This window comes from Lutjanus erythropterus, chromosome 20 (assembly GCF_056507025.1).
Source record: "Lutjanus erythropterus isolate fLutEry1 chromosome 20, fLutEry1.hap2, whole genome shotgun sequence".
In the NCBI taxonomy this organism is placed as follows: domain Eukaryota; kingdom Metazoa; phylum Chordata; class Actinopteri; order Lutjaniformes; family Lutjanidae; genus Lutjanus; species Lutjanus erythropterus.
Window position 1 is genome coordinate 19,585,287 of NC_139336.1, and position 121,896 is coordinate 19,707,182.

Consider the following 121,896-nt stretch of genomic DNA (forward strand, 5'->3'; position numbering starts at 1 on the left):
AGTCCTCACCTGGTGAACCAGAATACGTTGATCTGGCGGAAAAGACTGGCTGTGAGTAACCATCTTTATTGTCTGTGTGTTGGCGTTAAATGTTTCTGTTTTTAAGACGTCATCGTACGTGCAGGAGGTGTGAAAACATGAGCTCACCGCAGCGGAAATCTAATTTTAATTCAGTCTTATCTTAAAGGGTCAATCCGGCCATTTAAACTTAATGTCTAACCTGTTAAGCACAATTAGATGCCTTTAAAATATAAGCGCACATGTCCACCGTCTCTGTGTTTGAGGCAAACCAGGCTGCTTTCTGCAGCAGAAATGAATAATTTACACTGCAAGTTAATGGAAGTGTAACTTTACCCAGTTTTCAGAGTGAGGTGCACTTAATAATAGATCAGTTATTGAAAGCTTTGTCAAAACTGTTAAAGAAGATGTTTTTTTTTTCTATATGCCACAATACTTAAATTCACCTGTAGCCTCTTATGAAAGAGGTGCAGAGTGACAGACACCAACAAGTGTTTTACATAAAATATGAATATACAAATCTGCTGCCTTCAAAGTCTTTAGGAAAACCTGTGAGGGAATGAAGAGCTGTTACTGTCAGACTTTCCACAAAAAACTCACTTAAATGTTAAAATGGTTCATGTCTAACTGGTTTGAGTTTTCTGTGTTTTGTCTTGCTGTTTTTTTTGGCATTGAACCTATTCAACTCAACTATATTCATTAATAGGGGAGGCTGGGGATGGTAGTAACACTTTTTCTTTGAGCATTAGTAACTCAGTGGTAGGGTTGGATAATGAACCCAGTATTTTCAAGGCAAATTCCGACCGAAACACATATCTAAACACAAAATATATCCAATAGCTTAAGAATGAACCATGTTTGGCCTGAGAGCAAAGTCACCTGCAGTGTTAGCACTGCATTAGCATTAGCAGCTAGCACCTAAAAAGTGTAGTTTAACCCTCCATGGATGATGAAACTTTAAATGAGGCATTGACATCTTCAGTTGATTAATTAGTTGGATAAATTGTTGTTGGACATCATTGGGCTTTTTTTTCCACTGTCTTGGTTGATGTTAGCATAGCATTTTTACTGGTGTTAGCTAACACTCCAGAAGTTAGTACATTTTTTTTAAACTATCTCAACAATATTGCCTATCTAAATAAAGATTAAATAAAATAAAACAACATTTTTCTTATTACAGAGAGAAAAATACCATTAAAAAAAGCTGATTGGTCAGACTGACAGTGTTGCAGCTAACCCATTGTTACAACAGTCCCAGGTCTCCCCTAATTACACTAATGGTTTAACTATTTTACAGGCGCTTGCTGTAAGTCCAACTACTACATATTTGCATGCAATCCACATAGTTAAATTACTTTTTGTTTATTTTTTGTGCTAAGTGCTGAAACTACCAACATTTTTAGGCCACTGCTTCTCTACTGACTGATGGACATGTTTACAAAACCATAGCTAACATTCCTCACACTTTCCCACAAATAGCAGGGTATTTTATTTATTTATTTGTTTTGCAATAACCTATACTTTTTCTAAGTAGCTTTAGTTTAACCAGACTAGATGTCTTCCTCCAGTAGCTTATAGTTCAACTTCTTTCAGTGTGAAGTAGTTGGTGGTTTTCAAAACTATGCTATTTATGCATGCACAATAATTAATTTTAGTCCTGAGGTTGCCTCTTTTCTGTTCTCAGTTTCATTTGAACAGATCGCAGTCCTGCATAAAAGATTCAAGCAGTTGAGCCACAATGAAAAGACTTTGAGGTAGGATCAATTTTTATTGTTTTTAAGAACTGAGTGGTGTCATGTGACTTTTACTGGTTTGTTATTGTGAGATTTATTTGTTCAAGCAATTTCTTTAGAGATTGGCCTCACCACATTTCTTTGGAACTGGAAACCTGTTTAACAGGCTTTATATTGTCAACTTGCAGTTGCGTATTTTGAAACACCATGTGCCACTCCTTAAAATCCATTTCATATCCTCAGGAGAGATCACTTCAATGAAATCCCAGATCTAGCCTGCAATCCCATCCGTGCACAGATCATAGAGGCCTTCTTTGACAGAAGGTACAGTGATGACAGTTTGAAAGTTGCCTGAACTTAACTTGTTGGGCAGCCAATGAACAAAGTTTAACTGTTATTCTTATACTTATACTTAAATGTCAGATTTTGCTTCATATTATTGTCAGAACTGAACTACTTTTTCTATATTTCTATAGAAACTACCGGCAGAATGGTGAGGGTACAGTCGAGGAGATTGGCTTCGAGGAGTTCCTGGTGGTCATGTCCCATTTCAGGCCCCCGTCTATGCACATGACAGACGAGCAGCGTGAGAACGTCAGGAGGGAGAAACTGAGATGTGTGTCTGAAAACAAACCACGTGCTCACATGTTCACATGCTCCACATTATCTGTGGCTTACAAACAGCTGTTATACTGTGTGTTTTTTTTTCTCTCTGCAGTTTTATTCAACATGCATGACACAGACAATGATGGGACAATAACTCTCCAGGAATACAGACACGTAAGCTTCAGGTCAACTCTGTGGTCAGAAAAATACAGCTTTAAATATTTTTAGTGAACTTCAGCCTTCATATGACCAGTGAGGACTACAATAGTCTTGACTCACAGTTCAGGGAAATCATTGTGTCACCATGAATTTATCATGTGGGTTTTCATGTTTTCATCAGCATCATTTGATCATTTGCAGCTGAGTTTTGATGGTGACTGAAGATGCACATTCTCTGACAGGAGATTTCCATTCCATCCAATCCATTTACAGAAACAGTAATTTTATCATCATCATTACCATCTTCAGTCAAACAGGAACAAAATAAAACTCACCAAAACATATTTGCTCTTCTTTCCAGTGCACTAACAATCACCAACTCTGGTTTGGTCAAAATAAACCCTTTATTCACTGAGGAAGAAGTGAAAATATTCTACACGCTGTTTCTCCCCGCTGCCTGTCTGATGTCTGACCTCCCTCTTGCTCTTCTCCTGATATTTTCAAACCTCCCTCTGGGAATAAAGGGTTTATTTCAACCAAACAATCAGAGGTGGTGATTGTTGGAACAGTAAAAAAGATGAGCAAAGACATTTTTGTTTAGAATCATCCTTTTTCTGTAGAGTTTGAAGATGAAAATGACGATGATGAAATGACTTTAACAGAAATGTCTCTGTAGTGATCCTTCACATAATGTTTGACATTTACAGCAACAATCAGAGTCTGTCAGCGGCTAAAACAGGCGCTTTCAATGGACGTACTTTTTGCATAGTTGGATCACATTGCAGCCCTGCAGCGCTCTCGTTCAATACTGGATCAATTTCAAAAAGGGTTGTTCCCATTACTCACTTAGACACAAAAACATGGGAAACCATGTTGAAAAGAAATTAAGCCATGTTTTAATTAGCAGTTAATCAGAGAGGGGAGGAGATATTTCATTTCCTCTCCTGAGATCGGGGATTTGAGGTTTGCAGTCATTGTTGTAATATTGTACATATTATTTCAACTGTTGTGTTCACATGTGTCCAGGTGGTGGAGGAGCTGTTATCTCGCAGCGGGGCACTGGGGAAGGAAACAGCCAAAAGCATTGCTGATGCAGCCATGTTGGAGGTGGCCAGTATTTCAATGGGTCACATGGTAAGAAAACTGTAGTATCTCAAGGTAACATTGGATTCAGTATTTGTCTGCACATAAGTAATGTCACTTTTTCACATGCAGGAACCCGATGAATTCTATGAGGGAATCACATTTGACCATTTCCTCAAGGTTGGTAAATAGAATACACGCTAAAATCTGTTTGCTAAAACTGCTTTCTTAGTTAATTGCCATTCTTTGAAAGTGCATTTAAATATCTTAATATAGTTTATATGGACCAAATTGCATGAAATTGTAGGATTGTTTGTTTGTTTTTGCAAACTCTCACATACAACATCAACCTTAAAGGGATAGTTAGGATTTTTTTTTAGGTTGGGTTGTATGAGGCAGCCAGTTTGAAGAAACAGCAGAGTAAAAAAAACCCCTAAAAAATGACTATCAGTTTAACTGTACATTATATTTAGAATATTTTCACTGCTTTCCCTTGCTGTCAGACAGCCTGTTCTGACAAGAAACTGTCATTGTACAAGTCAAATATCGCTCTCTTTTGCTCAACCAGACTCCATTAGCAAAATCTGCCATTTTACTTTGCAGAACATGGGAGTTGCAGGTCTACTGCCTCGATCTGTTGCTTTATTTGTGTTATTGTGTGAGTTTGGTAGATCTGAACTGTTAACAACACCAAAGTCACACGATAATATAAACAAGATCACCCCCAGAGGCAACAGTAGACCAGCAACTCTATGAGGTAAAAATACTGATTTTGCCAGTGGAGTCTGGTTGGTTTGGAGAGACTGATATTTGGCTCATATAACAGCAGTTTTCTGCTGGAAAAGGCTGTCTGATGGCAAAATAAGACAGTGAAAATATTTTAAATATAGCTGACACTAAAATAGATGTCTTTTTTCTGCTGAACCTGTCCATAGCAATACATTACTTAGCTTTCTATACTGGTCCTGCTGCTGTTTCTGCAAACCGTAGGCATGTTGACTGCCATCCACTGTAGGTAATACACTGACTATGAATTAGTACATCATACTATCCCTTTAACAATTTCAAGGATAGTAACAATATGATCAATATAGATTTAAAATAATGTAAAACTCTCTTTTTTAGTTGCTGCATGGCTTTGAAATTGAAGCAAGAATGAACATTCGCTTTTTGAATATGGACACAACAACCTTATGTAAGTGATGTTGCTACTCTGAACTGTGCAGTGATTCTGGGAAATCTGAGGATCTGAGGATGCAAAATCACGGTTTCACAATGACAGTAACTATCTGCTGTTCCCTACACCAGTTTGTCGCTTGCATTGAATGTATGCCTTACTAATGTTTGAAAGACTATGCAAATCTGTATACTGCGGCTCTGTTAGGAGTAGTTTATTTGATGGTAAGCAATAATATGAGATAATCAGTCAAATAACAATCAGCCTGTTAGTACTGTAGCTCACCAAAGCAATAATCAAATATCCATGTCTGAAATAGCAGACAGCATGACTCTATGCATGCCAATATGGATGCTTGAAAAACCTTCAAAACTGTTAATGCCATAAATCAATAACACCTAATAATCAGGGATATAAAGGTTTGTCTTTATCTAGATGTATCTAATAACAGTAATGCAATAGTTTGAAATGCCTTTTATTGCCACTTGGTGCATGCTCTGCACATGACGTTTGCACAATAAAAGACCCCATGAAACAGACCTGACTTCAGTTCATGATGTGTGTTTCTGATAAAAGGGAAACGGAAGTGCTGTCATGCAAGATTAAATGCTTAAAGGCAGTATATGATAAGTGCTTGTTTAAGAACAGGGACGATCTAAGTCATCATTAAAATTATTTTGTTTAAATCCATTTTTTATCTCCATTAGACTTCGCCTTAGAAGGTCATTGTAACTTTTTTAGAACATGCATAATTATTACTGAACAGATCACACCAGACTTTGAATGAGTGAATGACTCATGAAAATAACCTTTATTAATTGTGTGCTCTGCATTATATCATTTCATTCCTATATGTTAGAAGTATTTATTTATGTATTAAAACGCCTCTTTAACAATGCAAAGATGTCACAACACAAAGGGTTGTTGAACACGTTGAGAAGATGGATGTACACATCCAAGCAAAATATTCAGGTGCAAGATGAAAAAATGTTTGCTACTGCTAGGCCCCAAATAAATATTTTACTTTTCTTTTAACAGTATCTTTATTTTGATCTACAATATCTTCCTCTTGCATGAGGTACTGAATGTATACTAACACTTTTTTAAAGATTTCCTGTGAATTCCAAGTGAAATATTGTCAATGTCTAAAGACAGGCCTACTCATCAGCACCTCTGATGCACTTTGACTTCATACTTGAGTCAGTGTTTTCAGTCGTGGGTGCATACTGCCCTCTACAGGTGAAATCTTGTAAAGCATGTTAAATGATAATGAGCCTGCACCTGATTCATAAACAACATATATATATTATAAAGGAATGAAGTATAGGAATTATTCCCATGCCATTTCTATAGCAGGTAGTTCATATAATGAAAAATACATGATGCTCTACTTTTCAACGTGTTACATGGTTGAATGATTAGATTACACAGTCCATGTCATTGTATTATTTAAGCCTGTGATTCCCAATGTGTGGGCTGCAGGTGGGCTGTGAGAGGTCATTAAAAATAAATAAAGAAAAAGATTTACTTTTCACTTTTGTAATTCAGTTTGAAATGACCATAAAATATTTATAATTAATTTTAAAAAGTAATCTTAATCAATAAAACAAAGCCATGGGATTAAAATTGCATGTTATTCTTAATTTATCTGCCCTGATTCAATATTTTAATTATATTTCCTGCTGTTTTTTTCGACACGTTGATGTTGGGTTGAATATTGTTACATTATAACAGACAATTTATGGACTGTGACTGAGAGTGACTGTTTTGTTTTGTGCTGCAAAATGCCTCAAATATTAACATTGAACCAAGCTGAGATGGATTATAACTGCATGCATGCATATGTTGAAAGACAGTCTTCAAGTCTACAAGTTGTTACCTATATGTGGATAGATTATTAATGTACACCATATTTCCATATCTTCACATTCTCATACAATTATTCTTTTTAAGAAATAAAAAATATACACAGAAATACTTTGTGTTCGTGTGGTGTGTTGATCAGAGTCATGATTAAATGTTTGGGTGGGTCACAGAACGTTTTCAGATTTAAAGTATTGCTGTGTCATTTATAAGTTTGGGAATGGCGTTTACTTTGTAAAGCTGTACATGTTTTGCAGTAAAATATCTCATGCGTAATTGTGGCTGAGAATACTGATTGTTAGCACTTGTGTTCCTCGCTGGTCAGTCGTGTTTTGTACATCATTCTGTTTTTCAGTTTCTTTGGTTCTGCGTAAACACAGGTGTTATCAATGATACTAATTAAGGTCCTGTTCCATTTAGTGTAGCTGACTTTCCAGTGAGCCAACATGCAGTTTGATCTAAATGGAACTGAACCAAAATTACTATCACCATAACACCTGTATTTACCTTACTATTTCGCGCCAATATAGCTGCTGTGAAAAAAAAGAAATCTGTTAGCACATGTTAGCATGCTAACTTGGTAAGCATTATAAACATTAGCATGCTAGTATTGTCACGTTGAGCAAGTTAGCTCACTGATGCGAGCTATGAGCTGAAGCACAGCCTCAGGGAGCTGATAGCATGGCTCACTGTCTTGTTTTTAAACTCATTATTAAATGGGAGTTTCCTTCACCCAGTCAACACCCTACAGAAAGAAGAAAAAAAAGAAGAAAAGAAGAAAAAGAAAATATTTTAGGTATATTGCAGTTGTGCAGAAGTTAACACATTTACGTGGTAATGTGCTGTAGATTGATGACAGGTGAACACAGTAATTACAGGCCCTGGGTTAAATTTCCAGCCCTGTTCACTTCTGTTCTGTTTGCATATTCTTCTTTGTGCTGATGCTGAATTTGTAGGCTGCTTTTTTGTCTGGTTTTCCCCCAACAGGCAGAAAAACATCAAAGTCAGGTGGATTACAGGGTGTTTTACAGTGAGGACTTCAAGGTGTCTGCATTTTCACTATCAAAAACTGTATCTGCTGGGATCGACTTCATAGCTCTACTAGGTCTTGTAAAACATTAAGTGGGTAGTGAAAATGACTGAATAATGTAGACTGAAGAATGACTGTTGCCCTGAGGTACCCTCTGTATTTGCGCTTTAAATAAGCTGGAGTTATAACAGGGAACTTGATTCATGACCTAGAGTGAATCCCCCATCTACTTCCAGTTTCCCGACAGCTTGTGATCTGAGGAAAGTTTAGTTAAGCATTACTTCATAACTATTTGGTATCTATCTTATGTACAGCATATGCACTGTATATAGAGATGAGAAGTTTGCATGCAGTGTCTGTCATTCTTGTATTTAAAAAAGGTTTTTTTGCAGAATTTCAACTTGTTTTCCTCAGCCCACCTTTCACAGACTTATATCCCATCTATATGTGGAGGCAAGTGTGCAAAACACACATACAGTTAATCCGACCCACACACACCCACACCTTGTGACTGGCCAGACAGCCCGCCAGTTTCATGAAATCTTTCCTATCTGATGCAGCCTTGTGTTGAACACATGCGTCATTCTGAGCTGATATCACACAGTCAGCGTCTCAGCAGCTTCCTGATTTTCTTTTAACCCCTCTTGATGGACTGAGTCTGTGCAGGACTCAGCACATGATGCTTCAAGCAAAAACTAGACATTTTTTGTATTATTGTACACTTGTAAAAACAAACAAACAAAAAAAACATCAGTGGTGTAGAAACAGATATATTGTTACTCAAACTGAGTCCAACATGTAGAGCATGACTTAAGTTTTTTGAGATTTTTTTTCAGATACTTCCATGTTGCTGAAATAAACCTTTTTCACAGCAGCCATTTGGACATGAAGTAATAGGTAAACACAGGTGTTACAAATGATACTAATTAAGGTATTCAAATCAGACAGAGTCAAAGTGCTGCTATTGACCCTTCCTACGTCCTGCACCTTTCGGTATCTTGATCAACTTTCTCTTTTCCCGTTTCCTGTATTTAGATATGCTACATGCTAGACTCAACTCTGTTGAAAATAATACAAGAATTTGAAAATAGTCAACAGATACTGTTGAGGGACGAGTAAAAATGACATATATTCATATCATAAGTTAAGGGAGGGGACTAACTAGCTAGCTTGCTAATCTATATCATCATATTAGCTAGTTAGTTCCAATCGATAGCTGCTAACAACAGCTGACTTACGATATAAGATTGTTTTTTACCAGAGAAAATAAAACCAAATTTAAGTTCTCCAGTGACATCTTTTAACCACTTTCAAAATCTGACCCTGGTTGGCTAGTACTCATTGCATTCTTTGGAATGAGTCTCTTGATTGGGTATAGTTAGGGCAAGAATAGCAGGGTAGGCCAGTCAGAGACAGAGTAGGGTGGATCATGCCTTCACCATCATGGGAAAAAAAATATATTGCATGTGAAAACAGGAAAGGAGAAAGTTGACCAAGATTCTGCTAGTTTACCAGACTTGCTCAACTGTTGGAGCCCAGAGCAAAAGGGGCGAGACTTAAGAAAAGTCAATTGAGCATGTTGGCTCACTGGAAAGGCCCTGTTACACTAAATGGAACGGGACCTTAAATAATATCATATGTAACACCTGTATGCATTATTAATGCAACCACACACAAAAGAAGAGAGCATAAGAAGTACAGCTGCAAAATATCTTTTAATAATTCTGGTTACAGCAAGTAAGTTTACATCAGCAAATGAGAACCTTATATAACATATTAAACAAATTAAATATACATAACTTGCATAGATACCTTCACACTCTTGTCCTTTGAGCAACACTCCTCTCATCAGAAACACACAGGAAAATAAATATTAAATACCATAAATAGGCTTCATTTCACTGATGTACCAGCCACCTTCATACTCACTCATCTTTTTAAGTCTCTATCAGCCCAGTGAGCAGAAACAGACTGTCTAAGGCCAGCCTTAGGTCATCCTCAGAAGAAGAGTGTGTTTATTTGTATCCTCCTTCTGCAAACTTTATTCTTCAGAGTCCTAAGTTCTCTGGAAACATTTGACAGCAACTCCTTGTAGGTCTTCAGGACCACACAGCCGTAGACCTTCTGCTGGAAGACGTTCTGAGGTGGAGGTAGTGTTGTCGGCCCTCCTGCTGGCTCCGGTACAGGCAGGTTTGGGAAGAGGCTCTGATAAAAGCTGTTTATGAGAGTGACCAGGCTCTTGCTGCGAGAGCTGACGACGGTGAGCTCGGCCAGTAGTGGGCTCGTGGGCGACTGTAAGTCTGTCTGTTGCTCGTACACCCGTTTGAAATGTGGGATGAAGGCTTGAAGGTGCGTGGAGATGCTCGCTATCCTCTCTGAGGGCTCCAGGCCGGAGATGTTGGGGTCAGGAATGTCGCTGACTGACACCTTGCAGAAGAGCTCTGCCATTTCTCCTTGAGAGGCTTTCTGCAAAAGAATAAAAGACAATCAGATACTTAAAAAAAGCACATGAATACTCGGCATATTGTGTTTCAAGGTGGAGCACTTTATTCATCGCAGCAAAATAAGATCCAGCAGTTTTATGTCTACACTCACATATGTTTTGATTAAGTCGACAGATTCCTTCTGCACGAGTCTGGTCAGCTTCAAAGTCTGCTGCAGAGAATTCCCACACTGCTGGTTTCTGCTTGCTGCCACAGTTCTTGTTGAATCAACAGCCATAACCAGCAGGAGAGAGAGTAACGCTGAGGAGAAAGGAACTGGTCAGTTAAGGTTATCCTACATCCCAGTGGTGAGGGGAACTTCATCTTAAAGCCACAAGTGGAAGCAAGAGGGATAAAAATAGATTGTTCATTTTGCATTTGGCATTCAGCAAGTGAAGAACAAGCAATAGAAGCTAAATTATCAGTTCAGACATTTTTTAAAAAAAACATCCATTATAGTTGTTTAGATGCCAACAAACATTGTCAGTCTCTTAAAATATTGTCCAAATTCTCCCAGCAGTTTAAAAACTGTTTTACTTCAGTGATGCCAAAAAAACTGGCCTGTATCACTTTAGTAAAACTGAATCTGAAACGTCAGTCAGTTTCAGGCAACTCTAAAACATCAAAACTAACCACAGCAGCATGCACAATAGAGAAGCAAGTAAAGATGCAGTTGTATTTTATTTTTCTTTATGTTTCAATAGAAAAGTAGAGGTAATAAAACTTACTTGCTGCTGCTTCCATAAACTGTTGAAAATGCATACTCTTTACATGACCATTCATTCTCCTCTCAGTATCACAGGCACATTGCGCGGACTCGTCATAATCACACTGCTTTCAAACTTTTTTAAAAGACAGAAACCACACATTTGTCATAGGAGGAAATGACGTGCACTTTGTGAGGCAACAAATTTCCCAGAATTTCCTCCTTTTTTTCATGTGTGCATTTTTTTTTCTTTCAAGTGGGCAACGTCCCTACATGTCTGTTCACAGAGCAGGCATGTAGGGACGTTGTTTAATTATTATTATTAAATGTATGACCATTCAGTGTAGTACAAAGTGTTTTTAATAGCACTTCCTTTTTTATTTGTGCATGAAAACTACACACAAATCTAATGTATTAAATGGCTTGAAGAACATTAATTAGCTGATTTTACAAAAAGGGTGAAACATGCATGCAAGGATAAAGGCAGCCTGACCCTTTGACACAGTTTGCTGACCGGCTTGTTTACTGCCATCTAGAGAGTATGGATGAGAATCACCGCAGTGCACAAAGTTGCACAGTAATGATCTTTCTTATGCACTTTCTTCATAATAAGAGAAAATGTCCCTTGAGCAACATGCAAAGTTCCTTAAATTCAAGTGAAAGCATGGCATACTGTAACAATATTTTACCAAAAAGCGGTTTTGTGGTTCTTCCGGCGGCTTTACTGACTTAGTTATGACTTAGATATCTCAACAACAAAACCACACATGCAACAGTGGTTAACTTACCGGGTTTACCTGAATATAATCAGCAAAGTTCAGTAAAATTCTTAAAAACTGCAATGTGTGACAGAGAGAGGTAGTTTCAGCCATACAAGAGGTGAGACTAAAGTGGAATTGGATCTGAAATAAATGAGAAGTGTCACAAAAACAATCCCTGAGAAGTAACTTCAGATCAGCTTTTCATTTATCCATCTCTTGGTTCTGATAAACAGTTCTGCGGAATTTTGACAGTATAACTCTTGATCCGCTCCTCAAAACATGTGTGTGTGTTTTTGCAACAATATTTTCATGCGGGTAATAGCACAGGAAGCTGGCAAGGTCGCAGGAAATATATTTCTCAATCAGAAACTTTTACAAGTGCGTAAAGGGGAGGGTCCGTGTAGCTGAAGTAGGTAGTGTGTCAGTGTCATCACACCACAAGTTTAAGCATCTGACAGGCTGATCTCACGCTATCAGAGGATGATTTCATGGTGACATGCTGTATGATGACGGTGTTGCATCCTTCAATGGTTTGTTTTGATGAGGAACCAGATTGATTATGTAAAATATGAAAATAACACAAGCTGGGTTTTTCATGTCTTGTCTAATATCATCGTCATTATCATCATCACTGTCTAGGAGTGGTAATCACTTCTGCTTTGACAGTGGGGGACGCAGGCTGACTGAGGGTCAGGGGTGAAAAAAGTAAAAAGGGCACCAGCACAAAGAAAGTCATGACGTCTTAATGAAGAAATTGTTCCAAACCCTGTTTTAGATTAAAATTGCTTTACAATATGACTTAAACTAAAACAACTACTACACCACTGAAATAAAAACGTACAAGAAACTATTAACTATTTAACTGTTTAGAGGCCCGTAAAGCCAACTAAATTTTAGCATATATGGCAGCCTGTATGGCACTGCAACATGTTTTCTCCATGGGAAGGTCTCTCTAGAGGGAACTTGATCATTTTTTATCTAACACAGGGGCGTCCTAAAGGGCACTTGATCATGTTTTATCCACTGGAAGGGCCCCCTGGTGGGCAATTTATTATTTTTTGTCCACTGGATGGAAACCCTGGCAGGGACCGAATCATGTTTTTTCCACAGGAAGGGCACCATAGTGGGCATTTTACTTTGTTTTACCCACTGGACCGACACCCTGGTGGGCAATTTATTGTGTTTTGATCACTGAAAGGCCACCATAGTGGACATTTTAACATGTTTTGTCCACTTAAAGGTCACCCTAAAGGCAACAATAGCACATTTTCTCCAAAGTAAGGGCACCATATAGGGCACTTTATCATGTTTTCTCCATTGCAAGGCCAACATAGTGGGCTCTTTTCACATTTTATCTATTGGAAGGGTGCCCTAGAGGGCACTTTACTATGTTTTCTCCAATGGAAAGGCAACTTAATGGGCACTTCATCATATTTTGTCTACTAGAAGTGCACCTTAGTGGGCACTTGGCCAGGTTGTCCTGGACAGGGGGGCCATCATAGTGGGCTCTTTACTACATTTTCTCCAATGGAGGAGCAGCTGAAGGGCACTTTACCTCATTTTGTCCTATAGAAGGGCACCCTAGAGTAAATTTTATCACATCGTCTTTGTCACTGGGTCACTCTAGAGGGCAGTTTATGTTTTATCTACCATAGGGGCATTCAAGAGAGCACTTTTGCATTTATTTGCATTTATAACATGAAGGCACTTGTAGGGCAATGATGTGTTTAGTGCAGCTCTCTGCATCACGCTGTGTTCTGTGTGAGAACAACGGGTTAACGTTGCACTGAAAGTGAAACAGCATACTGAAAACGAACATGATCCCCACCTTTTTTTATATTGGTGGTGATCACGTCTTGGTTTCAAGCATCTACACTAGATGTTACATTGCTGTCAAACCAATGCATACATGAGAAAAGACAGGGGGAACTCAACACACCACAACCCTGTCAGCAGTACGTCAGGTAAGGCTAACCACTCTTCTGCCATCCTCGGGGCTTTCCAGTTTCCCCAGGGGATAACATAGAGGTTGTGGTGAGGAGGGCAACTGCTGCACATGTTGCCGCAGACGTTGACGGTTCAAGGAAACTACAGTCGGATTCCTGCCAGTATATACAGTACAGGCATGCCAAAAAAAGCCCTCAATCAACACCTAAATCAAGCAAGTTTACCCTGAAATGTAAGGAAGCCTAGAAAACACTGGACACTCTACGGTCTAACTTCCCTCTCACCTCCTGTTCCCCTTTCAAAGTTCTGGTTTTCACGAGTTATCTTTGACCTGCATGTTCAGTTGTAGCTTTACAGTAAATCACAATAAACAGCACTTGAATTAATGAAGGTCAAAGCGGTCACATGACACCAGAAAAAGCAAAAGTGAGAACTCACAGACCGCATCATAGAGCATTACAAGGAAATTCAACCACAAACAACAAGAAATGCACTGTCATTAGATGCAGGATGTTGATTGAGACTGTTATTCAACAGAATCTCTTTTATTTTGTCTTTGAACTGCACAGGAAATGGTGAATAAGGTTGTTTAGGAAAGTCCCCTTTATTCTAACTAAATACATCTTTATAGTAAATTAAAACTCACACAAATTGTTAAGTTCATAACTGTTCTGAAGCTCTCAGGCAAAACCTTATTCAAGCACCCCAATAGCACTTTTTTAATGGAACCATTTGTCCGCAAGGCTTCAGTTACATGTGACCAGACAAAAGGCCTTTACTGCATATGAGAAACGTTTTCATCAAATTTCATAAAGTTTGTGAAAATGTAAAAGGCTGAAAAATCTATAGAGGAGCCGTTCGACTTCAGAACACACTCTAGTCAAACATAACAAATTCTGAATTTAGGTTTCTACGTCTAAAACAAGAGCATTTAACTTCTATTGCCATCAGAAACTGAGTATTGTTATATTCCTCCATTTAAAATACTTTGTTAATTCAGGGGGCATCTTCCACCTTTCAGCCCTGTGAGGAATACGAACATTAATACAAGTTGTGGCTCTGAAATGAAAAGAAAACAGGGTTGCATTCAAGACCACCACATTAATTAAACAATGTTTCAAAAAACTGACCCGTGATAAAATAGTATTTATTTTTTCATACATATACTTCATTTTTAGAGGGTTTCACTGCATGGGGTACTCTAAATATGTCATGAGCGTTTTGAAAAACTTAGTAGTGTTTTGACTCAGAGGGGGGTTTCAAAATGCTTTACATTTTGTAAAAATCAATCGTTTCTCCAAGACAAAAAACTACAAGGCTAAAGGTGGTATTAGAAATTAAGCACCAAACAATTATCTTTCCATTCAGTATAAATGGAAACATTGTGCAACCTGTTCAATGACCATAATGAACATGGCAAAAAATATGTAAATCTGATCATTAGACACTAATTACTCAAATGCAATCTGGACCCACACGTTGTGTTTGCTTTGTAAGAGCCGTTGATCCATAAAAGATCACCGTACTGATATCATAAGAAGTCTGTGGTTCCATTCACCAGCATTTATACAATCTGAGAGTCTAGTGATTTGACTTAGCAATATATTGAGCTATTGTATGACCATATCTCTATATTATAAAATGAAAACGAAGCAAAATCTTTATCATTAAGCTCTGTTATCAGTAATAGACCAGTGTCTCTGTATGTTCTAGCTATATTCTCATGTACAAATATTCATATCAAAAGTTATACAGCACAATTCTCACCATTTTCCTTTACAAGAACTTTGATTAGTGAACATTAAATGATTCACAAGTTTAGATGAAACCAAAAAACAAAATGGTGCCGGCCTCAGTAAATAAAATATAGATATAATAACGAACACGTAACTAAAATCTGCTTCAGGCACAACTTAAATAAAGGCATTTGTGAAATTATCATATCAAATATGGCGCTTATGTCCAGTATCCATAGGCTTAAAACAAAAACAAAACAAAAAAATGCTTTTATTTACAAACAGCTAAAATCTCTGACAGATTCATGCTTCACTTCACAACCTGAATTTGTCCTTAAAGTGCATGCAATAATAAGCAGTTTTACCAAGTGGGATCTTGAGTTGTGATAAGATAAACGGGTTGATCAAGCTAATGCCAATTGATCCTACATATCAAAATAAAAGAAAAGGTAAGAACTGTTGCCTAGAAAAGTGAGGGACCACAGTATACTGTATGCATAAGCACAATATGGAAGTATGACCAAAATAAATCAATTTAAATGATAAAACTCTGACTTTTTCCAGTGACCCCATACAGTAATATTCACATTCAGAGCATAAAATAAACAGAACAAAATAAAATAAAACTAATAATAAAAAATAAAAAAAAAAGACAAAGCAGCTTAACACCACGGGGGAGTCCGCAGCTCACATTCCACAATGTCCCTCCATGTCAACACACACATTAAGCATCATACGAACATGATGGGTTTCTACTTAAACATATCAAAGTGCCAATTTTTACTAAAATTTCCTGATTTATTCAATTCATACCAAAAGGAGGAAATGGCATGGAGGAAAGAGTCTGTTATTTTTAACACATAAAGTTTTGAGTTACACTGACTAGGTTTGATTTTTATTGACATGTTGTTGTTGTTGTTGTAGATTCTTTTGTTTTACTTTCCCCCTTCTTCAAGTTTCACAAAAGAAGTTCTCATTGCACATTAACACCTCGATTCAAAGATGCAATATCTAAGAGAGAAGAGAAAAGCAATGGAGAAAGTTATCCAGCTTCGTCACTATGGATGTGACAAACGGTCAAAGTGGACGTGAAAAGGGCACGGATATGTTGTCCTCTAAAGATAAATCCACTTTCATCTGTTGTCTTCTTTGGGGAAGTCCAGAGATCCCAGGCTTCCAAAGCCAAGGCTTCTACTTTCTGTGTCAAAAGTGTTTATTTCTCTGTCCTGACGCTCCAACAAGTGCTTGATCCTTTCTGTACGCTCCTTCTGAAGTGCGGCCAGTTCCTCTTCAATCTGAAATCAGAAATTATGAAGAATTATGTTACATGGACACTAAATTTGAAAACTAAAGCCTGTGATCTGCCCTGGCAGCAATGGGGGTTTGTTGTCAGTGACTCCAACACTTCACAAAAGCTACGTGCCAGATTGCTGTGAAATTTAGTGGAGATATTTGAGGTTCCTAAAGGATTAATCGGACTGTCAGTGGTGTCCTTACCTCATGTGCCATCAGTAAAGCTGAAAGAATCACTCCATATGTCAATCAGCATGAAATTATTCTGCAATTATTAATTATGAATGAATCAAAGTAATTTTTCAAGCAGATTTGGCAAATGTGATCTTGTCCAGCTTCTCAAATTGGAAGGTTTGCTTTTCTTCCTACAGTATGTGATAGTGAGCATAGTGAACATTTTATAGCCCAACCAAGTAATCAGTTAATCTAAAAATTGATAACTGAAAAATAACCATTAGTTGCAGCCCTAGCAAAGTCTTCATTATGAAATTTCCATGTGAGAAGACAAGATATTTAAAACAACATGATCTGTGAATTTCCTTTTTAACAAAACCAATATATTTGTTAATACCCTCTTGCCCCAAGGCCTTATGGTCATTTTTGTATTTTGTCACCTTAATCTAATGTGCAAGCCCAGTTTGGAGTAGAGGGAAGGATTATTACTTCAATACTTTATACATACTGGCTATTAATGAGGTCGGGAGAAAAGAAAAATAAGACTATGAGTCTGCATCCATTGTAAACATACTGGTGCCAAACAGGTATGATATAATGTAATGTGATGTAATGCTAGCATTTGCTAATTAACACTAAACACAAGCTATATGGGGTCATTGCAAGTATTTAATCATAAACTAAATAAAAGTATTAGATAAACTGAACTGTTATACATTATACTATATAATGATGACCCCTAAGCCTGGGGGATACATGTATACATGTGAACTGCAGTCCTTTTTTTTTATTAACTCTACTGCTGACATGAGAAAGGCTGCAGAGTTCCACAGTCACCAGTCGCTTCTTTTCACCTGCCAGAGATGACCTTCACTGGTTGGATTAGAGGCTAACAAAATGGGAGGTTCACCCCCATTTATGCAAATCCAACCAACCAGTAGGAGTTGGTGGAAGCCCCACTGCCTTCTGAACCACAAACTCACAGGTCCAGGCCAGAGGTAACTGAACCTTGTATTTGAGGTTGCAATGAACACTGCAGCCTCTAGGGGGTACTAGCAGGGCACTAACTTGTAACATCTCAATGTCCCTCTGGATAATTATCTATCTGCAACCTATCCTGAGGTCACTTTGTATACATTATGCTATCATGCTGCATATTATATATTGTGTAAAATATTTTAGAATGGCTTTGATCTTAAACCTACCTTCTGTTCAAGGTGCGCTCTGCGTATGGAGATCTTCTGCTCAAGTTTCTGCTGCTCTCGCTCATGTTGGGTCTCCATCTGTGACTTGGTTTTTCTCTGGTAGGCGTCCAAAAGCTCCATCTCTTGCTTCAGCTGCTGCTTCAGAGCTTGGCACTCTGTTTCCTGCTCCGCGTCTAATCGCATCTAGAGACCCGGCAAGACAGAGGTAGTTACACACACTTGAACAACGGGCAGAGGTCGATCTTCATTTATCAAACTGCAGGCCAACAACGTCTCCAAAAGCCTGACAAAACAACTGCTGCAGGAATTCAAATGTGTGATGAAGTTGGAAAAAGCTGATGCAGCTGTGGCTGTTACCATTAGTCTGATGTACAAATTAATATACAACATACAAATGATGAATGAGGCCCACTTTTGATATTCATGACAAGATGCTTCAGGATCCTCGTACCGCTTGTGAAGCCATCATCTCGTTGATGCTCTGCTCGTACTGCTCCGCCAGTATGGCCAGCTTTCGTGTCTGCTCCTCTTTCAGGCTCTTCAGGATGGTCTTGTGGTCTCCTTTGGGAGAGACCTCCAGCTGATGGTTCCTAAGAGCTTTGTACTGCTTGTTCTGCACCTTGCAAGTGTCCTGGAACTGTTTCTTGATCTGCATCTCCAGCGTCTACAGAGGGTTAAAATAGAAATACATATTAGTGTCCTGTTAATTTCATGTTGTATTCAAATAATAAGACCCAATTTATAATCAAAGATAATGGGAGGAGAAAAGGTTTCACACCCATTATGTAATCCTTTTGTCATCAAACATGTCACATCTTTTTTTTGAACAGACTTTTAAAACCTCTTGAAATGATGTTAACTACATATTAACCGATTAAATCACCACATAATGGCAAAGAGAAAGTTCCAGGTACTTTGAGGTTTCTGGGCTGCTGCCGCTGCTCCAGAGTGTGTTTCCTGTGTAGTTCTCTCTGCCGCCGGCCGTTGTACTCCTCCTGGTTTTCGAGCTCCGTCTGGTGTTGCAGCCGCATGAGTTCAATACGCAGCTTCTGCAGCATCTGCAGCTGTCTGCGCTCCATGTCTTGGGTGGACTCGTCCTGCCGGATCATCAGGGCATGCTCCATCTCCTTCTGGGTCCTCTTCTTGTTCAGCTCCTGGGACAAGAAGTTTGATATAATGCCATTTTTATTTACAATAGATGCAAATTCTGTTTTCACCGATTTTGTGAGGTTGGTTGATTCACTTTGTGGCACCAAAAGATAAACATGAATAATTTTGACTCAATATTCACTGTTGTCTTCTTTTTAACATTTCTTTTTGCTCTAAGTCTTTGTTGGTTCCTGTTCCTGTCCTGTTCTGTTTCATGTCATAAATATAGAATAGAATATAGATAATAAATAGAAAAGAACCCTTGGATTTCTGGAAAGCTGGTCAGAGTAGCAGTGTGAAGAAATCATCCAGGGTGATTAACTTATTTATCTATATCTATATATATATATATATATATATATATATATATATATATATATATATATATATATATATATATATATATATATGTATAAAGATTATAATGAAAACATTTCTAGTTGTAGCCTTATCCCCTGACATTTTAATTCATATAAATTTTTCTGTGGAATCTGGTCTTGGTTTGGTCATCACTGACAATTAGAGCTGCAACAATTAGTAAATTAATTGATTAGTTGCCACTTATCATCATCACCAACTATTCTGATAATTGCTAAATTGTTTTGAATCATTTTACAGAAAAAAAAAATCTATTTTGTCAGATTTCAGCTTCTCAAATTGGATATTTTCTGTTTTCCTTAATTCTCTATGACAGTAAACAGAATATGTTCAGGCTGTGGACAAAACAAAACATTTGACAATGGATTTTGGGATTTTGGGAAATAGTCATCAGTATTTTTCACAATTTTCTGACCTTTTATGGACCAAACAACTAATTGATTATTCAACAAAATGATCAACAGATTAATTTATAATGAAAACAATCATTGCAGCTTTACTGACAATGATCATTTCACAAAATGTTCTGGTGTCCAAGCATATTCTGAAAACACCAACAGTCAAATCCAGATGTGATATTTAATTTTGAAATGATCTGTATGGTCTGATTACACATTACATTATGTATTGTCAGGAAGTCACATTACCTCTCTCAGTTGCTCCTGTTCAAACTCATGCCTCCTGACCAGACTCCGGCGTTTGAGGGCCCTGCAGCTCCGGTCGTAGACCAGTCTCTGCTGGGCCAGCAGATGAGCTTCCTCCTCAGCCTGAGAGCGCTGCATTGTTTCTTTGTGCCTGGACAGACGCTCCTGCTTCTCCTCCTTGGGTGTACAAGGATCTTCGCTCATCTCCTGTAACACAAATAAAAAAGCACAGAAACAACAGAACAGAGTGTAAGGAGTGAAGACAACTTCAAATGTTTCATAATGAACAGATATAAAGTGTGAGATCATAAACTTGTATTTACTTCTTTGATCTTGTCTTTGCAAAGCCTGTACTCCTTTTTCTGATTTTCTAAGAAAGTCGTCAGCTCTTTCTTTTGCTGAGCAACAATCTGTTGTTGGATCCTCCTCTCTTCAGCTGCAACTGACTTCATCTGTGAAGAGACACGAAAATATTCAAATCATCACCCTTCATTGATCTCCTAACTGTCACAAATCCCCGCGCAAACACAAGTTTGGCTTGAATCGACTGAAATTGAATCACTCTGTGTAGTTTCCACATCATTCATTCATAAATAACACTTGCTGTTGTTGAGGCTGTGTGTACCTCTTTGTCTGTTTGAGCAGCGTGGCGTTTGGCCAGTCTTTCCAGCTCTATGTATGTGTTGTTTGCATGTGTCTCTAATTCCTTCTGCAGTCGGAGCCTATGCTCGTCCATCTCGGCCTTTAGCCTGTTCTCCAGGGCGATCAGCTGCTTCTGGTGCTGCCGCCGCATGCGCTTATACCCAGACATCTGCTCCCGCAGCTCAAAGTCCTGCTCATGCTCCTGGATCTACCTGATGACCTAGACAGAGGAACACAGGAAGCAGAAAGTAAAAGACATGGAGGGGGCAGAGAGAAACAACTGGCATGGTGGAGACAGAAAAAAAAAAGAAGACAGCTGGTAAGTCACAGGCTATGTCCTGAAAACACACCACATACAGTACAGAAAAGTAATCAGTTTGCAGATTACTGTACATGCAAAGTAATCCAGGAAGTTGATGAATAATACAGTTGTCTGACAGTATCAGTCTTTCAACATTAAAAGAGGTGAAGTTCATCAGTTTACAGAGGCTCTGCTGTTTAATCCCATTCATATTCCTGATTATATAAAGCAACCTAAATTAATCAATCACTTCAGCACCGTGAATAACGATGAATAAGCAGAGATGGCAAAAGTACACACATTCTTCAAATTCTTTACTCAAGTAAAAGTGAAAAAGTTCAGAGTCTGAAATATACTGAAAGTATAAAAGTAAAAAGTAGCCCTCTGAAGGATGTTTCTACCAGCTGTTTCTGTGCAGAGCTAACTGAACCTCACCTCGCCTTACAACCTTGTTTTTGTTATATTATGTCTTTTACAGTGTTTTTCATCTTGCTACATCGTTTACGTCATTCTTCATCTTGTTACGTCTTTTTCATCTTTTACATCGGTTTAATCATGTTACGTCCTTTACACTGCTTTTTTGTCTTGTTACAGCTTTTACATTGTGTTTTGTCTTGTTTCATCTCTTCATCTTGTTACATCTTTGACTCGTCATGTCATGTTATGTCTTTTACATTGCCTTGTTACATCTGTCGTGCTGGTGTGTACTGATGGATACACCATGGGATTGTCTTTTCTGTGTGTTATTGTTCATCCATTAAGGCTGAAATCATTTTTGATGTTAGAAAGGCAACAGGCAATGACAAAATGAAAATAATCAATATTTCCCTTCAAATACATTAAAACTAAAGCAATAAGCTTGTTTTAAAAATATTGAGAGTAAAAAGTACAGATGTGTTAAAATGTAGGGAGTAAAAAGTTGCCAGAAAAATAAATACTCAAGTACAGACACCTGAAAAAGTGCAGTAACAAAGTATTTGTACTTAGTTACTTATCACCTCTGTGAGTAAATAACATTTATGATGCCACTATTAAGCTCAAACCAATCTGCAGTAGGACTGTGTAACATTAACCTGAGAGAAAACGTGGAAATGCACCATTTACAATCTGACAAACACTAAAATCTCATTGGTAACAGACATCAGGCAGAGATTTATATGGAATACATATAAATGCAATGCACACACACATAAAAGCAGAGGCAGAGAGAGGGAAGCTGAGGATGGAAAAAATGACATCCATTAACAGGATCTGGTTGCCATGACTACAGATGTACAGCTGAGAACACAGACACCCCTTCCCCTCCCCTCCTCACCCCCCGCCGCCAGCACGCATACACGCACACACACACACACTAACACACACACGCGTAATTTTCTATGCAAACGGAGGAGAGAGGGGGAGCTGCGTACCAAAGATGCTGATTTGATGGTGGCAATGTGTTCACAGATCTTGCAGTCGAGAGACCGGCTCTTGTGAGAAGTAGGCCGCAGCTCTGGCCTGGTGTCCCTGTGCACAGCCTCATCCCTCACGCAAGCATGGTCCTGCAGGGGGGGAGGAAAAGGAGGAGATAGTGGGGCTGGGTGCTTCCCAGGCCCGCCGCACTCGCCGTTTCTGTTAGAGCTGCTATTATTGCCGAATCTCCCTGAATGCAGCACACATCCAGCTGTAAATGCATCCTTCCCCTGCTTGCTCCCCCGCTACTGTCTGCAAGTTCTTCCTATGAGAGAAAAGGGCATTGCCAAACAATTGCAGGCACCACCACCAAACGAGAAGGCAGCTGCTGGATGTAGTCGTCTTTTTCTGGCGTCCCCCTCTTCCCAAAGAGGAGGCACCGAATGGCTCCGGTGGATAAGGGTGAATTATGCAATGCCTACCATTGATAATCGGTGAAAGATAGCACGGGGATGTATGTTACTGCCACTCTCCTTTTCCGTTTCAAAATGCAAGAAATGTTTGCAAGGAAAAGCACTTTTCCTGTGTTGCAATGATCGCATGTGGTACCATATTCGAAAATATTGGAATCAGATAAGGCACATCCAAACATGGTTTTCCCTCGAATATGTCGCTTGATGATCCGTTTGTATTCCACTCGAATTTCTGTCCTACATTTACAGCGCACTTGGTCATGGTAGGTGGTTCTGGTGCCTTCTATTCATCTCTTTCCTCTGTCCCTCTTCTACACTCCCCCTTCCTTTAAAGAGACACCGCAATACTACAGGCACGTCTCAACAAACCTTAAGTTATTTAAAATCTGACCGTTTCACTAGATTGTATCGTCCAACTTAGAAATATCACCAATGAAATGAACTAATATTGTAAGAACAGTGCCCAATTATGGAGATACCATGCGTGTAAATCGGTATTTTGTAAAATAATAATAAAAAAAATACAAATATACATATATATAATTATTATTGTTGTTGTTGTTGTTGTTGTTGTTGACTGTAAATGTTATTCGCATTTTGAGATATTTAATAATAATAATGAAGCAGTCTCTGTCCGTGGTGCTGAATATCTCAGTGTATCAAATACATTGTCATCACTGCTACTGCCACTGATATATTAGCATTAGTAATATTTCTGCTATGACTACTGCAAACACATAGAACACCTAATCAATTGTGCAGTACTCTCACCAACCATCTGAAATTACCATGGAAACCACCTCATATGCCTACCAGTGACACAGAAACAGCCTGGAACACCTTAGCAACCACTTTACAACCCCCTAGTAAACTCTAGTGCAACCACCTAGTTGCTGTTTGACAACCAGACCACACACCATAGCAACCATGTAGAAACTGCCTGGAACACCTTAGCAACCACTTAACAACCCTAACAACCAGCTTGTAGTTGCCTGACAACCCTGCCAGACACAATAGCAATCACCCAGAAACCACACTGAACAGTTTTTCAGCCACGTAACACCTACCTAGTACAATCTAGCAACCAGCTAGTAGCTATCTAGCAATGTCCCGGCAACCCTGTCAGTCATTCAAAACACCATAGCAACTGCGAGCATACTGTAGCAACTCATACAAATGTTCATCAATACTCTGGGCAATATAGCAACCACCCAGAAACTGTCTGGAACACCTTAACAGCCATTTAACAACAAACAAGTACAGTCCTAGCAAACAGCTAGTAGTTGCCTGATAAACTTGTCAAATAATATAGCAATTATGCACAAACCACGTAGAACACATTAGCAGCTACTTAAGAACCAATTAGTACAACCCTAGCATCCAGCTAGTAGCTGGTTGACAGGCCTACCAGACATCAGCACAACCACCTAGAAACAACCTGGGACACTTAAGCAGCCTATTTGCAGCCTCCTGTATGATCCTCGCAAGCAGCTAGCCTGCCTGAAGCCTGATAACTTCAACTGAGACCATAACAACCACCCAAGAAACCACTTGGAATACCTTAGCAAACATTTAACAACCACTTAGTACAACCTGGGTAAACCAGTTAACAACTGCCTGGTGACCCTGCCAGACACCATGGCAACCATCATGGCAACCACCTAGAACTCACCACCCAACCACAATCTAATGCCAGCAAACTGTAGTAACTTATCCAAATACAGACATCATATCTACCAACACTCTAGGGAGCCACACAGCAACCACCTAGCAATTCCCAACCAATCACATATAGCAAAACTACAATAAAATCTTAATCAGAGAAATTATTCACAAGCAGAAAGCCTATGCTAACATTTTTCAGAAATATTTACTCACCAGTTTGCAGTGCTGCAGTTCTAACTATGCTGGTAATAGTGTGAGCAACAACAGGGGCTCAAGCATGTTCCTCCTGCATGCTTGTTTTGTTGTATGATATATAAGCATTTAATTACACCTTTTAATTCACTTTAATTTTACATTTGCATAATCTCAGAGATCTTATCAAAGGCCAAATAGTGTATCTATTCATTAAAATGAGCTGTAACACTGTGAATTTTACCAGTCCATTGCTATGTGGCCTGTTTCAGCTGAAATGTTCTTTAGTGTGTTGATGGGGTCTTCTGTTGTACAGTGAACATGTCTTCAGTTTGGGGCCTGAGTGATCCAGTGACTGAATTTAATGGTGTGCATGCTTTTTTGTCCTGTTGATAACAATGAGGTTGACAATGGATGGAACAAGGATGACAGGCTATTTAAAGGCTCTGTACAACAGGTTCTGAGCAGGCATGGTGATGTAGCTGCAGCAGAGTGACTCAGTGGGTTACATCGTCGGCCAAAGGAAACTTCATTGTCTGATTTCAAGATATTTAAATGTCTTCTTTATCTAAACTGGCACTTTAATTGAGATGGAGATTTCACTGTCTGGGGTCAGGAAAGACAAAAGAAAGAAAAGAATGAAAAAAAAGGAAAAATGCTCTTCTTTAATCCCAAATTAATTTTAAGAGATTGTTTTTGCACCCTGCTGGCTTGAGTCTTGCATCAGACAAACTTCAAAAGGTAACTGTGAAAAACCTATTTGGTAGCATTGGTAAAAGAATGACTAGATTTTCTCTGTTTTGTCTATTTCAAGATGCACTAGTCTTTGATCAGAGATGTACATATTTATATCCTCTGCTTCTAGAACAACATATAACTTTGATCTACTATTTTCCTTTTTTAACTACACAAAAATGTGCTTTTTTAAATTGCTATTCTTTATTTATTAAAACTAAATTAAATAACATTTTGTTACTTGATTAAATTACTTGAAAGTGATAAGTACTGTTTACTTTGTTTAATAAATCCTCTCTGTTTTCAGCAATATTTCCAGCATTGCATTAATCCATGTGTTGACATACAATACAAATACTGTACGGTAACTTAGTTGCTTTATTACCCAGTTCAGGCACTAGATGTCATTGTTGGCTTTTGAATGGCCTTCATCAGTTTAGCACATGACTTCTACTCCTGATACTTTCAGCCTCCATTGCATTTTCAGAGATTAAGCTGCTGTCACATTCATATGCAATTTCTCATTTAGGCTGCTGTACATTTACTTTGAAACTTGGCATCACGTGTCATGTAGAGGACCACATTTGACCACAGTGAGCTGGTGCAAAATATAATGCCTGAGAAAATGTCTGTAAATGTCCTTGAGAAAAAAACCATTCATCTACATAAATACATAAAATTAACCATCAACAAAAATGCCTCTCAAGCATGAAATAATGTCCATATATTCTAGTAAGCAGAACTTCGCTGCCCTCTTGTGGACTATTTGACAAACATTTAGGGCAAGAGTGTGAAGTGAATGTATGAATAATCAATACAGATTAGAAAAGGTTCCTATTAATCCTCCAATCTGCTGACAAACATGCCAGTAATGAAAGACACTAAAGGGGAAAATTACAATCTTTATTATTTATATGACAGAAGCTGTTTAATACATCTGTTGAACATCATATGATATCAGAACAGCTTCATTAGACTGGTTATTCAATACATCAATATGCAACATTCAGTACAAACACAAAATGAATCTACAGCTACAGAGTTTACACTGTTTCTCTTCCTCAAAATCAAAATGAAATTCAAACAAATTCACTATTTTTAAGTTGTTGTTTTTTTCTATCTATTTGGTCTGCACACATTCTTGTTTTACAGGAAATACGCTGTTTGGATATAAATAGTCAAATTCTATCGTGCACTGTCCATTCTTGGCCAGTATTGTCAGCCGTGTGTTATATTGATGAGTCTGTATTTTATTTTGAAACCAAAAGTAATGATGGCATGGTACTGTACTTGTGACAACACATAAAAGAATATTAGACGGTATCTTATAGCAGGAAAACAAACTGGTTACAGTAATTAACAGACTAGTTTTCTTTTTATGTCAGTGCTACAAAGGTTGCTACACACAACTTGGGCTACATCTGAGTGCAGTTTCAAATCCTGCTCAGTGGTTTTACTTTTCACCCTCTTGCGTCTGTCTGATCTGAACAGGTATGACGATCTCATTGATTGGGCTGCTGACGGATGTCGCAGGGGCAGGAGCCTCTATGGACAGAACTCCGTCACCAGACAGTGAAGAACTGATGTGCTGCAGGTCCACCCCCTGTGGCAGCCTTACAGAGGTGAAAAGGAAGAAGTTTATCAGCATCCAAAACAGTGATATATATACATACATGCATAAATAGCAACACATGTAAGAGGGAAATATGTATTTTTGATTTGGGGGTGAACTGTGCCTTTTAAAACACACATTAAATCCCACAGAGATATGAAATTCCTCATATTCTCAGGGACAACTTACTTGTATTTCCGAGTGAAGCATCTTGACACTGATCCATGTTCATCCTGCCTTTCTTCATGATTTCCTTATAATGAAAAACAGAAAAAACAAAAGTGATGAAGTTCAAAGGTCTGTGTGTTTAGTATACATGCAGCTTGTTAAGATGCTTTTATTTAAGTTTTGTCCTAGAATTTTTTAACATTGCAGAAATATCTTGTGTTACAATCAATCAGAGAAGCATGTTCAGTATACCTGATATTTGCAGATAACCATCCTTGGTTGTGATTGTAATTTCCTCAGGCAAGAAGTGATTGACGTCCAGGTTAATCTTCCAGCTGTCCTGCCCTGTTCGAATCTCTGACACTCCACTCGTCAGCTGTCTCAGACCCTTTTGGTTCAACGCCGCGGGGTGCTGACCACTGAATGGAGGCAGAAGGGGAGTTTGTGCATATCCAGGCCAGGAGAAAGAGCCCAGTCTCCTCTTCGCCCACTCGAGCCAGTCCAGATCACTGGGCTCCAGGAAAGGAGGAAGGCCAAAATCCTGTGCAAAGATGCGGCTCGGCTGCGTCCAGTTTGGGAAAGGATCCCAGCTCACATCGCGGCGGAAAATGGGACGGGATAATATTTTATTTTGGTCACCCATGTTCTAGAAAATAAGCACAGAATGAGGGGAAAGGATGTTGAAAGTGCAAAGGCTGTAGCTCCACCCGGACAAACAAGTCCAGATTGATGACCTGAACACTGAACAATAGGGTAGCTGTATTTTATCCTGAACAGAAAGTGAGCAGGAGGTCCGATGAGGAGGAAAAGGGCTGCTTTGGCAGCTGTAATGCTCCACTCACACACTTTATATACCCAGCTGATTCATTTTAACACTTGTCCAGCTTTAAGTGTGATCTAAGGGGTGAGAATGACTTGGTATGTCATGAGCTGGGGTGTTACTCCTCCGTTGCCCTAGGACCTGCAGAGCACAATGCTAATTATTTGTATTTATATCTCTGGAGTGTCTGTGGCAAGTTGTTGGTGAGTGACTCTGGAAGCAGTGAGCAGACAGTTTATTCAGCAGTGGCCTCTGCAGTCTTGTCACATACTGGTGCCCTTTGTCCATAGAAATCACAGCCTTGTGTTATACGAGGGAACAGCACGTACATTCACAGTCACACAGTAAAAAACTTCCAGTTTCTAAACACAAGACTGAAGGAAAAACACAAACAGAGCAAACAAATGCTGCTGTGTGATGAGTATATAGGGCAAATTACAGCATTTAAGACATGTTTACATCCAGGACAAAGTGATGGACTGAAAGATTGACGCATTCGAATGGTGGTGAGGAATTTTGCATCCTGAGCTATGTCTTCATGGGTGTTATCTTGCACAAATAATGAACCCAGCTTTAGAGGAATAAATCAAGCCATCCGCCATCAAGAGAGGAAAAGTATTTATTAATATCGGCAGCTTTTCCATCTGCGCTCATCCAAAGCATCAGTCAAAGATGTTGACCAGATATATAATGAGCAGTGGTAGAAATAAAAGAATCACCAAGTAAATGCAAAACAAAATATTCATGAAAATGGTCGCCCATCATTCCCGTGGTCTTTTCACCCTAAAATAGAGCAGCTTACCAGGAGGGGCTGGTAGAGTTTTGGCAACAAAATCCAAAAAATAAAATTGGTTTAGAAATACAGTTTGATGCTAAACTGACAAGGCGACTGCCAACATTTTAATCGTATGTTTCTAGAGTTATGTGTTTTTACAGACACATAAACAACTGATAATATGTCATATTTCTTAAAGTAAGTTTGGTGTAATATTTGGGCGCTTTCGTCTAATTCTAACTGCTTTTTTTTAAGTTTTGAAACACTACAGAATCATTAGGTAACAGTCAACGTATGATAAGGTTGTCTGATAAAGTTGTCTGACAGCAGTTAGTTATTGAACTGATTAATGGTTTAATAATGTGTGTAATGATGACTGATAAGGCTAATTCTCAGCTAACTGCTTCTAATGGCAGTTCATAGTAAGTTGTTGTCCTTTGTGTGAGTTTATCTGTGACTCAGTGCTGAAAGTACAGAGCACATTTCCATATATAACAGTGCAATATTAACAGAGCTTTACAGTGAAATGTTCTATATTGCAGAAAATGGCACACTAAGGTGTTAATTAATTTAAAATGTTCCTGCCATATTAGTCTTGCAGCCTTTTTTAACAACTGCACCCATGATCGCACTGATATTACCTTATATGACTGATTATATTTGTTGAGACAAATGTTCTCTACACATAAAAGCATGTTTTATTTAGTTTTTATCTTCATTGTGTTTTCAAGTCTTTATCTAAATATGTAATGTGGAAAAACATGTACTTGTTCGTCTCTTGGTCTTCACCTTGATGACTAGAAGAATAAAAACCTGTTCAGAGAAGATTTCGGTTCAGCGTGTACAAACACACAGAATCAGAGACTTAAAGTAACATTACATTCACTCATCTTTATACACTTTGTCCTGTTATGTCATATCAAATCATGCTTAATCACTGAGACAGGAGGCAAAATGTGTGGAAGTGTCTCTCAGTTCATTATCATCAAGGGAGAGTGAAATCTTTACACGACCCATCTTATCTGTACCTCTGGACAGGCAGGAGCCTTCCATCATAAAATATTCCTTCATAACCAAAAAATCCTCCCACAGTGCGATGACTAAGAACGGGAGGAGTTTTCTGACGTATTAAACAGATAACAAACCTTACAAATTGATGGACGCTCAAGTGAGAGCTGCTTAAAGGTGGCCACGTGAGGGTAAATACAGCTGACAGTGTTATCATGAGGACCTCTGGTTGATGATTATACAGATGTTTGTAAATGCCGGTGATTAAAGGGCCAAGGTCTTGAAAAAAGCTGAGTAAATCTACTTGGGACAAACTGTAGAAGCGGCCGAGAGAGAGAGTAGTTGAAACCTCAGTTAACAGTTTGTGTCTCTGTCATGATGGAGAGATTCACAGCAGTAATATTTGTCCTTCTCGTTTCATGTATCTGCAGGACATTAGGTAAGTACCCACTAACTTCAGCTCTGCCTGAGTTAGAGGAGAGGATCAACATCATTTCTATGTTTTTACTACAGTGATGGGTAATGACTGAAAGTGGGACTGAACAGTTAACTAAACTGCTATTTGTAAAAATTTCAGGATATTTAGTATTTGGGAACATTTTTAAAAAGTAGCAGCAACACTTGTGTGATAACCTGCAGGACCACACTCAGTTTTCAGTGTTGCAGACACTAGTTTATCTATTTAAGAATCACTAAACAGAAACTGTAAGAGTCAAAGGAGGAGATAACTGATTTCTAATTAATTTTTTATATATATATATATATATATATATATATATACGTGTGTGTGTGTGTGTGTGTGTGTGTGTGTGTGTGTACTGCTGTTATTTTTTTGTCTTTTATTGTAGAATAGAAACACATTTTTTACATCCTTTTATTTTTATACAGTATATTTTTGTTATATTATTATTATATTATCTTTGTTATATATTGTGGTAGAGTGTAGATATTTCTAATACTTTCTCTATGCTTATATGTTTTCTATCCTTGAATGAGAGCATTATGTAACCAATATCCCCTCCAGGGGATCAATAAACTATTTGTGATTCTGATTTTGAAAGATATACACAAAAAGTAAATGTCTATTTGGAAAATTTTGCAAATCTTTTAAAAAAAAAAACATCCATTCTTATTTTAAAAACAAAACTATTAAATCTAATTGAGTGAAAAATGAAATATTAAGTTACAATATTTTATGTATCATTAAACACTGATTTAATTACATAAATTGTTTTTCAATGCATCAGTTTGAAAATGGCACACTCCAGAGTCCGTACTAAAGACTTTGTTTTCTCTTCATTTTGAACAGGACAGACATGTGAAGGAAACTGTGGGAAAAGATTAACGACATGTTCGTGCCACCCAACATGCACGTCTCTGCAGACGTGCTGTACAGACTACAGAGATTACTGTGTGGAAACACTTCCATATTCTGGGTCCATTTTGGGTGGGACAGATTTTATTGTCCTCAACGCAGCTTTCAGTAATAGTTCAGAGATCGTATGCAGGTAAGACTTTCTTTCACACCACAGAGTTCACATGTTCCTGAACCTGTTTATGATTGAATAGTGGAAATACAGAAACTTGCTGATTTTTCTTATATAATGGCAGGTTTAACAATGATACCGACACCCTGGGGTATGTGGATGAAAACAGCAGAGGCCATTGTATCTCTCCATTATTGTATGAAACAGGATGGGTTCCTTTGCACATCTCCTCAGATAACGGCACCACATTCAGCAGAGTTGGAGCCTGGCTCTCAGGTACACACTGTAAAAAAAAAAAAAATGGTAGTAGTGGTTCGTAATGTCCGGGCATGCTGGGAAGTCTGCTAATATGTTGATGTTTTTTAAGAAATGTAATGAGTTTATTGAACTCTATATAGTACATTCATTCAACCAATCATTTCAGTTTAAAAGACTTAAAAAATAGAATAACTCATGTTGACAAGTTATGGTGTGTTTTGAAAATAAATACTAGAAATTCTAAGTTGAATTAACTTGAATAAATTAAACTATTTATTTTAAGTTAATGAAAAAAGATTAGTTGATTTCACTAAATTCTTGTATGATTTTCATTTATTTATGTATTTATTGGCATTGGCTTTTTTTTTTTGTCTGTGTATTCTTTGGAGGATGACCTCAAAACTCATTATTATAACACATATTTTTCCATTTGGTGCTGAAATGACATTAACATGTGATTTATTTCATTTGAACGTGTTGCTACAGTGCACACTGGCAAGTTAGATTCTAAGTTTAAGGCGACTCTGGTCAACTCGACACACTGGCAGTACTATGGCACACCTAATGTTGGAGGCACTCTGGAGATGACATGGAACACCTCTTTGGTCAGAGCAGAGAGGGTCAACATAGAGCTGTGGGGATACAGGGAGACAGGTGAGTATACCTGAATATACACTTTGGAAGTCACATGACTATTGATTAGATAATCACTCTGAATTCTGTTAAATGTTTCTCTGCAGGAAAACCCTACTCAGACACCTGGCAGGGTGAGTGGACCTATCTGTACTCACTTGCAAAGGATCATCCCAACAATGGTTCCTTCAGCTTTTTGCCCAAACCAGTAGAGAATGGATCTCCTGGTTACGGTTGGGAGCTTGGCGCTCTGCGTGTCGGCCCCAGCACCTACCCTGATGGCACATGGTATGTGTAAACGTTTCCTATAATACAGATATAAATATGCTCTGAAACAAATGCGAATTGCAAAAATCTGGAAAAAAAAATTGCTCAGGCATTAATTTGTTTCAATATATCGATTTATTATTTCTGAGTAAATATTCAAACTGCATGCTTCGTCTCCAGGAAGTTCCTTGCACTTTTTGTTACATATGGTAGGGATGGCTCGATAACACTTTATGTCTGATACCAATATCAATGCTGCAACGCTGAGTATCTTCCAATATCAATACCAATCCAATAGCGTTTTTTCCCTTCTCTTAAAAAACTAAGCCTACAGTAATACTTTTAATGTATTGAAACCTGTTAATGGATACACTTTGCTTAACCTAGCCATCTAAAAAACATCATGCTCAAACTGTGAATGAAATATTCTATATTCTATGCAATGCAGCTGCTTTGTTTATGTGATAGTTTAGGCTAATGGATCATACTGGATTCTACTTTCCTTTCTTCACTTTTATGGATATTGTTTGCATGGGACAATATTTTGCAAGGTCACATATTGCAAAACCATATAATGTTTAAGTTAATGCTGCCACATCGTTTATGTACTAGTAGTAAAAAAATGAATATATTAAAATGAATCAGCAGCTGTATTTTTCATGTGTTTTATTTAGGAATGTACAAGCCACGTGGACTGAGGATCACGCCCTGGCTTGGCAGTTGGAGGAGAAGTTCAGGCAGGACTCAGTGAAATGGGCCCTGGACAAATGTTTAGCATGGGACCAGCTGGAAAATCAGCTGCCCAACTTCCTCAGTGAGATCATAGACTGCCCCTGCACTCTGGCTCAGGCGAGGGCAGACACAGGGAGGTTTCATGTAAGTGTGAACAGAAGCACACGTAGATTTGGCTGCGCTCACCTGAAACAGCCTTGCAGTAAAAGTTGAGAAAACAAAATCATTTTCAGATGCCTCAAATTGCCTCAGGCGCATAAAATCATAAGTGACATAAACAGCACCAACTCAAACACAGCCAACAAAAACAATAGCTGCACTACATCGTCCTGACAGATAAACTTGCTACTGCGTACAGTAGCACACACCTCGTACCATTATGTCACAGAAAACTTGGAACAGGCACGAAAAAACAGTAACTACTTCATTTTAAGGTAAATATAAAACATAAATGTGCTGCAGAATGTCTCAGATGAACTGGACAGATACACCATCAGACTGTGGGAACTTTATTTGATGTGCTGCATGAAATGATATAATAACTTTATGGTGGTTGTCAGTGGCTGTAAACTTATACTAATGTCACTGCTATCAGTTCAAAGTCAAGGCAAGGTCTCACATTATTGTAGTGTTTACAAGCCCACATATTTTCCTCTAGCTGAACACGTTTCAGCATCAATCTTATTGCCTTTACCTTACAAATTACAGTAAGTGAGAGGCAAAGTTGAGTAAGATGACCAGTACAATGTTATCATGATGCATATTTAAACAGGTACACAGACAAATTTGTGCTTCAGAGTTCATAGTATTCATTCATTTGACAGTGATTGAAATATGCTGCTCTCACATTTTGGTCTAACTTTATCAGCATAATTCAGTAAAAGATTATCGTGATCTAAAATTCTCCCTATTTAGATAATTATTAAGCAGGATTTTGATGAAGCGTAAGGTCGTACGTCAACCATGTTTAATATTAACCACCTGCTTTACTCTCCAGTCTAAACAGGTCAGCAGCAGCTTAGCAAGAAAACATTTTGTCAGTTGGTTCATTCGACTTGGCAACATTTACAACTGGCAGTTTGTGTGTGTAAATAGTTATAGCTAAATAGCTCATCTAAACTTCATTTAGAATATATAAAATAAGACAGGGACCAAATATACAAAAAGCTAAAAATTAAGCAATGGTGGAGATGATACTGCAGAACGAATACAAAAAGGAAACAAGAAAAGAGTCATGTAGAAAATAAGAAAAGGAAATGTAGAATAAAAATTAGAAACACATGTCTGCAATTTTTTAGCCTTTCCCATAAATTTTAACTTCCTGAAGCAGTTAGGGAAATTGCTAAGTAGCTGATCTCCGTGTCAAAACTAGTTTGTGTGGTGAAGTTTAGAGATGTGTAAATCACCACTTACTAAGCAACATTTAGATTATATTGTAGCACTTCATGTTACGTAACTGTACTGTAAATGCACATTTGGCTGCCTGGTCACACAAGCTGTCTCTCACTCTCTCTTATCAGACTGACTATGGCTGTGATATAGAGAAAGGGAGTGTGTGCACCTACCACCCTGGGAGTGTTCACTGTGTGAGGGCGATACAAGCCAGGTAAGTCCTTGACTCAAACTGTTACCTCGCCTTCATGGATGGGTGCCAACAGTGTTTTTACATAATTAGCAATGTATTTAGCAGGGTATGGCTCTATAGCACAACTTTATTTTCTTACTTTATACACTAAGTGGTATTGATGGTACACTTGCAGCTGGTAGCTGTCAGTGTGGATGAAATCTTCGATAATAAGTGAAAACCTCCAGTGGCCTCAAGACTAGTATGTGGGATTTAGCCTGTGAAGCTCACAAAATACAAAAGCCATAACTAGACCCAGTGTATGGTTTGTCCATTCTGGGCTACTGTAGAAACATGACGTCTGCCATAGTCTGCCAATGAACCTCCGTAAATCTTACACACTGTGCCTTTAAAGGCTCATTTATGCTAAATGTTAGATACACATGTGGGTACAGAGACTTCTGTTCTTACTGCAAATTTGTCTAAGAAAAAATTAATTGGTCACGCAGATTTTAGACAACTGTTTTTGCCAAATACAAATAATGGTTCAGGGCACAGAAAAAGCAAACAGAAAAAGGCGATCTTTATACTTTATACTTAACTTTATAGTCTTTTGGTTGCCTATATTTTTTGTCTATTCTCTCATCTGTGTCCTCACCTGGCCCAAGCTACCTCACCCTGACAGGAAGTTCAGTAGTAGTAAATGCCCTCCCCAGATAGCAGCTGACTCTGGGCCAGATCCGCCTCCAACCTGGAAATTATGTGCAATGGTCACAACTGTTTTACTGCCCTGTGGCGTGTACAGCCCACGTACAGGCTGTATCCACTCAGGAGTTAGATCATATCATTATCCTCCTTGAACACATTTGTATGTTACAATAAATTTATATTATATTAATTTAGCTGACAGATTTATACAAAGCGACTTACAGTAAGTGCAGTCAGCCATGTGGATACAACTCAATTAATTGGTTAAGCTCTGCTCTAGCCCTCTATATTCATTTTCAACTTGAATTATGGCACCTGGAGAAGTAAAACTAATTATGTTTACTGATCAATGGAGCTCTTGTTGAGATAAAAAAAAAAAAAGCACCTGGCCATTACTGTACATTCATACCTAAAAAGAAATTATTGTGATTGTCATGGAATACTATAAGTAGCAATGCTAATTGGGTGTGAATGCTGAAACCATTTACAGTATATGTTCTTCTACAAAAAAAATATTTGTAGGACTTTGTACTTTTTTGGTACTTTACTCCTTCTACATTTTTGAACTGTGAAACTTCATTCAAACATCAAAATATTCATCCCAGTTAGGACATACAAACCATTGCCTTTCTCATTCATCTTTCAGCAATATTCACTTTTATTTATTTTCTGCAACATTTTCCTCATTTAAAATGTTCCACATCTATACATTAGATTTATTCAACAAACCACATTCACTGACCCTTTCCTATTTTTCCAACTATTCATATTTCTTCAGCTGTTTGTACAAACAAATTAAAGCCAGCATTTCATTTTAGCTCCCAGCGATTAGTGAGGTAATTTAAGTCCCACCTTACACATAATGGCCATTATTCACCCCTTTCCCAGTTTTTCAACTGTTCATATTTCAACTTGTGTCACTTCTTCATTCTTCAAGCCAGAAACTTATTGTGTGAATTTGAGCCAGCAATGTTGTTCCTGTTCTTTAATACAATATCAGGTTTATTCAACTTTTAAATCATTCATTGGACCTTTCCCACTTTTCATACTCCTTCAACTGCTTCTACATACAAATCAAAGTCAGCAATTCAGTTTGGCATCAGCTTTTCAACAAACCTTAAAATCTCAACATACTGTAAACATCCAGCACATAACCATAATGAAATCTTTTTGGCTGTATAGCAGAGATTACTGTTCTAACTGAGAATGTTTTGGGAATGTATCAACAGTCCAAAGTATGCAGCAGGACAACAGTGTTGCTATGACAGCACCGGCGCTCAGGTCCTGACGTCAGATTCGATTGGGGGCAGCACTCCTGACCGAGCGCACGACTGGGGCTCACCTCCATTCAGAAAACCCCCTCGAATTCCCGGCCAATCCCACTGGGTCTATGACGTCCTCAGCTTCTACTACTGCTGCCTGTGGTCGGACAACTGCAAGTACTACTTCAAACATCGGCCCTCCAGTGACTGCAGGCGTTACCGCTCACCCACATCAGGTGAGTTAACCACCGCAGTATTATGGCCTATGGTTTAAGATTATTGTTTTGTGTCCAATCTTTATATTTGTGTGTGTGTTTGATGCCAGCTGCGGTATTTGGAGATCCCCACTTCATAACTTTTGATGGTGTCAGATACACCTTCAACGGCAAAGGGGAATACACTTTGGTCACGTCAAAGAAGCAAGAGCTGACAATCCAAGGCAGAACAGAGCCTGTGAATGGTGAGCTTCTGAAGGCACTGAGCTTTTAAAAGTGACCATCTTTTTCAGCAATGATCAGTAAATGCTAGCACTAAAAAATGGTAAAAAAAAAAAAAAAAAAAAAAAGGGATGTAACAATACATCGAATACCGTACTGCATTGGTGACCAACCTGGGGTCTGGGTCCCCAAGGCTTTGTCTGCTCTATTATACTCTTATTATGTTATTAAGGTAAAAGGGAAAAACAAATTTCATACGAGCAAAAACAAAATGTATCAGTAAAGGATATTTTTATATATATATCATGATAAATATCGTGTCGTGGAATTTTTATCATGGTATTATCGTACTTTGAGTATTGTTACATCCCTAATAACAAATAATGTGACATATAAAACCCACACTGCACATGAATAATATCTTTTCCTTACATCATTGCTCTGAATCTTTCATTATTAGGAACGATAAAAGCAACACAGCTGACGTCTGTAGCCATGAAAGAAGCTAATTCTGATGTGATTGAGGTGCGGATGGTCAGGGGTCACACCGGCCTCGAAGTACTACAGAATCAAAAAACCCTCTCCTTTACTGAGCAGAGCTGGATGGACCTGCATGGTGAGACCCCGATTCCCCATTTTGTTTATGATGAACTCACTGATTTTACCACCTCTCGTGAAATTTTTTATAAGTTACATTATTTAGAAATAATTTATTGTGGGGGACAGTCCCCTCTGTGATCTGCCTCCAAGAGGAAAATAATGCCCTAGGATTAAACTGTTTTGCTTTTTATTTGGCTCGAAATCACATTTTAAACATAGTACCCACACCTCACACAGAAGCCATCTTGTTCATGTAACTATTTGGTTTTTTAAGACAATAAATCTCTCAGGGGAAGGCTGAAATAAAACATTTAAGATGAGAAGAATGCCTCTCCTACTCTGCTACCAAAAATGTCTTTAATCTCTCCCTTCGGCTAAAAGAAAAAGTATGTAAACCCCCTGTTGTGTATTTCCTGCAATAAAGTAAACTTAAGAAAGCAGCTCTTTCAGAGTTTATGAAAGCTGTTTCGTCTATATACAGGGCCCTTCCAAAGACAGAAAAATAAAGTTACACTCCACGTTTATGGATCGATTCCCTCTCTCAGAGAACATGAGACACTTCAAAATAGTACAATCATTAAGATATGAAAAGACCACAACTTTGTTCCATCTTTGGCACAAAAATGTGGTGGATCTTGTTGTTCATAGTAAAAAGCTGATTGAGAAAAGTTCTGATATAATTTAGCTAAAACTATAAGAATTGCCTTTATTCTAAGCAAATGTCTCTCCTAGGTGCGTTTGTGTTTTCTCCTACATCTACAAATGTGACCGTGATGTTCCCCTCTGGAGCCGGGGTGGAAGTGCGACTGATAGAGGAAACCATGACAACTACTGTGCTCCTGCCAAGGGAGTTCAGTGAAAACACTCTCGGGCTGCTGGGAGCTTTTGACTTTGTCCGTGAAGATGACCTCGTTCTCAGCAACGGTCAAGCTGTGCAGAATCACAGCAATCCAGAGGAGGTGTTCAGCTTTGGGGCAAGCTGTAAGAAATTAATCACAATGCAGATTGTGTGTTGTTAATCAAACTTCATCCATGTGGTGTTTATGTCTGTCGTGCACGCGAGCTGTATAATGTTACATCCCCAATAAAACCTCAAAAATATAGCTAAGTAGGCACGAAGACTGGGACATAAACTATAGTTGTAGATACATTAAGATTATATTCTTTCACCACGACTTGGATTGACCTTTCCTAAATCCAGTCAAAAGGGCAAACTGCAGTCATGTATTCTTTACAGTATAAATTATCTTGGATATTAGTCAGAAGGAAATAAACGCAGGTCACCATTGTCTTTTTTCGCCACACCTTCCTTGTCATACTGCCTTCTAGTATAGGTCATGTCCCCTTCATGTAACACTTCCATGGTAGGAAATCAGATAATTCTTATTTTATGAAGTATCAGCAGATAAAGTTGCTGAGTTTCCACTTGAATTTAAGTACTTTTGTGGTAAGTGTGCATCTTTCTTTTTGTCTTACAGGGACTGTCTCCAACAGGTCGGCCTTGTTCACATATGACTCAGAATATCTTTTGGAAACATATTTATATGCCCCTAGGCATGATATTAGCTTTCTTCCAGTATTTTCTGTTCCTGAGAATCCAAATGATCCGTTAGCCAGCCAGGCATCCGAGATCTGCACTGGAGAGGGCTCTCAGTTCTGTAGGTAAGAGAAAAAGCTTTTATCTACTTTTACTCACTATAATAATCAAGCAAGTAATTTTTTTATGAAACAAACACATCACTCAAAATGAAGACACCAGCATAAGATGGACGTGCCTGTATTTGGTATATTTTGGCTTCATTTTTGTACATTGGGAGGAAGTGGAGGTGCGGTGTCCATCATTATTTATGTTAATGAGCTTGACCCATACAGAAAGTAAAAGTGCTGATATCCAGACTGTTGATGATCATCTTTAACTTTATGTGAATGCAAGGAATTTGTATTGCAGCTCATTTCCTGTACATCTGTCCTGTAGGTATGATGTCCTGGTAGGTCGTAGTCCAAGCATGGGAAATGCTACCAAAGTGTCTTTCCAGAATCACATTGCCCTTGTGCAGGATTTAAGGCGAGGTGAGTCAAAAAGGTCAGGTGGGAATATTTCCTCTGAGTGCTATGTACAACATTTACTTGGTTTCACGGTGCTCGTTGTTGTTATACTGTGCAGTGGTATCCTGTGGATGGATTGCACCGCCAGTGAATGGGACGAAGAGTGGGACCACATATTTAAAAGGATATAAGGTGCAGTTTTTCTGCGATGATGGCTTCACACTCAGAGGATCAGCAGAGCGCGTATGCCAGGACAATGGCCAGTGGTCTGGAACGGAAGCGACCTGCGTGATTTTCAGTATGAATAAACGATGAAATCCATCTCGTCCAATCATTTTGATTTGCATAAATCAACAGTGACGAATGTGCGAGTGTCTGTATTTGAGCAAGCATGTGTGTGTGTGTCTGTGTGCATCATTTGATCCATCGAATCAGCTCTAAAATGTTGAAGAGCACAAAAAATTAAATCACTCTCATGATCTCTTGTAATAGAGAATTGTTAGATTGTTCCCGTTTGATTAACAACTGAAAAGCCAATGGAAAGTGAAAATCTGGAGAATTATCAAACAACATATTTGATAAACCATCAGCTGCTGTTAAACGACTGCTATGGTTAGCATTCAATCATTTCTTAGCTTATAATACCATTCTGTACCCTTTGACCCCCCCAACAACGAGCCTGGCCATATCATATTAAATCAATAAAGTTCTTTAAAGCTATGATATGCAACATTTCGCCATTAAAATGTTTGAAAATACTAGCTAACCTATAATATATGTTACATATTTTGGTGAGTTGCATACTTACAAACAACTCCCATGATCCCACACTACTTCAGATGTCATCAAACTATGTGATGCTATCAAACTAAGAGACAGAAGTACATCATTTACACTAATTGTGGCATTAAAAAAATATATCTGTGCATGCACCACAAGCACAGTAGCAAATCGGCTTATGAAAAACAAAGGCTTACTACCTTTAGTCTTCACTACCTGTAGCTTTCTGTAAGGACCACTGGTTTAAAAACATCTTTTTTTCTGTCACTTTTCAGAAAATATTGCAGGAATTGTTGCCGGTTCAGTCGTTGGAGCCGCTGTACTGTGTCTAATATCAACAATACTCTACTGCAAAATAAAGAAAAGGTGTGGTACAGTATCTTCAGTTAATGTATTAGTAAACTGTAACATAACATCTCTAAGATGCATTCATAAACTTGATATGGAAAAAGTATTGAATTATTCTTTGTTTTTCTCTTTACTGACTGATTTATTTTTTCATTTCAGAAAAGCTGCAGACTCAGAAGAACCTGTGGAAACTGTGGCCGTTCATGAAAATCAAAAACTTTAAATACATGCAATAATACATGGATAAAGATGAAAAAAAAAAACACAGAATAATACAAAAGTGATATCTTATTCTGGTTGTAAACCTTGTAAACCACAGCTATGATCCAGACTTATATATATCATAAGGCTGAGCAAAGATCCCGGCGCAGTTAAAGAGTAACTACACACTTCCTGAAGAAAAGCATTGTTGCACTGACTTCACATTGCTGAAGTTGTAATCAGTGTTGTACTACTGACCATGTCCATCATCACTGCACAGCACTCTAAAAACTACAGCTTCAGGTTTATTTAAGCAGGGGGAAAACACTCCATTATTTAAGGTTTGATCTGTTTTTTTTTTTTAAACAATAACTTATTATAGGTGGGTTCAGTAAGCTAACAGTAACTGATTAATCTCCTGTCAAAGGTGAGACATTAACAATGCAACCTACTCCTGTCTAAACACTCCATCATTGCTAATATCACACGGCTTTAAGTGCACTTTAATCAGCTCTTCAGCTTATATGTATATTTACAGAAAAATGTGGACAAACATTGAGATTAAATTAACTGTGTATGTCTTGTTTGGTTTCGTCGTCATATTGTTATACAGTTTATCATTTTCAGATTTGGTGGACAATAAAGTTTTTCAAATACAGTTTATTCTGGTGCTTTATTGCAGGTTGACTCCTATGAGCCTTTTCCATCAATCTAAAAGCAAGTGGTTACAGTTTATTTCACATACATAAGACTCAATCATTTTAATTTTTCTTCTCAACAAGAAACAAAATTAACTCAACAAAATGTCTTGTTATTGTTGTTGAAATAGTGAAATGATGAACCAAGATGCTTTCTGGTGAGTTTATTTTGTTTCTGTCAAGTTTGGATAAAAATTATGATGCTAGTGAGCTAATGTTGCTAACAGTTGTCTACGACACTGGACTGATTATCAAAAGGCTCAAAAAAAAAAAAAAAAAAAAAAAAAAAAACATAAAAAAGAACAGTAAATACTATCAAGCTAACTGTAAAAAAATAAAGACAGGTCAAACGTTTTGTTTGTTCACTTTTGTTGTGAACACTTTTAACATGACTTTTAATATTTTCTTTTCATGTTGATATTTGTGTTGTCCAGTGGAATGGGCTGCAGAGTTAGCAATTTACTAACTCTGTTTAAAACTCAATTAATGACTAAAGAAAAAGAAGAAAGAAGACAAGTTTGGGAAGAACAGGGTGGAGCCAGGGGGTAAAATGAGCTACCCCCTCTTGTGTGTAGCTATAGTCAAAAGTAATCATGTGACCATGAAGTAATCATGTGACCACATATTAAGGAAGTATAGTTCAATTCACTCAATCCATCTTAGACTCAAGCACATGGAGAGAGAGGTGAGCAAACCAGAGAAAAAAGGTTTGTAGCTTTGTAGAAGCTACAAGACAAGACCATAAACTGAGCATAAGTGGTCACAGTGAAACTGTTTCCTTATAATGGAGGTTGTGGGGTAAAACATGGCAGTGATACTGGGGCAAGTCGTGCCAATGGCTCAGTTTATCCCCCAAAGTTTAAATGGGCTACATATGTATAATGTAATCTGTGTATTTAAATATCTGGTCTATTTTTGATATTCCACATATCAAGATCAAAATGGGAGGGTAGTGCAAAAGAAAGAGAGATGCAGCTTGGACGATCTAAAAAGAGCAAATCAGCATCAGGATGTGATCTTAAAGTTGATGGTAGATTGAAATTCTGTATTTTGCCGTATCTGTTAAGTTAATACACAACAAGTGTGTTGATTTCCTGCAGAGGTTTCATGTGACCTAAAAACACTCCCTGATTGGAGGGTCTTGTAGGTCCAGCTGTGGGCCAGTAGGGGGAGCAGCTAACCCAGGAATCATTGCAGTGCCACATGCTGCAGTCAAGCATCCATTTGCAGTGAGCTGGAGTGTTTTGTTCTGTACTGAACTATTTTCCACAAAAATGCAGATGCTTTACACATGAAGTGGTTTATTAACATGTTTTAATGTAACGGTACAACATGGGTGAGGTATTATAAACATCCATGGCTGCACACATAGGCTATTTTTCTCTACTGTTTATCATCTAGAAATGATTACAGATAACATTTAATACAAAAAAATTCAAGTGCTTCTGTTCATATTATGGATGGTTGATTTCCATGAATGAGATTATTTAAACTCCAGATATTAGGAGCCAGCAGACCCACTGATATTCTGGCTGAGCTCTGCCATGAGCTTGACGTCTGTTTACTACAACTAAGATATTGGCAGTATTTGTGTAATGTTTGCTTACACGTAATTAGATAACATCATCATCAAGAAAAAAAAAGAAAAAATCAGCTGATGTTGAACACAATTGGCAACAACCATGCAGCAGGATTACAGAACCAGCATGGCTGTTACAGCGACGTCATCCCGAATCACTGGCAGCAGCATCATCTGGACTTGGCTCTTGTAGATTCCTGAAGAAGAACGTGAAGAGCTTGGCGATTCGTTTGAGCAGATAGTAACTTTTTCATTGTCTCAGCATGAACTTCACACTCACCACCATCAAATGGCCGTTCTTCGCTCTGTAGACCATGGACTCCTGGCCGCTTTTGAAGTCCACAAACCCCTCTCTGCCGGGCTGGATGTCAAATCGAACGCTGAAAACAATTTCACACCAAAGTAAGCTCGACCATCCTGTTTTACCACTGAGATTTCTGGCTTTCAAATTAATGTTACTACATAAATTCAGCATTCAGTACCTGCCCTGGACCACTTTAATGTAGTTCTGCTTGTTGGCAATAACACTCAGCTTAGTCAGGGCCTCAAACAGGTAGTCACACTGCAGAACCAGATCCCCCTAAAACAACAAACAGCATCAGTCTTTCAACTGTTAACACTAAGCCTTGAAAAACTCATTCATTAAAGGGACTGTTTTATTAAGTGGAGTTGTGTGAGCTGTTTATTCATAGTCAACAGTCAGCACACATCTCTCTAACTGAACTGGGCGTTGTTCTCCATACATCTCTAAACTGCTTTTGAATAATATATACTGAAATGAAAGCCCATTTAAATGAGTGGATTTATTGCCTTTGCAGACTCATTTAATTATATAGAGGACTATATAAGGATTATGATGGTGCCTTCTGTTATTAAAATAAGTTAGACTTTGGGTCAGTGTATCTTCTGGTCATTGTTATTTCCTCTGAGAAACAGATATTTAAAAAAACATGATGGTGGTAATTTGATTTTCATTTTAAAATACAAACATTTAAATTTAAATACAAGACTATTTCTTTTTCATTTCTTAAAAAAAGGTTAGAAGGTAGGTTAAAATTACTAGAAAAGAGAAAGGAACAAAAAAATGCCTTTTTTTTTTCTTTTTTTAAATTTATAAGACAAGATTGCCTAATGTGCCAGTGTTGCTTTGATTCTGGTTAAAATGTCTCTGGAAACCTATTCTGATTTTATGATTTTAGACATGACAAAACCAGATCTATCATCTGCAGAAATCTCCCTATACACTCAAAACATATGTGAAAACCTGGTCTAGAAAAAAATGACATTTTTTTCTTTTTGTTACCTATTTTTTCCTTTAGCTTTGAAAATCAAACCCTTAAAAAGAAAATCTCCTTTTTGGATCACGAAAAAGAAAATTGTCTTGTATTTCAACCTCATTTTTTGTATTTTAAAAAGAAAATGACATATCCAATCTTTCGTTTGTTTGTTTGTTTGTTTGTTTGTTTGTTTGTTTGTTTGTTTGTTTTTTAAATACCCGTCTCTGAAAGGTTGTTTTAGATAACTATAGACACCAAACTGTTGACAAGTTTACCTTCTGCTTGATGTCATCACATGTAACATGGAGGATCAGGAAGTTGTCACTCAGGTTGCTGACCGACACACCTGTATATAAGAAATAGTGACCTTTAATTCACACTCGTATACCGAACAGCAAGTATGAAACATGCGTAGATCTCTTTACAGATAATGATGGTGATTTTGTCTAATTGTCTCACTGGTTACCTTTCAGAGAGCTGTAATCTATCCGCTGCTTGATCTTGGCCTCCTCGACCAGGTAGGCGGCTTCCTGGGTGAAGATGAGCTGCCGGAGACGAGGCCTGAACCCGTTCCTGTCGTACTTCACCACGGGCACGCTGTACTGTGGGAGGGACACACACAGCACAAGGTCACAGTGGGTAAAAAAAAAAAATAAACGCAAGGTAAATTCCAGTGTTTATTTACCTTGATGTGCTCGTGACGGATCATCTGAAGCACTTTCATGTTTATGTCGTCTGCACCTTAAAAAAAGTTAGGAGTTAGAAGGAGTTAGGACTTCTCACACAAATTTAAAATAATACAATTTTGTCTCAGTAATACCATTATAAATTTCTTATCAATGTGCAAAGTATTCCATTAACAAATATCTCAGAATCAGATTTTTCAAATTTAATTTAAATGTACTGTCATTAATTTTTCACAATCCAAAAAGAATTCTATTACATACTATATTACCTTAAAATATGTACATAATTAACAAATGACTAAATAAATTAGTATTTCATTAAATGCACCGACACTAATATTAAAATTAAATGTAATTAAATAAAAGCATTAATTTATAAAATGTGAAATAAATTAATATTTCTGTTTTAATTTGCTTTTGTATTTACCTTAGTATAAATTTCCCTATTTTATTTACTTTCTTGTTTAATTTTCTTTCATTTTGTTTATTTTTTTAAATCAATTTATTCATTTTAAAATGTATTTATTCATTATTTCTGTATCATTTTCCCTTTTCATTTTTTTCCATTTCAACAAACGTATTTACTTCTGTATTTTCTTTTTACATCCCTTTTTTTCTTTTTCCTTTATATGTAAATAAAGGGGAAGACAACACTGAAATTAATACATTAAAAAAATAAATTTACAAATAAATTAATTTATTAATTTAAAAATGGGAAATTAAATAGGGTAATTATTTATTTTGAATTTTAGCAGTTTTGGACCTCCATACTTCTGCAGTCACTACAGGATTTTATAACTATTATGTTTCATCATGCAGTTATAAAGCTAAATACTATATTCCTGTAAGGATGGTCAATGAAAGGACAATAACTCTGCAGTCTTACCTATCCTGGTGTCCACGAAGGGTCTGCACACACTGTAGGGATAGTTTTCTTTCTTTCCTTTGAACATGGCGCTCGTCTGTTCTTTTAACAGAAGCTGGAAATGAGGAAACAACATAACAAGGCATAAGTTAAGAATGTAGATGTGGTGTGAATGCATATATTGTGGTTCTAACACTGAAGAGTCAGGAGTCTACCTGTGCTTTCCTCTGTGGAGAGATTCCTCTGATGTACTTCCGTACCATGTGGCGAATGTAGAGCTTCTTCAAGATGTGAGAAGCCTAGGGAAAAAAATAGTTTTAAAATGAGATGTCTGATTTGACACCAACATGTCTGCCCATATGCATCCAGGTTTAAATCTAGAAACAGTCGGTGTAAAAATGTCCCACCTCCTGCATTATAGGTGGAGGGGTGAGCCAGGAGTCCTTCTCCAGGACTGTTTTGGGAAGGTTTTCCCTCAGGCGTGTGAGGTAGTTCTGCCTCACGTACGCCAGGTACTCACTGTTGTCAACGGAGGATGGCTGGTTTCTAGTCATGAAGCCTTTAATGAACCTAGAATAAAACAAAAGACAGGTAACCTCACAGTATAGACTGTGTGCCTGTTATTGTCATCCTATTAAAACTAGATTTCTTTATACAAACTTACTTCTTGATGACCTTGACAGCCCATGCCCTCCTTTCTCGCTCCTTTCTGGCCATCAGACCTCTCCAGCAGTTCTCAATCTTGGTGGCTATTTAGATGATACAAAATAATAAAAGTAAAATCTTAAATTGCTTGTCATGTGGCCCATTCTCCCACCTTCAGTCAAGGAAAAACTTATGAATATATCTGTGTGCATTCTAACACTCACCAGCCTCTCTCTGTTTCTGGTAGTCTCCTTTCACTCTGTAGCCTTTGTACTTGGCCTGAATCCTTGTTGCTGCAACAACGACAGTTACAGCTTCACTCTCTGGAGTGTTATGATGCTTAATGTAGCATTACTACTAAATTTACAGAACAGCATCTCACCTAGCTTATGTTTGCAGACCTGAAAGGCGTCTTCTGTCGCAAACAGAGTTCTTGGGTGCCGGATGAAAATTTTTGTCCTTGAGGGAAACAAACAATGAGAAGTTCCTGTATCTGCTCACATATAGTATATAGCCATGTTTTCACCCAAAGTACTTTTAGTCTTAGGAACTACTTTTCAAAGAACCAAAAGGTTCCTTCAGCTCATGTATGTTGCATTTCCAACGCAGTCTAAAGACCGGTAAAGATTAGACAAATGAAAAAGCGACGGTTGTTTTTGCACATTATTTTTGCACATAACGATACTGATGTGTCTAAGCACAACAAATGAAAAACAACCTGGTTGGCAGCTGCAGATTTTTAAAAAATAGCGGCTGAAATAAGATGCTTCGAGGAGTCGGTCAATTAGAAATGTGGGGGGTAAAATAATGTCCTGGAACTTCATTTAGACCTTGGTCCCTGTGGTGGAAATGCTCCTCCAACAGTTTCCAGTGTCTAGGGAAAGTTCCTGCAGTGGAAACGGGTTTTACATCACTCATCCTTTTAATATGTGCCTACCTGCCCATCTTGTACTCATCAGGTTTGTAACCCAGGTGTTTGATCAGGCGCAGCACGCCATCTGCTGCAGTACCTTTCCAGTTGGGCCAGGTGTCTGGACACAGAGGCTTATACCTGAGCACAGAAGAAGAACACACATAGTTCCATAGTTGATACCAACTGCCAACAGCAAGAAAAAGAGTAACTTCATTAGAACAAGAGAAGTGAAAGTGTGTAAGCTACCTCTGGAGGAAGATGTCGTATTTGCGACGATAAGCGAAACCAGCGCGCCTCACCCTCAGGTGCTCCATCAGCCCCAGGTACTTCACCTGATGTCTCACCAACACATCGTCGAAGCGTCCTGCAGGGGACACCAACGGTCATCTAGAGAGTTCAAGGGTCAAAACTGTGTGGTCTAACTAAAAACTGTTAGCTTGACTAAGTGTTTTTAGAAATGGATGATTTTTCGGGACATAAGGCCTCACCTGGCTGCTTGGCTTCATTGGGTTTAATGCAGCGGACGTACCAGGGCTCTTTGGACATTAAGATCTCGGTCAAACCCACAAGGCTGCTCTTAAACTGAGTCACCACCTGAGGAGTCACAGGATAATGACAGGCATACAAGTGTTGATGGTTTGTTTAGTAGTTTTGTAAATCATGAAAACGGGCGATCATCGGAATAATTTCTTACCGTTTCAGGTCTCCTCTTGCTGTCCGGTTCAGTGGGAGGAAAACAGTGTATGATAATAGCATTTTTGGACTGTCGCATGACCTTCAAGAGAATAAATACAACTGTTTAAGAACCAAACATGTTGGACACACAGTATATACCTTAAATTATAATGTAAGAGTTAGGGTCCTTCAATTTTATATATATTTTCAGTTCTATTTTGGTGTTTTTTGGTAGTAGAAGAATGGAGTAGTGGAGTGGATATTAGAAGTCAGAACAAGTACTGTATATATATAATACAATGATATAATCGATATGCATTCATTTTCAAACACATGGCTATCACATGGTTACATACTGAAATATAATAGAAATTACCTCTTTCCCATTTCGATACAAGAGATCATTGTTTTTGTCCAAGAATCCTGAAAGTTTGAAGAAGAAAAAAAAACTTTGTGTGTACTTTTTTGGCAACAGCACATTTCTCCTCTTGAAATGTATGATGTATGCTCTCAGTATCTCACTTGATCTGGTATGACTAGCAGCATACGGTGGCTAATGTTTAAGGATGTAGTAAAACATTATATACATTTCACCACAATCCCTATTTTATTCATGCATACATTTTCCTATTATTTTTCATTAATATAATTGTCTCTGTGGAACTTTTATTTTGTCATTTTGTGTGACCTTTTACCTCTGAGAGGTAAAAGGCATTAATGACAGATCTGGGCTGCAGACAGGTCAGTCTAGTAGCCAAACTCTTTTACTACAAAGCCACGCTGTTGTAAAACATGCACAATGTGTTTTGGCACGGTCTTACTGAAATAAGCATGGACTTATCTTAAAAAAAGACATTGTTTGGATGGTAGCATATGTTGCTCCAAAACCTGCATGGCCTACTTTAGTTGTCTTGTCTACTGCCTGCACAAAAGTTCTTTCTCTGCATTTAATCCATTCTAAGTGTCAGAAGCAGTGGGCAGCCACAGTGTGATGTGTGTAATGGCACGGACAAATATAAGTAGATAGACTGTAATATATTTTATCCAGAGGTGAGAGTGATTGTCCTTGTCGCTTTCAGCCGCATTCACACAGGGCTACTTTTGTAACAAGACAAACTGTCAGGCCAGTCCCGCTACACGAGGTAGTGTTAGCAAACTTATTATAGATATTGCTGACAGACAGTTTGCTGACTTTATGACTCTTCTCTACTTGTGCTATTGTCCCACTACATTTTAGCATTTGCTTAATTGTAATAGAGAAAAGCATTCTTTAACATGTACCGTAATACAGTATTTAATTTCTTACCCACGACACAGTACGTGACCTCTCCAGCGTAGTGCAAAAGGCGGAAGTCTCCTCTTTCCAGTGTTTTCCTCGTCTTTTGGTCTGCAAGTTTATGTCTGCAGGAAGGGAAAAGTTAGCGTCAGTTATTATGATGTTTATGGTCATGCTACGTATGTGACTGCTGGGTCACGTCGCTCCATCATGTAGACAATGAGCACCTTCTGTAAAGCAAAAGTGTCAAACTCACGTGACAAAATGAGGGTGACCACCAATCTTTTCCTCCATCTTCTCCAGTAAGGTGAGGTCTGTGGCCTCTCCAGGACGTAAACACTCCTCGTCCTGTATGAGGGGACAAGCATCAATCATTCAGCCGTGTTTTAGTTTTGTTTTAGGTTTGCTCATCTCATAAAGTTGTATCTTTACCAATAAAGCGATGATTCCTCTGTGTTTCTCTTCCACAAGATCCAAGATTATCTGGTTGTTGAAATATGGCACTGGTTCCCACTGTCCATAAAAAATGACGAATAGATTGAAAATCTGTTTTTATCGTCTGCAAGTTTATTTTGACACACTAGTGGCACTGTGAGCCACAAATGTCAAGAAAATATAAGGATTAATAGGGTCATTACTTCAATCCCTTCCATCTCGTACTCCTCCTGCTCTGATTTGAGGGTCAGCTGGATGAAAAGCTGCTGCAGCTTCTCGTTGCAGTAGTTGATGCAGAACTGCTCAAAGCTAAAATAAATCAGACGCACTGTCAATATCAGATTCTTCGTTTCACACATTTGCCTTTGAAAAGTCAGCTCATCTGTGTGTGATCTCACCTGTTCACGTTGAAAACCTCAAAACCATAGATGTCCAACAGACCAATCACTGTTTTCTTGAAGGGATCCTACAGATAATTGACACAGATACGATTTATGGGTTTTTTTTTTTACTGTGAATGGAAAATCTGCTATGGATGGTCCTTTGTAGTCAGACCTCTCTTCAAGCACATATGTCACTGTTGCCTTAAAGGTGCAGTAAGTAAGAACTGCAAGGTCTTGGCCAAATGGAGGCAGCATATCACCAGAGTAACAATGAACCCAATTTACTCCCCACTTCCGTGATCTTAATGAGACAGGTCTGACTAAGCACGATAAGAGAGAACATAGCTTCGTTTTCTCACCTTGTTAACTAAAGATTCATTGATCTTGTTGACCAGCCAGTTGAAAGTGCGGCCATAGATCGCTTTGGCAAGGGCATCCCTGGCATATACTGCATGGTCCACAGAGAAGGGAGTGTACACCTTTAACACAAGAATAACATTGATTAATTAATAACAAATGATACAAAGAACTTAAAGACATTTTATTATTTGAATGAAACAAAATAAGCCAAGTCACCTCCTCTGATTTGGCTTCAATCTTCCTGTGGGTTAAGCCCTGTTGTAGCACCTGAGCAGGAATCCCCAGCAACTGTGCAGCAAAGGCAAAGCAAACATAGATACATAGCATCAAATCTCTTCCTTCCATCATTGCATGGTGACAGATGAAGGGTTTAAACTATCTTCAGTTCAGTAGGGACTCACCTTTGACACCCAGTGCATCTCCTGGTTGTTGTTGAGAGAGGCGTATCCTCGAGCATCTGCATCAAACTTGATGTTTCCCAGATGGAGCACACTCGCAATTATTCCAAACAGGTTCTGCATTATAGCCAGAAAGAAATACCTCATTAATCGGTAGCAAAAAAAAACATGCCATGCAAAGTTTTAAATACAGTTTAAGTGTGTAGATTTACTACCTCACCTCAATATCACTCTCACTGAATTCAATGACAGAGAGGGCTTTCCGCACCATCCTCCACTCACTTTTATCATTGATAGAGCTAACTTTGGCACAATCTCCCTGGAGTAGACAAAGAATAAAGAGTCCTAGTCAAGAGATGTTTGTTGCGCCAAATAAATGAAGTACTGTTTGTTTTTTTCCCCCCCCGCTGACCTGCACCAGGTAACTGTAGTGCTGGCAGTTTCTCTCCAGGCCGAGCCAGCGGAGCAGATCTTCCTCTCCTCCCTCCACCAGCTGATAGAAGATGTGGAAGTTTCTCTCTCCGTGGTTCTGGTGGACCACACGGGACTTCTCCAACAGGTAACTCAAGATGTGACCACCAACTGCACCACCCTGGGGGAGAAAGGTAATCCTTAAACCTTAGTCAGCGCTTAGTGTGAGCCATGATGTCACTACATTGCTGTTATATCATCTTGATGCTCCTATTTGGATTGAAATATAACTTAATGGATATGTTTCAGTCCACCTGGTGGTCAAACTGGATGTCCATGTATTTCCCAAAGCGGCTTGAGTTGTCATTCTTCAGAGTTTTGGCATTTCCGAAAGCCTGTAAGATATTAAAAAAAGGCTTTATCTGATTTTCTCAAAACATGGCCTGATACGACAGAAGCTTTGGCACACATATATACCTCAAGCACCGGATTGGAGAGCACCAGCCTGTCCCGGACATTGTTCAGAAGTCTGGTACTTGGACAGCTGACAGCGTAGAATTGCAGGATTTTCTTGGAGGCCTCAGTCTTGCCGGCCCCACTCTCCCCTGAGATCAGGATGAAGTGATTGTTGAACTCAGACTGCATGGTGCGGAAGACGTTGTCTGCCAGCGCATAACTGAAAGTACAGTAACAGGTCAGAGTCAGCCTCTTTTTGAAATTCAGGCTTTTCTACCGTTAGAAAACATGTTTCTACTTTTTTATGTTTTTATCAGGTAGCTAGCTGACAGTGGAAAGGTGAAAGGAAATGGATGGAGAGAGATGGTGTGTGACCTGCGACAAAGGTCGCCGGTCGGATACAAACGCTGCAGTTCATGGTTGGTGCCTTACCCTCTGGGCCACCATGGCACCCTGCATTTATGATTTATAAACTCTTATGTCACGTTGACATCCTGTTTTTTCCCCACTAATGTGATAATCTTTCATTCAATTGAAAGCTTAATATATCAAGAGTTTTTCTGTGCTCCAGTTAAAGTCGTAGGTCAGAATTTCCAACTTCTGACCTTCAAGCGTTCCAAGTGCACAGCATCAAAAGTAAACAAAAATCATGGCTGACTGTGACAAATTGCCAAGCGCATACACAATCTAATGGCCAGAAATACAGTCTTAATAATATTGGTAATGTATTTTGATATCTAGATTCTAAAGCTTGTATAATTTTAGGCTTTCATTTGCTGCCATTGTTGTGACATCAGACAGCTGTTTCTTCATGAAGTCGGAGTAGATGGATACACCCAAAGTTTACAAGTAGAGGGAACTCCACCTCTGAATGGCTTTCCACTGTACAAACCTCAGTTCCAAAAAAGTTGGGATGCTTTGTAAAATGCAAATAAAACAGAATGCAACGATTTGCAAATCCATTTCGGCTTTCTGCTAACTGCTGAGGTTAACAGGAGCATTTGCCCCAGGTTTCACAGAAATTAACCAATAGTTGTTGAGACATTTCACTTAAAACAAAAATGTAAATGTTATAGTGGCATTAGTAGAAAAGTCAGAGGATAACCAAAGTCAGAAGGATTCATCTTCTCCATGCAGCACTATGAATGTCAAATGGTTTTTGAGAAATCTCAGTCCGGTCAACAGCGGTCCAATTGACACTGTCATAGAAAAGCCCCACCTATATACCCTTTTGTATGTCATCACAAAGTATAAATACTATAAACACAGAATAAACATATCTCACATGTGAGGCGGCAGCTCAAAGAAGTTTACACCCATGTAGGTGTCCATCTGCTTCTTGCTGTAGACATCTAACTCTTTATATGGGTTGACTGACACCAAGAGAGTCCCAATGTAGGTCTGCAGAGAAAGACAAGGAGAGGAAGTCATGTTCTGCAACTCTGGCACATGTGATACACAAGATTGTTTTTCTCAAACATTACATGACATTAAAATAACACTTCCAGCAGTGTGGTGTCCAAGTATCACTCCGTTGGTAAGTGATTTTGTTCCTCTTATCAAAAGCAATAAGTTTTATTAATTGCTTGTCATGACCTCATGGACAGCAGTGACCTTTAGATTGCTCACTCTGCAAATGAGCAGAACAGGAGCTGCTGTTTCAGCAGCTCAAGGTGCCGGATTCAGCACAAGGCAACGCAGCATTAGGACCTTGTTGGGTTGAAGGTCGCGAGCCTGAAGTTTAATTAGAGTGAGAGAAAGAGCCAACATTATACCACACAGGAAGACTCACATAAATGAGATTCTCATGGAAGCGCTTCCTCAGGTTGTCCAGGAAGGCACTTTCACTCGTGTAGGCGTCCAGGAGAACAAAATCCTGGATGCCCACGCGATCCCGGGCTGTCAGGGAGGCCTCCATGTTCCTCAGGATCTCATTACACCGCTCCTCCAGGCTCTGTGACAAGGAAACAAGGTGTCACAACAGAGCTAAGTAACATGACAAGTGTATTCTGCACTTTATCAGACCTGATAACGCAATTTATTGCTCCCTGTTATGTGTAGATATTGCGTTATTTTTGGCCTTGTTCTTTCTGTCAAGACCAGGCCTATACATCCCATCCTTTTCCTTTGCGTCCTGTTTTCCTCAAGAGTTATCCGTCATTGTTGAGCTTGTCACCACTCAAGAACACATTCACACACATGCTCACAATCATGGATAACATAGGATATGTATTTCATAGTGGGCGACTCATTTCCTGACTGTTTGTCCTTATATCTGTGACTTCCAGTCAGAGCTGTTAGTGGCCTTGGCTATATCCTCTGTGCTCATGACAAATGTAAATTCAGCCTCCACTATCTAATCTGCTGCTGTGCGCCATCAGTCTTGTTCATGGCAAGGACAGAACGAACATGAAATACTGCGCCTACAATAGAAGCTTCATGAATTCCATGTTTAAAGAGATAATTCAGATCATTAGAAGTCGGGTTGTATGAATGAAGTACATATCTATAGTCAGAGGATGCTGGCTGACATTCCCCTGATTTGAAGAAGCAGCACAGAAGCTAAGCAATGCACTGATCTGTATATTCAGAAAGAAAAGGTATTTAAGCCACAAACAAATCTTTATCAGTTTAAGCATATACTATATTTAGAATATTTTCATTGCTTTACTTTGACATCAGACAGCCATTTCCACCATTATACAAGCCAAATATAACTTTCTCCAAACAAACCAAACTCCATAGGTAAAATCACTAATTTTACTTTGGAAAATACAGGAGTTGTTGGTTTACCACTTCCTTGATCTGCTAGTTTGTGTTATTGTGTGACTTCTGTGTTTTAAAAGGATAGTTTAGATTCACCAAAGTCACACAATGACACAAACAAGCTAACAGATCGAGGCAGTCGTATATCAGCACCTCCGTGTAAAATTACTGATTTTTCCTATGGTTGGTGTGGAGAGCGCAATATTTGGCTTGTATAATAGTGGTTTCCTGTCAGAAAAGGCTGTCTGAAAGCAAAGTAAAGTGGTGAAAATATTCTAAATATAGCATACACTTAAACTAATATATATATTTTTTAAAATTTTAGGCGGACCTAAGCCCAGGTGGCTAACATACCTTTTGTTGTTGACCCTGTCTACAGTAATCATTGCTTAGCTTTCATTCTGGTACTCCTCTCTCTTTCTCCAAACTAGAGGTGTGTCGACGGCCATCTACTGTGGCTAATACACTGATTATTGATAAGCACCCCACACAACTCCACTTCAAATAATCCAAGCTATTCTATAAAATACTGAGATTAAACAATAACTGAATCCAGATTGTAATTAAGAAGTAAAATTGCATTCATTGTATGTGTAACCACAGGATATGCTCTGCTACTTAAAAATACACAGGTGAAGAAGTGCCAGGTAAAATAATCAGCAAACACAATGCACTTTAATTACAGCGCTATGAAAGAACCACCTAGTATTATGCTTCAGTAGTTTGGCTCTCATCACTGCCAAGTTGACCTGTCACCAAGTCGGAGTAACTGACACTCACAGATCGTTCTCCAGTAAAACAAGCTGCTGCTCTACTGACCCAGCAGACTTTTACAACAAAATGTCACAATAAATCATGTCCTAAAAAACCACAAGCAATCATTGAAACGTTTAGCAGGAAAAAGTGCCAAAAAGTTACCTACCCTGAAGGTCCCTTAAGTGCGTGTTTGTGTGCCTCTGTGCCTTTTCTGAACTGAACATCTGGTTTTATTGAAGGGAAAGGAAAGGACAGGAAACACTGACAGATTACAGTCTCTACTTCCTTCAATAGGAAACCATCAATAATGTTGTGAGCGTGCAGCACAGGAAGCAAATCTCATTCACAAACATGTATTTGTGTGTGTGTGCATGTTTGTAGATATACAAGCTACTAATACAACATACTTTAATGTTTTTACTGAGCATGTTTTTTCTTTTTCACCGTTTACTGTATGAAACTTTTCATCTGTTCACAATTTCAAATCTAAATCACGGAGAGTTGGATGGAGTGAGATTGAGAAATTCAATAACCAAAATAAGAACTTGTTGATCTTGCTTATCAAAACTCAACAATTCAACAATCACATTATCTTTGACAAAATATTACAATTAGGCTTCATGACCTTATGGCTTACACTAGGACGATTACCCAAAAGATGGTATTATTAATAGTAAAACTAGAAACCAAATACTGTTTATAATTCTGTCACTAAAACTTTTTTCCAATGGTAATTTCATTATGTGCCTGTAAATAACACCTGAAAAAAGCCTTCAGATGTGCAAACTGTTCTTTGATGTTCTGGATTTTCCTGTTAAGACTCTACATGTCTCGCATTAAATGCAAAAGTTAACAAAAAGAGGTAAAGCGACCACCAGCTGGGTCAGTCTCAGACACTGGGCCCTGTTGTTGTCTGTTGGCATCTGTGTGAACAGGCTTTTTGCCGGACACTGAGCGTAGAGATTTCTGCCGTTCAGAGGCTGAACACATGATGGAAAACACTGTTCTGTTCTGTAAGAGGCTGAACAATTTTGCTAAAGAACAGGGCAACAAGATAAACGGTGACTTATCTTGGCAACACTGTTCCTTCAGTGGACAGCTCTGAGGACATTTAAGATTTTAAGGCAACACCCTCACATTAATGTATACATTACAGTGCAAAAAGTCCAACATGAACAATTACCATAAAATATCAAATTTTGATGTCAGGCTACAGCGGAACAGGAAAGTCTATCTGACCCGGAGACCATCACCTGAGAGGGTGCTCCTTTGTCCCTGTCTATCCAGTATGTAGGTGCAGGATCCTGTTACGCAGCCACAAAGTGGCAGTTAGGCTCCTGAAAGAGATAGCGCTCCTCGTGGGCCTTTGACTGACACCACACATCGCCCAGGGCAACACACATTTAGGGGGCTGCAGGTGTCTAGAGAAACCTGACCATCACTGGCATCTGTCATGCCAGACAGGTACAGTACCTCCTCTGTTGCTACTGTTTCACACAAGAGTACAGTAACCGCCGGTGAACTGATTAACGTGTTTGGCTAAATTTTTGCATCACTGAATGACAAAGAATCAACTGAAAATGGGATACTTGTGGACAATAAAATGGGTCAGTGAACCAAGCTTGATACACAACATCTGAATAGTGTCACTTTGTTCGTTGTTTTAGTCATCCAGTGAAATTTGTATTTTCACCAGTGGAGTCTGACGGCTTTGGAGCAGCTTATGTAACAGCAATTTCCTGCTGGAAAAGGCTGTCTGACGGCAAGCTAAAGAGGTGAAAATATTCCAAATATAACATTTTTTTTTAGGTAGACCTCTTTTTTGGTGAGTAAAATACATTTATTGACAGTTTAACCTGTCAGCAGTACATTGTTTAGCCATACTGCTACTGTGGGAACTACACTGAGTATTTGAAAACCCAAACTATCCTTTTAATCGGTGTATTGAGAGGGAACCAGAGCAGTAAAGTTGTGGGTTGTAAAACCAAAACAGTGAGCTGGAAGATGCTAAAATGCTCCACGAAGCTGAGAGAAACAGCAGAGTCAGGTGATTCTCTCTGTGGATCCATTACTCCTAGTAACCCCTTTCACAATATACATAGTTATTTGATGCCTTGAGAATGTAAAATTAGTGATTAGTGTAGTTTTAAAGCCAACAGACAGCAATACACATCTATACTCCCATGTCTACATCAAAATCCACAAATAGTGGCTTTAAGAAGAATAATACAACTGTAAGCAAGATATAAAAAGCCATGCTTGTGTAATTACCTTTGTTGCTCCCAAAATCATGTGCGTCATAGTTGAATCAGTCTTGTGCGATGACCCTGATAAATCCAAATTATTTTGAACCTCAGTCCTCAGGTATACAGCTCAGACAGACACGGCCTGTGATGGCAGTTTTAGAGGCTGACGAGTTCTCCCATGTTTGGAGCACAAGATACCCAGAATCTACTTTGACCACTGTCTCCTCTGCTGCTCAGGTTTGCATTTGTCCCTGATTCAAACACCGACTCGGAGCAGGCCTGGTACCACGGGCCAGGACAGAGGAGGAAGAGGAGGAGGAGGAGGAGTGTGGCCCTGCTGCTGCTTCCTGCTGGGCTGCTGTCCCTGCATTGTAGGTAATGAGGCAGTAATGAGCTAGCTGGCTCTGGAAGCATCGGGCTGCTGAAACATTCATGGAGCCCAGGCAGCAAACGTTCATTCAGCGCTTCACCTGAGTGTTGAACAGCTACACTATGTGTTTAAGGAAGAGTGTGTGGATACTGTATGTGTGTGTGTGTGTGTGTGTGTATGCAGGTATGTAATACAAGGATGTAGTAACTTTATCCTCCCGGAGACCCGTCCTCAGCCTCCTCCACACAAAATTACAGCACAGGTATTCGATTACTGATCTTTGATTAGGCAGATGCATTTCAAACTAATTACTAACTGCTCGTAAGAGACAACCATCGGATCAGTTTGGGATTAATTATTGCAGATTCTGTGACACTAGCTGTCAAAATTACACATAAATTTCAGACATACAGTAATGTGCTAATATAATGCATTCTGTTGGTAAGGCCATGACACAAAAGTTTCATAATGAAAATGTTCCAATCCAACTTAGTTCCTTCAAATGAAAGGTCAAATAAAAAAATAATTTGCAGTCAAGTGATTATTCTGTAACATTATCAGTTTTACACCAACTACTGCCATTTAAAAAAAAGAAAGAAAAAAGATTAACTATAGCATTTTCTGCCTTTTAAAAAGTGCAACACATACCTTACAGGGAATGTGACTAGAGAGACAAGATGAAGATGCAAGTTTCTAACACATTATGGTATGATTTTTTAAATGACATCACAATGAGCACCTGGTGTTTTTCTCTCATCTTTGTCTTGTGGGGTTCAGCTGGTTCAGCTGTGACAGGCCTGCGGGCAGCGTAACGTTGCCCTCTCATTCCAACTGTTTAAATTTTAACATCGTGCTTCCTGTAAGCATCAACAAAGGCGTCTTACGTTACTGCCTGAAGATCGGCCAAAACACACGGTGACATAAGAGAGCATGTCGGAAAAATCACCATTAACATAATGTAATCCATTATGCAAATACTGGGGGGATTTCCAGGATCTACGATCAATCTTTAAAAAGGACAACAGATGACCAGATGACTTGTGGTGGACACATCTTATTGATTTACAGTCCAGCTGCTGAAAACATATCAGTTTAAGTTCATGCTGAATATGATCATTTGACAGAAACTGTGGCCCCTCGCAACTGTCCAATCTGAAGTCTTTAACAAGGAGTTGGAAGAGTTTTATCTTCTTCTCTTTTTCTTCTTTTGCAAAAAACAACTTTCCAATCCACTGTATAATTACAATATTAATGTAGTGACAACCTTCTTTGTTGAAAACTTCTATAAATCTTATATTTACCAACCTTACCTGAAAGTTTTCCTTTAAATTAGATACCTACCTTTTGGAAGTTATCGTATATTTTACAGAATGACAAGTACATCAAAACTAAATCAAAACAAACATACACAGCTAAGTGACAAATATTATTCAGGGTTGCCAGGTCTGTGGTTTTTCTGCAGAAGTGGGCTGCTTTTGAAATATTACTTTGGACTGAGTGTCTTGTATGCTGGTTTGTAGACATATTTTGCATACAAATGACATTATAATATTAAAAATATAAATCAATATCTTAATTAATATGATGTATTTAGACTGTTGGGCTGATATTGGGCTGCTTTTGATCTGCCGTTTGCTTGGTTTTGTCTTTCAGAGCTGGCAACCCTGGTATTATTTGAACCTTTTATTTTTATTTTGATGTCAGCATTGATCTCTGAGCTTTTTCTTAATACCTTAAATCAGTCAAAGTATTAAGTGCAAATAATGTACTGTATCCATATAATAAAACAAGATTTTAAATCAAATTTTTTTCAAAAAAAGAGTATAGAGCGTCTAGAAGCAGAGAATTAACTCACTTTGTCAGCACACTCAGTATTCAGTACTATTAACACAATTTGGTCAAAAACAAACACAGTTGAGGTTAGATACCCAGTCCTAATGATAACACAAAAAAAAATGAGTATATCCTTAACTTTTGCATTCATGTCATGCATAAACCTCCCTCCTGCACCGAGGCTTTACAATGTAAATGGGCCTGAGTAATTAAAAAAGCTGAATATTTTAGTTTTTAAACCACAAACTGTACAGTAATGACTCACACACAAAGACACACCTCAAGATTTCAACAACTAAGAGGTGCGTAATATGGCTTTTTGCAATCTTGTTTCCAAAGAGCATCCTTGATCCACCACTTGTCCAAATAAACATTCACAGACCCACTTTGTCTCAAACAACTAAACTTTAAAACTAATCCTTTGTTCATGTGAGCAAACTGATTGCTGCAGACGGGCAGAACTCTGAGGGCCAAAACAAGCTGCAAGGGTATCAGTTTCAGGAGTGGAGCATTCATTGAACAAATCTTACAATAATTAAAGTACAACATCAGAAAAGCTTCTGGAATTTAAACAAATTAAATGTCTGTCAGCTGGATAGTTCATTTAAATAAAAAAAAAAATCTTACCTTTGAGTCCATGTTGTAGTTCTATGTGCTCTGCTGAGGTTCTGTGTTGTTCCTCGTGAGTCTGGTGGAGCAGCTGATGTGACCATGCAGAGAGGCGTGGGGACAGAGGGACGTGTTGTATATATTCTATCTACCTGTATTTATGACCGTCCCATAATGCAGCAGCCTCAGCATGTCCTCACAGTGTCCTACTTTTCCACAGCTTTAATTTTCAGGTCGGCCTTTTTCACTTGCAGCGATGCAGAAGACTGAGAGCCTCCAACAGTCACACTCAAACCTCTAATAATTATTTAGCAAGATGTCCTCAACTTCATTGTAACAATCTATAGTTAGTCCAGTCAATTTCCCCCTCATAGAAAAGAATCCATATGTTAATTTATCTTAGTACGAAAAACTGGTTAATTGGAGCTCCTTGTCATTTTCCCCTCTAAACTGTGAATATTGATTAATTTAATTTCATTCTTGAGGCCCAAAAAGGCAAGATTATGCAATATTAAGAAAGAAAAAGAGAAAAAGCAAAAAGTAGAGAAAATTGCAAACTTTTAATAGAAATTTTCCTTTTTTTCATACTCTATTAATTATCTCACAGTGCTTAAAATTTATCTTATGACCTTTTGGTGATGGTAGTCACCGACCTAATCCATCTACCTTTATAAAGTGGTTAAATCTGGCTCCACCTCAATCAACTACAACGGTAACATGCTGCATGTGCACTGATGCCTCAGCAATAATATGATTGTGCTAATGTTATCTTTTGCTGTCTGTATTTTTACTTTAAATTCAAGTTTGTAGCAACTAGAAACGTGTTCGAGATACTGTAGTAATCCAGAGCCCAGTGTAAGAGGAGCAGCAGCCGGAGGCCTGAACCGCAAACTGCAGTCAAAGCCTCATAAAGTTAGAGTCTGATGTTCTCAGAAACATGCTACAGCAAGTAATACTGCTATTTAGACGTAATTCCAGGTCTTAAATTAATTCTTTCCTCTCATGAGGCCTCAGAGAACAGATAAAATAGGCTTTGGAGAGTGTAATTGCCACTATTATTGTTGTGTGTGTGAATATAAACCAACAGACACACAAGGGCTACCTCTGACAACAGGAACATCACAGACAGAAATGCTGGGGCCAGTATTTCAATAATGATTAATGATGATGATGTATTGCATTTATATAGACGTTTTCCTAAACCCACCATGCTAATGATAAATACAGTAGTTAGACCACAGAGATGATTATAATAATGATCTGGCCTGTGTATTGTGTGCTAATGCAGATATGTTAATAGGAATAATATGAAAACTGATTTACACTTTCTAACATTTTAAACATTTGAATGAAATGTCGCTTTGACCAACAGATGGAGGCTGATCCAAAGACCAGGACAAAAACTACAAGATCAGTTTTATCTGGGGGAGCAAAACAAGTTATCGCACAATCTGGATAACTGTGATCTAGACTGAAAGTTTTGAAATACTGTCTTCTGCTGATTTGACCAGCTATCACCAGCCGCACTGTACGAAAAGGATGAGAGCACAGCCTGCTGTCAGCTAGAGGCTATAACAACTCATCAGCACTGTAATTTTAAGCTGCACCTCATGTCACCCTCCTCTTGGTGAATATTATCAAATCTACTCACTTTTCTCCTTATTCTTCACTAATATGTAATCTTCACAGGAGTCACAGGAGTGGCATAAGGGCTGTGAAACACACACCCTCTGTGTGATTGCGTTAAGTTAGAAGCTGAGCTTACTGTTGTACTTATTGTAAGTCCCCCTGGATAAGAACATAAGCCTTGATTAAGTGGATGAGGAGAGATTAATACAGTTTGATTTATCTCAACTACTGACTGAGATTCCATCTTGTTTTGATGTTAACTTCGAAACACCAAAGGAAATTCCAAGTGATAAAGCTGAATTAAACAACATGTTGATGAACCATTTTCAATCATATCGGTCTCGCTTATTATTTTGATGAATCTAGAGAGAGTGCTTACATAAATACGGTTGACCCATTTCAGTCACAAGCTAACCTGCAAAACTTGTGTCCATTCAGTTCTTAAATAGCACCGTTTTGCTTCCTGGTGTGACTCCACCCCTTTCCCTCTCCTCAGGTATTGTTCTCTGAACGGGTGTTACCTGAAGTGCACCAGCAGGTTTGACTGAAAACACCGGAGTGTGTGTTGTGAGACGACTTTCACAGACAGTCACTAAAATGGACAGCTGGGGCAGATCGACCACGATTCTGTACAAGCGCTGGAGAAATCCTGAACTGAGGTAAAACAATGAAAGGATCTCATTCTTTTATTTTTTTCATTTTATCTTTTGTATTTCCTCATCTGTCTGGTAGCACATTAGCACATCCCTGCTGTGTTTACATACCAGATTGTTGCCACAGGGCTATCTATAGCCATACTGATGAAATTCAGCCTTGCTTGAATTTCTCTTGCTGGTGTGCTGACTTTCAGGGGTGAGGCTAATTTTGTGGGTCAGATTGATGAGGACCAGAGCACAGACAATGAGATCTGCACTATTGCCTCAGCAAGAATCAACTCAGGGGGGAAAAAGTCTGCATCCACACCTGGATCTGATCAAACTGAAGGTCTGTAAAACAGTATTAGCTGCAGTTTATGCACATTTTGATCTAGTCCGTCTGCTATGTTTGGAAAAGTAGGCACAATGAGGGAGGGCCCTCATATAAATGTGTCTAGAGTCTGACTTTGCTTGTTTTTGTGTGGAAAAGGTGGGTCAGCTCCTCCATCAGTGGTGAAAGAAGTATTTTGATTGTTTACTTAAAACTCCTACAAGGGGCTTTCATTTTGTGTTGATTGTGAAGGCCTCTGTGGACAAATGCAGTAGTCTCTCTCTCTATATATATATATGGAGAAAAATCTACTCCTGCTTTTTTTCCTATAATTTAAAAGTCCTGCATTGTAAAAGACCAAAAATATTGGCAACAAAATGTACTGTCCACCGTGTAAGACTTATTATATTATTGGCTCATTATTGTTGGCACATGGACACGTGAGCCGTACTTAAACGCTTTTAGTTATTTAGGGTGGAGATCATTTTAACTGCTTTATATACTGTTTTTAGTACATTGCATCATATTTGATAAACTAATTTAATGTTTTGTGTGTAAAATTTAAATTTGAAAAGTCATCAGTAACTATAAAAATGCTGTTATAAAAAGTGCAGCATTTCCTCCGAAATGTAGGGGAATACAAGTGTAAGGTAGCATAAAATGAAGTACACTGCTTGAGTAAATGTATCCAGTTACTTTTCACCCCACCTTAGTATTGAAGGGATAGTCCAGATTTTTTGAAGTGGGGTTATATGTGGCACTTATCACATTACTGTATTACTGTAGGAACTAAACAATGTACTCGGCTCTTCAGAGAAATGTGTATTTTCCACCTAAAGAAAATTTCAATCAGTTTAAGTGTACACTGTATTTGGAATATTTTCACTTTACCTTGCTGTCATATAGCCTTTTCCAATGGGAAACTAAAGTAATGGAAGCCAAATATTGTTCTCTCCAAAGCAATCGGACTCCACTGGCAAAACCAGTAATTTTACCAGGCAGAACATGGAAGTCACTGGACAAACGCTGCCTTACTTTGTTAGTTTGTTTGTGTTATTGTGTAACTTTGTTTTTTTTTTTTTTTCAGATACAATGAAATCACGAAACAACACAACACAAGTAACTGATTGAGGCAGCGTTGTTTTTGTCAGAGGAGTTGGGTGGTGGGGGTATATATATATATATATATATATATATATATATATATAGGTGGCTAAAGTACATTTTTCTGCTGACCCAGCAATACATTTCTTAGCTTCCTACTTCTCAAAACTGAGGGCACACAGACTGCCATCTACCATAGGCACTGAATATGGATTTGTCATACAACCCCACTTCAAAATATCCAAAATATCCATTTAATAATCATGAACACCACATCAGTCAAACACTTAAGCGATTCTGCATACATGTTTTTACTGGGAACAGTGAACATGCAGTGACCATCTTGTCCCTTTTACAGAAACCTTCACAGTGGACGATGCTCTGGAGGCCATTGGTTTCGGAAAGTTCCATTGGAAAATCTCTCTGGTCACTGGACTGTCATGGGTAAGAATCTTAAAACATGAGGAAAGTTCCTCACTCTGATTTCCAGATGGCGAAACATCTCTAATGTATCGCTCTGCCTCTCTGAGAGCAGATCGGAGACGCCATGGAGATGATGATCCTCAGTATTTTGGGACCCCAGATGCACTGTGAGTGGAGGTTGCCCAGCTATCAGGTGGCTTTCATAACATCGGTAAGGTCCTCTCAGAACAGGTTAGCTGTTTTTAAATTGTGTGCAAATGTTTGGTCTCGACATTTTTTCTTTTTGCTTCAGGTGGTGTTTGTCGGGATGGGGTTCGGTTCGCCTGTATGGGGGAATATGTCCGACAAGTATGGCAGAAGAGTGGTGAGTCATATCTGTTTTTTTCATATATGACTATTGTTTTCCCTGTTTATTCCCCATAATATCTTATTTAAACTTGTAACACCATGAAATACAGTTTTTCACATTCATATAATATACTGGAATACACAGCCTAAAATTGCTGCATTGAAATAATTCAACCACAAAGGAAAGAAAGAAAGAAGGAAGGAAGGAAGGAAGGAAGGAAGGAAGGAAAGAACAAACTCAAACAAGAATGCACATCCTGTTTTAACAAATTATAGTCTATACAAACAAGTGTTCTCCATATCTTAAGTTTATGAAAGTTGTGTGAGAACCAAGATTCAGTTTACACTAAGCAGTCAGAAAGAGATGTGGGTGGGAGAATGAAAATTGGCTCGGTGGAAAGAAGGAGCTGGGTGACATCTTGTAATCCAAATTTCCTAAAAATGTGATCGGGGTAAAAGGTAGGGGGAGGGCCCAAGACAGAGCCGTGGGAAACACTGGAATAACTGGAAAGGACTGAGATCTACATTTTTTGTGTGTGTGATTTTGTATGCTATTTGATGTTTAAGTCGTGTTTTCTGTATGTGTGTCTGTGCTAAACAGGGTCTGATGGTCTGTATGTGCTGGACTCTGTTCTACGGCCTGTTGAGTGCCTTCACTCCGGTGTACGGCTGGCTCTTGGTCCTGCGGGGCCTTGTAGGCTTTGGCCTTGGAGGAGCCCCTCAATCGTAAGCTCACGACAACGAGATGAAGCCTGTACTGAACACATTTTAATGGCCGTGAAGTGATTTGCAACAATCATTCTGTCTCTTTTTAGGGTGACACTGTACTCAGAGTTCCTGCCCATAAAGGCCAGAGGCACCCACGTCATGCTGATTGCGGTATGGTGGTGATTTTGTTATAAATACATGACTTTTACTGTGTTCTAGTGTTCAATCTTTGATTTGATTCATTATTCTGGTTGATGTGTTTGCGTGCATCAGGGATTCTGGGCGATTGGTGCTGTGTTCGAGGTCCTGCTGGCACTGTGGGTAATGCCCACTCTTGGCTGGAGGTGGCTGCTCGGCCTGTCCACAATACCAGTGGCGATCTTTCTTTGCTTCTGCTTTGTAAGTATGTTGAATGAATGATAGAAATCCACAAAACAAAAATTCTCAGCTGAACTGACTGTGCTACGCAGTGGCTGCCTGAAAGTCCTCGCTTTGACATGCTGACGGGAAAAAGAGAGAATGCCGTGGCAACTTTAAGACGCATCGCAAAAGAGAATGGGAAAACCATGCCTCGAGGGAAAATGGCTGCCTACCAGCGGGTGAGGTTACAGATATACGGGTCAGGAAAAGGAGATGTATGTCTTATTCAAAGCTTAATTTTTTATATTTATGTATACGCCTGCTATTTTTGTCGCAATTTCACAGAATGACCGTGGACAGATCAAAGATCTCTTCGCTTCTCAGTATTGGAAGACTACTCTTCTTCTGTGGTTTATATGGTTAGCTTGAATGATACATTTTCTATCAGCTTTCCTTAATCAGGTACTTTAATCAAAGGTAAATATTGAATCCAGGCTGGACTATCAACTTGGGAAAACTCCAGGCTCACTGTGTGTCAGTTTGTTAGTTTGTTGTCACTTGATCAAGTGCAGATTTGTTTGGGAGTACGCACTTAAGTGCAGTATGAACTGAAATGATGAGAGCCAAAATATAGGTTTAAAACTTTTGATATTTCATTTGACATTGTTCTTGAATTGTATACACAGTATTCCTAATCAAATCTGTGCTCAGTCAAATTAATTTGACACACAGCAAGCATTGGGTGAGGTAATATTACAGAAGTAGTGGTTGCTAATAATGATAATAAGATAATCAGAGGCTGCCTTGTGTATTCACTGTACTTGATAGCTAATCACCTGAGTCAAAGAAGACTTGATACAAATGAAAGTTGTTCAGTCACATTTTTTACTTGAGTTAAAATACAGGGGTTTCTTTTAAAAATACTTCAAAATGTGCAAAAGTTTTCTTTTTATGTCAGTGCATGGTTATATCGTTGCCACAATGGATTTACAGAACCTAACTGTGGCTGCCAAAGGTTGAAAAATTGTTGTGGACTGACCGACCAATGGACTTAAAAGCTATATTTCCAGTAGCAATGGACAGGAACCTTAAGAGAAATGTAGCTGAGTCAAAAGTACAATTTGGCTGTACTGTAGTAAAAGTCATAAGTTTCCAAAAAATATCCATTAGTGGGCTAATTAATTCATTAATTTATTTTCAAATAATTGTTCATAACTTAATTTGTCATTCGCTGTATTTTGTATTTTATCCAAAGGTTTGCAAATGCCTTCTCCTATTATGGGATCGTCCTGTTGACAACTGAGCTGTTCCAAGCTGGAGATTCATGTGGGTGTAAGTATCAGCTACTCCACGTAGATCCGCTTTGAACATTTGTCATATTGCGTCTTAAATTTGAACAAATACCAAAAACAAGCTGTCCTTCCTCCTCATAGCGGCCCAGGGGGCCAAGATTGAACCGAGCTGTAGCCTAGAATGCAAATATTTGACATCAGCTGACTACAAAGACCTTTTATGGACAACCTTGGCTGAATTCCCAGGTAAAAATGTTCCCTATTAGCATTTTCTCAGAGCTCTGGTGTGTAATTGAAGCTGTAAGGTGAAGACCTTCGTGATGCTGCTGCCAAGAACAGTGTCCAGCCCAAATACAGGGGTTTCTCTGTATTTTTCATCGTCCATCCATAACAAAAATTTGAGATGACATGGAAAAGATTTTGTATGTTAATATACTGATAAATTAAATTTCTCCATAAGTTCAGGACAGACTTTAAAAGGTGCACATATAAAGCTGTCTTTACATTTAAAATGTGTATTTACATACTAACCTGTTTCAACTTCCTTGAGGTTTAAAGTCTTTTAAGCTTATTGATATGATCTCACATTTGTCAGCCCTGCAGTGCTTAACCTAACGAGTGTGTGATGTAGAAATATTTTGTTTGAGGGAGTGCCTTAGGATGTTCAATTGTTTATTCTCACTGTGTTGAAGGAATTAAAATGTCATGTTTGTTTCAGGTCTCTTAGTTATCGCTCTGGTAGTTGACCGCATTGGCAGGAAGAAGAGCATGGCGCTGTGTTTCTTCATGTTTTCTTTGTGCATTTTGCCTCTGTATGCTTGTATTGGGAGGTAAGTTTGTCTCTGGAACAACAGAAAATATATTAAAGGGATAGTTAGGATTTTTTTTAAGTGGGGTTGTATAAGGCATTTATCCATAGACAGTATATCACCTACAGCAGATGATGGTTGGCACACACCCAGTGTGGAGAAGCAGCAGAAATACCTGTGTAGGAAGCTAAAAAATGTGCTGCTGTGAATAGAAGCAGCAACAAAATGTATTTTAGCCACCTAAAAAGAGCCCCAGCAAAACAAAAGTATTATCAGCCTAAGCGTATTCTATATTTAGAATATTTTCCACTGCTTTATCTTGCCATCAGAAAGCCTTTTCAAATGGGAATGTGACATTACATAAGCCAAATATTGCTCTGTCAAAAGCTACAAGAGTCCTTTGGCATTTTACCTTGCAGAACACAGGAGTTGTTGGTCTACTGTTGCTCAACTGATTAGTTTGTTACGTTAGTATGTTATTATGTGACTTAAGTGTTGTAAAGGGTTGGTCTGGATTCAGCAAAGTTACACAATAACACAAACTAACCAATCGAGGCAGCAGTAGACCAGCAACTCCTGTGATCTGGGAGGTAAAATTACTGACCTTGCTTATGGAATTTGGTGAGTTTAGAGAGAGCGATATTTGGCTTATAAAACGGTGGTTTCCAATCAGAAAAGGTTGTCGGATGGCAAGTTAAAGCTGTGAAAATACAGTGTAAATTTAAACTGATATTGAGGTGTCATGGTGGTGCAGTGGTTATCAACTGTCACCTCACAGCAAGAAGGTCCTGAGTTTGAATCTCCCAGCCGGCTGGGGGGCCAGAGAGTTTGTGGGGCAAGACCTTTTTGTGCAGAGTTCGCATGTTCTCCTCGTGTCCGCGTGGGTTCTCTCGGGGTTATCCGGCTTCCTTCCACAGTCCAGAGACATGCAGCATAATAAGTTAAATGGTAACTCTAAATTTCCCATAGCTATGAATGTGAGAGTGAGTGGTTGTTTGTCTCTATTTGTCAGCCCTGCAATGAACTGGCAACTTGTCCAGGATGTACCCCATCTCTCGCCCAGTGTCAGCTGGGATGGGCTCCAGTCCCCCTGTGACCCGTTAGGATAAGCAGTTACAGACGATGGATGGATGGATTAAACTGATCCTGATGGTTCTGTGTTTTTCTGAAAGTTATAGCTATCAACAGCTAACAGGAAACGCACCTTTACCTTAATTTAATTATGGATTTCTCTGCATCTGAACACTGTTGGAAACATTTGGGATAATGTAGTACACACATACACAACTCAAAATATATAACATATGTGTAGCTTTTTTGGACATTTTAATGCTGCATTTTGTAGCTTTGAACTGATATTTTTTATTAGGTGGCTATAATCAGTTTTGCTGCCGACACTGTCCACAGCAGTACATTGCTTATCTTCCTACACTGGTGCTCCTTCATCTTCTCGGTCAGCTGTTAGTAATACACTGACTAAGGATCAACCTTCACTTAAAAACTATCCTTTTAAAACATCATGGCTGATCTCAAACTCTTTGTGTCTGTCTTTTTATTCATGCAGGGTAGCCCTTACAATATTCATCTTCATTGCCAGAGCCTTCATCTCAGGTGGATTCCAAGTTGCTTTTGTTTACACACCAGAGGTAGCTCTACACACCATTTTACAACTTTAACATTAAAGAGATTTGGTTTTAAATCTTTTGAACTGGAAAAAAAAAATCTCTCTCCTCTTTCTCATCAGGTGTTCCCTACAGAAAACAGAGCCTTAGCAATGGGGACTTGCAGTGCGATGTCAAGGGTGGGTTCCCTGATTACCCCATTTGTGGCACAGGTATGCAGAAAACTCCAACAGCTGTCTTCAGATTAGTGTGTGTCTCTGCCGGGTACCTCAGTTTTTGTGTTTTCGTTCTAGGTGATGCTCAGGACATCAGTGAATTTGACACTGTCAATGTACTGTGTCTCTTGTCTGCTGGCTGGCGTTGCATCCTTGGTCTTGCCCATTGAGACGTTGGGCAGGGGTCTGCAGGAGTCCAGGCTTGACCAGGAGGCCGGAGAGCAACCGACTGCCACAACCAGCCAGTCAAACAGAACACTACAAGCCTAAGACCAAAGGAATCAGGAGGAATGAAAAAAAATGGAAAAGAAAGGATATTTTGTCGACTCCCAGGCGGCTACAGACGCCACAGTTGCCTGTTTGACTGTGGATTGAATCATCTGAGCGATGATGGGTGAAGAGCAACAGGGGACAATCTCATTACAGGCTGCAAGTGATAATTGAGGGTAGGCCTACTTCCCATGTCTAATGAGAGTAGAAGCACACTTGTGCCTGGACTGGTTTGTTTACCCTCTCTTCCATCTAGGCCATGAGAAGCAACAGAGGGACATTTTGGGAAATGATGATCCACTGCAGTGGCTCTACTTTGAGCTACACATTTTAACACTTGACCTCAAGAGACTGAGACATTTATTTATGTAAATGTTATATAAATTCTGGATTTAAATTACTTATTGTATTTATTTATATATGATGCCATGTATCTTTTGGAAAATAAAGTTATTAAATCCTATTTTCTTTTAAAAATAACTTTTATTTTGTCAGTGATTCTCAGTATTGTAATTATTGGTCACTACTTGATTAACCAATAAGTGGACTGTGATAAAATCCAGACATTCTTCTCACGCTTCCTTATCTTAAAGGGACAGTTCACCCCCAAATCAAAAATGCATACTTTCCTCTCATTTGTAGTGCTGTTTATCCATTTACATGGAGATATCAGCCATAAAGATGTCTGCCCTCTATCTAATATAACAGAACTGGATGGCACCCGGCTTGTGGTGCCCAAACTGCCAAAATACATTTGAAAAACTCAACAGCAATGTTTCTTTCCAGATATCCTGACCCAGTTACTGAAGATAATCCACAGTTTGTTGTGAACAGTTTCATGTAGGAACTACTTTCTGTCTACCAAACTACATGCCAACTGCAGCATATCACAATATAAAGAAAAGAGTTCTGACGCGAAACTGCTCACGACAAGGTCTCTGGATTTTTTTTTCAGTACTTTGAGGACCCCTAGTGTCATCTAGTTTGACAAGGATCTCTACAGCCGATATGTCACCAACTCACTTTTCAAGATCAGTGTGTAGGATTTAGTGACATTCATTGATGAGGTTGTAGACTGCAACCGGCTGAATACCGCTCGCCTCACCCTCCCCTTCCAAGTGTGTATGAGAACCCACGGTGGCTGCGAAACTAAAAAATGCGAAAGGCCATATCTAGAGCCAGTGTTTGGTTTGTCCGACTACTGTAAAAACATGGCGATTCAACATGGCCTCTGTGAAAAAGGACCCATGCCCTCTTTATATTTAAACAGCTCATTCTAAAGTAGTAAAAACATAATGGTTATATATTTTATATCTGCCATATTCTGCCAATAAATCCCCATAAATCATACACACTGCATTGTTTAAACTATCTACATGGTTAAATAGCACCACAAGCAAGAGAAAAAATATGTTTGGTTTTTTTTATTTTGATTTAACTGTCCATTAACATTATAGTTCATTGAATAACTTTGATTTTAGGACCAAATAAGACATTTGGTGACATCAGAACGGAATCGAGGAGATTGACGGGCATTTTTTTTCTTGATTTTTTATCCGTTTTCTGATGTTACTCTGTATAAACCAAACCATTTTAGATTACATAATGAGGTGATTAATAAATTATGATAATAGTATTAGTTAGTCTTTGCTGTACATTATGTCAACCTTGATACGTTTCATAACAGGGGCAGAACATTATTTCATCCACATTTGTATTTGGGAGTTCCTAGTCTGGCCAGTCACCTTGACAACATTGGCCCAATGACAGCGCGCACGCGAACTAGGCCAGCCAATCAGAGGCATCCGGCAAAGCTGCATGTCATTTCTGCCCCGCTTGCAACCTGCACCGTGTTTTGTTTGTCTGTCTGCGCACCAGGGATGAAATCTCGGGCTCTGCTGCTCCTCCGGCTCGGTACAAACGGAGGAAACCTCTCCTGACTTCCCGCTCATGAGGACTCCGGTCACCGCGGAGGACGCTCGGAGCAGGACCGAAAGGGAGCACCGTCGGCGGGGCTCTGGAGTCAGGTGCTGCTGCTGCTGGATGAGAGTCTGACTAGGCATTTTCTCCCCGGTGACAGAGACAATCTCAGCCGCGCATCTTCCCACATCCTCCTCCCCTCCCTCCTCCTCTCCTCCTCTGCTGCCCTCCAAGGCTGCAGCCCACCGACCATGGCTCTGGTGACTCTGCAGCGCTCTCCTACCCCCAGTGCAGCATCCTCGGCCAGCACGACCAACAGCAGTGCGGGGGAGGTAGGTGGAAAAGCCGGGGTTTGGTCTTTGTGTGCGCGGGGTGAGGAAACGCCGTGAATGCGCTTCCACGAGCTCCTGTCAGTACAGTCTGTTTAATATCCCTGCATGAAGGGCTATAACCTTTCTTCCCTCACCGCTGCGTCTGTTATAAACTTGATATATTGTTGCATTGTTAGCAGCAGAGAGTTGTTTGTGGCTGCTGTGGCAGCGGATTTGTAAACAAAATCCTGCAGCGGGGGAGGGGGAGGCTGCTGGCTTTAGCTGTCAGAACAAAGTGCTCATTTTGCTGCTGCACAAACATTTGCTGCGTTGCACTCAGGTTGTCCTCCCTCCTTCTTATTGGGCTTTTATTTTGTAGTAATGCAGCCTCGGTATTGGGGAGGAGACTTTAAAGGGGAATGGCACCAAATTTTCGATTTTATGCTGAGTGCGTCGCCCAGGATAGTTCAGTCAAGTGTTGAAGAACTTGCGGAAATCAGAGAAAAACACTTAATGAGTGATGTCACTGGGGTACCCTGTACCTGGCCTGTTCAATCAGTCTTTTAGTCCAGCCAGATTTGGGAAAAAGTAAAGTCCTAAGGGACCGGACGTTGACTTTTCATATGTGTAACCTGTAAAGTTAGAAATTTAAATGTATAAATCATTGCACCTTAGTTGTCACAATTGGAGAAGAAACATTGTGTACAAAAGCCCAAAAAACAATGCACCTTTGTAATGCAAGATTAGAAGTAGCTTGTTGTTTTAATAAACCAGTGTTGCATTAATTATCTTTTTTTTTTTCATTCAGCTTGACTCTCCTAAATCCCCTCTGCTCAAACAGTTAAAATATCTTAAAATCAGGACCTGATCAATATTGGATTTTGGGGGCAGATACTGAGGAAGTGAAAAAATGTGATATGGATATATCAGGCAATATAGTTTATATAGAATATAATATACAGAATACACAATGTATACAGAAACAGAAACATTTTTTGCAAGTTCCTCAAAATTGATTAACACTTGTGACAGAGATATCTAATGGAGGCAGGATATTTTAGAGTTTAACATTAAACTTTATTGGCCACAGTGATGTCAGGCCACTGAAACAGTAAGCTTTTATAATTATAATTTTAAATATATATATATATGTGTGTATATTAAATTGGAATTGGAAAAATGATCAAATACACATAAAACACTGCCTATAAAGCTAACAAATAACAACAATCTGCAATATGTTCTGCTGAAAAAACTATGCAGCAGTCAGTAGTAGTCCTTTTATACAATAAGATTAAAAAAAACAACAACCATGTAATATCACAGTAGATATCACCATTGCCTGGTACGGTATTGAGACACGCCTTACGGTTATATTGTAAAATTCAACGTATCAGTTCGTCCCTATCAGTCTGTTTTCAATATTTTACATCAGGATAAATTTCTAGCCTTAGAAAAGTTCAGCTGCTGACAATGAACAGTAACACTGACTTTGTGGAGTCTGAAGCTGTGAAGCAGACACATTAAATCCCATTTGCAAAATGAAATCTTAGCAGCAAACAAAGTCAAAGATTTGAATATGGAGCACTGCCAGATTAGACATCCCAGTGAAATCATAACATCACGGTTAGTGCTCCAGTTTCTCGTTTGAGGAAAGTGGATTATGTGCTCTGAAGTAGGCTGAGTGAAAAACATAAGCAGTGACATTCTTCCTCTGACGATAACTTGGGTTTTTTTTTTTTATCACTTTCTGCATCACAGCTGACCGTTCTGTAAAAGTCAGCCAGCAGAAATGAACAATGGATGAGTGTTATGTTTGAGTGAGTTTTTGCTGGACTTAGGTGTCCTAATGATACAACTGATGGCTCTATAGTGCGCTCATAGCACATGAGATCACAGCAGTGACGAGAGGGGGCCAGCAGTTGGCGCTGGCACGCTTTAGTCCAGCTTCATGGTCCTCAAAATCCATTGGCACTACTCTTCCCTCCCCATATCTTAAAGATTAAACATAACCATATCAAGGTTCAGTCCATCCCTGAATGTGTCAGACACAAATCTTTTTGTGCCACAGTAATGCTTGAGTATCTTGTTTTTAGTCGATGTTGGCCTCCAGATGACCCAAACAGCAGTTACATGTGCACAGTGCAGTCGTCTGTGTTCACTAATCCAGTCTCAGTCCCATTCATTCATTCAGCCTTTATTTAATCTCAAGGAATCATTGAGGGAATGCTCTCATTTACAATGATGTTGAGAGTTCAAGTTAAAACAGAATAAGTACAACAAGAATATATCGGAACAAATCTCTTGTTCTGTTTAGTTCTGCAGCTCTAAATATTACATTCATGAAGGTGTGTGTTTTTTATGGACAGTCATCCCTGGAAAGTTTAAAATCCTTGACATTCGTTTGACACTGAAGGACAAACACTGCTGTTACACAACTGCAATACTGATACAGTCTTTACATTCTCCGTCTTGTTTCTGTCTTTCAGGATTTTGGGAGTGATGATGACCGGAAAAATAATCAGAGGTAAGATCTGTTTCTTTTTTTTTTTAAAAAAAAGGGTATTCATTTGAAAATTTCTAGATTTCTAGATTCTAGATTTTCAGATGTTTTGTATTTCTGACAGGAGTGTGTTTTTGTGGTCAGTGGGCCATCTGACCCCGGATGAGCCCACTCTGTAGTCGCAACAAGGGGGAATAAAAGCACACAGTCATGTCTCAAGCTGTTATTTTTAGTCCATGACTGTATTTGAGATGGTACTAACTAGACGTCAAATGATATAGTCTTTTCTTTGGTTGTTCGGATATCGATATTAATATCAGACAATGTTTCCGTTACCTCCTAAAATGTGGCATCTTTGATCTGCAGCTCTGTGCACTGATTTGATACCATGTACTGTGTTAACCCAGAAACAGAACACTGCTACTTCCTTGTAAAACACTTTGTGAGACTGTTTTAGAAAATGCAACATGAAATAAAATATTATTGGATGGAAAAGCTGTAAGTAAACAGCACAGATGACTTGAAAAGATTATATTAGTTGGATTAGATTAGATTATCAGTTAATAGGTGTTGGATGATTACACTGTATATATTACCGATTTTATTTCTTTTTTTTTTTTTATTATTCTATGATTTAATGTTACAGGGATGCTGCACAGTAATAAACATTTATGTAAATGGCCAGTTTAGCCATCTTGGCTAATTTTCAACTGTAGTTCTTTGACCGCCATAAGGACACATAAAAACATTAAAACAGGAACAGCGATAATATACATATAGCAGAGCACACTTCATAAGAACACATTAACTGCAGGCGATTCACATGAAGGAGGTTTGAGCCCAGTAAGTCACAGACTGTATGGCAAATGTGACATGATCATGGCATTGACATATAGTGTTGCTGCCTTTATAATATGAGAGAAAGTTGTGAAGTTGAAGTGCTGAGAGGAAGCGGTTATGCTATTAAAAAAATTAAAAAAAAAAAAAACACTGCAAAACAATATATTGTGGAAGTTCCTGTGACCGCCATTGTTGCACAGTGTAGCATTGCCCCTTGGTTTTTATCATCTATTCATATCTATTTGTTTGACGGTTTTTCACTTTGAGCACCAACTGGAAGATTTGCTGCCCTGGTTTGACTCGGCTGACGCGTCTGAGTTGCCCGCTTAAAGGTGTGTCTTGATGCAGGCTTGTCTTAAGTCAAGTGACTGTAGAACGCTGCCATGCCATTTCCTGTAAATTCTTCACAATAAAGGTCCCTTGATATTTTGTCATCTAAAAGCTTTTCTTATGAAGCAGCAAAATCAGGAATGTTAGATTTTCACCAGCAGTGACTTGACACAACTCCTATTCTAAAACAGTGAAATACAGCGGATACCTCAGAGACCAAACAGCGACACTGGAGAGAAACTAAACTTTAAACCACAGATGAATATAAGAAGCTTCAAAAGCACTGAGAGCTGAACACACACTTTTAAAAGCATCTTTCCCTCTGGGCTCCTGCACACACACGAATTGAGTCTTGGCTCTCCGGCACATATAAAAAAAATCAAGGAAAATGCTCAGTTTTCTTTGTTACCAGGGTGACAAGTCCTCCTCTAATATGTGATTGGTTGCCTGGAAAAAAGCAATAGATATGACACCAGCGCTTTTCTTAAAAGTTCCAAGCTTTTTAACTCAAAATGCTCGAAGCAGCTGCACAAAAAAAGCAGAGCAATCGGGAAAAAGATGACAGGCGCAGTGCCTTTTCTCTAGGTGGCCGCAGATGCTCTTTCCTCATTGGGAACAACTGAAAAAAGGGCATTTAGAAAAAAAATGATATGTGGATGCGGGCCCTTATCATCAGTGAAGACCAGACAGGAGTTATTAAGCACCTGTGTAACGTGGGTCATAACAGCCAGGAGCTTATGTGCAGCTTGCTCTTTGGTTGTTGCATGTACATAAACCAGGGTATCATCAGCATACATTTGAATCTCAGCCTGTTGGCATACAGGTCGTGCTTCTGCCAAATGCTTGTTGCACAAGTGACTATATGATGGATGTAATGGTTCTATAATTGGAACAAGAGTTTGAACAGCACACGAGTTTGGCTAGGACAGTGTGCAGTGAATTAGACTATCAAAGAAGCACGCTGACTTGATTACAACTGTGCTAAAAACTATTCTGGCAGGCGCTGAGCTGCCTTGTCTTGTCCTTTGGTGATGATTCAGTGATGTAAGTGAATGTAGCTCTCCTTCAGTATCAGATTGCAGTTTATTTTCTCTCGTGGTGCTTCATTTCTCACTGTTGTCAAGGTGAAAAAAACTTAAATGTTTCCTCTACTCAGTTACATAACAGAGAGAACAAAATCTGTTGTTCCTGCCCCGTCACAAGGCTTTTCTTTGATCAACCCGACGTCACAAGAAGTCATGATTTGTGTGAGCAAAGCTTTGGCACAGACTCTGTCTTTGTCCTCACTGTGTGTGTGTGTCTGTGTGTGTGTGTGGGTGGGTCATTCACAGCCGAAACAGTCTTGTCATGTCTAAATGAGTAACATGTCTTTTTGTGGCTCAGTAATTCATCAGCATGGAGTCTTAATTTAGGATTCTGCATGTCAGACTTGAGATTGACGCCAAGTAACATTTCCACCGCCTCCCAGTGCCTGCATGAATGATGGTATTGTGGCAGAGTGTTGCATAGGGAGAGCCGATTGCCTCTGTGAAGAGGAGATAGGGAGCAGAGACTGGGAGGACAGGGCAGCACAGTCGGGGAGACTTCAGGGCTGAGATGGAAAGAAAGCTGCACGAGGAAGAGAGGAACAACTTGCCAGAGCAGGACAACATCGAGAAGAAAGTGAAATAAGTGGCTGCAGTCCCCTGACCGTGGACAGGAATACGCAGGTGTAGAAGATGGATGAAGGATGTTAGAGGAAACTAAACCGGAGAGTTTTTTTCTAAGAAGGCTGTACGTATACCACTACCAACTCGCAGGATGCATCTGGTTGTGAAACCTTCACACAAAGCCGTGTTCACTGTGCTGCCTCACATTGTGGAGAAAGCTGCTCTGACTCAGAGGGAGATCTGTCGCATGTAAGTTCTCACAGCGGCACAGACAGACAGTTGATAGAAGATTTGATATTAGACAGTTAATGCTTAATTCTGATAAGTTCCAAGTTTGTTAATTATTCTTTCATGTTGCAAAAGTAATGATTTATTTTATATTTCAGTAATTTTTTTCCATAAGAAAAAGACTTGCCTTGGCTTTGTAAAGACTTTTGTCTTTTTTTTTTCTTTTTTTTTTAAGACTTTTGTAAAGTTTTTGCTGTGAAATCAACAAACCTTCCTCAATCGTTGCACAAATTTGTTTAAGGAGACTTATTATTTCAGGTATTTCAGTTATTATCAAGCGTTGTCTCTAAATCATATGGCCTCTGCTCATGGATGGATTAAGACAACGGGCTGCTGGGCACAGACCACCCCTCCCTTTTAGGTGCACACTTAAAATTTGTATCCCTTTGTAGTTGTTTTGCCTCTTTTTATGGTAGTTTGTGTCTTTTTGTAGTTGTTTTTCTCTATGGTAGTTTTGTGTCCTTCATAGCTGTTCTGTGTCTCTTTTATGTGAGTTTTGTGTACTTCATAGTTGTTTTGTGTCTCTTTATAGTAGTATTGTCCCTATATAGTTGCTTTGTCTGTCTTTATGGGAGTTTTGTGTCTCTATATCTCTCTTTGAGGTCATTTTGTGACCCTTGTGTTTTTTCTCTGCTTTAGTATTTTGTGTCCTGTCTCTTTATGATAGTTTTGTGTAGGTCATAGTTGTTTTGTGTCCCCTTGTCTCTCTTTATGGTAGTGTCGTGTTACTTCGTAGTTATTGTTTCTCCATTGTTGGTAGTTTTGTGTCCTTTATGATTGTTTTGTGTCTCATCGCAGTTGTTTCTTGTCTCTTTGTGGTAGATGTATTTCTCTTTGAGTCACCTTGTAAATGTTTTTTGTCTCTGTAATGGTGTGTGATTGACTCTAGTAAAGAAATGTTAACAGTCACTTCAGACAGATGCTCTGGCAGAGAGGCCCTCAGTCACCTTGGGCCCCTGAGCCTGTGCCCAGTAGGCCTGTTCGGTAATCCATCCATGCTTCTACTTAAATTTGAAGAGGAATAATGATACCACATAGCAGTGGAGCTGAAACAAAAGGCTTTGTGATGGTCCCACTCAGTCATACCAGGCTTGTGTGTGTGTGTGTGTGTATGTGTTGGCTGGTTGAGAGGTTAAACAAAGCTGCAGTCTGTTCTGTGTGAGAAAAGATGCTAAAGCTCTCCTCCTGCTTGCTGCTGCCTCCATAACAAAGTCATGACCCAGAGACACTGCGTCCAACTCGGACTCGACAGGACAGAGAAGTTTGAGAGCCCGAGCACATGCGGGTAGTCATGGTGTAACGCTCGATTCACCACAGCTCAGCCAGTATTCAATCAAGCAGAGTCTGTAAATCATGCTGTAAAAACACAGAGCTGTAAAAGTCACTGCATCAGGACTCTGCTGACTTTCAGTCTCTGATGAGCCTCCTGTCCTGCTCAATGAACCAGTGAGGACTTAATAAGTATGCACCCTACAGCTGGCTGCTCACTGTACATACAGTATCCTGACTGCAGCCATTTCATGTTCCTGTCTCTCAACGGTTCAGCACAATTCTTGGTCGCGCTATGTGATTTAAAGCGTGATTTCAACTCCAGTTTTGACATGATGACTTGTTTGCAACGCCATGGAGAAAGTAGGGCACGTCAGGTGATTGAATATATCACAAAGTTACAAAAAATTAAGTGAGATTAAGATTAAGTGTGTGTGAAGGTGTTCGTTTGTGTTCATGTCAGTTGACTAAATTGGCGTGGTAATGGGAGTGGCTGTTGTAAAAAGGTGCATAACTTTGTAGAAAGACGCACACAGACGTAACCACGACCACAAATTTTCTGCCTTAAAATGCCTGAAGTTTGCCATGGAGGTCAAGTGTGTGAATGTGTGAACACATAGATGCATACGTGGTCGCAGCCGTTGCAAATTTGTGCTTGTTTTTTTAAGCAGGTCACATACTGATTACAGTATATTCAGTCAGTAAGTGAAAAATGTAAGAACAGAAATAACAAAGTAAACTCTTTAATGGAGAAAAAGAGCCTAAATAATCCCACCATGTAAAACTAACCCACCCAAACCCCCTGCAAATTTTTCTAAGATGTGAAAAGTGTAAAACGTAGTGGCTTCTCTTTTTAAGATGTTGGAAAAAAGATCAAATACATCGTAATGAGTGGGACCATAGTTTTCTTCTAATATGTTGGAACAAATATTTGGAAGGGTAATGAGGGACTAGTACCTTTACATATGGGAAAAAACTCCCAGATGGCTTTTTTTGTAGTTTTATTTTGAAATAGTGGCATATGTGTAGCATTCTGACTTCAATTTAAGTGTCCAGTCTTGTGTGAGGTTGTGTCTTGTGTGTTTAGTTTTCAGTTTAAAGCAAAAATAAGATGGAGTTATGGAAGGGGTCAGCAATGTAAGGCATGCATGGATGAGTGGAGTTATGTGTGTTGTTTAAGGTGGTTTAAAAAAAAAAGGTCAAACTAATTGGTTGTGGGAAGATGATGATGATGATGTTGAGACCAAACATTCTTCTTTGGGAAGACAGTGGAAACAATAGAATAATATGATTTGGTGAAATTGGATGCTCCACAATTTAGGCTTAAGTTGATGTTTTCCTTGCCTCACTTGTGTGTTATTATGGGGTTAGAATGAAGGAGTTATGGTTAAACTGGTAAAACCTGGTATGAAGGGGTAAAGCAGTGTGCAGCTGGAGTACTGCACTGCACTGTGCAGAAGCACTTCTTTGATGAATTGATTAATTTATTTTCTACTTTTTCTTTTTCCAGCCTCAGTGAGAGCTTCTTCATGGTCAAAGGAGCTGCCCTCTTCCTCCAGCAGGGTGGCAGTGCACAAGGACCAAAGACCCCAACCCACCACAAACATGCAGGTAGGAACAAACATTCACACACACACATACAGAAGAAGCTTTGTTTCTTGTTCTTTTTTTGCCCATGTTCTCTGCACAAACAAGCTCCAGACAAAAGGAAAAATTGTATTTGCTGAGGAGGCTTTTCTCTCTGTGGGTTTGTCTGTGTTTATTCTAAACTGTGTTAGGAACAGTTTCGTAGTCGGGTCTGACCTGAACTGACCTGCAGCTGAACTGGAGGAGCAAAACGGCAAAAATCATTTCAAACAAGATCAAGTCTCAGGCAGTTTGCTTAAAGTTAATTCAAAGAAATATACAGACTGTATCTGTTTTTTAGATATTTGAATACTGGGCACCAGATGAGAGGATGATAATCTAAGTTTAAACAAAGCTGTGAGAATGAAACAAGCATTACAATCATTTACAAAATATATATAAAAACAGCAAACAGCAAATATTACAATCTCTATAATTTTTTTTAACTATAATTAGTCTTGAAACAACAACAGAAGCTGTTCAGAAAGGAACATTAATTAAAATTTTAATAATTTTAAGATTTGGACTATAGAGCTGACTATTAGACAATTAGTTAATTATTTTTCAACTATTAAATTAATATCCAACTATTTTGATAATTGATTAATAGTTTTGTGTAATTTTTAAGAAAAGAAAAAGTGTTCAAAGTCTAGTTTCTTTAGTCCTCTTTGACATTAAATTGAATATCTTTGGCTTTTGGACAAAAAAAAAATCACCATTTTCTGACATTTAATGGATCAAACAACAAATTAATTAATCAATAAAATGATCAATAGATTAGTCAGTAATCTGACTGTTGGTTTGACAAAACAACCACAGTGAACGTGTCGTTTCGGGCTCTGGGTAATTGTGAGAATTTTTTTCAAAGCAAACAATCACTTGATTAATAATCAGGAGATGAATCCATAATTAAATTTAGGTGCAGTCCTACTCAGAATATTTGAAAATTAGCTCCACCTCAACCAACTACAACAGTAAATAAAATACTTCTACTACTACTGAGTCATAATAATCTAATATATAATAGTACATTTTACTTAAATAACATTTTCAGTGCTGGACTTTTGTCACAGAGTATTTTTACAGCATCATATTATTACTTTTATTGAGTAAAGATTCTGACCAACACTGGTTCCAACAGATTTTGTGTTATTTTACAATCCTCCTCCTGCTGCTGCTGCACATCAAAGTGATGTTAAAATGTGGCACAATCTAAAAATAACAATGTTCTGTAAGTGTTCTAACATCCATCAATGGGGTTCTTTTATAGACACTCACTGTTCACAAGTTTTTAATCTGACATTCATGTTGAGTCTGAAGCCATTCGAGGACAAATGTGGGACCAGTGAGACATCAGTTTGCGTGTGACTCTGGTGTTACTCACTAGCATCGTCTTAGCTTAGCACAGCTGGACAGCAGCGGGGTTCAGATTTGTCTTCATTGAGGGAAATCTGTACACATATTTCCACCCGCTGAAACAGAGAACCAACAATGAATGAACAATAGAAGAAGCTGAATGATCGGTCTGTAGCTGACCTTTAGTTTTTTTGTAAGATATTCCAGTAAGACCTTTCCTTGTTGTTCATGCCAATAAAGCTATTTGAACTGAATTCTGTTGAAACTGAAATTGTATCTGTGTTCATTATTTGTGCATTATTTTCTGTGTATGTTTATTCTCAGCACATTAAAGGCATTTTTAGTTATTTACCGCGATGCCTTTTGGTTTTGCCAATGCTTTGGTGGCAGGAAATCCTTTTCTCAACCTCAATCCTGATCAGTCTCAATGTGTATTTCACTTTCAGGCGATTTACCTCAACACCTGCAGGTCATGTTTAAGATCCTCCGCTCTGAAGATCGCATTAAGCTGGTCAGTGCTAACACACACACTTCATCACACTGTTGTAGATATTTGAATCGTAGGTTTTAGATATTGTGTATTTCAGTATATAGTAGGTTTTATGTATTATCCTTGGGCCAAAATACCTTAATGTTTCGCCTTAAGTATAACACTTCAGTCTTAATTTCTCCTGAGCTGAGGGGTTTACCAAAGGTAAGGAGTCCCTTAAAAGTTTTTCCTGCATGAAGGCTGTTTGTTTGCTTGCAATACCTGTTATCTCTTCCATTCAGGAGGCCCAAAAAATTACCTGTCTGTTCTGACCAAAAAATATATACAACTAATTGCAGGAAGTAATCCAACAAAACTGGTTAGAATAACTTGAAGTTAACGTACAGCTTACTTGACGAAATCATTAAGGTAGACTAACTGTTAGCTAATATGGCTGACAGTAAAAAAAAAACTCTCTGTACAGAAGTCATTCATAATAAAGATGATCTCTTCTTTTAACAAGTTATTTATTTATTGTTTATTTCATCATGCATTTAAGTATTTAAAGCTATAGATATACTCCCACAGTAACTTTAGGTAGGATTACAGGCTAGCTAGTTAACATGAAACAGGTTTAATAACCATGTGTTAAAAGAAAAATCAGTTTTACACAGAATGTATTCCATACATTTTATCCATATAAACTTGGCCTCATAGAGGTTAAGATAGAGTTGGAGATACCTTAAGTTTTTTTCCTAATTTTGGTTGGTAAGGCCTTTTGTGAAACAGTTTAACTTTAAGGGATTTCTTAAGTATAAGACCAATATAAGGAAACCTAATTTTTTTTCTGCAGTGAATTTTATTTTTAAGGAAACCTTAACGCAGACTTAAGGAAAATCTTAACTCAAAGTGCTTTAAGCAACCAGCCCCTTAATTCTATTCAATATCTACAGACGATACAAGTGTTGATTTTGTTACTGATTTTTTTAGTTTTTGGATTAACGTGCAGTCACGTATGTTTCTGTACATTAATTACGTAACAACAACAGTCAATAGTGGAAATTTTCTTCCTAAATGAATGATTGTTGCATTCTCTCCTTTTGTTCCAGGCTGTCCGGTTAGAGAGCGGCTGGTCAGAGCGGGTGCGCTACATGGTCGTTATCTACACCAACGGCCATCAAGATACAGAGGAAAACATCGTCCTGGGAATGGACTTCACAGACAAGGACAGGTAATTCATCTCTCTGTAGCTCAACAACGAGTGCAATTTAATCTGATTATTAGATTTGTTAAAATGTTGCTCTTAAATCTTTGTGATCCACAGTAAAGATTGCTCTATTGGGATGGTGCTTCCACTGTGGAGTGATACCAACATACATTTAGATGGAGACGGGTAAGTTTCAGCCTGTCCTTTCATACAAGATGGAATAATTAGTATTTAATAACTGTTATTCTATGTTTATATTTCATATTTAAGTATTATTGTCATGTTTTCTAGTATATTATTCAGAATTTTTATTCTGTAGATATAGCTATAATGGATGTTGAGGTTTTCCTTCCAGTTTATACTATGTTAATTTATTTTATTTGTTGTGTTTATTTTTTATTTAGTTATATTTACTTAACTTATTTAGGTATATTACTGCATGTACTGGATAACCTGCGACTATAACAGAATAATTTCCCTATTTGGGATCCATCCATCCATCAATCCTGTCCTCCCTGCTCATATTCAGCTGTGTGTTGGTTGTTCTCTGCGTTTTAGGTTTTACTGCCCCCCAGTGGCAGAGGAGTGGATTACATTCATTTTTCTATGTGTGTCAGAGCCGTTCTTGCTGACCTGTTAACATTGTCTCTGTCTCTGTACGCTGGAGGAATGTTCCACTGCTCGGTGTCCTGAATAGTCCCATGAACGAGCCGTGTCCAGTCTGTGTTTACGTCCCCCAGATCACTCTTCATCGCCATCCACGCTCAAACTGATCTTCCCTCTCCTCCTCTTCCTCTTCCTCACCAGAGGCTTCAGTGTGAACACAGCAGGGCGGTCACATGTCTTCAAGCCTGTATCTGTGCAGGCCATGTGGTGAGTGGGTCCTTAATGTTTAGCTGGGATTACTGGTGTGTTGTGTTGTGTTTATGGTGTGTGTACATGGAAGAAAACACATTGACCATGTTGGATAAATGTTGTCTTAGACCTTACATTAGGTAGAGCCAAACAGTTTACTTCTAGAGTATGTGTACCTCAAGGCATGTTGTTCAAGTTCATTTGACTTCTGTATTGCCCATATACCCATATAGATACCGCTTTATGCCTGTGTTCAGTGTGAAGATGTAGTATGCTGAATACTGACATTAGCCTAGTTAACTCAATTATGAGATCAAGTAGCAGTGCTGCAAAAAGGTAATGCGTAACTAGGGCTGAAGCAGATGTCTTTTTTACACTCAAATCTTCTGTTGAGGTTTGATCAGGTCAGTTTGATCAACATAAAGGTTATTTATGGTGTCTCCCTTTGTGTACCACAAGCAGCATAGGAAAAGTTCTGAAACATATCAAAATAGCTGGTGTCTAATTTTATTTCCACTGACTAATCGTTGCAGCTCTCCTCTGGAGTTACTGGAAATGTTTGGATCACACAAGCAATCCTACGCAGCTACCCCTGGAATCTAATTCTACAAATAGTCTAATACTAGTGATATAAGTATAGATTAATCTTTATCTGCAACTGCAGAAATATAGGGTATAAACAGAATAAATACATATCAATTCTTGATTTTGAATTTGAATGTCGGCATTACAAACAAATCTTCAAATCTTTGTACTATTTAGTACAGCTCTATAAATAACTTTAGCCTTTGTTCATCCTCGAGGGTTAGTGCTTATTAGCCTAATGTTAACATTTTTCTGAAGAAACATACCTATAAATAGGCCTGGGCGATATAGCTGAAAAGTGTATCTTGACAGTGAAGTTTTATCAATCATGTGGCTTGTGACTGATGACATGTTATGTCCTCCAAAGGATGGAACCAGCTGAAGTGATAAAATACGTTCGCTGTATTACCTGTCTTAGTCGGGAAGGTACTCCTGTACTTTATACACAACGGTGTTCTGATAGTTGTCCATCTATGTCCTGGGGGTTGTGTTGTGGTGGGAACAGACTGAGCATCATATCTGTCTCCTCTGCAATGTTTTCCAGCTCTCCCACCTCAACTGGCTACTTTCAGTGCAATGGGGGAGCAGCTCTATTCAGGGTTCCCTCCAAATTCCAAGTTCCTAATCCTGACTTTAAATACAGTCCCCACCCCCTCTTTATAGGTGCTTGAATTACTGAGCAGCTACACCTGTTGGGAAGGAGGCTATTATGATTTCTTTGTAGCAGAAATTTGGGACTTCATGAATATGTTGATTACAACATAATAAATGTCTTTAGACTAGCTGTCCATCATTGGAGAGCTTTAATGGTGCAGACAATTCCTCTGTCCTTGTGTGAGTTCTCTTTATCCCATATACATCCAGCAATTTAAAACGATGAAAATGTTTATTTTCTTGGTTTGGTGAACAACTACAGAACATTCAGGTATAATTTTTCACTATGATCATCACTGTGAAGACTCTTCTGGACTATTAGGGCCTCTCTCCACTACTGTCACCACAGTTAGTTCAAAGACTTGTAACTGTCTTGCTCTGGCCACATAGAGCCACCTGCTGGTCATTTATCAGAACTACCGATTAACAAGTCCACTTCTGACCCTGCTCCCGCCACCTCTCATCCATCTTTTTGATAGTAAAGGCTTCTTTGCTCTGTGTGTCTGCAGGTCTGCCCTGCAGGTCCTCCACAAGGCATGCGAGGTGTCGCGCCGGTTCAACTACTTCCCAGGAGGCATTGCTCTCACATGGATGGCTTTTTACGAGAGCTGCATCACCTCAGAGCAAAGCTGCGTCAATGAGTGGAACGCTATGACGGACCTGGAGACCACCCGGGCCGACTCACCCACCATGTTTGTCGACCGGTGAGACTCTACAGGCTGCTTCCTGTAACATACTTAAAGCGTAATGTAACATGTAGGAAAACCAGGCTGTGATGTTTTTAGGTATTCACAACACACACCAGCAGCATCACTGTCACATGGCCAAACAGAGTTCTAACATGCCTGGTGTGTTTACGTTCTCAGTCATGGAATAGATTTCACTGTGTTAAACACCAGCTGTTGTCCTTTTGTTACCGTCCTTTGTTTTCAGCTGTGGGAACATGTTACAGTGTTATGCTAATTTTCATTCAGACGGCAGCGCTTACGTATTGACTCATTCTGTGCAGGCCGACGGAACGAGAGAGAACAGAGTGTCTCATTAAAGCCAAGCTACGCAACATCATGACGTTTCAAGACCTGGAGAACATCACCTCAAAGGAGGTATGAGACAAATCAACACCTTACCCAAAGACAAACACACCTCAGTTTTTAGGAATACGTGTTAAATGAATTATGTAAATGTCTTGATTAAAAAAAGTGGTTTTCAGGTAGTTTGGCATACAAGCATTCCATGGAAATGACTGAAAGTCACAACAGCATTTTGCATAATGGTGGGAATCACCAGAGACCCCAGGCTCTAATAGTATATTGCAATTTCTTATCTTTTTTTTCACCTGCAAATTATGTCTCCAATGGAAAACTTTGGCAACATCTGGTTTATCTGATAAGGTTAATTAATCTAGTCAGTTCATCTCACTTTACTTCTTTTTTTATTGCAGCAAAACTGGATTTTTAAGCAGAATGACCAACAGTGTCATAAAAATCTACCATTCCTGCTATTCCTGCTCAGAAAAAACAAACACAAAAAGAAATAAGGACTATCTAGTGGACTTCACAAGCAATTTATATTATTCTAGTGCCAAAAAGTTTAAGATGTAATTCATAGAGTAAATGATTGATACTTGCCATCCATGTATCAATATAATACAGAAATACTGTGTCGTATTGATTTTTGTCCTCAATGAAGAAAAAGATCAAAACAAAAGTATTACTATTAGACTTATTGTGTGAAATACACTGTGAAACTTTGTGTAGTCAGTAGAACCAAGGAGTTGAGCTTCATTATGCAATAAAGACACAATGGACACTAAATAGTTCAGTGTTCTGTCCTCGTCCTCAGATCCGTAACGAATTGGAGCAGCACATGAGCTGTAACCTCAAAGAGTACAAAGAGTTCATCGACAACGAGATGCTTCTCATCCTGGGTCAGATGGACAAGGCCACACTTATCTTTGACCACGTGTACTTGGTGAGGATGTTTTGTGTTTTTTTTTGTAGCTCTTTTTTACCGTATGCTCCTTTAGAATAGCTTCTTCTCTTTTCCTCTAAGCTGACAGCCAAATGACTTAATTTATTTAACTTACTTATTTATTTAACAGTAATTCGTAGCATAAGCATTCTGTATGTTTGCCTCTGCAGGGCTCTGAGTGGAACGCTTCCAACCTGGAAGAACTACGTGACTGCGGGTGAGCTGATAGCTTAACACTGACATACTGTTTTCTTAATTTAGTTCTAAGTCTTTCATTCTTATACAGGATTGCATAAAAGCTATTATGGTGACAACAAATCAGATCATGTCAGAAAAAAGCGAAAAATATCCATCCCAGTTCTTAAAAGAAATCTCTTTATCTAAGAGGATGAAAAGAGCAGTGTTTACGATTTTTGCATGAAAAATGAGGAAGGACTAATTAATAGCCAAAATAGGTGGCAATTATATTTCTGTCAGACAACTAATCTCTCAGTCAACCAATGCTGCTCTAAAAGCTATAATGTGTATTTTACCTGAGAGTTGCTGTTGTCTGTAAATAAGTTATATTTATGTCCCCTGTTAACCTTAGTTATGTTTGGATGATTTATGATTTGGATGATTTCAGCTCTCAATTCATGAAGTATGTAATTTACAATATGAAATACAATATGCCACATGATAATCTAAGCATTATTGACACTCAGGTCTAAGTTCAAAAAGTAAAATGCACCGTGTGAAGAAGTATCCTGTATTGAAAGGTGTTAGTCATAAAGAGAGTGTTGGTTCACATGTAAATGTTGGCAGTCACACCATACTGTGTGCATCACGCCAGGCAATAAACTGAATCTGCACACTGTGATAACACCCATAAAGCTAATAAAAGCATTGTTTCAATCTTACATTTCAGGTGTTGGCAGGCAAAGAATAGAATTATATCAAATAAACCTGTTAAAAACACAGAGTTGGTTGGCTGATGTGAAACAGATTTATTTCCACGTGTTGATTAACAGTTCAACTCTTAAGCAGTGGAGGAAACACTAACATTTTTTTGGTTTGGTTGCAGAGTTGGTTACATCCTGAATGTTACCAGAGAGATTGACAACTTCTTCCCAGGGTTGTTTTCTTATCACAACGTCCGTGTGTACGATGAGGAGGCCACTGACCTGCTGGCCCACTGGAACGACACCTACAACTTCATTGTCAAAGCCAAGTAAGAATCCACATGTAAAAATAGTCCAGAGAGATGGGATGAGATTGTAATGCAGAATGTGAGGGAGAAAATATACAGATTATAAACTGTAACACCGGGCTGTTATCCAAGGAATGACAATCAACAGAACGGTGCTCCCACAGCGCAATGGTATTAAAAGATGGAGTCTTTAGTCATCACAGTTTGCTTAATGTGAGCCAATCACATTAAGCATTCTCCCTGAGCACTGGGGCCGTGATCACACAGGACACATTTTTCTCCCACCCAAATGCAAGACACAGCTGTGAGTTGTGCCAGTAATACAGAGAGAGAACTGAAATGGTGCAACCAGTCTGGTTGCTATGCAACTGTCTACGCATGTTAACCTGGAGTAAAAAAAAGGATGTTAGTAAAAATATAAATGGAAAAGCTAAAGTTAAGACACGGAGTGGTCATAGAAGAATCCTGAAACTCATCAAGTAGGTCCATACAGTGGGATTTAAATGATTTAATTTTCTGTCCAATAGGAAGAACAATTCCAAGTGCCTGGTGCACTGTAAGATGGGGGTGAGCCGGTCTGCCTCTACTGTTATTGCCTATGCAATGAAGGAGTACGGCTGGTCTCTGGAGAAAGCCTACAACTTTGTCAAGCAGAAACGGAGTATAGCTCAGCCAAACGCTGCCTTCATGAGACAGCTGGCAGAATACGAGGGAATCCTGGATGCAAGGTAAGCAGGTCTACGGTTTCAGGGTTGCACTTAGCTCAGCTGACTGCAGTCACATTTACAGCCAAGAGGTTTCTTCTTTGGAGCTGGTACTAATTACACTTAGCTGCTTTTTATGTAGGGAAGCCATGGTGAGGTCTTGTGTTACAGATTACACCAGTTTATTTTATACTTTATACGAGCAATGATGCCAAATAGGCTAACGTTAGAGTGCTTAATGCTGACTTTTTATATTTTTTCCCTTACTTTGCACAAAACAAATGCTTAGAGGGTTTGTTCATTATTATGTTTTCGAGTTGCTATGTCTATCAAACATCCCCCGCACTGACCCAAACAACTGTAGATGTATTCTGCCCATGCACTTTAAGTCAGAGATATGTTTTTCCTTTTAAATTTACACAGCAAACAGCGCCATAACAAGCTCTGGAGGCCTGAAACAGATGAGGAGGGATCAGATGATTTGCAGGCATCTGGCCACAGTACTGGTGGGGAGGAGACACCAGTGCTCAGAGAGGAAGAAGCCTGGGGAGGCTGTGGGGCATCTCCCTGCAGGGGTATGGGTCTGGAGATGGAGCCCCTTGACTCTCTGAACTATAATTATTACTTCAGACGTTTGTCAGACTCTGCACTAGACAGCGAGCCCTCCACTCCAGTGCGAGGTCCCCCTCTGCTGGGTATGGAGAGAGTTTTCATCGAGATTGAAGACGTGGAGAGGGATGCCCTGTTGGAGGATGAGGGGTTCCCCATGGCTCATTTAGCTCTGCCTGGCGAGGGCACGGCAGCTCAGACATGTGGACGCCTTGACCCCCTAGAGGACATGAGACTGAGGCTCGAGTTCAGCACTTTGGAGGAAGAGGATGAGGAGGAGGCCAAGAAAGAGGAAGCTGAGATGGCAGCGTTGGCTCAAACACCTGGAAATTCAGATGGGAAGAAGGCAGGGGAGGAGGGCGAGAGGACGGAGGAAAGCCGATTAGGCCTCGCCAACCTGAACACCAACAACAGCAACCGCCTCGCTGCCAAGCGCAGCTGCCCTGCAGCTTTTGACGTGAGTTGAAAACAGTTTTTAACTGTGATTAAGCTATATCTTGTGTTTGAAAATTTGTTATCTATGGGAACGTTTTAAAAATGCTCCTATGTCAGAACCATATGTAATGTTATTAATAAGGGTGCGCCAATCATTCAAATCATCATTTTGTAGTCAGTCACTTAACACTGGAAACGATATCAGCTAATACCTATCACAGAGTCTATTTATAGCCTTCTATTTATTGTGTAGCATGATTTATTTATTAATCTGTTTTTAAAAACATTTCCATTAACGCTAGAATTAGTATGATTTGTAACCTGCTCTTTGAAAATGCACCAGAAAGACAGTAGTCAAATACTGATATGTGGGGTTGTTAAAGTGTCCCAATACTGAGGAAATAAGAACATATGGGCAGATGATTGAGAAGAATTAATTTATTTTTTGAGTTTTTGAGTGCATTGTTTTTTGGGGAAACCCAACCCCTGCAGAGTTTTCCTGTAAGTAGAAAACAACTTAAATATTATATCCCAGGTAGTTTGGGACCTGTTGTAGAAGAATACAATTAAGTTTACTGATAACAGTTTGATAAGATTTTTTAAATTAACATTTTAAAAATCTGCCTATGTAAAAATTAATGGGATATTGTGATATTTTAGCATCTGATTATTAAAAATGCTGTATTAAAAGAACAAGAAAGTAATGACAGGTGTAGGCCTTTGTATTTTAACAAAGAAACATCATTTCTGCACTAATTTCCTCTCTTAAACAACCTTAATGGCCATTTAAGTAAACATTTCTTACACGGTGCATTATTTTTGAGTATTTTTGAGTGGCACAACCCCCACAAAACTCTATTCCTAATAAGGTCCAGTAACATTTGGAAAGTCTAGAAGAGCAGCACAATTAAGTCATTTAACAGGAGCGCCAAACTGGAAGTTAGCCACTTGGCTGCAGGAAGTCTCACAATACAGAAGCATAGGCGAATGTTGGCTTCATGCGCCACTGAGCAGCTTTCACAGGAATGAACAGAGGGCCACCTCCAATGCTGTATCCAGCGCTTCTGTATACAGCTATGGTCAGTACCCATGTGCTTTGCATTAGAAAGATTTGTGTAGATTTAGATAACCAAGGAAAGAAATAGCACACCCTTAAATGATACCAAAAATGTCTAGAGACTTTCAGCATAATTTTTTATAACATGATAATTTTGTTGCAAATATTTACTTGGCATTATGGCAGATATCCCGTCCTGACGCTTCATCATATGATCCCCTCTTCTGAATGGTCTTTATAGAGACCATAAATCAAACTATTTCGAGTAAATATAAACCGATAACAATTGTGGCTGATCAGTTTTGAGCACCCTTAGTTATTCACTTAGCATTTTAAATATTCTGCATGCCACTGACCATACACTGTGTTCTCTTTCAATGTTACTCCATTTAGGACAGTGCTAGCACAGGAAACCCTTTAAAAGTGAAGCCCTCCTATCAGTCCTGTAAAGACTGTCTGCGTCTACCACAAGGGCGGCGCTGTGACCGTCCAGCAGGAGGCCGTTCTCACCGCCTTAACCCCTCTCGCCACTGCACTGTCCCCACCATATGCATTGATCCACCTGGGACCAATTTTGCCTCCCAAATTCTGCAGCCGCTGCAGGCCCCCGCAGTTACTTTGGTCCAATCCTGTAGTCCTCTGTATCGCTGCGCGACCTGCGCCCCCAGTGTCCCCTCTGTCCCATTAACCAACCGCCAGAAACTGGTCTCACCCATGAGCTGTGAGGACACGCCTCCTGACCGCAGCTCAGTGGAGACGGAGGACATGGATGAACCACAGGGGGACGACGTAGGAGAGGGCACAGGGGCCATCGGTGCGACTACTGCTGAAGGTGCAGTGGAGCTCCAGCTGCAGATGCCGGGACTGGGGATAGAGTTTGGTCTGGAATTGATGCGACAGAGGGCAGAGCAGCTCGAGAAGCTGCCAAGCTTGCCCATGGAGGGCCAGCTCCCAGTGGGGCCCCTGCCTTAATGCAGCATGGACGAGATGGAGGAGGGAGGCTTACCACTGCCTCCACCTGGTACACTACGATGGCTGTGGGTCTTTAGATGACTGCCGCTGTGGTGTCCAACCAGAAATGAAGCTCTGCTCTGACCTGTACTGTTGTGTCCTGGCCTCAACAAGCTGCAACAGCCCTCTGTGCATTTACAGAGCGTCCTGTCATCGTAAAGCTAAAGGCTTGAATGCTTCTGGCTAGGTAAGGACTAAAGACTTTCTCGTCTCCTCCACTTGTCCCTCAGACCTGACTGATCTGGTCTCTTCTGAGCCTGCCGCCACATCCAGGATCATCTCTCTTCCTCGCAGCCCAGTGGAGATGAGCATTATGCTGCCATTTTACCCTCAACAGACAGGTTTGGCCTCTTTGTAAGACAAGAGACAGTGGTGGTTTCTAACTGAGAAAGCTATAGCTCGCACTTTGATATTGATGGAAAGAAAAATACCTGAAGTAAGATGCTTCTGTCAGTGTACTGTATGTTTTCAATCCAACTCATCAACAGTGTTCATGATGGAGCTCCGTGAAGCCAGTTCGATTGCATTCAGTATCTCCTCATGTTACCGCTGATGAATCCTCACTTACCTTCACTTATATTTTCCCTGCCGCAGCTGCTTTTGCATCATGAGAGGGCATTTCATGTGAAAGAAAGCATAATAATTTTTAAAAAGGATGTGAGCCTTTTTATTGCCTCTTTGTAAAGCGTTGTACCTCGAACCACAAACATCTCGGGACTGTTTTGGTCAAAGACTGTTTTGTCATCTCCACTCAGTGGCTGGTTCACCCCCAACCTCATCCATTAATGGAATCATGTACTTAAAGCGCTCACTCTAGCATGACTTTGCAGTATTGCGTAACATATCTTTAACATGCTTGACAGAAAACATATTGAAATTGCCTTTAATTTCACTGAGTTTCTTGACATACATTCAAATTTGTCTGTTTAAGTGACAACAGAAGGCACCATCAGTTACCAGATAAATGATTTAACTGAACCTAAACGCCCCATCTTACGCCTGAAAAAATGATAAAAATGAAAAACACTGACAACTAGTTTCTTGGAAAATATTACATACATTCATTCAGATGTTAAGAAACATTTATAAGCTTAAACAGATAGTTTGGGTTATTTGATGTGGGCTTGTATGAGACATTTATCCATAGTCAGTGTATTACTTACTGTAGATAGAGGGTGGAGTTCTGCTTTCCCAGTTTGGAGAACTGCAGGCTAAACAATGTACTGCTGTGGACAGGGTCCACAATTTATATTTCAGCCACCTAAAGAAATATTAGTTTAAGTGTACACCAGATTTGGAATATTTTCACAGCTGTGCTGTCAGATGACCTTTTCCAACAGGAAACCATCCTTATCTAAGCCAAATATCGCTGTCTCCAATTCAACCAGACACCCTTGCCAAAAACAGGTCATTTTACCTTGCAGTACACGGGAGTTGCTGGTCTACTGCTGCCTAGGTTGGTTAGTTTGTTTGTGTTATTGCGTGACTTCGATGTTTTAAAAGGTTTGTTCGGATTTACTGAAGTCACAGTGGATGGAGAAAGTGGAGGAAGAGGAAGTGGAGTGTATAATGGCAGTTTCCTGTTGGAAAAGGTTGTCTGACAGCATGGCAAAGCAGTGAAAATATTCCAAATATAGAACACACTTAAACTGATATAGATTTTTTGGGCCTTTTTTATTCATCATAAATATCTTAAGTTGCTGACTCTGTCCACAGCAGTTCATGGCAAAGCTTCTGTGCTGGTCCTCCTCTCTGCTTCTCCTAACTGTGGGTGTGCCAACCACCATCTACTGTAGCTAACACACCAACTATGGACGAGTACCTACATACAGCCCTATGTCAAATATTCCAAGCTATCCCTTTACAACATATTCATAAGCTTAAATGTAAATTTCTTTTTGATTCCTGATATAACCAAAGCCATATCGTGGTGCCAGGTCCAGTCAATCGCCTTCATGATGTTAGATGGCAAAGAAGCTCAACACAGTTTCCTTTTATACTGTAGTGTACATACTTTTCATTCTTTCTTACCCAGCCTGCATCTGGGTAGTCATTTATCTGAGAGGCTCTCATGGTAAACATGGCTTGCCCGGTTAACTTTTTGGTCAAACAGTAGGCTACCTTTCCCTAAACACAAAGATTTGCAAAGGCACACTTATCACGTATAGATTAGCACTTGAGCACAACTCTAGTATCCATTCACACAGACATATTTCAGTTGAGAGCACTGAAGCAAACACCAGAGGTAAAAAAAAAAATCTACAATATGTTTCAAAGAAGTAGTTACGTCTTTGTGAGTGTTTATTTGATCTAATAATCATCAGACAATTTGCTGACTACAGCAGATGCTGTAGAATTTGTTGATAATTTAATTTCTGAAAAAAAAAAAAATACAACTCCAATTATTCTGACTTTCAAATTACCAAATGAAATATTTCTATTTATGGTGTGAAAATTAGAGATTATATTCTTGATTTAGAATACTAGATTTCCTTTATTTTAAATATAGAATAAGTAGCCCATTAAGATAAGGTTTCTGACATCTCAAATCTTATACTCCTGTTCCTCATTTGTTATTTAGACATTTTGTACATGTTCAGACAGCTTGAGGCATGTTTTGTTTAATTGTGCCACCAAATCCAAAGTTGCTGTGCCACAGGGTGTTCCTCTGCTAAGTTCTTCTGTTTGGTTGATGTTGTGTTCTTACTGTTTTTGGCACGCTGGGTGTGCTGGAATGGTACTGAATGATGCCTGTTTGTATGCAGGAAAAGCACATGCAAGTGTTATTACTGTGTTTAAAGACCTGAGTGCTTCAGAGGAAATGAAAACTGTGCAAAGAATGAATGCAATTTATTTAGTCCTCTATACCCATGGAGTTATTGTATTTTCTTTTTGTAGATTTTGCCTTTTTTTTTAAGTTAGATCAGTAGAAACTTTGATAAACAACAACAATGCATCCACTGTTCATCCTCCACCCTGAACTGGACCCCAGAGAGCTGCAGGTTTGCTCCACAACTTAGTTTTAAATAATCTGGTTTCGTCTTTAACCTGTTCTTCCCCTCACATGGCCATTTGAGCATGATGTAACGTAAGGCATTTACACAAAGTTGCTGACACATCTGATACCACAATCATTTGAAACTGTGCCAATTCAAACTTTAACATATTACAATTACAGTAAAGTTGTTAATACATGTTGCCACTATAAAGAATTCAGAAATGTTACAATGTGGCAAACTTGCTGAAAATGCTGTTAACAGATTTAAGGAATAGTTAAAACTTTTGGGAAAAAGACATTTCTTGCTCCGTTGTTACCAAGAGTGAGAAGATCTCAGGAGCTGGTTAGCTTGGTTTAGCAGACTGGAAACTGGAAAACAGCTGGTCTGCCTCTTTCTGAAAAGTAACAAAATCCACTTGCCAGCACCTCAACAGCTCTTTATATAACAGTATTACCACTTTATATTTCATTTGTTTAATTTGCATTTGGCAAAAAAAATATTTAAAAACATCTAGTCATGAGGTATGCTATTAGGCAGATTTTCTTTTACCTTTGAAAGGCTGTTTTTCTGCCAAGCTAAGCTAACCAGTTGCTGGTTGTAGCTTCATATCAACTAACAGACAATAGTATCGATCTTGTCATGCACTCTGTCCTTATCTCAGATCGTCAAATGCTGATATTTTGTCACACCGCTTAGCATCTCATAGTGATGCACAATGTACCCTTAAGCATCTGTGTGAGACGCTGGAAGAAAGTTTTTTTTAACATGTTGTTAACATTATGAAACTGTTGCAGTTTGATTAGGTGTAGGTAACAAAACTACTTGGTAAGGTTACGGAAAAGATAATGGTTTGGGTTCTTGTTACAAACGTCATGTGGCATAAGTGAAGTTAGACGCGTGTAACATTATGTAGCTTAAAAAACTTTGAAGAACGTTGACTTTTGGGTTCAGACAGGAATGAATACCAGTGTTCTGGGTGAAAGACCTGTGTTTTACTCTGCACTATATATCTATAAACATGCCAACCTTGTGCGTCAATATGAGATGCAGATGTAGGGCTGGGAGATATGGCTACTACATAACATCTCAATATTTTTAGGCAATGCCGCAATACGATATATATCTCAATGTACACATTTTCTCTAAAATAACATGCCATAAATTCTAGTAGTGCAAACTAGTAATGATCTTATAGAATTTGCTGTGTTGCTGTAGATTAAATTACCAGTACAACAGTAGGGCAACAGGAGATACTATCGCTTTCACAAAATATTAACACAATGAGATTTTTGATAAATAATTATCAGTAATGTGGGTATAAGGACTGCTTGGCTAAAGGCAAATAATAGAACAGTCTGTAATGCAGGTTTGAAAACCAGAAAAAGACAAATCTTGCCATATTGCGATGTTATGATAAAAAAAATCTGATATATAATCTCATATCAAAATACTGATATAATATATACTGCCCAGTCCTACACAGAGGGGCATGACAAAATGTTGGTATTTGACGACCTGGGACTGACAACGGCTTACGTCATCTAACTCTCAACAAAGCAAAGCAAATATGCATATTACCCAAAATGTTTTTTGAAATATTCCTGTAATATATTGTTAATATGGAGCCAATTTAAAGCCAGTTGTTCTCAGTATGTTAGCGTTTTGACAGGTGGGGCTGATCAGTGTGTGATGTTACACTAAATCCTTCTATTTGCTTTGCCAGACCGCAGCGCTACGTTTGGTTGTTTGCGTCATGTTTTGAATTTGTTTTTGTATTTAAGTGCCTTAACCTTGGCCTTAGCTCTATCATAAAGGATCACAGGCGTTGCAAAGTTTCTGTGAATGTGCTGATGGTCTGGCTTTTTGTACATTTCTTATCCTCACTCCCAATAATAACCATGCTCCCTGCAAATGTATAACTCGGCACATAATATAACGTATGCAAACACACACATGCTCATGCACAGCAGCCTCCTCCACCCTGATACACACATACTTGATGGACTTCCATTTATTAATAGCCTATAATAATATTGTATTTGTTTGATATTGTTGAAACTTGTGGTACACTGTATTGGTTCAATAGCTGGCTGAAGAACCTTACTTGCTGGAATGAGAACTATCATTTACATTAAAACATTAGGTAAGTCTCTGAAATTTACCAGTCTGTATATATTTTTCTCTACAATTTGCTATGGAGTACATTAGCTTGCAGATGTGGCCGATATTAAGAAAAGCACTGATAATGCTACTGTGTATTGAGAAGTACTCATAATTAAGTTTGCGTGTTTGTACCACAGCAAAAAATGACTTTGGGCCATCTCTAATTTAGGAAAATGTCTTCAGGCTGTATTAAAAAAAAAGAAAAAAAAAAAAGGCGATGATTGAATTTTTTTAATGCATTATTCCCAGGCCACAGGCAACAAACTGACAATCCTACTTAAGAGCCAGACATTGAGGACTTTGTGAGGAAGGATATTAAGACATATTGCAAGTTAAAGGGGGGTCCAGGCATTTATAGAGTGTATTTATAGAGCACAAGTCTGCCCCAAAGCATGTGAGGTTGAGACGAGTGGAAAAAACATTCAAAACCTACCTGGGAGTAAGATTTTGTTACGTTAATTGTTTTTTGTTAACTTTTGTGTACTGTACTGTACATTGCCAATGTTCATGTGTAATGCACTTTTTTTTACATTTTGTTAAAATGATGTCCAGTCTAATGTTTATCATGGAAATAAATCATTTCCTCTGCAGAAACTGTGTAGTCAGTCCAGTTGATTGTTGTGCTTACGTCAAAACATGGACAGCTCAACTCTTACCACCATATTGTTTTTAATGTATTAATACTTTTTTCACTTCTATTCAATGAGCCTTCCCTGAAACTGTAAACTGTACTTTTTCTTTTTTAACATGGCTTTATTGCAACATACTGTACATCTCTGATCATATGACTGGCCTCTGTTTGGCTCTGGCCTTCATGTGCTCTTTTAGTTAAATGGACAGGGCAGTGAGCACTCATATTGAATTAGGCAAATGAAGTCAGTCTGACATCATGGGGCAGGTGACAGCTGAAGGAGAAGATCTCACAGAAAGACCAAAGTCCCGCAGGACGACAGGCAGGCAGAGCATCCTTTTTTTCACATCACGTAACTCAGTAAGTATCTACCTTTAATCTATACTGGTTTTATGTGAGTGTGACTGTACAGTTTATTAGTTAACTTCCAAAACTGATGACAGTTGAGTTATTTGAAGGAAAGTATCAACTTTGTTATGTTAAAAGCTACAGTAACAACAATCCAGGAGGGGAAATTCAATGTTAAAGCTCAGCTAAAAGTTAACATTTTCTACCTCAATTAAAGAAGAATCTTCACTTAAGGTGTCCAAAGCTGTCATGTCTGTTTTGTATATGGCAAAACTGTACACTCATGTGGTTATGTATCATATTCAAGCCATAGAAATAGCATGTTTTAAGCCGATACACTGGATCCATCCATTGTGCCACCTTAACGTAGCAGCACATTTTATCTTTAAATGACGCTCAGTTCTGCGTCGCAGAATGCTATGAAAATTTTACTGTCAAACTAGATTATGTGTGTGACTATTATGCCGTCACACTGACTATTTAAATTTGAGGTTTTTACATGCCGTGCACATAATGCTCTAAAGCATTTGAAGAGTATCCTGATGGGAAAAACAAAATCTATTATGAGCTGGAGCTAATAGTTTGTGTACTTAAAGTCACAAGTCTCTCATAAACTGTGCTCATGGTACTGAAGGCATGAGAATAGGAAATAGAGAGAGAGAGACAGACAGAGATATGAGAGAGGGAGTTTCACAAGCCAATGTCACAGATGCCTCCCACTGTTGCCATCATAACACATCCATCCTAAAATAACACCTCAGATACACTAAAGCTGCAAGCGCACGCATCTGTCAAGTTGTTGGATTGTTGTGAGCCACGTCATACTAGAAAACCACAGCTACAGTTTGACATTGTCAGCTGGTTAAAGCTGAAAGCTCTAACAGAACCAAAGGAACCAACTGGGGATCAGAGTTTATAACATGACACACCAAACACCACATATGCAAAAAGCAGAGGACAGTTCCACATGAGAATAATTCAGTCAGGTGCTGGTCAACTGCAGTGTTAAGCAGGAATTAAAAAAGGGCTCTCTGCACATCAAAACTCAGCTCTGAACCAACTTAAAACTTCTTGGTATATTAAAACCTTTTCTCCCGATTCTATTCATGTGAATGAATGGCTGAAAACTCAAGTACCCCTTCAATGCCACCATCTATCTAATGCATTTATCCATTACTCTCAGCTTATTATTTCAATTGTTTATCCCTTACTATTATCCAACTATTTCAGCTGTTTCCATTACTTTTAGCTTAATATTTCAAGTGTTAGGAGTTGTTATAATACAGTAGGATGTTTTGATTTTTTTCAAATTAACAACCTGCGCAAACTACTGGCACATAAAAAGTCACTGGACGCTGTCTTGATTTGTTATGCAGGATAATAAAGATTGAACTCGGGTCCTGAATGAGCATTTTGATCACTATAAATAACAGATATAGTAGACTGTCCATTACTTTTAGCTATTTCAGCTGTTATCCATCACCTTTAGCAGTCTATTTTTACCTAGTTGTCATGCACTTTCAACACTGTTGTGGTGTTGAGATATTATAGCTGGTTCAATATGGAGATATACTTTTCTATTAAAATGTCTGTTAATTAAATTAAGTGACCCACTCCCTAATCTTTCCACTCACAAGTACCTCTGGTAGGGAAACACTGGTGTAGAGAACAAGAACCATAATTTATAGATAAACATGAGTGAAACTTCAAGGGAAATAGTTTCATTTACATTCCGAGGACAAGCATGTTGGTTAAATAGACAGGCCTGAAAAAATTAAGTGTCACTCAATGCCTCTCAGGCTTGAAATAGCTTAAGCAGCAGAGCGCATGATTGCAGATGCTGGGTAAAGAGGTTCCATCACTTCTCTTTCCTTGTTCGTCTTTCAGCCGATGAAATCAGAGAACGTTAGCTTTGCATTTCATCCGATTCGTCTAGATTAATTTAAATGTCTGCTCCGGAAAAACGTACCTGGTCTAACAGTACTTGTGCACATTAAGTTATTCGTTTGTGTGCTAAAAATACTCCCACATGCCACTTTAAAGTCTGTTGAGCTGTTTTCCCTTTGTAATAATCTCTCTTCCACCATCCATCATGTTGGTGGTTAAACTCTGTTCTCATCGAGCCCCAGACAAACAATTCAGTTCAGCAGTCAAAGCACTTGTGACTTGAATCACGTATTCCAGGTGACCTTTCTGTAGACCCTGTAACCAAAACAACCATAAACATTCAGATAGCCTGAAGGGAGACACAAACACGCCTTGTCTCCAAACCAGTAATTGACAGTGCATGATGTCTCACACTGTGCTGGCTCTGAAAGGACGTGTTTACAGAAATCGCTATTAGACAAATAATCGAAAAACAAGGTTTTGATGTAATTCAACCTTTATTAAATTTTAGATGAGAATCAGATTGAGACTTTAAATGAGTCTAAATTATGTATATTCAATGTATTCGGTAGCATTTATTGGATCACATTTTCTCTGAGTGTATTATTTGACCTTGGCACCTGACAGCTGACCTTATCTCACTTGTCTGGTTTCCTTTTTGGCCTCCTGACTCACTGGCAGCAGTCAGACCAGCTTTAATTATAGCCACCACTGCATTCCTTTCAGACAGAATAGGAGAGATAGATGGAGACCTTGTAAGGGGCAAGTGTGCCCAGTATAGAAGAATATACAAAAATAGAGAAAGATTCAAGGTAGTTAAAAATAGACATCAATGCCTGTTGTGTGATTTCATTTCATTGAGATGGGGAGGCAAGCCATCCTCATTACACCATTGTGACATGCTTATAAATCCGCTACTCAGTCCTGACATTTGTCTCTCTCTTTTCCTAATGCTGAGACAGAACAACAGCCATGGGCCAGAAGCTGGAGAGGCTGTCGGAAAAGGACGAAGAGTCGAAGAGTGATAATTCAGACTGGTCTATGCAAACTGGAGAGACAGAACAGTCGGAGACAGCAGAACAAGATCAGAACAGACATCAGGACGATGGCAGTTTTGCGACCCCTCAGAGTATTGGTCGGATTAGTGGGATCAGTGTCAGCAGCCCTGCCACTGGGCATGCAGGGGAGCTCAAAGTCACTCCTGCACGTACAGACCCCCAAACTGGGCAGCCAATCAGGCCTCTAGGTCAGCGGGAGCACCCTCTGAACACCAGGGGTGAGTTGGTGGGTGGGGACAGGGAGAGCCAGAGTGTCGCTCAAACTTCAGAGGAGTCAAAAACTGTCCAGAGCCCTAAGGAGACAAGACAAACTTCAAACAAAAAGCGAGGTTCTGTGGGTAAAGCTGTGGTCTGTACTGGGACTGCAGCTATGGAGGAGCAGGGAAATGGGAAGAAATCAGAACTTGGTCGAAGCAAGTTATGTCCTGACACAGCCTCATGTGATACCACTAATGAGGAGGACTTTGTGGTGCTCGAAGGGGATGAGACTTGGATGACATCAGACGGGGAAACTACCATCACTTTTGGCAACATGGTAAAAACAGACCAATCTTCTATTAAAAGATTAGTTGAGGAAGAAACTTCTGCTAGCTACAGTGGCGATAACCTTCCACAGCCTTCCAGGAATGCCCGTCAAGAAAAGGGCATTGGGAAGATGAGCAGAAGAAAATCTGACACAATTCCAGTCACAACTGACGCCGTGGAAGCACATACGAAGGGTTCACCCACAGCCTGTTTTGAGAGGGAAATGGGTCAACATTCGACTGAAGTGACAGGCAGCAGGTGTCGGCTAAAAGGAGTCAGTCATGTTGGAGCTGACCACAGTGAGACAACTGGGAGAGGAAAAGCAGAGAGGGTGCAAAGCATGAATGAGCACAGCAAGGGCCAAGTTTCTACTAACATTAATAAGGAGCACCTGTCAACAGAAAACACCAGTGGCTTAAGAAAGAGCTCTAAAGACAAAGCAGATCTTTCTTTAAGAGAATCGGAGAAACGACAGCAAAGATCAGAAAGTCAAACGGGAAAGGATCAGCACCATCAGAGCACGTTTGCTGGTGTGGTCTCTAAGAGGGCTAAAGCAGGATCTCTTGGTTTGTGTACAAAGACAGAGGACAGCCAAGATTCTCAACACCCCAAGCTTCCAAGCTCAGAAATACAACTACTGCAAGACAATCCCTCAATTTCACTGGAACAATGCCATTTGATCCCTTGTCCTCCGCTGGCAAATGAAGGTGATGATGAAATGATACAGGTCGCGAGCTTAAAGAAGGAGAGTGGGCTTGTGTGTTTCTCTGCTGTCATCACTCCTCCACCTGTAACTCGTCAGTTGCCCGAGAGAGACGCATCCATGGCAACTCAACTTGGAACAAGTACAGTTAAGTCTGACATGGTGCCAGAGATGCCAGTCTCGTGTAATTTTAAAGACGAATCTTTGCCAAAAGAAAAGCCCAAAGTTAAAGGTCCACCTCCACCTGTCCCCAAAAAACCTAAAAATCCATTTATAAAACTCAAAACTGCACAATTAATGAATACTGATGTGCAAAGAAGAGGCAAAGATCATCTGCGCTCTGAGGAGAGGGTCAAGAGGAGACACACTTTTCATTTTAACAAAGATCCTCCTTGCAAAGCTCCAATTAACCAGGATATGTGCACGCTGTGGGACGAAAGGGGCAACACTTACGCAGTGCCAACCAACAGACGGCCGCTGTCAGTTGATCTCACCCCTTGGGAACATCTTTCGCTCGGACAAATGGATGATCGGTACGGAGATATGATCGACTTTGACTATTGTGTACGCATGGAAAAACTGTCCCCAGATGAAGAGCTGCAAAACCTGGACATGTTGCAGAGGAGAGTGTTCCTAGAGAGACGATCCAGGTTTAATGCCTCACCCCCACCTGTTACAAAAAAGCCCCAGAATCCTGTCGCGTCCACAGAGACTGTACACAGGCCTGAGATCACACCAGACAATGAAATCCAAAGACCAAAAGCTGTACGTACGGGGAAAAGAGAAATCTACCCTGAATTATCTGAAAGAGTCAATGCACAGGTCAGCAATGAAAACCACTATGGTAACCGTAAAGACATAACTGACTGCAGTGTTGACAGGGATGTGGGAAGTGGCAGTGAAGCGGGTTCGTACAAGCCTGTGGCAGAAATTATCAGAGAAAAAAATCAAACGCAGAGGTATCAAGCCCGGGTCACACCTGAGGGGCCCAAAGCTCAGGTTCGGGTGGCAGAGGAGGGTCCAAGTGTGAAAGTGTCCCAAATGAAGAATGCCTTTGATGTCCCAAAGAAATCCAAAGAGAGACCTCCTGATGTTCAATCAGCTCCAAAGAAAGGTAAGGACTTTGCTGATGTTTGAGACACTGGTCCTGTCCTTTTTTAATTCAAAACATGCATTTTAAATTAGGACTAAAGGGTACTTTCCACACTGCATACCGCAGATTGTCACATGAAAACTTCAATTTTAAAAAAAATTCATGTTACAACTTTACTTGAAGGATTTATGGTTTACTTTAGGATAGAACTGAAAATGAATGGTCAAAAAATGAATTTTGTGGTGAAATGTTGACATTTTGAGGAGACAAAGTTGTGATTTTTACTCTGTTTAAAGGGACAGTTCAACCCAAAATAAAATTGGCCTGTAGTGCTATAAATTACATAGTTTTGGGGTGAGTTGCCAAGTTTTTGGAGATATATGATGTAGACATTTCTGTGGGGCTTAAAATCCAGGTTTTCATGCAGTGTTTACTCAAATAGAATAGAACTAGATGGAACTCAGCTTGTTGCGCACAAAGCAGCAAAAAAATATGCTTGAAAAACCCAATGTCAAAGTCTCTTTCCAGAAATCACGACGTGTTTACTCAAGATAATCCACAGGCCTTGTTGTGAGCAGTTTTATTGAGGAACAATTTTCTTTCTTCCACAAAACACCCCCCAACCATTTCACCACACTAGCTAATGTGCTGCTAATGTTAAAACTCAGCCGTGGAGGATGCTATTAATGTTTACATCCCGCATTATCCCGAGCATGAGCCTCTCGCCTCTGAATAGATGTACACTTCCTTCTCAGCAGGGATACAGTTGGTGAGCGTAGTTTGGTAGAAAGAAAGTAGTTCTCATATGAAACAGCTAACCACAAGGTCTGTGGATTACCTTGTAAAACATGATTTCTGGAAGGAGACGTTGCAGTTAAGTTTTTCAAATGTTTTTTGTTTTTTTGGTGGTTTGAGCAACACAAGATAAGTGCCAGCTAGTTAGGTCAGGTTGCTGTTTTCAGCAAAAAAAAAAAATAAAGCTGTGACAAACTGACTGTATACAATCTGTCCATCATGAGACAACAGATAGACAAAGTTAGTGACTCGCTCCTGAACACAGTGAAGCATTTAATCAGATATTCCCCACAGAAGTTAGTGGAATTGGATTTGTATTCACCAGACGGGCTAAATGATTACTGATGTGTAAATAAGCAACTTTTACTAACTCAGTAGTACACACTTTTCTTAAAACCTGTATTTTATTAAAAGCAGCTGATACGTTCAAGTTCTCACAGTAATGTAACAACAAGAATTTTGTTATGCAACATACAACATTGAAACCTAATTTGATCAAGAGTCTTGTTTTTTCCTCCATGATTGAGAGAGTAATTCAATAAAATAAAGCAAGATTTTCCCAGACCTAATGTCACATGGCTTAACTGCGATTTGGTAGCATTTAAATATTTTTTGAAGACAACAATTTAGTCCAGCAGTTGATCAGTTACTAATGAGGCTGCTGGGTTTTCAATGTGGGTCCTGGTATGTGTGTATTTTGGATGGTTGCCCTGTGCTAACCTCAGATTCCTCCCACACACACATTTACCCCTAGGTGTAAACGAGAGTATTAATGTGTCTGTCTACCTTAATAATCACTGTGGTGGTTTTGGAAACTGTCCATGGTGCTTCCTCACCCTCTGCCGATGCATGCTGGGATAAGATCCAAACCCTTTGGCCTTTTAGAGATAAGCCGGTAAAGAAAAAAAAATCATTAAGTATGATTGTCTAATGACATTGTTTGTATAAATGTTTGCATTTAAGAAAGTAACTCAGAACTGTTGTAATTTTATATATTCTAAGTGCAGACAAAGTCACAAGGTCAATAGATCACTGAGGAAAATATGAAAAAAAAATTTTGTTCCTGATAAAAGCCAGATGATACGGTTAAAAGCCAAGAAAAACGCTATGATAATAAGTGGATCTTCTTCAACATCAATAATGTCGATATGGTAACTAGCAGGAATAATTTTTCAGCAAAATTAACATTTTCACAAAGAAAAAAATTAAATCATGATGATGTGACATTTGTTGAGGTCTGTCCCCAAAAACCATGTTTTCTTACATTTCATTTGACTTTTTGCAGATTGTAAAAGAATCTAGATAGAATTAGCAGGGGTGGAAGTAATTAATTATAATTTCTCATGTAACTGTAAATAAGTAATGTTTTTGGGTACCTGTACTAGTATTATTTAAAGTAATTTCCCTGTACACAAGTATGCATTAATCGCTGTAACCTAATTAGCTACTTTTAAAATCTTAATTTAATGAGAAGGCCTACAACTTGAATTAACATCCAATCTGCATATTTGCAGCCAAATAAGGCTATCCAATCACCAATGGGCAAATAAAAAACATGACGTTTGATAAAGTGGCCATGACGACTGACCAGAACAATGCAGGAGTTGGGAATAATTTGAACTGAAGATTTGGAGAAATAGACCTCATTTTGATTGAAAGCCTGCTATTGATAATGCATTAAAAAGTAATTAATACTCTGAATAGATTTTGAGAAAAATACATTGTACTTTTACATAGTATTACAAGTATTTTAATACCAGTAATATTTCCATAATGTAACAGTACTTCTTTTTTTTAATATTTATCCACACATCTAGGATCATCTTGCAATTATTAAAACTGTAGAATAAACTCCAGTTGCTGGATTAATTCAGTTTTATGGATTGTGAATATATTCTGTGACAGAATAATTACTGAAAAAGAAACCAGAGGGAAAAATTAATAGCCAGTTCCACAACATACATGTATGGGTGCATCACAGACGATGGGGGGGGGGGGGGGTTCTTCATTGTGTTTGGGCAGTACAAACTGGGGTGGGGTGGGATAGGATGGGATGGGACAGAGGGGGAGGGGAGGGACCGTTATACAAAAGATGCTGCTGACAGTGGAAATCCACATTTTTGCACAGATGAACAAAAATAATTGATTCAGTAGGAGATCTACTTCAAAAGCCACAAGGAGGATGTGGCGAGACACCCAGTTATCCTGCAGCCCCCATCCCCATTCACAGCCTTGGGAAATTAAATCTGACTTTTCCCTTTGCGCATGTGCCGTAGCCGGTCGTCAACGTATCCTACTGAATTTAATAACGATGAGAGTAGACGATTGCTAGTCTTCCGCAGGTGAGAAGCGGACAAGGGATGCTCCATTTGTCAACTGGCATCCTGAAATATTACTAGATTTAAAACACTGCCTCCCGGTCACATATTTGCAATCAGGAGGGGGAATAAGAGCATAGCGGCTGAGCCTTTTTTTGTGGAGACAAGGGGATACTAGAGCAACGTCCTGCAGGATAAGGGCGCGCCTAAACTACCAGATTCATGTGTTGTGATTGATTACCCCCGTGCTTACGAAAATCTCGCATAGATTTAGGAGGTAAGAAAGCCTGAAAAGTCTCTTTGCATTGTGCATTTTGCATGTGATGTGTCAGTCGGGGCTGTGCAGCATCCATTTAGCCCGCTGGATGGGTTTGAGAATGGGAGCAGCAGCCTAAAACCTTGGGTGGAAATATCTGCACTTGCGTCAGCTGGCGGCGATCCACTGCAGCGCTCGCGTGTACAACGGAACCCTAGATTCGAGATACTCTCGCGAGAGTTGTTTGAGCCGTTACTTCATCGTGCATGTTATCCGAATTAATTATGTTTTAGAATTTGACAGCACTATGTTAGGATGTGGACAGGTCTAGTGATACGAAATATTTGGTTATGATAAAGTAAAGATTATGGTTTGGGTTAAAGTGATCACTCTCGCGAGATCATTCGCGGTTTTGGAGATCCCTTCTAGACATGACCGCAGCTAACGGTTAGCAGCTAGGCTAGGTCGCTAGCTTAACTGATGAACAGTTTGGATGCAAAACACACTAGAGGCAGAAGCAGACATACTAAAAAAAACACAGTTTACTCTGGGTGAACAGCTATGTATGGACAGAAGACATAAGTCATGTGGCTACTTGTGTGATTTAAAGAAAATGTGAAAACACTCCCCTCAGGTTGCCTCCTCCTTGTTTGCGGCTTTCTGAGTGTCAGCGGCTGTTGAGACGGGACCAGCCCCGGCACAGCTGCCGAGCTGCCGCTGGGGCAGTGCGGCGGAACACGGTCTACCATCTACCTCACAATTTAATGTAATGCTTGCTTTTACTCATAAAACCTTATTTTATCATAAATATGAACGTTACTTTAACACATGCATTGAGGCGTTTTCAAGCGATCGTCACATCTGGGGCGTAACGTTACTCACCAAAATATAAATCTGCATACTCTGTCCACCCCCTTGTTTCAATAACGGTTACGTTACGTTAGCACCCGTTGCTAACTTGTGTTTAGCTAGACTAAAAAGAAAAAAATCCCCGCTACGTGAACGACTTGGTTTCAAATTACTGACGAGATAGCTAAAAATCACAGCTGAGTCTCATTATAATCGTGATGTTGTAGCTTGTGGCTACTTGTTTTAATTGGGAGGAGGGGACACGCCGAGCTTTGTGGTAGCGTCGGCTAACGTTAGCCAGTAACCATTGTTTAACGTTAGCATAGTGCAGCTGTTTCCACCAGTCGGGTAGTAAGACCATTCAGCATAAACCTTAAAACAATGCCCCTATTAAAATAAGCGTAGGCTGTGTTGAGGTGATAGTGATTGCATATTTGGTAGCACTCATTTATTCAGTCGCAGACAGACAGTGAAATAACAGAAAGCGAGGCCCGACTCCTGCAGATGGTAATATTAACACCAGAGAAGCCTTGAAATTTCTCTTCAGGCTCACACACGGCCAATAATATCACAGCATTAGCCTGTACCTGCAGCAACAAGGCCCGACAGAGTGGCCACCATCATGCTGCTCAGTGCTGTGCATTGGGTGGTGGTGATGTGGTGTAGTCAGTGTAGTCAGTGTATAATGTATGGCATCATCAGCCACAGCCTGCAGAGGCTGAAGCAGCTCATTTTGTCAGATGCATGTTTGGGATGAGAGGAGCTGCTTCTTGAATGGAGCACTAATACTGGCTGTGGGAACACGTTGTTCTGGTCAGCCGTAAACTGTAACCCTGTGCTGTCCAGGTATTATTATGCAGCTCTGCAGCAACATGATCACTGTTTTATGGCTCTGAGACATTTGTGCTATGAGTCAACTATATCCAGGGCGAGTATTTGATTCACAAGAAAGGTCATGTCTTGTAATCCACCTTGAAACTATCATATCTTAGTCTCAGATGGCTGGGCTACATGCACAGTACGGGTACTCTGTGCTGTGAGAAGAAATAAAAATAAAGTCAGATTTTAAAGTGGCTTTCTGTTCATGCAAAGAGACGTTCTCACACCAGACTGTATGAACAGTTTAGAGTTTGTACCTTATGTTCCTTCAAATGATCAGTGGTCAATTTTACATTATGTATTGCATCAGACTTTTTTGAGAAGGATGAAAACACCCAATACAAGTTGTCTAAATACTTATTTGAGTCCACTGTCTACACATTAACATGTAAGAATCAATTAAAATGTAGTGTCAGTCACCATCTGTACACACTCACACACTGAGAGATAAGTGTGTTTGTATTCATACATTTTACATACATTTTAGGATTGGGCCAATCTGATATCCTGTATCAATACTGACCCAATACAGGCCAAAATCACAGGATCAAATATGAGAGGGGTGGGAGAAAAAGTAGAAAATGATACCATCCAATGGCCTGTCATGTAAATGCTTAACTAAACAGCAGCACTGTCATCATGTTTGCTGTTATTTTAAGTGCATTTTATTAAAATTTTATTTTGTTATTTGTATTTAATGTTTGAATGATTCTGACCAATCAATCAAAATGCTGATAAAAGTTTTCTGTGAAAAAAAATTATGTAAAAAGAGGCAGTATTATATAACTGAGTCATGTTGTGAACTATATATTTCTTCCTTCATGGGAGTAGAATATTTGCATCCATACAAATATATTATTAACAGCTTAGTTGTTTAAGAGAAGGAAAAAGACGTCTTCAGATTGGTATCAGTATAGACAGATAATCAAGCCTGCTGTACTGATATATACATCAGACGTAAAAAAAAAAAAAAAAAGTGGTATCAAGCCATCCCTAATTTTACCTGTCCTGAACATCATTATAATCATTAAAAATATAGAAAAATTAAACATTTACTAAAAGCATTTATTAAAAAACAACCTGACACATTGGTCTCATCGTGACCTACTACAGTTTTCAAATCACAAGATGTGCAATATCTGCAAAACATGTGTCAAAATACCATCTTAAATTAATTCATGATGAACATGCCCTCCAGATGTGTAAACGACATATTCTTCTTTGTTTGGTACAGACTAGAGCTGCAACAATCAATCAAATATTAATCAATTATTAGATTAATTACCAACCCTTTCAATAGTCAGTTATTGGGTTTGAATAATTTTTTTATGATTATCTGATTCCAGCTCTTTATATGTGAATATTTCCTGGTTTCTTTACTGACTGTGGTTTAAGGCTTTGAGAAACACTGATTCACATTTGTCACTATTTTCTGACATTTTATAGACTAAACAACTAATCGATCAATCAGGAAAATAATGGACAGATTAATCGACTGAAGTAATTGTTAGTTGCAGCCTTAATACTTTGAAAAAAAGTTTCTTTATTGGATCCAAATGGCTGCAATTCATCTTTTCCATTTTCAAAATCTGTGACTGACTGTGAAGAAGCAGGTGGTGTGGTGTGAAGACAGACCTGTGGATAACTGGAGAAAAATCCTGCAGCCTGCAGAACGGCTCAGTATGTCGCTTCAGACTGGCAGCTTAATTACCACCCTGAGACGACTATATTTTCCACATAATTACACAGCAAAGCCTGTCACTAAAAGAGAGAAAATCTCCCTCAGGTATCAAAAACAGAGTGTTTTGTGGAATTACAATAGACAACACTAAGACAAGTCAACTTCTAGGAGAACTTCCGGTGTATTTAGCGTTCATGTTTTGGCTGCAGATCAGGTCTAACCATTTCCAACGTTGTCAAAATGCCAACAAATGTCTACAAATGACTCCTCATGAGATGAAATGTCAGAGAAGAGACAGGGAGAAGCGAACATGCTTGAGGGTGCAACTGAGCAACAGTGTGATCATTAAGCTCGAATCCACAACTGAGATCATTTCCAGAATCGTGGAATGGCAGCAGGCCGTCTGTGGTGTGTTCACAGGAGGTGATGCGGACATTTTTCATTAATAATTACCTTTTGCTGCATCCATATCAGTACCTGCACTAGTTCAGAACAGTAAATCAGTAAACGTAAAGCTGCCTTCTTTGCTTTTCTGCTATAATTATGCTGTTTGTTATTAATCATAATCATTAATCATAATTTCCTGTAGAAAGGTTAGAAAGGAAGCTTCTTGCTTTTTAGATACCAAGGAAAGTTGTTTGATTGTGATTTTTGCTTGATAACAGAAAATGCTTGGCTGCTGATTTGTGTTCTGCAGTAAGTTGCAGAAGTGGAGCTAATTTAAAGGTCCAGTGTGTAATATTTACTGGGCTTTACTGGAAGATTATGGCAGAAATGGAATCTTCCAGGGAGGTTGCCACGTGACACCGCCATGTTTCTACGGTAGCCCAGAACAGACAAACCGAACACTGGCTCTAGATCCAGCCTCTCACGCTTTTTATGGTGATACTGATATAAACCATTGTAGATGTATATTTCAGTCACCCAATAAATGTGTCAGCTTCCAGTTGTCAGGGAATAAAACCAATCATCTATTGATCTTTACAAATGAAGACTCTATAGTCTAGGTGGTCCCACATGCAGACAGGCAGCAAAGCAAAATGCTGCTACAAGTTTGATTTCTGGGCTTCTGTCATAGAGCCACACTTGGACAATGGTTGGGTAGTATAATTTTTCTCATTCTATGTTCATTTAAAATGTTAAATCACTTGATATCTGGTTGGATTGCGGTTCAAAATGCTTTAAAGGTGCTTTAATTCATCATGCCTACTAGTCGGTGTGGAAAATGACACTGAGATTAGGAGGTAAACACAGCTGGAGAAAAACTGAGTCTCGTGTACGGTTCACCTCAGATGTTTGCCAGTAGGTACGCACAAGAAACAACCTCAGTCACAGTTAATAAGCATAGTCTTAGATCAGACAGACTGTGCTGGCAGTAAACCAAATAACCCCCAAGGTTTCCTCTGCATGCTCAACGATGGCAGAGGGATGCTCACTTTCAGATTTTTTTAATATCCATTTCTGCGGGGAAATGGTCTTTTTCTATAGTGTTTGTATGACTTTCGATCAGACGCATTTCTGGGCTCACGCTTACTCTCACTTATTTTCTCTGCAGATATGTTGCGGCGAGTTGTGCGACAGAGCAAGTTCCGTCACGTCTTTGGACAGGCCGTGAGGAACGACCAGTGCTACGATGACATCCGCGTGTCCAGGGTCACATGGGACAGCTCCTTCTGTGCCGTCAACCCCAAATTTGTTGCCATCATCATAGACGCCAGTGGGGGAGGAGCCTTCCTCGTCCTGCCCCTACAAAAGGTGAGTGAAGATTGTGGTGGCAAATGAGAGTATGTAAAAAAACACAGAATTTAAATAGTAAGATCCAAATAAAATGTCCTATTAGTACGATTTAAAGACGTTATGATCCTCAAGAAATTTTAAAATTCTTCTCACAGGCTCTTAAACTGTCATGTAGGAATAAATAACTGTGACACTTGCAACTGAAGACCAGAATCGGATACGGGGGGGTGTAAAACATCTCCAAACTTAAAGGGGTTGCAGTGTAACAGTATCATATTATACAGTAGCATCCAGAGCATGTAGTAAATCAATCCTATAGGCCTGTTCTCTGTCAGCAGACGTTCAGGACACACCCTGTGACCCTGTCCTCCCGTCCCCAGAGGCTCCTATCTATAATACAAACCATAGATAATCAATGTTTAAATCTGCCTGGTAGTAAAGACATGCAGTATGTATCCTGTTACATTTTGGTCATTGAGCACATGATACTCACAAAGGGGATGGGTGCTGCTGTGCCATATTTATAGGCTCCTGGGGTAAAGGAAAATTTCACCACTTTCCATGTGGATGTCCAATCAGTGTTATTGGTGAATGTAATCAATTGAAGCAATAAATTCATTAGTGCATGCTCTATTGCTACCATATTATTTAGTATGACAGAAAAATGCTTTAGTATGTCCCAATACCAAGAATGTCAAATGAAATACTGGGATGTCCTAGCATTTGGTCGCATTTTGCACAATGACCGACAACTGACCCACAATCCTTTGTGATAGGTGTATGAGCAAGGCTGTCAACGTTTAAGGTGCCATGTTATGAGGAAGGTAAAAAGAAAAAGTATGAAGAATTTATCCTTCAGTTTACTACATTTACCAGCAACACTGATGGGACAGTGATGAATTTTCCACTGTAAATGATTTATATTACTTTATAGTGTCTTGCCTCTGGAGAGGCTGCTAAAACTTTGGGATATCCAGATAGAAATCACAGTAGAGCTGCAACAATTAGTTGATTATTTGATTAGTCAATCAAAATAAAATTACTTGGCAACTATTTTAATAATTAAGTAATCATTTCTGTTATTTTTTTTACACACAAGTGCCAAACATTTGCTGCTTTTCTTTGCCATTTATGGCAGTAAATGAAGAGTCTTTGGGTTTTGGACTGTTGGTTGGACATAAGAAGCAATTTAAAGACATCACTTTGGACTCTGAGAAATTCACAGTCTTTTGACATTTTATAGACAAATAATTAAATGATTAATTGATTCATTGTGAAAGTAATCAGCAGATTAATGGATAATGAAATAATCATTAATGTGTACTTATTACTTAAGCTGTCAGTGTTAATAGCTTGTATTTTAACCCAGCATGAGGACACGTGATGAAGTTCCAACTTGATGGTTACACAGGAGTCACAAAGTGTGTGGTAGTCATACAAAGGACTGAATATAACTTCTAGATAGTTAAATTACCTCTCTTGCTCAGGCATTTTCATATCTCCCTGATAGATATCAGCTTCCAGCTCACACTCTTTAACTCTTTGTTAATCCTCTGTCTCACAGACTGGCCGTATAGACAAGGTCTACCCTACAGTATGTGGTCACACGGGCCCGGTGTTGGACATTGACTGGTGTCCTCATAATGACCTTGTCATCGCCAGCGGCTCGGAGGACTGCACAGTCATGGTAAGGACACAGTTTGTGTCTGAGAAGGGAGTACATGAGCTTTGAGGTTATTTTCTGGTTTGCTATGTTTGTGTTTTCACAGATTAGCAATTATAAGCACTTATATAAGCAATTACACATGACTCTACGTCCAGAGCATGAGTCAAGTGGAATAAAAAATGCGATGAATAATAATGGTGTTACTCTGCTGTTACTGACACTGCTATTGATTGCTGAAGGGTTTAAAGATGCAATTAATTCCCCAGTTTGTAAGTTTTGTTTGCACGAATAAATCAACTCTAAAAATATATTATTTTATATTCTTATATATTTTGTAGCACAATCTGATTGAAAAGATAATCCATTATTGACTTAAATTATAGGCTATGGAACATTCATAAAATTGACAAATTTGAAAAGTGAGGGAGGGGGAAAATAGTAGTAAAAATATAACGTATAATGTTTGTTTTTGTATTTAAGATGAAAATTTGTCAGCATTAACACACAGCTTTAATCTGCTGTACTTCTAGTATAAATTCCCTCTGAATTTTCTGACTGTTTTTTTTTTTTTTTTTCCGATTCAGGTTTGGCAGATCCCTGAGAACGGGCTGGAGTCCCCGCTGTCAGAGCCTGTGGTCGTGTTAGAGGGCCACTCCAAGAGGGTCGGCATTGTGTCCTGGCATCCCACCGCTCGCAACGTCCTCCTCAGTGCAGGTAACCTTTTCATAATAATCATTTTAATACCAGGTGTAAATGGAGTGTCGGACTGAGACTGTGGTCCACCCAGCGCCCTCAAACTGAAATATCTGTTTGGGTTATTGTCTTTGCCATTTGTCCACTGTGCACAGCTGAACTCCAGATCTGAACAGTAATCTCACAGATCGCCTTCTGCTTTGTGTGACGCGAAGAGCTCAAAATAAACTTGGACACAGAGGTGTGTGTAGTCAGGCTGTGCTGTGTCCATTTTAGGGTGTGACAACCAGATCGTCATTTGGAACGTGGGCACGGGAGAGGCCATGATCAACCTGGAGGACATGCACCCTGATGTGATCTTTAGTGTCAGCTGGAGCCGCAACGGCAGCCTACTGTGCACCGCCTGCAAGGACAAGAAGGTCCGCGTCATCGACCCCCGTAAAAAAAAGGTTGTTGCGGTAAGTGGACACGCCGCAGGGGATTTGGAGTCTGGATGCTTCTCATGAGGACCATGATCTTTCCCAGAATCGCTACGCCAAAGCCTACAAACACGGCTGCCGCCCGGTGTGACGAGTGTGTTTCTGTTTTCAGGAGAAGGACAAAGCTCATGAGGGAGCTCGACCAATGAGAGCCATCTTTTTAGCAGACGGAAACATTTTCACCACTGGATTCAGCCGCATGAGCGAGCGCCAGCTAGCCCTGTGGAAAACTGTACGTCACCAAACTGAATCACATTCAGTTCTTCTAACACTGATACATCACATAAACACTGCCACCTATATGACACATGACTGTATAATGTTGATTTGTTTGGCTTCCTGCCCGTGATAAAAGTCAAAATACTGTCAGTGATTTTCATTAAAGAGGATTTTCTTTCCTTTTTTTTCCCCACAAAGGCAAATTTTCATTCTGCCTCTACACAATGGAGCTGTAACACTTTAGCTCCAGCAGGGGGCAGTTAGGGGTTAAATTCAAGTGGTAACATTAAAGGGATAGTTCAGATTATTTGAAGTGGGTCTGTGTGAAGTACTTATCAAGAGTCAGTGTATTACCTGCAGTAGATGGCGGTCGACATGCCAGCAGAGGAGTCTGGTGTACAGGGTCAGCAGCAAAAGGCATTTTAGCTATGTAAAAAAGTCAATATCAGTTTAAGTGTACCCTATATTTAATATTTTTGCTGCCATCAGACAGCCTTTTCTGATGTCAAACTGGCATGATAGAAGCCAAATATCACTCTCTCCAAACCAACCACTCCAACTCCATTGGCAAAATCAGTAATTTTACCTCGCAGAACACAGGAGATGCTGGTCTACCATTTGTTTGTGTTATTGTGTGACTTCAGTGGTTTAAAGGGTTAGTTCTGATTCACAAAAGTCACAGAACAATACAAACAAACTAAGAAATCAAGGCAGCGGTAGACCAGCAACTCCTTTGTTCTGCGAGGTAAAATTACTGATTTCTATTTATCTTTTATTATTCATATTCTGAACATAGCGTACACTTAAACTGATGTGGATTCTTTTTAAGGTCGATCTTTTTGAGGTGCCTAAAATGTATTCTGTTGCTGTCTCTGTCTACAGCAGTATATTGCTCAGCCTGCTGCTTCCCCAGACTGGGGGTGTGTTGATTGGGTGATATAGTCATCCTGTGTTGAGCGCAGGAGCAACTGATGCAGATATAGAGATGACTGAACTGAAATCATGGATAAATGATACAATTCAAGGTTCTTTCACGCTTTAATCTTTGTCCAAACACTGAATTTTGTGCCTCCAGGACAACATGGATGAGCCGATATGTGTTCAAGAGATGGACTCCAGCAACGGAGTTCTGCTGCCCTTCTACGACCCCGACACCAACGTAGTCTACCTGTGTGGAAAGGTGAGCGGCGTTGTTATAAGAGCTTTAACGGTTTTGTTTTTCTAGTAATTCACTTCACAGACTGACTTTGAGCTGCTGCTGTGTGTCCTCAGGGTGACAGCAGCATTCGGTACTTTGAGATCACTGACGAGGCCCCGTTTGTGCACTACCTCAACACCTTCTCCACCAAGGAGCCCCAGAGAGGCATGGGGTACATGCCCAAGAGAGGACTGGATGTCAACAAATGTGAAATCGCAAGGTACTGCAGCAATTATGTGGGTTTTTTTTTTTAACTTTTGTTCAGTGAGTTTGTGCTCCTATGAATTATGGAGCTAATGTACAGTATAGGGCTCATGTTTTTTGATTTATAAATAATTTGTCTGGGAAATAAACCAATTTATATCTAGATCTCATGATCTCAGTTAATTGTTGGGTGTAGAAAATATCAGAAAATAATGAAAACCACCAATTTCCCAAAACCTACATAAACATATTTAACTGTTTTGTTTTGTCTGATCAGCAGTTCAGAACCTAAAGATATTCAGTTTAACATTATAGAGGATGATCAAAACCAACAAATATTCACATCTTACATGCCAGAACTTGAGAAGTTGGGGCATTTTTCTTGTAAAAAAAAGGGGGAAAAAATTCTAGCAGTTGTCTAATTGATTAATCAACTAATTGTTTCAGCTCTAGTCATGATCATAGTTTAGAAACAAGTCAATTTTCCTGTAAAAGAAGAGAAAATGGCTGAATAACTTTTTTTTTCATTAAAAATAAACTGATATATTAATGAAACTAATAAGCTTACTAAAATTGAGTCACTGACTCAATAAAAAAAAAAACAGGTTGAAAGGTTGAAATTCATACAAATATTCTTACTGTTTTTTTGTTTGTTTGTTTTTTTCTTACTGTTTGATCCTCATCATGTTAATCCTCTCCGAAGGTTTTACAAATTACACGAGAGAAAATGCGAACCAATCATCATGACCGTCCCACGTAAGGTAAGTTTATGTTTATATCAAGTCATAAAAATCTTTAAATAAAAGTCTCTTTGTTCTTTGCACTGTCATCCTCTCCTGACGACATGTCCTGTGTCCTCTCCACCCGTCCAGTCGGACCTGTTCCAGGACGACCTGTACCCCGACACGGCCGGCCCCGATCCTGCCCTGGAGGCAGAGGAGTGGTTCGCTGGGAAGAACGGCGGCCCCATCCTGATCTCGCTCAAAGACGGCTACGTCTCCACGAAGAACCGGGACCTCAAAGTGGTCAAAACGAATGTCCTGGAGACTAAGCCAGCCCCTAAAGCAGAAAACGCCCCGTCTGTCCCGAAGCATGCTTCACATGCTTCACATGCTCCACAGTCCTCAGTAGTGAGTGTCAATGTGTAAACATGTCATATTTTTCCTTCCTTTGGGTTTAGATTTTATTTTTGTTTATTATTACTTTTCTTATTATAGCAGGGCTCTTAAAGGGTTAGTGCAGATTGTTTGAAGTGGCGGTGTATGAGGTACTTAACCACAGTCTCCATGCTATTTTTTTCAATGTGACATGCACAGTTCTCAGCAAAAATAGACAGTGAAAATGGTCTTTTTATAGTTCATATCAACACCATACAAGCAGCAGCGTTTCCAAGTCAGACATGAAAAAATCAGGTGCAGGGCAGTGTTTCTCCAGTGAGCTCTCTCTTTTTCTTCTATCCTTTTTCCCTCGCTCTTCCTTCTTCCCTCTTTCCCTGAAAGAGAGGAAAAAATCACTGCTTTCTGGTCACACCTTTTTTTTTCTCTTCAAAGCTAACTGGAAATTTAATGCAGAAAGATAGGGCTGGCAGTAGCAGCACCGCACAACAGGTGTGTGAGCCACAGTAGTTCAGCGAGGTAGTTATCACACACCTAAAGAAAAAGCCCACCTAAAAAAGATCAGTTTAACGGCACCCTGTATTTTGAATATTTTCACCCCTTTACCTTGCCTTCAGAGAGCCTTTTCTAGTGGTTTTGAGGGATCAATATTTGTCTTATATTACAGCGTTTTCCTGTTGGAAAAGATTGTATGATGGCAATGTCAAGCTGTGAAAATATTCTAAATTTGGTGCACACTCAAAATGATTTTATTTTTAGGTGGCTAAAATACCTTTTGGTGCTGACAGCAGTAGGTTATTTAACATTCTACAACAGCTGGGGGCGTGTCGACTGCCATCTACAATAGGTAACACACTGGCTATGGTTCATCATATAGCCTCACTTCAAAAAACCCAAATTATCCCTTTGAAACAGATTATTATTATGACCCTTAAGAAAAAAAAGTGCTGCACTTTTCAGACTTGCACGCAGCACTTTTTGCTGACATTGCACCATTCACAGTAATTATTATGGCTGGAACCATTCACAAAAGTTATGGATCAGCACATACTTTGGTATTTGGGTCACAATTCAGTGGAGCAGCAAGGAAAAATGTTAACTGCTGCAGGGCTTCATTGCCTGCAAAGTTGTTTTGAAGAAGATAAGATACAGTAGTTACTGCAGTATCACTAAACAGTTCTGGAAATCTTTAGCAGTCTCTTAAAACGGATATTTTGGATTATTTGATGTGGGGTTGTAATGAGGTACTTATCGACCCAATTTTGCAGAAGCAGAGAGGAGTACCGTGCTGGTAAACAATGTTTTCTGAAGGGAAATCACCATTAAATGAGCCAAACTCTCTCTTTTTTTGTTGCTGACCCTGCCCACAACAGAACATTGCTTAGTTTTCATGCTGGTACTCCTCTCTCTGCATCTACTTTAACTTTGGGGGTACAGACCAGCATCTACTGTAGGTAATACACTGATTATGGATAAGTACCTCATAGTTCCTCAATCCAAACTCCCTTGAAGATTCAAAAGAGAGGCTGAATAACTCAGTCAAGCTAACTCTCTCTCTGTTTCTGACCAGAAAATGGAAGACAAACTGGAAGAGGTACTCCGAGAGTTCAAGTCACTCAGGGACCGTGTCATCCTCCAAGACCGTCGAATCGCCAGACTGGAAGAGCAAGTGGCCAAGGTGGCCATGTAAAGACGCGACGCGGGCCCCCTTCCCAGGAATATTCGTTGTTTTTGGAGAGAACCTGAATGGACGGAGTCAGCCACGGCCAAATTTCTCAAAAAAAAAGAAAAAAAGATTCGGCTTCATCGAGCTTGGCGTCGTCCCTGCGATGAGACCAAGCCTACATTCCAAGATGAACTTTATTTTTTCCTCATCACTTTCGCCCTGACACACACAGAGAAAAAGGAAAAACTCTCGCAGCTCATGTACACATTTGAAGAAAAGACATTTTTGTTGAAGGAAAAGTCTTAACTTTTTGTTTTTATGTTTTCAATTTTGTGGTAAAACATTCTCATGTGAAGTTTGTACTTACTACTCAAAAAAAACTGTATGTAGCATCAGTATTTCCATTGTTATTTTTTTGTGTTGCCAAATATGAATCGTGTGCGGTTTCATGCACTGCTTTTACATTTATTTTCCCTCCTGTTGTACATTCCAGTCACAACCTAGTAGATTGAACTAGTCGAGCTGGATTTCTTTTTTTTAAAACAATAGCTGTTGAACTTTTATTCCTCCCACCAGTTTGCTCATTGATAACCATCAGATTTATGAATGTGGAAGAATTCCTGAATTCTTTTTTTTTTTTCTTTTTTTTTTTTTTTTGGTTCCTGTTCTTCTGGGCTTGAAATTTAACATTGGGTTCTATTGGGGTGGGGGGAGGGGGGTTGCATCTCTCTGGTGTAAATGTTGTGCAAAATGTAGTGGTGCCTCTTGTCACTGTTAGGGTCAAACTAAAGTCGCCCTCTCCAGTGCATATTTTGGTGTTGGGAAGGGACCACTCACCCAGCTTGTGTTTCACTGAACCCCTGACAAACAGTTCTGTGCACATAATAAAGATTTTACACATGAAAAACTCAATTTTCTTTTCCTTTCTTTGTGTATATTTTTGGCTTCTATCTATTTCTACTGCCTGCAGCTCATTCGCCAGGTTTCCACCACAGCTTTTCCCAGGAACAAGGAACGTTTGGAAGAACTCGGTGTGTTTCCACCACAGAGGCCAGGGTCTGTATTAGTCCGTCTGGGGACATTATTTTACCTTCCAAAACCCAAAGTGGCAAAAGTACTGGTTCCAATTCTTTTCTCAAGTAAAAATGAAAAAGTTCAGTCCTTGAAATCTGTTCACAGTTTAAAATTAAAATGCTGTCCTCCAAGGGACATTTCCATTGACTGTTTCTGTGCAAAGCTCACTTAACCTCACCTTTTTG

General features: G+C 39.2%; 10 protein-coding genes across 14 annotated transcripts in view; 6 read left to right on the forward strand and 4 right to left on the reverse strand.

Annotated features, from left to right (window-relative positions):
* The window catches only part of tescb (tescalcin b), a 5,360-nt gene extending 40 nt beyond the window's left edge, over positions 1-5,320 (forward strand). Inside the window, exons 1-8 of the mRNA XM_084745828.1 lie at positions 1-51; positions 1,703-1,772; positions 1,995-2,075; positions 2,228-2,367; positions 2,470-2,531; positions 3,543-3,650; positions 3,732-3,779; positions 4,725-5,320. The exon at positions 1-51 is cut by the window's left edge and continues 40 nt beyond it. Of these exons, the coding sequence (XP_084601954.1) occupies positions 1-51; positions 1,703-1,772; positions 1,995-2,075; positions 2,228-2,367; positions 2,470-2,531; positions 3,543-3,650; positions 3,732-3,779; positions 4,725-4,802 (638 nt within the window). The 3' untranslated portion in view covers positions 4,803-5,320. The remainder of the gene's footprint in view (positions 52-1,702; positions 1,773-1,994; positions 2,076-2,227; positions 2,368-2,469; positions 2,532-3,542; positions 3,651-3,731; positions 3,780-4,724) is intronic.
* A 4,053-nt stretch (positions 5,321-9,373) lies between these two features.
* On the reverse strand, positions 9,374-10,982 carry m17 (IL-6 subfamily cytokine M17). The gene is made up of 3 exons (XM_084746056.1): positions 10,881-10,982; positions 10,265-10,413; positions 9,374-10,135 (listed from the first exon to the last, which is right to left on the reverse strand). Exons 1-3 carry the CDS (start codon positions 10,933-10,935, stop codon positions 9,668-9,670), a joined length of 672 nt encoding a protein of 223 aa, XP_084602182.1. The 5' UTR covers positions 10,936-10,982; the 3' UTR covers positions 9,374-9,667.
* A 3,095-nt stretch (positions 10,983-14,077) lies between these two features.
* On the reverse strand, positions 14,078-23,269 carry taok3b (TAO kinase 3b). 3 transcript variants are annotated; one of them, XM_084745842.1, is made up of 8 exons: positions 22,501-23,269; positions 20,771-21,007; positions 20,469-20,597; positions 20,149-20,352; positions 18,889-19,128; positions 18,426-18,638; positions 17,975-18,157; positions 14,078-16,597 (listed from the first exon to the last, which is right to left on the reverse strand). In XM_084745842.1, the coding sequence occupies exons 2-8, from the start codon at positions 20,954-20,956 to the stop codon at positions 16,436-16,438; spliced, it is 1,317 nt and encodes a 438-aa protein (XP_084601968.1). In that variant the 5' UTR covers positions 20,957-21,007; positions 22,501-23,269; the 3' UTR covers positions 14,078-16,435. The 3 variants fall into 3 exon arrangements, with proteins under 3 accessions (XP_084601968.1, XP_084601970.1, XP_084601969.1); XM_084745844.1 differs by having other exon boundaries at positions 20,771-21,067; XM_084745843.1 differs by lacking the exon at positions 22,501-23,269 and having other exon boundaries at positions 20,771-22,387.
* Positions 23,270-26,772: 3,503 nt separating this feature from the next.
* On the reverse strand, positions 26,773-28,140 carry LOC146308400 (heat shock protein beta-1-like). Its single transcript, XM_084745845.1, has 3 exons — positions 27,581-28,140; positions 27,350-27,413; positions 26,773-27,161 (listed from the first exon to the last, which is right to left on the reverse strand). Exons 1-3 carry the CDS (start codon positions 27,969-27,971, stop codon positions 27,002-27,004), a joined length of 615 nt encoding a protein of 204 aa, XP_084601971.1. The 5' UTR covers positions 27,972-28,140; the 3' UTR covers positions 26,773-27,001.
* A 1,962-nt stretch (positions 28,141-30,102) lies between these two features.
* On the forward strand, positions 30,103-41,912 carry LOC146308401 (sushi domain-containing protein 2-like). Its single transcript, XM_084746109.1, has 16 exons — positions 30,103-30,370; positions 31,241-31,439; positions 31,543-31,694; positions 32,163-32,330; positions 32,417-32,597; positions 33,251-33,452; positions 34,829-34,914; positions 36,810-37,078; positions 37,168-37,302; positions 37,740-37,895; positions 38,612-38,860; positions 39,358-39,541; positions 39,855-39,949; positions 40,044-40,223; positions 40,981-41,071; positions 41,213-41,912. The coding sequence occupies exons 1-16, from the start codon at positions 30,307-30,309 to the stop codon at positions 41,274-41,276; spliced, it is 2,475 nt and encodes an 824-aa protein (XP_084602235.1). The 5' UTR covers positions 30,103-30,306; the 3' UTR covers positions 41,277-41,912.
* Positions 41,913-43,233: 1,321 nt separating this feature from the next.
* Positions 43,234-54,264, reverse strand: myo1hb (myosin IHb). Its single transcript, XM_084746114.1, has 31 exons — positions 54,104-54,264; positions 53,597-53,712; positions 52,333-52,531; positions 52,170-52,250; positions 51,857-52,036; positions 51,665-51,763; positions 51,448-51,561; positions 51,263-51,334; positions 51,046-51,165; positions 50,702-50,769; positions 50,507-50,612; positions 50,301-50,381; positions 50,125-50,216; positions 49,899-49,993; positions 48,969-49,015; positions 48,612-48,692; positions 48,406-48,511; positions 48,164-48,281; positions 47,942-48,055; positions 47,387-47,463; positions 47,229-47,297; positions 47,024-47,108; positions 46,767-46,929; positions 46,575-46,658; positions 46,381-46,474; positions 45,494-45,549; positions 45,275-45,410; positions 45,084-45,154; positions 44,014-44,111; positions 43,812-43,911; positions 43,234-43,728 (listed from the first exon to the last, which is right to left on the reverse strand). Exons 1-31 carry the CDS (start codon positions 54,227-54,229, stop codon positions 43,702-43,704), a joined length of 3,075 nt encoding a protein of 1,024 aa, XP_084602240.1. The 5' UTR covers positions 54,230-54,264; the 3' UTR covers positions 43,234-43,701.
* A 2,587-nt stretch (positions 54,265-56,851) lies between these two features.
* Positions 56,852-65,151, forward strand: LOC146308403 (uncharacterized). Of its 2 annotated transcripts, XM_084746111.1 has the most exons (5): positions 56,852-57,297; positions 58,317-58,454; positions 63,017-63,179; positions 63,371-63,504; positions 64,949-65,151. In XM_084746111.1, exons 3-5 carry the CDS (start codon positions 63,118-63,120, stop codon positions 65,071-65,073), a joined length of 321 nt encoding a protein of 106 aa, XP_084602237.1. In that variant the 5' UTR covers positions 56,852-57,297; positions 58,317-58,454; positions 63,017-63,117; the 3' UTR covers positions 65,074-65,151. The 2 variants fall into 2 exon arrangements, with proteins under 2 accessions (XP_084602237.1, XP_084602238.1); XM_084746112.1 differs by lacking the exon at positions 56,852-57,297 and having other exon boundaries at positions 57,871-58,454.
* On the forward strand, positions 65,108-71,100 carry LOC146308404 (synaptic vesicle 2-related protein-like). Its single transcript, XM_084746110.1, has 13 exons — positions 65,108-65,224; positions 65,306-65,377; positions 65,963-66,087; positions 66,177-66,240; positions 66,343-66,468; positions 66,540-66,668; positions 66,775-66,848; positions 67,685-67,761; positions 67,863-67,967; positions 68,440-68,551; positions 70,095-70,176; positions 70,275-70,364; positions 70,446-71,100. Exons 1-13 carry the CDS (start codon positions 65,138-65,140, stop codon positions 70,635-70,637), a joined length of 1,335 nt encoding a protein of 444 aa, XP_084602236.1. The 5' UTR covers positions 65,108-65,137; the 3' UTR covers positions 70,638-71,100.
* A 1,288-nt stretch (positions 71,101-72,388) lies between these two features.
* Positions 72,389-94,342, forward strand: ssh1b (slingshot protein phosphatase 1b). Its single transcript, XM_084746108.1, has 15 exons — positions 72,389-72,889; positions 75,358-75,395; positions 81,258-81,358; positions 83,176-83,240; positions 84,308-84,429; positions 84,523-84,591; positions 85,213-85,278; positions 87,009-87,203; positions 87,509-87,602; positions 88,342-88,470; positions 88,641-88,687; positions 89,534-89,680; positions 90,187-90,387; positions 90,787-91,429; positions 92,858-94,342. The coding sequence occupies exons 1-15, from the start codon at positions 72,809-72,811 to the stop codon at positions 93,434-93,436; spliced, it is 2,577 nt and encodes an 858-aa protein (XP_084602234.1). The 5' UTR covers positions 72,389-72,808; the 3' UTR covers positions 93,437-94,342.
* An 8,113-nt stretch (positions 94,343-102,455) lies between these two features.
* Positions 102,456-121,544, forward strand: coro1cb (coronin, actin binding protein, 1Cb). 2 transcript variants are annotated; one of them, XM_084745473.1, is made up of 11 exons: positions 102,456-104,903; positions 113,216-113,415; positions 114,962-115,084; positions 115,648-115,777; positions 116,033-116,214; positions 116,348-116,467; positions 117,530-117,634; positions 117,727-117,872; positions 118,560-118,617; positions 118,729-118,986; positions 120,542-121,544. In XM_084745473.1, exons 1-11 carry the CDS (start codon positions 102,476-102,478, stop codon positions 120,659-120,661), a joined length of 3,870 nt encoding a protein of 1,289 aa, XP_084601599.1. In that variant the 5' UTR covers positions 102,456-102,475; the 3' UTR covers positions 120,662-121,544. The 2 variants fall into 2 exon arrangements, with proteins under 2 accessions (XP_084601599.1, XP_084601600.1); XM_084745474.1 differs by lacking the exon at positions 102,456-104,903 and adding an exon at positions 107,953-108,272.
* Positions 121,545-121,896: the final 352 nt, after the last annotated feature.

Bases quoted from the DNA above. Each gene is read 5' to 3' on its own strand.
- LOC146308404 (XM_084746110.1), top strand. From the start codon at position 65,138: ATGGAGATGATGATCCTCAGTATTTTGGGACCCCAGATGCACTGTGAG. The intron at 65,378-65,962 runs GTGAGTCATATC...TGTGCTAAACAG, and splicing joins ACAAGTATGGCAGAAGAGTG to GGTCTGATGGTCTGTATGTG. The intron at 70,365-70,445 runs GTATGCAGAAAA...TTTTCGTTCTAG, and splicing joins TTACCCCATTTGTGGCACAG to GTGATGCTCAGGACATCAGT.
- LOC146308403 (XM_084746111.1), top strand. From the start codon at position 63,118: ATGGACAGCTGGGGCAGATCGACCACGATTCTGTACAAGCGCTGGAGA. The intron at 63,180-63,370 runs GTAAAACAATGA...GCTGACTTTCAG, and splicing joins TGGAGAAATCCTGAACTGAG to GGGTGAGGCTAATTTTGTGG. The intron at 63,505-64,948 runs GTCTGTAAAACA...TCCCTTTTACAG, and splicing joins TGGATCTGATCAAACTGAAG to AAACCTTCACAGTGGACGAT.
- ssh1b (XM_084746108.1), top strand. From the start codon at position 72,809: ATGGCTCTGGTGACTCTGCAGCGCTCTCCTACCCCCAGTGCAGCATCC. The intron at 87,603-88,341 runs GTATGAGACAAA...CCTCGTCCTCAG, and splicing joins AGAACATCACCTCAAAGGAG to ATCCGTAACGAATTGGAGCA. The intron at 88,688-89,533 runs GTGAGCTGATAG...GTTTGGTTGCAG, and splicing joins GAAGAACTACGTGACTGCGG to AGTTGGTTACATCCTGAATG.
- LOC146308401 (XM_084746109.1), top strand. From the start codon at position 30,307: ATGATGGAGAGATTCACAGCAGTAATATTTGTCCTTCTCGTTTCATGT. The intron at 30,371-31,240 runs GTAAGTACCCAC...CATTTTGAACAG, and splicing joins ATGTATCTGCAGGACATTAG to GACAGACATGTGAAGGAAAC. The intron at 31,440-31,542 runs GTAAGACTTTCT...ATATAATGGCAG, and splicing joins AGTTCAGAGATCGTATGCAG to GTTTAACAATGATACCGACA.
- coro1cb (XM_084745473.1), top strand. From the start codon at position 102,476: ATGGGCCAGAAGCTGGAGAGGCTGTCGGAAAAGGACGAAGAGTCGAAG. The intron at 104,904-113,215 runs GTAAGGACTTTG...TTTTCTCTGCAG, and splicing joins TCAATCAGCTCCAAAGAAAG to ATATGTTGCGGCGAGTTGTG. The intron at 118,618-118,728 runs GTAAGTTTATGT...CCACCCGTCCAG, and splicing joins TCATGACCGTCCCACGTAAG to TCGGACCTGTTCCAGGACGA.
- taok3b (XM_084745842.1), bottom strand. From the start codon at position 20,956: ATGTCTGGGTATAAGCGCATGCGGCGGCAGCACCAGAAGCAGCTGATC. The intron at 20,353-20,468 runs GTAAATACAAGT...TTTGTGTTACAG, and splicing joins GCAAAGACAAGATCAAAGAA to GAGATGAGCGAAGATCCTTG. The intron at 18,158-18,425 runs GTACGAGGATCC...CCGGGTCTCTAG, and splicing joins AGATGATGGCTTCACAAGCG to ATGCGATTAGACGCGGAGCA.
- m17 (XM_084746056.1), bottom strand. From the start codon at position 10,935: ATGAATGGTCATGTAAAGAGTATGCATTTTCAACAGTTTATGGAAGCA. The intron at 10,414-10,880 runs GTAAGTTTTATT...CTTTCTCCTCAG, and splicing joins GTTTATGGAAGCAGCAGCAA to CGTTACTCTCTCTCCTGCTG. The intron at 10,136-10,264 runs GTGAGTGTAGAC...ATTCTTTTGCAG, and splicing joins TCGACTTAATCAAAACATAT to AAAGCCTCTCAAGGAGAAAT.
- LOC146308400 (XM_084745845.1), bottom strand. From the start codon at position 27,971: ATGGGTGACCAAAATAAAATATTATCCCGTCCCATTTTCCGCCGCGAT. The intron at 27,414-27,580 runs GTATACTGAACA...TTTCATTATAAG, and splicing joins TGGTTATCTGCAAATATCAG to GAAATCATGAAGAAAGGCAG. The intron at 27,162-27,349 runs GTAAGTTGTCCC...CACCTCTGTAAG, and splicing joins TGCTTCACTCGGAAATACAA to GCTGCCACAGGGGGTGGACC.
- myo1hb (XM_084746114.1), bottom strand. From the start codon at position 54,229: ATGGAGGCCTCCCTGACAGCCCGGGATCGCGTGGGCATCCAGGATTTT. The intron at 51,166-51,262 runs GTGACTTGGCTT...CTTGTGTTAAAG, and splicing joins TTGAAGCCAAATCAGAGGAG to GTGTACACTCCCTTCTCTGT. The intron at 49,994-50,124 runs GTGAGTTTGACA...CCCTTCCTGCAG, and splicing joins GGTCACCCTCATTTTGTCAC to ACATAAACTTGCAGACCAAA.